Source organism: Sphaeramia orbicularis, chromosome 19, assembly GCF_902148855.1.
Source record: "Sphaeramia orbicularis chromosome 19, fSphaOr1.1, whole genome shotgun sequence".
Taxonomy (NCBI): Eukaryota; Metazoa; Chordata; class Actinopteri; order Kurtiformes; family Apogonidae; genus Sphaeramia; species Sphaeramia orbicularis.
In genome coordinates, this window is record NC_043975.1 from 42,351,900 (window position 1) to 42,473,795 (window position 121,896).

General features: G+C 39.6%; 4 protein-coding genes and 1 long non-coding RNA gene across 5 annotated transcripts; 4 read left to right on the forward strand and 1 right to left on the reverse strand.

Moving 5' to 3' along the window:
• Window positions 1-33,400: 33,400 nt before the first annotated feature.
• Window positions 33,401-34,089, forward strand: LOC115439442 (uncharacterized). Its single transcript, XM_030163278.1, has 2 exons — window positions 33,401-33,405; window positions 33,438-34,089. The coding sequence occupies exons 1-2, from the start codon at window positions 33,401-33,403 to the stop codon at window positions 34,087-34,089; spliced, it is 657 nt and encodes a 218-aa protein (XP_030019138.1).
• A 17-nt stretch (window positions 34,090-34,106) lies between these two features.
• On the forward strand, window positions 34,107-41,115 carry LOC115439443 (uncharacterized). Its single transcript, XM_030163279.1, is given in 3 exon segments — window positions 34,107-37,131; window positions 37,134-37,718; window positions 37,721-41,115. Coding segments are annotated over 3 exon segments (6,999 nt in total). The 3' UTR covers window positions 41,110-41,115.
• Window positions 41,116-58,244: 17,129 nt separating this feature from the next.
• LOC115410497 (uncharacterized) lies at window positions 58,245-61,924 on the forward strand. Its single transcript, XR_003934100.1, has 2 exons — window positions 58,245-58,329; window positions 61,864-61,924. It is a non-coding gene; the product is annotated as an uncharacterized LOC115410497 (long non-coding RNA).
• A 14,530-nt stretch (window positions 61,925-76,454) lies between these two features.
• On the reverse strand, window positions 76,455-89,042 carry LOC115410798 (NHL repeat-containing protein 3). Its single transcript, XM_030122600.1, has 3 exons — window positions 88,418-89,042; window positions 79,984-80,186; window positions 76,455-77,429 (listed from the first exon to the last, which is right to left on the reverse strand). The coding sequence occupies exons 1-3, from the start codon at window positions 88,674-88,676 to the stop codon at window positions 76,830-76,832; spliced, it is 1,062 nt and encodes a 353-aa protein (XP_029978460.1). The 5' UTR covers window positions 88,677-89,042; the 3' UTR covers window positions 76,455-76,829.
• Window positions 89,043-89,241: 199 nt separating this feature from the next.
• nrbf2b (nuclear receptor binding factor 2b) lies at window positions 89,242-104,709 on the forward strand. Its single transcript, XM_030163025.1, has 4 exons — window positions 89,242-89,432; window positions 97,094-97,178; window positions 102,635-102,675; window positions 103,790-104,709. The coding sequence occupies exons 1-4, from the start codon at window positions 89,340-89,342 to the stop codon at window positions 104,498-104,500; spliced, it is 930 nt and encodes a 309-aa protein (XP_030018885.1). The 5' UTR covers window positions 89,242-89,339; the 3' UTR covers window positions 104,501-104,709.
• Window positions 104,710-121,896: the final 17,187 nt, after the last annotated feature.

Genomic DNA, 121,896 nt, shown 5'->3' on the forward strand with positions numbered 1-121,896 from the left:
TCGACAGTCACGGGTGGCGGATCGCGGGGGAGGCGGATCGCCCGGTGCGAGGTCCCGCCCAATGCTGCTTGCAGCTTTAATTTATTATTATTATACTATCGTCACTTTAAACTGGATTTTTACCCCCTAAACATGCTCCAAAACTCACCAAATTTGGCACACATGTCAGGCCTGGTGAAAAATTTGATAAAATGAAAAAAGAAACCCCATAGGTGCCAAAATGGGCTCTCTAGCGCCACCTATGTGAAAAAAAACGGTAACTGCCCTAGTGGCCAGTAGGAATGTCGTAGAGACATGGAACCAGTGCCACAATATTTGTTGGATGACGCACTAATAATGATATGCTGACAGTGATGACCTAACTCAAACAGGAAGTTCGCAATATTCCTTTCAAAATAAAATTTTCAAAACTAACTCTGATGACACCGTTTGTCCTATTGACTTCTACATAGCACCAAAAGATAGAGTGATCCCTCTGCACAAAAGTGGTCTCGTAGCTTAGTCTTAACTGTCTTAGTTTTTTTTTTACAAGCCTGCAAAGTTGCGATGTTTGGAAGTCATTTTTTCACTTTGCAGTTTTTCCCCACATGTGACATATCTACGCGTTCATGGGACTCACCACAATGTTCACATGCAAAAATTTTTGAGATAGGATTTACGGTTATTGATTTATAACAATTTGTTTATTTTCATACTTTTTCCTCTTTAGACTGCCATTTGACTCCCTTAACATGCTCCAAAACTCACCAAATTTGCCATGTATGTCATGGCTGGTGAACACTTTCATTCAATATCAAAATTAACCCCTTGGGTACCAAAATGGACTCTGTAGCGCCACCTATGTACTAAAAAACAACCAAAATCTGCCCTAGCGGCCAGTAGGAATGTCACAGAAACATGAAACAAATGCCAAAATGTTGGTCTGATTGAGCCCGACAAATCATACACTGACACTCATGAGCTAACTCCAACAGGAAGTTGGCAATCTGCCTTTGAAAGTTACTCTACGTTTCTGCAATTACTGCTTATTCATTTCACACTTTTAAAAAAAAAATTATACCTCATTAAATTCCCACAAGTCTGCAGAATCCAAAAGTGAAAGAATTTTTCAGATACGACCTACGGTTATGGAATTATGGCGATTTTTTAAAGACTAAGTTTAGTTTCACTTTTCACAATGGCAAAATCACTATAAAACACTTGCAGGTGCATTTTTAACATGTGTCTCTGTAGTGCAGTGGTTCATGTACCTGACTGTGGAGCAGAAGGACCCTAGTTCAAGTCCCAGGCGATCCAAAATTTTTTTTTTTTTTTTTTTTTTTAAAACAGGTTTTATTGCATTGTATTGTGGATATTGGAAATTTTGCACACATTCAAAAGTACACGGAGTACATTTTTTCAAAATAAAACCCCAATTAAGAATAATACAAAATGTCTATTGCATAACTTCTTTTTATTTTTATGACCAAACGCTCAACTGTTTGTACAATGTTTCTTCATTCAAAAGTACTCTTTCTCACAGACAAACATGCTCACACAATAGGGTTTTTCCAAAATAAATGCCTTAAATGTGATAAATCATCACTTTTATACTCACTTATTCATACAACTTCAATTCATTTTTCAAACTGATTCTTTCTCTCACATACAAAACAAATGCACATACACACAGTAGGGTTTCCAAAATAAAAGTCTCATTTTAAAGGTGATGGTGGCTTCAGCAGAGGGTCGCTGGTGTTCTGTACAGATGTAAGGAGGATAGACACTAAAGGATGGGAACTGGTATGGGGACGGAGAGGTTTGAGTGGAGCTGAGGTGTGGAGGGTCACGGGAGGCGGATCGCAGGGGAGGCGGATCACGCGGGGGGGCGGATCGCGTGGGAGGCGGATCGCCCGGTGCGAGGTCCCGCCCAATGCTGCTTGCAGCTTTAATTAGGGACCGAGCCGAAAGGTAAGGCCCTCTCACACAGTGAGAGGCCTTGCCTGCAAGCAATGCCCTATTGTTATTCGTTCGTTTTATATTATTAGGGACCGAGCCGAAAGGTAAGGCCCTCTCACACAGTGAGAGGCCTTGCCTGCAAGCAAGGCCCTATTGTTATTCGTTCGTTTTTATATTATTATTATTATTATTATTATACTTCCGTCTCTTTCAACTGGATTTTGACCCCCTAAACATGCTCCAAAACTCACCAAATTTGGCACACATGTCAGGCCTGGCGAAAAATTTGATACAATGAAAAAATTAACCCCATAGGTGCCAAAATGGGCTCGCTAGCGCCACCTATGTCAAAAAAAACGTTAACGGCCCTAGTGGCCAGTAGGTTTGTCGTACAAACATGGAACCAGTGCCAAAATGTTTGTTGGATGAAGCACTACAAATGATATACTGACACTTATGACCTAACTCCAACAGGAAGTTCACAATATGCCTTTCAAATAAGATTTCTATAACTAACTCCGATGACACCGTTTGTCGTATTGACTTCTAAATTGCACCAAAAGATAGAGTGAACCCTCCTCAACAAAGTGATCTCGTAGCTTAGTCTTAACTGTCTTAGTTTTTTTTTTTAGAAGCCCATGAATTTTCGATGTTTGGAACTCATTTTCCACTTTGCTATTTTTCCCCACATGTGACATATCTACGCATTCACAGGACTCACCACAACACTCACATGCAAAAAATTTTGAGATAGAATTTACGGTTATTGATTTATAGCAATTTGTTTCTTTTCATACTTTTTCCACTTTAGACTGCCATTTGACCCCCTTAACATGCTCCAAAACTCACCAAATTTGCCATGTATGTCATGGCTGGTGAACACTTTCATACAATATCACAATTAACCCCTTGGGTGCCAAAATACACTCTGTAGCACCACCTTTGTACTAAAAAACACACAAAATCTGCCCTAGCGGCCAGTAGGAATGTCACAGAAACATGAAACAAATGCCAAAATGTTGGTCTGATTGAGCCCGACAAATCATACACTGACACTCATGAGCTAACTCCAACAGGAAGTTGGCAATCTGCCTTTGAAAGTTACTCTACGTTTCTGCAATTACTGCTTATTCATTTCAGAGTTTTGACATAAAAGTTAGACCTCTTTGAATTCCCACAAGTCTGCAGAATCCAAAAGTGAAAGAATTTTTCAGATACGACCTACGGTTATGGAATTATAGCGATTTTTTGAAGATTATGTTTAGTTTCACTTTCCCAAATGGCAAAATCCCTATAAAAGTGTTGCTGGTGCACATTTTCACATGTCTCTCTGTAGTGCAGTGGTTCATGTAGCTGCCTATGGAGCTGAAGGACCCTTGTTCAAGTCCCAGGTAATCCAAAAAAATTTTTTTTTTTTTTATTTTATTTTAAAACAGGTTTTACTGCATTGTATTTTTGATATTGGAAATTTTGCACACATTCAAAAGTACACGGAGTACATTTTTTCAAAATAAAACCAAATTAAGAATAATACAAAATGTCTATTACATAACTTCTTTTCATTTTTATGACCAAACACTCAACTGTTTGTGCAATGTTTCTTCATTCAAAAGTACTCTTTCTCACAGACACACATCCTCACACAATAGGGTTTTTCCAAAATAAAAGCCTTAAATGTGGTAAATCATCACTTTTATACTCACTTATTCATACAATTTCAATTAATTTTTCAAATTGATTCTTTCTCTCACATTAAAAACAAATGCACATACACACAGTAGGGTTTCCAAAATAAAAGTCTCATTTTAAAGGTGATGGTGGTTTCAGCAGAGGGTCACTGGTGTTCTGTACAGATGTAAGGAGGACAGACACTAAAGGATGGGAACTGGTATGGGGACGGACAGGTGTGAGTGGAGCTGAGGCGTCGACAGTCACGGGTGGCGGATCGCGGGGGAGGCGGATCGCCCGGTGCGAGGTCCCGCCCAATGCTGCTTGCAGCTTTAATTATTATTATTATTATACTTCCGTCTCTTTCAACTGGATTTTGACCCCCTAAACATGCTCCAAAACTCACCAAATTTGGCACACATTTCAGGCCTGGCGAAAAATTTGATAAAATGAAAAAAGAAATCCCATAGGTGCCAAAATGGGCTCTCTAGCGCCACCTATGTGAAAAAAAACGGTAACTGCCCTAGTGGCCAGTAGGAATGTCGTAGAGACATGGAACCAGTGCCAAAATATTTGTTGGATGAAGCACTAAAAATGATTTGCCAACAGTGATGACCTAACTCCAACAGGAAGTTCGCAATATGCCTTTCAAAATAAAATTTTCAAAACTAACTCCGATGACACCGTTTGTCCTATTGACTTCTAAATAGCACCAAAAGATAGAGTGAACCCTCTGCACAAAAGTGGTCTCGTAGCTTAGTCTTAACTGTCTTAGTTTTTTTTTTACAAGCCTGCAAAGTTGCAATGTTTGGAAGTCATTTTTCACTTTGCAGTTTTTCCCCACATGTGACATATCTACGCGTTCATGGGACTCACCACAATGTTCACATGCAAAAATTTTTGAGATAGGATTTACGGTTATTGATTTATAACAATTTGTTTATTTTCATACTTTTTCCTCTTTAGACTGCCATTTGACCCCCTTAACATGCTCCAAAACTCACCAAATTTGCCATGTATGTCATGGCTGGTGAACACTTTCATTCAATATCAAAATTAACCCCTTGGGTACCAAAATGGACTCTGTAGCGCCACCTATGTACTAAAAAACTCACAAAATCTGCCCTAGCGGCCAGTAGGAATGTCACAGAAACATGAAACAAATGCCAAAATGTTGGTCTGATTGAGCCCGACAAATCATACACTGACACTCATGAGCTAACTCCAACAGGAAGTTGTCAATCTGCCTTTGAAAGTTACTCTACGTTTCTGCAATTACTGCTTATTCATTTCACACGTTTAAAAAAAATATATATACCTCATTAAATTCCCACAAGTCTGCAGAATCCAAAAGTGAAAGAATTTTTCAGATACGACCTACGGTTATGGAATTATGGCGATTTTTTAAAGACTAAGTGTAGTTTCACTTTTCACAATGGTAAAATCCCTATAAAAGTCTTGCAGGTGCATTTTTAACATGTCTCTCTGTAGTACAGTGGTTCATGTAGCTGACTGTGGAGCAGAAGGACCCTAGTTCAAATCCCAGGTAATCCAAAATTTTTTTTTTTTTTTTTTAAAAACAGGTTTTATTGCATTGTATTGTGGATATTGGAAATTTTGCACACATTCAAAAGTACACGGAGTACATTTTTTCAAAATAAAACCCCAATTAAGAAGAATACAAAATGTCTATTGCATAACTTCGTTTTATTTTTATGACCAAACGCTCAACTGTTTGTACAATGTTTCTTCATTCAAAAGTACTCTTTCTCACAGACACACATGCTCACACAATAGGGTTTTTCCAAAATAAATGCCTTAAATGTGATAAATCATCACTTTTATACTCACTTATTCATACAACTTCAATTCATTTTTCAAACTGATTCTTTCTCTCACATACAAAACAAATGCACATACACACAGTAGGGTTTCCAAAATAAAAGTCTCATTTTAAAGGTGATGGTGGCTTCAGCAGAGGGTCGCTGGTGTTCTGTACAGATGTAAGGAGGACAGACACTAAAGGATGGGAACTGGTATGGGGACGGAGAGGTGTGAGGGGAGCTGAGGTGTGGAGGGTCACGGGAGGCGGATCGCAGGGGAGGCGGATCACGTGGGGGGGCAGATCGCGTGGGAGGCGGATTGCCCGGTGCGAGGTCCCGCCCAAAGCTGCTTGCAGCTTTAATATTATTATTATTATTATTTTTCCGTGACGCTTTAAACTGGAATTTGCCCCCCTAAACATGCTCAAAAACTCACCAAATTTGGCACACATGTCAGGCCTGGCGAAAAATTTGATAAAATGTAAAAATTAACCCCATAGGTGCCAAAATGGCCTCTCTAGCGCCACCTATGTGAAAAAAATGGGAAAAGCCCTAGTGGCCACTAGGAATGTCGTACAGACATGAAACCAGTGCCAAAATTCTTTTTGGATGAAGCACTACAAATCATCCACTGACACTTATGACCTAACTCCAACAGGAAGTTCGCAATATGCCTTTCAAAATAAAATTTCTAAAACTAACTCCGATGACACCGTTTGTCATATTGACTTCTAAATAGCATCAAAAGATAGAGTGAATCCTCCTCAAAAAAGCGATCTCTCACTTTTTCCGGAACTGTCTTAGTTTTTTTTTTACAAGCCCGCAAAGTTGTGATGTTTGGAACTCATTTTTCACTTTGCAGTTTTTCCTGACATGTGACATATCTACACGTTCATGGGACTCAGCACAATGCTCACATGCAAAAATTTTTGAGATAGGATGTACGGTTGTTGATTTATAACAATTCTTTTATTTTCATACTTTTTCCACTTTAGACTGCCATTTGACCCCCTTAACATGCTCCAAAACTCACCAAATTTGCCATGTATGTCATGGCTGGTGAACACTTTCATACAATATCAAAAATTAACCCCTTGGGTGCCAAAATGGACTCTGTAGCACCACCTATGTACTAAAAAACACACAAAATCTGCCCTAGCAGCCAGTAGGAGTGTCACAGAAACATGAAACAAATGCCAAAATGTTGGTCTGATTGAGCCCGACAAATCATACACTGACACTCATGAGCTAACTCCAACAGGAAGTTGGCAATCTGCCTTTGAAAGTTACTCTACGTTTCTGCAATTACTGCTTATTCATTTCAGAGTTTTGACATAAAAGTTAGACCTCTTTGAATTCCCACAAGTCTGCAGAATCCAAAAGTGAAAGAATTTTTCAGATACGACCTACGGTTATGGAATTATAGCGATTTTTTGAAGACTATGTTTAGTTTCACTTTTCCAAATGGCAAAATCCCTATAAAAGTGTTGCTGGTGCACATTTTCACATGTCTCTCTGTAGTGCAGTGGTTCATGTAGCTGCTTATGGAGCCAAAGGATCCTGGTTCAAGTCTGAGGTGATCCAGAATTTTTTTTTTTTTTTTTTTAAAACAGGTTTTACTTCATTGTATTGTGGATATTGGAAATTTTTCACACATTCAGAAGTACACGGAGTACATTTTTTCCAAAATAAAACCAAAATTAAGAATAATACAAAATGTCTATTACATAACTTCTTTTCATTTTTATGACCAAACACTCAACTGTTTGTACAATGTTTCTTCATTCAAAAGTACTCTTTCTCACAGACACACATCCTCACACAATAGGGTTTTTCCAAAATAAAAGCCTTAAATGTGGTAAATCATCACTTTTATACTCACTTATTCATACAATTTCAATTAATTTTTCAAACTGATTCTTTCTCTCACATTAAAAACAAATGCACATACACACAGTAGGGTTTCCAAAATAAAAGTCTCATTTTAAAGGTGATGGTGGTTTCAGCAGAGGGTCACTGGTGTTCTGTACAGATGTAAGGAGGACAGACACTAAAGGATGGGAACTGGTATGGGGACGGAGAGGTGTGAGTGGAGCTGAGGCGTCGACAGTCACGGGTGGCGGATCGCGGGGGAGGCGGATCGCCTGGTGCGAGGTCCCGCCCAATGCTGCTTGCAGCTTTAATTATTATTCACACACTACTTTGACCTGGATTTTGACCCCCTGAACATGCACAAAAACTCACCAAATTTGGCACACATGTCAGGCCTGGCAAAAAATTTGATAAAATGAAAAAATTAACCCCATAGGTGCCAAAATGGGCTCTCTAGCGCCACCTATGTGAAAAAAACGGCAACTGCCCTAGTGGCCAGTAGGAATGTCGTACAGACATGAAACCAGTGCCAAAATTTTTGTTGGATCATGCTCTACAAATCATCCACTGACACTCATGACCTATCTGCAACAGGAACTTTGCAATATGCCTTTCAAAATAAAATTTCTAAAACTAACTCCGATGACACCGTTTGTGGTATTGACTTCTAAATAGCGCCAAAAGATAGAGTGAACGCTCCTTAATACAACGATTTCACACCTTTTCCATAACTGTCTTGGTTTCTTTTTTACAAGCCAGCAAAGTTGCGATGTTTGAAACTCATTTTTCATTTTGCAGTTTTTCCCCACATGTGACATATCTACACGTTCACAGGACTCACCACAACGCTCACATGCAAAACATTTTGAGATAGGATGTATGGTTATTGATTTATAACAATTTGTTTATTTTCATACTTTTTCGGCTTTAGACTGCCATTTGACCCCCTTAACATGCTCCAAAACTCACCAAATTTGCCATGTATGTCATGGCTGGTGAACCCTTTCATTCAATATCAAAATTAACCCTTTGGGTGCCAAAATGAACTCATTAGCGCCACCTATGTACTAAAAAACTCTCAAAATCTGCCCTAGCGGCCAGTAGGAATGTTGTAGAAACATGAAACAAATGCCAAAATGTTGGTCTGATTGAGCCCGACAAATCATACACTGACACTCATGAGCTAACTCCAACAGGAAGTTGGCAGTCTGCCTTTGAAAGTTACTCTACGTTTCTGCAATTACTGCTTATTCATTTCAGATTTTTTAAAAAAAAGTTATACCTCATTAAATTCCCACAAGTCTACAGAATCCAAAAGTGAAAGAATTTTTCAGATACGACCTACGGTTATGGAATTATAGATATTTTTTGAAGACTATGTTTAGTTTCACTTTTCCAAATGGCAAAATCCCTATAAAAGTGTTGCTGGTGCACATTTTCACATGTCTCTCTGTAGTACAGTGGTTCATGTAGCTTCCTATGGAGCTGAAGGACCCTGGTTCAAGTTCCAGGTAATACAAAAATTTTTTTTTTTTTTAATTTTATTTTAAAACAGGTTTAACTACATTGTATTGTGGATATTGGAAATTTTGCACACATTCAAAAGTACACGGAGTACATTTTTTCAAAATAAAACCAAAATTAAGAATAATACAAAATGTCTATTACATAACTTCTTTTCATTTTTATGACCAAACACTCAACTGTTTGTACAATGTTTCTTCATTCAAAAGTACTCTTTCTCACAGACACACATCCTCACACAATAGGGTTTTTCCAAAATAAAAGCCTTAAATGTGGTAAATCATCACTTTTATACTCACTTATTCATACAATTTCAATTAATTTTTCAAACTGATTCTTTCTCTCACATTAAAAACAAATGCACATACACACAGTAGGGTTTCCAAAATAAAAGTCTCATTTTAAAGGTGATGGTGGTTTCAGCAGAGGGTCGCTGGTGTTCTGTACAGATGTAAGGAGGACGGACACTAAAGGATGGGAACTGGTATGGGGACGGACAGGTGTGAGTGGAGCTGAGGCGTCGACGGTCACAGGTGGCGGATCGCGGGGGAGGTGGATCGCCCGGTGCGAGGTCCCGCCCAATGCTGCTTGCAGCTTTAATTTTATTATTATTATTCAGACACCACTTTGACCTGGATTTTGACCCCCTTAACATGCTCGAAAACTCACCAAATTTGGCACACATTTCAGGCCTGGCGAAAAAATTGATGAAATGTAAAAATTAACCCCATAGGTGCCAAAATGGCCTCTCTAACGCCACCTATGTGAAAAAAACGGCAACTGCCCTAGTGGCCAGTAGGAATGTCATAGAGAAATGAAACCAATGCCAAAATGTTGGTTGGACAATTCTCTACAAATCATCTACTGGCACTGATGATCTATCTCCAACAGGAAGTTTGCAATATGCCTTTCAAAATAAAATTTTTAAAACTAACTCCGATGACACCGCTTGTCATATTGACTTCTAAATAGCGCCAAAAGATACAGTGAAATGTCCTTAATAAAATAATTTCACACGTTTTCCATAACTGTCTTAGTTTTTTTTTTACAAGCCTGCAAAGTTGCGATGTTTGGAACTCATTTTTCACTTTTGAGTTTTTCCCCACCTGTGACATATCTACGCGTTCACGGGACTCAGCACAACTCTCACATCCAAAACTTTTTGAGATAGGATGTACGGTTATTGATTTATAGCAATTTGTTTCTTTTCATACTTTTTCCACTTTAGACTGCCATTTGACCCCCTTAACATGCTCCAAAACTCACCAAATTTGCCATGTATTTCATGGCTGGTGAAAACTTTCATTCAATATCAAAATTAACCCCTTGCGTACCAAAATGGACTCTGTAGCGCTACCTATGTACTAAAAAACACACAAAATCGGCCCTAGCGGCCAGTAGGAATGTCACAGAAACATGAAACAAATGCCAAAATGTTGGTCTGATTGAGCCCGATAAATCATACACTGACACTCATGAGCTAACTCCAACAGGAAGTTGGCATTCTGCCTTTGAAAGTTACTCTACGTTTCTGCAATTACTACTCAGTCATTCCAGACTTTTTAATAAAAAGTTATACCTCACTTAATTCCCACAAGTCTGCAGAATCCAAAAGTGAAAGAATTTTTCAGACACGACCTACGGTTATGGAATTATGGCGATTTTTTGAAGACTATGTTTACTTTCACTTTTAACAATGACAAAGTCCCTTTAAAACGCTTCCTGGTGCACAGATGTATATGTCTGTCCTTAGTGCAGTGGTTCATGTAGTTGCTTATGGAATAAGAGGGCCTAGGTTCAAGTCCCAGTCAGTCTGAACTTTTTTTTTTTTTCTCTTTCTCCATCTTAAAACATGTTTTACTGCATTGTATTTTGGATACTGGAAATTTTGCACACATTAAAAAGTACACGGAGTACATTTTTTCCAAATAAAACCCCAAACACCAATAATACATAGTGTCTATTACATAACTTCTTTTCATTTTTATGATCACACGCTCAACTCTTTGTACAATGTTTCTTCATTCAAAAGTACTCTTTCTCACAGACACACATGCTCACACAATAGGGTTTTTCCAAAATAAAAGCCTTAAATGTGGTAAATCATCACTTTATACTCACTTATTCATACAATTTCAATTAATTTTTCTAAATTGATTCTTTCTCTCACATAAAAACAAATGCACATACACACAGTAGGGTTTCCAAAATAAAAGTCTCATTTTAAAGGTGATGGTGGTTTCAGCAGAGGGTCACTGGTGTTCTGTACAGATGTAAGGAGGACAGACACTAAAGGGTGGGAACTGGTATGGGGACGGAGAGGTGTGAGTGGAGCTGAGGTGTGGACGGTCATGGGAGGCGGATCGCAGGGGAGGCGGAACGCCCGGTGCGAGGTCCCGCCCAATGCTGCTTGCAGCTTTAATATTATTAGGGACCGAGCCGAAAGGTAAAGCCCTCTCACACAGTGAGAGGCCTTGCCTGCAAGCAAGGCCCTATTGTTTTTCGTTCGTTTTTATATATATTTTTTTTTTTTTTTTTTTTTTCCCGACCACCACTTTGAACTGGATTTTGACCCCCTAAACATGCTCAAAAACTCACCAAATTTGGCACACATTTCAGGTCTGGTGAAAAATTTGATAAAACGAAAAAATTAACCCCATAGGTGCCAAAATGGGCTCTCTAGCGCCACCTATGTGATAAAAACGGCAATTGCCCTAGTGGCCAGTAGGAATGTCGTACAGACATGAAACCAGTGCTAAAATTTTTGATGGATCATGCTCTACAAATCATCCACTGACACTCATGACATATTTGCAACAGGAACTTCGCAATATGCCTTTCAAAATAAAATTTCTAAAACTAACTCCGATGACACCGTTTGTGGTATTGACTTCTAAATAGTGCCAAAAGATACAGCGAACTCTCCTTAATAAAACAATTTCACACCTTTTCCATAACTGTCTTAGTTTTTTTTTTACCATCCTGCAAAGTTGCCATGTTTGGAACTCATTTTTCATTTTGAAGTTTTTCCCCACATGCGACATATCTACGCGTTCACGGGACTCAGCACAACTCTCACATCCAAAACTTTTTGAGATAGGATGTACGGTTATTGATTTATAACAATTTGTTTATTTTCATAATTTTTCCACCTTAGACTGCCATTTGACCCCCTTAACATGCTCCAAAACTCACCAAATTTGCCATGTATGTCATGGCTGGTGAACACTTTCATACAATATCAAAATTAACCCCTTGTGTGCCAAAATGGACTCTGTAGCGCCACCTATGTACTAAAAAACACACAAAATCTGCCCTAGCGGCCAGTAGGAATGTCACAGAAACATGAAACAAATGCCAAAATGTTGGTCTGATTGAGCCCGACAAATCATACACTGACACTCATGAGCTAACTCCAACAGGAAGTTGGCAATCTGCCTTTGAAAGTTACTCTACGTTTCTGCAATTACTGCTTAGTCATTTCAGACCTTTGAATAAAAAGTTATACCTCATTAAATTCCCACAAGTCTGCAGAATCCAAAAGTGAAAGAATTTTTCAGATACAACCTACGGTTATGGAATAATGGCGATTTTTTGAAGACTATGTCTACTTTCATTTTTCACAATGACAAATTCCCTATAAAAGTCTTCCTGGTGCATAGATGTATGTGTCTGTCCTTTGTGCAGTGGTTCATGTAGCTGCCAATGAAACAAGAAGACCCAGGTTCAAATCCCAGACAATCCAAAAATTTTTTTTTTTTTTCTTCTTTCTCCATTTTAAAAATGATTTTACTGCATTGTATTTTGGATGAATGTGAGAAATCATCACTTTAATGCTCAATTATTTATACAATTTCAATTCATTTTTCTAACTGATTCTTTCTCTCACATACAAAACAAATGCACATACACACAGTAGGGTTTCCAAAATAAAAGTCTCCTTTTAAAGGTGATGGTGGTTTCAGCAGAGGGTCGCAGGTGTTCTGTACAGATGTAAGGAGGACAGACACTAAAGGATGGTAACTCCTATGGGGACGGAGAGGTGTGAGTGGAGCTGAGGTTTGGACATTCCCGGGACGCAGATCGCGGGGGAGGCAGAACGCCCGGTGCGAGGTCCCGCCCAATGCTGCTTGCAGCTTTAATTTTTTTTTTTTTTTTCCCGACCACCACTTTGAACTGGATTTTGACCCCCTGAACATGCTCAAAAACTCACCAAATTTGGCACACATGTCAGGCGTCACGAAAAATTTCATACAATGCAAAAATTAACCCCATAGGTGCCAAAATGGGCTCTCTAGCGCCACCTATGTGAAAAAAAACGGCAACAGCCCTACTGGCCAGTAGGAATGTCGTAGAGACATGCAACTAGTGCCAAAATGTTTGTTTGATGATGCTCTACAAGTCATCCACTGACACTTAAGACCTATTTCCAACAGGAAGTTCGCAATATGCCTTTCAAAATAAAATTTCTAAAACTAACTCCGATGACAACGTTTGTGGTAACATGCCCCCTTAACATGCTCCAAAACTCAACAAATTTGACATGTATGTCATGGCTGGTGAACACTTTGATTCAATATAAAAATTAACCCCTTGGGTGCCAAAATGGACTCTGTAGCGCCACCTTTGTACTAAAAAACACACAAAATCTGCCCTAGCGGCCAGTAGGAATGTCACAGAAACATGAAACAAATGCCAAAATGTTGGTCTGATTTATCCGACAAATCATACACTGACACTCATGAGCTAACTCCAACAGGAAGTTGGCAATCATCCTTTGAAAGTTACTCTACGTTTCTGTAATTACTGCTTATTCATTTCAGACTTTTGACAGAAAACTTATAGCTCATTAATTTCCCACAAGTCTGCAGAATCCAAAAGTGAAAGAATTTTTCAGATACGACCTACGGTTATGGAATAATGGCGATTTTTTCAAGACTATGTTTACTTTCACTTTTAACAATGGCAAAATCCCTATAAAACTCTTCCTGGTGCAAAATTGTAAGTGTCTGTCTATAGTGCAGTGGTTCATGTAGTTGTCTATTGAACAAAAAGGACCTGGGTTCAAATAACAGGTTGTCCACCATTTTTTTTTTTTTTTTTCCCCATTTTAAAACAGGTTTTACTGCATTGTATTGTGGATATTGGAAATTTTGCACACATTCAAAAGTACACGGACTACATTTTTTCAAAATAAAACCCCAATTAAGAATAATAAAAAATGTCTATTACATAACTTCTTTTTATTTTTATGACCAAACGCTCAACTGTTTGTACAATGTTTCTTCATTCAAAAGTACTCTTTCTCACAGACACACATCCTCACACAATAGGGTTTTTCCAAAATAAAAGCCTTAAATGTAGTAAATCATCACTTTAATGCTCAATTATTCATACAATTTCAATTCATTTTTCTAACTGATTCTTTCTCTCACATACAAAACAAATGCACATACACACAGTAGGGTTTCCAAAATAAAAGTCTCATTTTAAAGGTGATGGTGGTTTCAGCAGAGGGTCGCTGGTGTTCTGTACAGATGTAAGGAGGACAGACACTAAAGGATGGGAACTGGTATGGGGATGGACAGGTGTGAGTGGAGCTGAGGTGTCGATGGTCACGGGAGGCGGATCGCAGGGGAGGCGGATCGCCCGGTGCGAGGTCCCGCCCAATGCTGCTTGCAGCTTTAATTATTATTATTATTATTTTTCCGACCGCCACTTTGACCTGGATTTTGACCCCCTAAACGTACTCGAAAACTCCCCAAATTTGGCACACATGTCAGGCCTGGCGAAAAATTTCATGAAGTGCAAAAATTAACCCCATAGGTGCCAAAATGGGCTCTCTAGCGCCACCTATGTGAAAAAAACAGCAACTGCCCTAGTGACCAGTAGGATTGTTGTAGAGACATGCAACCAATGCCAAAATGTTGGTTTGACAATTCTCTACAAATCATCATTGACACTAATGACCTATCTTATACAGGAAGTTTGCAATATATCTTTCAAAATAAAATATCTGAAACTAACTCCGATGACACTGTTTGTTGTATTGATTTCTAAATAGCACCAAAAGATAGAGTGGACTCTCTTCAAAAAAGTGATCTCGTAACTTAACCTTAACTGTCTTAGTTTTTTTTTCTTTTTTAGAAGCCTGCAAAGTTGCGATGTGTGGAACTCATTTTTCACTTTGCAGTTTTTCCCCACATGTGACATGTCAACACGTTTCATGGGACTCACCACAATGCTCACATGCAAAAAATTTTCAGATACGATGTACGGTTATTGATTCATAACAATTTGTTTATTTTCATACTTTTTCCTCTTTAGACTGCCATTTGACCCCCTTAACATGCTCCAAAACTCACCAAATTTGCCATGTATGTCATGGCTGGTGAACACTTTGATTCAATATAAAAATTAACCCCTTGGGTGCCAAAATGGACTCTGTAGCGCCACCTTTGTACTAAAAAACACACAAAATCTGCCCTAGCGGCCAGTAGGAATGTCACAGAAACATGAAACAAATGCCAAAATGTTGGTCTGATTTATCCGACAAATCATACACTGACACTCATGAGCTAACTCCAACAGGAAGTTGGCAATCTGCCTTTGAAAGTTACTCTAAGTTTCTGTAATTACTGCTTATTCATTTCAGACTTTTGACAGAAAACTTATAGCTCATTAAATTCCCACAAGTCTGCAGAATCCAAAAGTGAAAGAATTTTTCAAATCGGACCTACGGTTATGGAATAATGGTGATTTTTTGAAGACTATGTTTACTTTCACTTTTCACAATGACAAAGTCCCTATAAAACTGTTCCTGGTGCAGACTAGTACATGTCTGTCTGTAATGCAGTGGTTCATGTAGTTGCCTATGGACCAAGAGGACTAGGGTTCAAATCCCAGGCAATCCAAAAATGTTTTTTTTCTTTTTTCTTTCTCCATTTTAAAACAGGTTTTACTGCATTGTATTGTGGATATTGGAAATTTTGCATACATTCAATAGTACACGGAGTACATTTTTTCAAAATAAAACCCCAATTACCAATAATACAAAATTTCTATTACATAACTTCTTTTCATTTTTATGACCAAACGCTCAACTGTTTGTACAATGTTTCTTCATTCAAAAGTACTCTTTCTCAGAGACACACATGCTCACACAATAGGGTTTTTCCAAACTAAAAGCCTTAAATGTGGTAAATCATCACTTTAATGCTCAATTATTCATACAATTTCAATTCATTTTTCAAACTGATTCTTTCTCTCACATACAAAACAAATGCACATACACACAGTAGGGTTTCCAAAATAAAAGTCTCCTTTTAAAGGTGATGGTGGTTTAAGCAGAGGGTCGCTGGTGTTCTGTACAGATGTAAGGAGGACAGACACTAAAGGGTGGGAACTGGTATGGGGACGGAGAGGTGTGAGTGGACCTGAGGTTTTGATGGTCACAGGAGGCGGATCGCGGGGGAGGTGGAACGCCCGGTGCGAGGTCCCGCCCAATGCTGCTTGCAGCTTTAATTATTATTATTATTATTCAGACACCACTTTGACCTGGATTTTGACCCCCTGAACATGCTCGAAAACTCACCAAATTTGGCACACATGTCAGGCCTCGTGAAAAATTTGATAAAATGAAAAAATTAACCCAGTAGGAGCGAAAATGGGCTCTCTAGCGCCACCTATGTGAAAAAAAACGGAAACCGGCCTAGTGGCCAGTAGGGATGTTGTAGAGACATGAAACCAGTGCCATAATATTTGTTGGATCAAGCACTACAAATGATACACAGATGCCTCTATCCTAACTCCAACAGGAAGTTCGCAATTTGCCTTTCAAAATAAAATTTTTAAAACTAACTCCGATGACATCGTTTGTCGTATTGACTTCTAAATAGCACCAAAAGATACAGTGAAATGTCCTTAATAAAATAATTTCACACCTTTTCCATAACTGTCTTAGTTTTTTTTTTACAAGCCTGCAAAGTTGCAATGTTTGGAACTCATTTTTCACTTTGGAGTTTTTCCCCACATGTGACATATCTACGCGTTCACGGGACTCAGCACAACTCTCACATCCAAAACTTTTTGAGATAGGATGTACGGTTATTGATTTATAGCAATTTGTTTCTTTTCATACTTTTTCCACTTTAGACTGCCATTTGACCCCCTTAACATGCTCCAAAACTCACCAAATTTGCCATGTATGTCATGGCTGGTGAACACTTTCATACAATATCAAAATTAACCCCTTGCGTGCTAAAATGGACTCTGTAGCGCCACCTATGTACTAAAAAACACACAAAATCTGCCCTAGCGGCCAGTAGGAATGTCACAGAAACATGAAACAAATGCCAAAATGTTGGTCTGATTGAGCCCGACAAATCATACACTAACACTCACGAGCTAACTCCAACAGGAAGTTGGCAATCTGCCTTTGAAAGTTACTCTATGTTTCTGCAATTACTACTCAGTCATTCCAGACTTTTGAATAAAAAGTTATACCTCACTCAATTCCCACAAGTCTGCAGAATCCAAAAGTGAAAGAATTTTTCAGATACGACCTACGGTTATGGAATTATGGCGATTTTTTGAAGACTATGTTTACTTTCACTTTTAACAATGACAAAGTCCCTATAAAAATCTTCCTGGTGCACAGCTGTATGTGTCTGTCCTTAGTGCAGTGGTTCATGTAGCTCTCTATGGAACAAGAGGACCTGGGTTGAAGTCCCAGACAATCCAAACTTTTTTTTTTTTTTTTTATCTTTCTCCATCTTAAAACAGGTTTTGCTGCATTGTAGTTTGGATACTGGAAATTTTGCACACATTCAAAAGTACACGGAGTACATTTTTTCAAAATAAAACCCCAAATACCAATAATACAAAATTTCTATTACATAACTTCTTTTCATTTTTATGATCAAACGCTCAACTGTTTGTACAATGTTTCTTCATTCAAAAGTACTCTTTCTCACAGACACACATGCTCACACAATAGGGTTTTTCCAAAATAAAAGCCTTAAATGTGGTAAATCATCACTTTAATGCTCAATTATTCATACAATTTCAATTCATTTTTCTAACTGATTCTTTCTCTCACATACAAAACAAATGCACATACACACAGTAGGTTTTCCAAAATAAAAGTCTCATTTTAAAGGTGATGGTGGTTTCAGCAGAGGGTCGCTGGTGTTCTGTACAGATGTAAGGAGGACGGACACTAAAGGGTGGGAACTGGTATGGGGACGGAGAGGTGTGAGTGGAGCTGAGGTGTGGACGGTCACGGGAGGCGGATCGCGGGGGAGGCGGAATGCCCGGTGCGAGGTCCCGCCCAATGCTGCTTGCAGCTTTAATTAGGGACCGAGCTGAAAGGTAAGGCCCTCTCACACAGTGAGAGGCCTTGCCTGCAAGCAAGGCCCTATTGTTATTCATTCGTTTTTATATTATTATTATTATTCAGACACCACTTTGACCTGGATTTTGGCCCCCTGAACATGCTCGAAAACTCACCAAATTTGGCACACATGTCAGGCCTGGCGAAAAATTTGATAAAATGTAAAAATTAACCCCATAGGTGCCAAAATGGCCTCTCTAGCGCCACCTATGTGAAAACAACAGCAACTGCCCTAGTGGCCAGTAGGAATGGCATAGAGAAATGAAACCAATGCCAAAATGTTGGTTGGACAATGTTCTACAAATCATCCACTGACACTGATGACCTATCTCCAACAGGAAGTTCGCAATATGCCTTTCAAAATAAAATTTTTAAAACTAACTCCGATGACACCGTTTGTCGTATTGACTTCTAAATAGCGCCAAAAGATACAGTGAAATGTCCTTAATAAAACAATTTCACACCTTTTCCATAACTGTCTTAGTTTTTTTTTTACAAGCCTGCAAAGTTGCGATGTTTGGAACTCATTTTTCACTTTGGAGTTTTTCCCCACATGTGATATATCTACGCGTTCACGGGACTCAGCACAACTCTCACATCCAAAAATTTTTGAGATAGGATGTACGGTTATTGATTTATAACAATTTGTTTATTTTCATACTTTTTCCACTTTAGACTGCCATTTGACCCCCTTAACATGCTCCAAAACTCACCAAATTTGCCATGTATGTCATGGATGGTGAACCCTTTCATACAATATCAAAATTAACCCCTTTTGTGCCAAAATGGACTCTGTAGCCAGGCCTTTAGATTACACCTTGGCTGGGCCGACTAACGGTGTGCCCAAATTAAATGTCCCCAAATTAGTGTCCCCAAATTAAAAATAAAAAAAAGGCCAGAGCAGAGTGTAAACGAAAGTATTGACTCACTCGCCCCTGCTTTTTTCCTCCCGTAAAACACATCAGTTATAATATACAAGGCTTGTTCATAACGACAGAGAAAACATTGACAACAACAACACATATGTACCGAACAGGAAAGCACAAGTATTCATGCTTCCCGCAGAAGTCATATTTTGTGATAACGTTAGCACAAACCCAGAATCCAAATGCAGAACTCCGACAACAAAAGTTAGTTCCAAAAGGTTTATTGTTCACACACAGGTGAAAAAATATAATGAGTGACAGAATCTTGAGGATAATGGTTGGGGATTTTCTCCTCAGATTCGTCCTCCGGATCGAGGGCAGCAGCCCGTCTCCCCGAGCGGTGTAGGATTCTTTTCCCCGACTGGGGAAAAGCAAAGGGAGGTCAGGGACGGAAACAGGTCATACACAGGCAGGCTAACAATCGAGCAACAGGACATAAGGACTAGGCAAACTCACGTACCGGTAGTCAGGGCGAGAAGGTCAAAACCAGATCAGATGAGGCAGACAAAAACCGACAGGGATCAGGCAGAAGAGGAAAAACCGAGGAATCCAAAACAGGTCAAAAAACAGGCAAGCAAACGAACAAACGAGGTCAAGTACGCTGGTCTGAACTACTGGAGTTACAAACTGGCGACTGACAAGGGGAAAAGACAGGGTTTAAATACACAAAAGGGAGGGAAGACAACTAGACACAGGTGGAGCAAATTAGGGCGGAGACAGGTAACCAGGTCAGAGGTCAGGATGAGCGGGGAACAGGAAGTAAAGACGACAGACAAGACACATGAGGGAAAACTTAACAAAATAAAACAGGAAGTGACACACAAAACATAAAAGACAGACAAGACCAGACTATTGTCTGGCAGCAGGTATGACATATTTGCGCCGTTTGATTGGTCTAAATCACCCGTTTCGGCCAATGAGAGGTGATGAGAGCTTGGAGATTGACTCGTACGTTGTACTCCAAAGGTTTTCTCTCAACAACCATGCCTCGTGGGCGACCTATAAGTTCAGGCCGCTCACATAACAAACGCAGTGAAACATATGACATATGAATTATCTGCCTGCATGCAGTCCTGTGATTTTGGAATTAAAATCAGCTGGCCATATGCTGATCAATACTTCTGGAAATTAGACTTGTGGAATCCATGCCTTCATACTCTTGAATATATCTGAAATAGTCTGAGAAAACAGGAATTACTGTTGAAAAATCTAATCCCGCACCCACCCCCTCCGCCGATTCCAGCATCTGATGTGCCCAAATTAAGGTAATCTAAAGCCCTGGTAGCGCCACCTTTGTACTAAAAAACACACAAAATCTGCCCTAGCGGCCAGTAGGAATGTCACAGAAACATGAAACAAATGCCAAAATGTTGGTCTGATTGAGCCCGACAAATCATACACTAACACTCATGAGCTAACTCCAACAGGAAGTTGGCAATCTGCCATTGAAAGTTACTCTATGTTTCTGCAATTACTACTCAGTCATTCCAGACTTTTGAATAAAAAGTTATACCTCACTCAATTCCCACAAGTCTGCAGAATCCAAAAGTGAAAGAATTTTTCAGATACGACCTACGGTTATGGAATTATGGCGATTTTTTGAAGACTATGTTTACTTTCACTTTTAACAATGACAAAGTCCCTATAAAAATCTTCCTGGTGCACAGCTGTATGTGTCTGTCCTTAGTGCAGTGGTTCATGTAGCTCTCTATGGAACAAGAGGACCTGGGTTGAAGTCCCAGACAATCCAAACTTTTTTTTTTTTTTTTTATCTTTCTCCATCTTAAAACAGGTTTTGCTGCATTGTAGTTTGGATACTGGAAATTTTGCACACATTCAAAAGTACACGGAGTACATTTTTTCAAAATAAAACCCCAAATACCAATAATACAAAATTTCTATTACATAACTTCTTTTCATTTTTATGATCAAACGCTCAACTGTTTGTACAATGTTTCTTCATTCAAAAGTACTCTTTCTCACAGACACACATGCTCACACAATAGGGTTTTTCCAAAATAAAAGCCTTAAATGTGGTAAATCATCACTTTAATGCTCAATTATTCATACAATTTCAATTCATTTTTCTAACTGATTCTTTCTCTCACATACAAAACAAATGCACATACACACAGTAGGTTTTCCAAAATAAAAGTCTCATTTTAAAGGTGATGGTGGTTTCAGCAGAGGGTCGCTGGTGTTCTGTACAGATGTAAGGAGGACGGACACTAAAGGGTGGGAACTGGTATGGGGACGGAGAGGTGTGAGTGGAGCTGAGGTGTGGACGGTCACGGGAGGCGGATCGCGGGGGAGGCGGAATGCCCGGTGCGAGGTCCCGCCCAATGCTGCTTGCAGCTTTAATTAGGGACCGAGCTGAAAGGTAAGGCCCTCTCACACAGTGAGAGGCCTTGCCTGCAAGCAAGGCCCTATTGTTATTCATTCGTTTTTATATTATTATTATTATTCAGACACCACTTTGACCTGGATTTTGGCCCCCTGAACATGCTCGAAAACTCACCAAATTTGGCACACATGTCAGGCCTGGCGAAAAATTTGATAAAATGTAAAAATTAACCCCATAGGTGCCAAAATGGCCTCTCTAGCGCCACCTATGTGAAAACAACGGCAACTGCCCTAGTGGCCAGTAGGAATGGCATAGAGAAATGAAACCAATGCCAAAATGTTGGTTGGACAATGTTCTACAAATCATCCATTGACACTGATGACCTATCTCCAACAGGAAGTTCGCAATATGCCTTTCAAAATAAAATTTTTAAAACTAACTCCGATGACACCGTTTGTTGTATTGACTTCTAAATAGCGCCAAAAGATACAGTGAAATGTCCTTAATAAAACAATTTCACACCTTTTCCATAACTGTCTTAGTTTTTTTTTTTACAAGCCTGCAAAGTTGCGATGTTTGGAACTCATTTTTCACTTTGGAGTTTTTCCCCACATGTGATATATCTACGCGTTCACGGGACTCAGCACAACTCTCACATCCAAAAATTTTTGAGATAGGATGTACGGTTATTGATTTATAACAATTTTTTTATTTTCATACTTTTTCCAATTTAGATTGCCATTTGACCCCCTTAACATGCTCCAAAACTCACCAAATTTGCCATGTATGTCATGGATGGTGAACCCTTTCATACAATATCACAATTAACCCCTTGTGTGCCAAAATGGACTCTGTAGCGCCACCTTTGTACTAAAAAACACACAAAATCTGCCCTAGCGGCCAGTAGGAATGAAACAATTCCAAAATGTTGGTCTGATTGAGCGCCACAAATCATACACTGACACTCATGAGCTAACTCCAACAGGAAGTTGGTAATCTGCCTTTGAAAGTTACTCTACGTTTCTGCAATTACTGTTTATTCATTTCAGGCCTTTGACACAAAACTTATATGTCATTCAATTCCCACAAGTCTGCAGAATCCAAAAGTGAAAGAATTTTTCAGATACGACCTACGGTTATGGAATTATGACGATTTTTTGAAGACTATCTTTAGTTTCACTTTTCACAATGACAAAATCCCTTTAAAATTCTTCCTGGTGCACATTTGTAAATGTCTGTCTGTAGTGCAGTGGTTTATGTAGTTGCCTATGGAACAAAAAGGCTTGGCTTCAAGTCCCAGGCTATCCATTTTTTTTTTTTTTTTTTTGAATTTTAAAACAGGTTTTACTGCATTGTATTGGAGATATTGGAAATTTTGCACACATTCAAAAGTACACGGACTACATTTTTTCAAAATAAAACCCCAATTAAGAATAATACAAAATGTCTATTACATAACTTCTTTTCATTTTTATGACCAAACGCTCAACTGTTTGTATAATGTTTCTTCATTCAAAAGTACCTCATTAAATTCCCACAAGTCTGCAGAATCCAAAAGTGAATGAATTTTTCAGATACGACCTATGGTTATGGAATAATGGCGATTTTTTTGAAGACTATGTTTAGGTTCACTTTTAACAATGACAAAGTCCGTATAAAACCCTTCCTGGTATAACTTTGTTAGTGTCTGTCTCTTGTGCAGTGGTTTGTGTAACTACCTGTTAATCAGGAGGACTCTGGTTCAAGTCCCAAGCAATTCAAAAAAATTTTTTTTTTTAATTTTAAAACAGGTTTTACTGCATTGTATTGTGGATATTGGAAATTTGGCACACATTCAAAAGTACACGGACTACATTTTTTCAAAATAAAACCCCAATTAAGAATAATACAAAATGTCTATTACATAACTTCTTTTCATTTTTATGACCAAACGCTCAACTGTTTGTACAATGTTTCTTCATTCAAAAGTACCTCATTAAATTCCCACAAGTCTGCAGAATCCAAAACTGAAAGAATTTTTCTGATACAACCTATGGTTATGGAATAATGGCAATTTTTGAAGACTATGTTGAGTTTCATGTTTAACAATGACAAATTCCCTATATAAGGCTTACCAGTGCATTTAAAAGTGTGATTTATAATAGACCAGTGATTAGTTTTCTTGTGTTCTGTGTGAGAAACATGGGTTCAAACCCTGGGCAGGACATAAATTTTTTTTTTTTTTCTCTTCTTCCCCCCCCTCACATTTTAGAACAGGTTTTCAAGTCTGCAGAATCCAAAAGTGAAAGAATTTTTCAGATACGAGCTACGGTTATGGAATAATCTGATTTGTTTGAAGAATACTTCTACACTCAGTTTTAACGTAGAAAATCACTCAATAAAACTTTTTCTGGTAACTCAAGAAGCATCTTTGTAAGTATGGTAGTGGTTAGTGTATTGGTCTATAATACAAAAAGTTTTTAGTTCAATTCCCGGACAAGGCTGATTTTTTTTTTCCTGCACAGTCTGCTTCCATGATCTGCTTTCTAATTTCAGACTTTTTGTTCAAGATATTACATATTATATATGGTCACAACACTTTCAAAACGCCTCCTGTCTTAGAATTTTTAAGATAACATGTATGATTATGGATTAAACAGCAGCTTTTCAACAGTGGATCCTTATGGTGTCTGCTCTGCTCTGCGTGCGACCTTTGCCCCTCCCACAGCACCGCAGCACCGCCTTATTTGGTTCAATGGACAGACCCTGTGTCCTGATTGGCTCAGAGTCGAATGCTTGGAGCATCTATAAAACAGTGCAGGACCGTTACCTTCAGGCTTCTGTCTTTTTGCTTGCGCGTGGCTGTGCTTCAAACAAGTGGAGACAAAAGTGATTTCAATTCATCTCTGGACTATTCATCTGCGGTTTTTGGATTTCCTTGGAGCTTTGGATTTCCCGACTGGACAAACGGTGAGTACATATCGACTAAAAACGGGCTTTTAAGTGAATTTCTTGCCAGCAGTAAGTGTGTGTGACAGATATTACCATGTAGCTTGATCTTAGCTCTTTGTTTATTGATTCTATACCAAGCTGAGGTGATAATGCTTTGTATTTAAAGGTTTTTGAAGTTAACATTTAAGAGAATACATGTGTATTCTGCCTATACTGTTTTTTTCTGGCTTTGTATGTCCTGCTGCAGAGTGAGTGTTTGTTAACTGCAGGCTAACACATTAGCTCTTTGTTCTGAGGTGCTAGCCTTTGTGCTAATATGCTGACTTTTCATTGGACATTTTGCTTTTGTTTCTCTTCATGGGACTGTGGATGGATTTGTTGCCATTTTATTGGGGTTTAATGTGTAGATATGTGGAGTTTAAGTTATGGGTCACGTTGTATTTCTGCCTTGAAAACCTAGGCCAATGTGTGAGCTGTTTGGATGGTGTTTGTTGAGTGCTATATTTGATAGAAAGTCTATTTAATTTACGAGACGTATTTTTTAATTGACGTGCGCTTTGCTGTGGCCTGTCTTTTCCGCTGTGGGCAGATATCTGTATGAGCTATGGCGAAGTGGTCAGGGTGTGTGCATGACGCAATGTAAGTAATTATGCCTTAATTTGTCTGTATCTAGCTGTAATAGCATTACTGAATTTGTATTTGTTTCCAGTGTTTCTGATGTTGGCTAGCGTGATTTAAGTGTATTAAGAATATGTAGAATCTGTTCACTAATTTCACGCGACTGTTAAATTGGCATTAGTGAATGTTCCTCAGCTTAGCTTGTTCATTTTGGTACGCTCACTTGTAATAAGAAGTGAGTTATACTCCCTGCCCAACTGCAGACTATCCATGTATTTGTAGCATTTACTTTTACACTGTCACTGGTGTGCATTGTCCTGATTGTAATTTGGCACGGGAGCTCCACGCGTTCAATTCATACACGTGTTGCGTCCTTACTGCGCATGTTGCACTATTTACCCACTAGAGGGAGCCAGAGACCAGCAAATATTTTTGGATTGCTTGTGTGCATCTCTACTGTGCTTTTTGTATTCCAATAGGCCCTTTTCAACCAAAAGCCCAGGAACTTATTTACCAGGAACTTATTTGGGGTAAAAAGTTCCTGGTAATTGCATTTCCACCACACCCCAAAGTTCAGGGTAATTTATTCAAATCAGGTTGATGATGTATGAGGGAGCAGTAACAGAAACTGTAGTCCAGTTCATGTCCATTCACAAAATAACCTCTAGTTCAATAAAATGACACAGTACTTAAGTGGACGGATTGGGTTTAAAGTGTTACTGGTTGCTGAATCACTTATTCCATCTGGAATACATTTTAAATGAAGTTAACCTTCATTACATATCCTTGATTTGTATTTAAAAATGGTAGAACATGTATTTTCCAACTTCGCATTCTTTAAACTAAATCACGTCTAACTTTCTCTGTGATAGGTGGTTCTGTTTCATTTCTATTGTTTTATAGATATAGTCCAGGTTCAACTGTAAAGTCACACACATTTACTCAAATGCCTACATTTAATTTGACTGCATATTACTGATAAAAGTACTTATACGCTACTCATGTTTTAAAGCCTTGTAAACAAACAGACAGTCTTGGGTTAGATATTTATTTATTTATTTATTTATTTATAATTGGAACAAAGCAAAAGCTGCAAAAACAAGGTGACTTGAGATTAAAAGAGAAATAAACATGTGTGAAAGGTTCAGGGTTTTGGACCAGCTGGTCCTGGACAGCCCTTCTGGAACTCCATGGACCTGGTCCCTTTTTCACTTTACTACAGGAAAAGTAATAAAAATGATAAAATGAATAACAAAACACATGACAGATTCCTACCAGTGTGATGTAACATGTTTGACCTGGGGCCTGTTTCACAAAAGTAGGATAAGGGATTAAGCCAGGATATGTTGGTTATCCTGGCTCAGCTTATCCATGATCCGGTTTCACAAAAGCAGGATATGTGTTGACATAAGTTACCATGGAGATTTATTCTGTGGAGCTAGCCTCCTCCAGACCAGGCTGAGTTCAGGTTTATTTAATCTCATCCCTCATCTCAGTCAACAGTCTCCACAAATGGAAACCAATAGTTCTTCCACTGCCCACTACACAATGGAACCACAGGAACTAGACCTACTGTCAGTATATAAACATTTGTGATTATTAATTTCAATAATTTTACATTGCTATGGAAAAATGATTATTTTAGATGATTTTGCAATCATTAGATCAGTTCACTTCAATTGTGTTTATTCAGACATTTCAAACATTACATTTATGCAGATCCAGTGTTTAAAAACTACAGTCTGTAAAGGAATAGGTTGAAGGCTAAGATCATTCTGCTCCCCATTCATATCACCAAGCAAAATGAAATAAAATAGATCCCAATGCCTTTAGCTTAGTAACAATACAAACAACAAAAAAATAAACAATTCAATAGTTTGTGAATGTTCATTTTGGCACTGATTCTTAATACAGTATATTTTCATGATATTTCATTTAAATATAGATAGATTAAACATAAATAGTGTTGCACAGTCTTTGAACTCAGGATTGAACTTGTTCCAAACATTTTCTCCAACACACAGACTAAATGTGCTCATATTTGTTCTAACAAAAGGTTTATTGAACACATGACTTCCTCTGAAATTAGAAATAATTTCCCATATTTTAATCAAGCTCTGAGTATGAACAGGCAAAAGATTTTTTTTTAATAGCATAAATTGGGTTGTTTAAAAGTGGACTAAGTCACTAAACTTTAATTTTTTAAATTTGATCATAATCTGATGTGTGTGTTCCTATAGGACACTGTATTGATCAGTGGTATTGGCCTTTTCTGAATATTGTCGATTGGATTTGTATTAGTTCAGTCAGTTTTCACCCACACCTCCATGAATTACAACATACAACAACTTCACTTCTTTTGTACAGTTATTCTAAGGAATTTGATTACATTGACCCTTTCAGTTTGTGTATTATTTATACTTAGGTAACTGACAGTTTCCCATAGACTATATATATCATACAAATACAGAAAGAGTAACATGATGTTCCTTTATTGAATAAGGATCAATGAAAGCATGTAAAACCATCAGCTCCTTTAAAACTGAAGTCACACAGTGACAGTAAAAGATAGAACAGAACCAAAACATGTGATAGAACAGATGAATAAATAAATACACATTCAAAAGTAGAACACAGTCCACATGTCTGTACACTGAAAGAAATATACATGTCTGCACACTGAAAGAAATGCAGAACAAATCCATACGTAACAAATGAACAGACAAATGAATGGATGCAGTAGCCTCCCTGTAACATAGTACACACAGTATATACACAGTATCAGGGCTCAAAATTAACTTTTTGACCTAGGAGCACTGTGCTCCTAACCCTAAAAAGTTAGGAGCACAGGCTAAAATCTAGGCGCACCACTATTATATAAAAAATTTGGAGAACAAGCAAAACTCTTGGTTATACCAAGTAATATTCCTATATGTATTTAAGCAATGTTAACAATCTAGAATAAAGTATTTGAATAGAGTATGAAAGAAAAAGCTTACATTAACACAGGTGCAAAACAATTGTCAATGTGTGGTATATACTTTAGTTGGTTCTTGGAGAAGAAAGACGAATCACACCATTATTTGCAACAACCAACTTTTTTATTTCATGGCCTAAAGGCCCTTAGTCACTGTGGTCTACACCACGCCTGAAGTCAAGTCAAACTTTTGACGAATCATGTACATGTCTGGATACCGCTTGTTGTTTATTCATTAGCCCCTCGATTCGCTGGTTACGGTCAGCTGATCGTGTAGCAAGTTGATTCGCGCAACATGATCATCTGACTTGCAGGATGCATTACGTCATGGGAAAATACTTGGAACAACGACAGCGCTACTAACCGGGTTTGGCGGGAGATTGTTTCAAACGTCGGTGGAGTTATTTGATCCCTTTGTTTATGCCGCCTGCGCACGCGAGGGGGCGGGGACTAGATTTTCCGCTTCAGTCAGCGGGGCATGGAGCTTGTTTATTTTCAGCTGACGAGTTACTTCTGCAGCCATTATTCTAGGCGCACGTATTAATTTTCGCTCATTTTTTTATTGGCGCACCGTGCGATCGTAATCTCAAAAACAGTCGCACTACCGAAATTCTCAGGCGCATGCGACCGTAATTCAGTCGCAGTCACGAGCCCTGAGTATACATAGTTTATGTATACTAGTTAGTGTATACATACAGTATATGCACGGTATAAATACAGCACACATACAGTAAACACAGTGTATATACACAGTATACATACAGTAAACACACATTATTTATACAGTATATGCACAGTATTCATACAGTGTACATGCAATATATACTCAGTATAAATACAGTATACATACAGTAAACACACAGCATATACACAGTTTAAATACAGTAGTCATGCAGTAAACACACAGTATACATATAGCAAACACAGTGTATATACAGCATACATACAGTATATACACAGCAGACAGACAGTATATACACAGTATAAACACAGTATTCATGCAGTAAACACACAGAATATACACAGGTTATATACAGTATATACACAGTATACATACAATATACACACAGTGTAAACAGTATACATATAGTAAACACACAGTATATATACAGTATATACTCAGTATAAATCCAGTATACATATTGTATTTACAGAGTATATATACAATATACGTACAGCATATGCACAATATACATACACAGTATATACACAGTAAACGCAGCATATATAGTGTACATACTGTATATACACAGTATGCATACAGTATGTACTCAGTATAGAGTATACATACAGTAAATATACAGTATTTACACAGTATATGTACAACATGCATATAGTATGTACACAGTATAAACACAGTACACATACATCATACACACAGTATATACTCAGTATGTAACACAAACATCAAAACAGGCCAAATCAATTTAAACTGAATTTATAAAAAGAAAAACAAAAAAAAAAAAACACAAATTCCTCTGCCCCTGCAAGACATATTTACCTTAAATCATGCATGTGAACTAAAATAATTGAACACATATTGGTCCCTGGCCAGCTGCCCACTGCGGTCATCAGGGAAGAGGGCAGGATTGTCCCTGTCCATGTGTGATGCACTTTAGATGGATTTCTTGCCATTTTGTTGGGGTTTAATGTGTAGATATGTGGAGTTTAAGTTGTGGGTCAGGTTGTATTTCTGCCTTGACAAACTAATATTTAATCAATATTTAATATTAAAACCAGGAGTTTTTCATCTTCAATGTAGCACATGTTTAAGTACATCTTGAGTGTGAGTCTGATTGTAATATTAGACCTTTATTCTATATTTAATTCTATGCTGGTATGGTCATGGCTTATGCTAGCGTCATTCAGTATGCATGTTTATGCTAGTATTATTAAATTAGCCAAAGTGTTAGCACCTTTTGCCTGTTCTGTTTTTCAGCCTATGTGGACACACCGTTTAAAGTCATGTTGGCCATTTTCTTCCAAATGAGTAAATACTCAATGAGGATGCTTGTTTACTGGTTAGCCTAGTCTTGTAATGGGAATGGTACTCTTTGTTCACGTTAGTAAAACTTAAAAAAAATCATTTATTACAGCTTTACATCAGATTTTGTTGACTATTTTTCCAGTATATGTTTTGTTGCACAGATTCTAACAATCATAGATTAGGGGTTATTGTTGAAGTAAAACAATGTGCAGCTAATGTGCTCAGTCATGTCATGCTGATATAAGTTGATGTCTCTGAAGTAATCGCCCAGTTTTGTTTTGTTTTTGTTTGTTTGTTTTTTGTTTTGTTTTGGCTTTTTTTGCATTGTTGAGTGAATCTGTCTGTTTATATTTCCCTCATATTGACAGGTTAGGATGAGCTGTGTTATGCTGCCTGTTTTCTGTGATTGGTGAAGGAAAGGATTGTAGTTAACTCATCAAAGTTTTGTGACTGTTTTCATTGTTGAACACAAATATGTGTTCTTTAATTCCAGGTTGAAGATTTGCCTCCGACCTGAGATTCTTCAAGGTTCATATTCCTTCACACTACACCTTTACACTTTCATACATCCATTCAATTTACAAACTACAGATTTGTACACAAACTCACAGAAACACACATACATATACTTACACGACACGTAAAACACACCTAGACACACAGACACACACTTGTTGTAGAGTTCTTAATATTCCTGCAAGGGTGAGTTTGAACATTTATTGGATTGCTGAGGTCAAAAGCTGGGTATAGTTTTTTTTGTGAGTATGTGTGCAAAATTTCACTGTGATTTATGTGTTTTCTCTGTGATGGTTGAATTTGATTTGTCTGCGGTTTTTTTTTTAGATGCCGCGTGCCAAGAGCCACAGGCGGGCCCTGGCCATGAAGAAGATGAGGGCAGAGCAGCTGGATTGGACCCCCCAGCCACCTGTCCCTGAGTTTGTTCCTCGTATGTGTCAAACAGTTTATAAAATTCTTTATTCTCATTTAAAATATTAATTTTTTTAAAATTCCTTATTCCAAACCTTTCCATGTATTCTAAGTACATATTTACACTCCAGTCTTTTATGTTGATTATACAGGGCGTGGCACTGGCAGCCGTCACCCAGTGAGGAGATGGCCAACTTCCCACCTGACCGGCCGGCAGCTGAAGTTGGTCCCTCCAAGACACCTGGAGAAGAAGGTATCAAGTTTTCTATTTTCTTAGGACAGTGCTGTTTGTTATGAGTCATGGTTAGTGTGTCTGTTCTAAAGTGGTGTGTCTGTCGTTTCAGATCGTGTTCGTCGTTGGAGACTCCCACCTGAGGGCCGTAGTTGACGAGGACGTCGCCATCCCGGAGCTGCCTTTCTGTTTTTCTTTTCTGTCTGTTCCAGGTGGAGTAGCAGCAGACCTGAGGATGGAGGTGAGGCACCTGATCGTCCCCTGGACCCCTGATGTCGTTTGCGTCTGTGCCCCGAGCAACAACCTCACAGGTAGTCGTGCTATCGGTGAGGCAGCGGTGGACTTCGACGCACTCCTGAGAACGGTCCGCAGCCGCTGGCCCAAGGTGTGTTTTTTTTAAAGGTTCTCTTGTATTTGTTTGAAGCAGCTGGTGTGTGTCTTTTTTTTTTTTTTTTTTTTTTTTAAATGCTAAAATGTCTTTCTGTAGGTGTTTGTTCTCGATTTCCCTCCATGCCTGAACATCCCCCTGGACCTGCAAGAGCTGCTCCGTCAGGAGTACCACCGGGTGGCAGCACGCATGGGTACATTGAAGCTTTGGTCCTAAACACAGGCATTTTTGTTTGGAATGTTTAATTCAACATAAATATTTATTGTGTGTGAATTAAAGAACAACTCATGACTTTTTTTCTTATGTGTGCTAGGTCTCCCATACGTGGCTGTGGCGGACCACCTGTCACTGAACCGGCTGAATCTTTGGTGCCCTGACGGCGTGAGTACAGAGTCTCGTTATTTCACTGATTTGTTTTTTTTCTGTGGTGTCTCATACATGCATAGTCAGCGTGTGCTGTGTTTAACTGTTTTCCAGGTTCACCTCAGTGACACTGATGGCATGCCCATCCTGGTGGACCTGTTGTGTGATGCCGCCTTCTGTCAGCTCGCACCTCCTCCACCGGAGCCTACCGCCTCTCCCTGGATGCCCCCCCGTCCCCGGACGCCACCCAGTCCCCGGGTGGCTCCCAGGGTGGTTGCGACGGGACCAGAGCCCCTGCCTCGTCGGAGGCACCCCTGGGGGTGGACTGTGGTTGGACAGGAGGGAAAGGTAATATTTGGCTCTGAGTAACTTTCTGGTTGTCATTTTGTATGTGTAGAACAAAACTCCAGCATATAACGAACTCTTTTTTTTTTTTTTTTTTTTTTTTTTTGTTGTTGTTGTTTGAAGGCTGGAACACCACTGGTGCGACAGTCCGATCCGATCCCGTCCAACGCGGTGTGGTTCAGTAGTGCCATGTTGGATTCCATGGAGGAGTTCGCTCCTTCCACTGGGTCTGACAGCATTGCTGTTCCACCATCCAGCCAGGTAACTTTAAACATTTCTCCTTCTTAATTATTATCCCTATAATAATATTACACACACAGTGTCGTACATTATTATTTGTAAGTATGTGAGCGTTTGTCCCCCTCTGCTAATTTAACTTTTTGCCTCTCACCTTCATGTGTATAGTCTATAACAAACTTTTTTGTGCAATTGGCACTTTGAGTAAGTTTGTATGTTTGAAAAGTAAAACTATGCATTGAGCCGAGTTTTTGTTTGTTTGTATTTTTGTACATTTTTGTATAAAACAAGGAGACAACCTCTAGAATTGTCCCTCTTATTTGTTTAGGTTTCCCCTGGAGAGCGTCGACCAAGAGGTTTTGCCACCAAGTACGCAGGACGAAAGCGGCGGGTATGTATTTTAAATTGTATGCTGGCGTGGAGTTCCTAAAAACAAGTCAAACATGTATTAATGTGAAAAGATTGTGTAAATGCACAGCAATATTACATTTTTGGAATTGCAAATGTGTATATCTGTTTTTGTAAATTTTGATTACACTCATAGCAAATAAATGATTCAGTGTTGATTTAACATTGTTCTGTACCTCTACTTTATAGGCGTCAGCAACACTTTCACCTGCCCATGTGGTTGCCTCCCAGCCCAGGACAGCGTTAGTCCAGGTTTGTACTTACTGATTATTGGTAGCAGCATTATTTCGTCTCTTGATGAGTTTAATAGGTAAAATGCCATTTCTACATTGTGTCAGGGGGAGGCAGAGATGTCAGAGGTCGGTGTGGTGCCAGAGGCTGTGAGGGAGCAGTCTGCTGTCCAGGAGGGAGCTCAGGTGCCACAGAAGATCAGCAAAGGTAAGTGTGGTTCTGTTCCTTGTGTTCCTCATGTTAGTGCATCTCTGTCTGACTGTGATCATGTGGCAGCAACCAGGACGGATCATGGAAGGATTAGGTTACTAAAGGTTGTGCATGGATCTTTTCACCAGGGTGATCACAGGTTTTTGTACAGAGGAGTGCAGTGTATGGCCATTGCCTTAGTCAGTTTAGCTAGACACACAGTGAAAAGTGTGTTCTCGTGGGACAGTTTCGATCTGGATCGTGTGTTGGTTGAAGGTGATAAATTGTATTGCGATTTGCGTAGCAAAAACCTCTTCAGCCACGTGTCTAATCTATTGTCTGTTCCAGATCTTCCCAAGGTTTTTCCAATTGATAGGCCAGAGTTCAGTGTAAGTTGTGGTGACACATGGTCAGGTGAGGTAGGTGTCACATCAGGTGAATGGATTGACCTTGGTGTGTATGTTAGTATGCAGAATGGTCTGGAGAGAATTTTTAGTCAGTACAGCACTTGTCTGCTGACACTTTGTGGCAATACGTCTGCCATCATCTGTGAGGATGGACAGTTCGCTGTGGTCGACAGTCACTCACGTAGTAGCTGTGGCTTGGTACATGGTGACGGTACCAGTGTAGTTCTGTATTTTTCATGTCTAGATGACCTGATATCTGTTGTTTGGCAGACAGTCTCACTTCAGGGGAGAAGCCCTTTGAACTGTCTGCCATTAGTATTAGTAGCATTGTGTGTCCAGCAGTGTCAGGTGTTTCTGTAGAGAGTTGTATGTCTGAGATGAGCAGTGCTGCAGCACCAGGGTTTAGTGAGGTCTTTGTTTGTGCAGCCCACTCTGTGTCTGAGAGTGGGGCTGGTGTAGAACTGAGCCCAGCGCTGTCTGGCATTTCCATTCTGTCCTGCTCTGGTGAGGTTAGGAGTGGCTTAGAAACAGAATCCACAGCTACTGATAGTAGAAAGCGCAAGATTTCTTCGCAAGTTTGTGTATCAAAGAAATCAAAGCATTTTGATAGGGCTGCAGAGGACTTGGATGTAGAGTTTGTTGATGCAGTTAGGAATGTAGAGCTGGTCTTCTGTCCCCTCAATGTAGATGTGTGTCAGGCTTTGTGTAGTCAGTTAAATGTAGATTTTATGAAAGTCAGTGGTCTGGTGTTTAAAGAGGTTGGGGATTTAGGTGTTCCCTGTAGAAATGAGAAGATAGTTCCAGACGGGAACTGCTTCTTCAGAGCTGTGTCTCAGGCTATTAGTGGTTCACAGAAGAACCATCACAGGATTAGGCTGGCTGTTTGTAGTGAGTTGGAGCATAATGCTGGTAGGTATCAGGGTCTTTTGAGGACTGGTTATTCGTCTGTTTCAGAGTACATTAACCAGTCCAGGATGAAGTATGTCAACACTTGGGCCACAGAGGTGGAAATCCAGGCCACCGCAGATTGTTTGGGTGTTAGTGTGTGTACGTTTCTTGATGGACGTTGGCTAAAGTACAGTTGTAGCAGAAAGTGTTTGTCAGCGGACTGCATTTACTTAGAAAATGTCAGGGGGGAGCATTTTGAGTATGTTGTGTGTGTATGTAAGCCAGGACAGCAGTGTTGTTATGGTTATTGTAGAGTTACTGAGGAGACGGGCTATAGTACTAGGTCAGCAGTGATAGATGTTACTGACAGTGTATGCTCAGGTACAGAGTTTAAAGGTCTTAGTGTGAGGTCTAAATATTTGACACGAAAGAAAATTGTGTCACGTAGAGAGAGACACAAGTTGCTGTGTAGGAAGATGTATAGGGAGAACGTCATTTTCAGGGAGAGGATGATATCTTGGAAAGTCAGGAAATACAGGGATGATCATCAGTATAGGAACAGGGTTATAGCTACAGGTGTCAGGAAATACAGGAATGATCTTCAGCATAAGGACAGAGTTAAAGCTTTGAGTGTAGATAAATACAGGGATGATCATCAGCATAGGGACAGAGTTAAAGCTTTGAGTGTTGATAAATACAGGGATGATCGTCAGCATAGGGACAGAGTTAAAGCTTTGAGTGTAGACAAATACAGGGATGATCGTCAGCATAGGGACAGAGTTAAAGCCCTGAGTGTAGACAAATACAGGGATGATCATCAGCATAGGAACAGAGTTAAAGCTCTGAGTGTAGACAAATACAGGGATGATCATGAGCATAGGGACAGAGTTAAAGCTGTGAGTCTCAGGAAATTCAGAGATGATCCTCAACATAGAGAGAAGGTTAAGCAAAATGCTAAAAGACATTATCATAGTAATTGTAAATATAGGCAAAAGGTTATTGCTCGTGCCGGGTTGATTCAGAAGCAGAGGCTCGAGAGGTCGATAGATTTTGGTTTGGTTACGGATCACTTTTTAGAGAAGGTCAGGGATGGACCAGATTTTGTGTGCTGCGTTTGTCATAGGCTAATGTTCAAATCTCAGGTGCTGACATGTGACAGGGAGGTTTATGCCACCAGTTCAGCAACAGCAGGCATTGCAGATAATTGCATTAGTGAGCATTATTTGCATAGTTGTGATGAGAGTTGTGTTGAGCCCTGTCACTTAGCTGCGTGTAGAGGTCAGCTGTGGATTTGTTATACGTGTCATAATAAGATTAGTAAAGGTGAAGTCCCAGCTGAATCGTGGAGAAATAACCTCGATCTAGACCCCATTCCTTCAGAACTGGGATGTCTAAATAGCTTAGAGCAGCACCTGATAGCTTTACACATCCCATTTATGAAGATGTTAGCGTTGCCTAAAGGTGGTCAGAATGGTGTACATGGGCCTGTAACATGTGTTCCGGCCAACATTGTACAGACCACCAATGTGTTGCCGCGGTCCAGTATGGAGGGGTCTCTGCTTCAGGTTAAGTTGAAATGTAAACTGACCTATAAAGGCCACTACGAGTATCAGTTTGTTGATACATTGCGTGTAAGGCGGGCGCTAGAATATTTGAAGAGGACGAATGTGTTGTATAGAGATATTGAATTCAACGAGGAGTGGATTAATGAGTTTTGTACGCAGGAAGATGGTGAGCAAGAAGAGCCTGAACCTGAGGATGAGGATGTTCAGGTTCAGTCTTCTCAGGTTGAGCAGGTTGTTGGAGAGGGTGAGGTTAGCCAGGCTGAGGATGTTGCAGCAGATGTTGATGGTGTAGATGAGGAATCAGCAGAAATAGTGCAAGACGAACTGTTACATGACAGACAACAGCACTGCATGTTTCAGGACACTTGCTTATTTCCTGTTGACATCGGGCAAGAAACTTTAGACCAGTATTTTGAAGATATTGTGAGTATAGCGCCTGCAGAGGGAAACAGTCCAGTTAGGATGCTTTCTGACCATCTGAATGAAGCAAAGTGTTTCCCGGTGTTGTTTCCTCTGAGTACTAAGACCTTCCATGATAGTCGCATGCATCATTTAACATTGTCGCGTTATTTTAATAATAGGATCATGCATGCCGACGGCCGTTTTGCACGGAATGTTGAGTATATTTTTTATAGTCAGTATATGTCTGAAATGGATCAGGTTGTGTCGAGTGTTTCTGTAGCTATGCGTAAGGGTAAAGGAGGTCAGAAGTCTCAGAGGATCAGTATGAGCATGCTTCAAGATGAGAAGTCTTTGAAGCAGTTTTTGGAGTTTGACGATGGTTATCGGTTCCTTCGGCCCATACGCGGGACGCCAGCGTTTTGGTCTTCTGTGCAAAAGGATCTCATTGCGTCCGTGAGACAGTTAGGGATTCCTACGTTTTTTGCATCGTTTTCGTCTGCAGATCTGCGCTGGCAGAATCTCCTTGCCAGCATCCTGAAACAAGAAGGCAGACGGTAGAGGATTTAGAGTGGGCCGATAGGTGTGAGTTGTTGCGTCGTAACCCGGTCACAGCTGCACGGATGTTCGATTACAGATGGCACTGTTTTTTGAACGAAGTTCTCATGTCTCCTGCTCAACCAATTGGCAAGATTGTTGATTACTTTTATAGGATAGAATTCCAGCAGCGGGGGTCTCCCCATGTTCATGCGCTGTTTTGGATCGAGGGAGCTCCCCAAATTTACAAAAACACAGATGAAGAGGTTGCAGAGTTCATTGACCAGTATATTACATGTGAGCTACCCTCAGACGATGACGCGCTATTGGACATTGTGTCATCAGTTCAGACACATTCGAAGAGACATTCAAAGTCGTGCAAGAAAAACAAAATGAAATGTCGTTTTAATTTTCCAAAACCAGTTTCTGCACGCACATTCATCTGCAAAATCGAGGAATGCCGTTGTGCACAGAAGGCAAAGGAGACAGGGGAGCCTTCTGATTCAAATGACAAGCCATTGTGCACGTGTCAGGAGGATTTAGATAAGAAGATGCCTAAGGAGCTAGCTCAGTCCATTCTGACTAGAGTTAAAAATGCCATGGAGAGGGTGAGCCTTTTGCTAGTGTAGAACAGTTGTTTGCCAGTGTGGGGATTAACCAGGCAATCTTTGAGATGGCTTATAGGCGGTTGGAGAAAAAGAATAGGGTGGTTTATCGACGAGGGGTAAATGAAACTTGGGTTAATCAGTATAACAAGAATTTGCTTAAGTGCTGGAATACTAACATGGACATTAGCTTCGTCACCGACGCCTACGCAGTCATTATATATATCGTATCGTATATTACGAAAGCAGAGCGAGAAATTGGCCTGTTATTGAGCAATGCCCAAAAAGAAGCATCAAAACAAGGAAATCTCTCTGCTAGAGATGCTATGAAAAAGCTCGGCAGTGTATATTTACACAACAGAGATGTCTGTGCTCAGGAGGCGGTGTACAGGCTAACGGGCATGCATTTGAAGGAGTGTTCCAGGAAGGTTGTGTTTGTTCCAACAGGGAACAACATTGTGAAAATGAGTTTGTCCCTCAGTGTTTTGTTGCAAAAGGCATCCTCTCATGGTATTGGGTCAGAGGATATGTGGATGACTAGCATCGTAGATAGATACAGGAATAGGCCTGACGGTGATGTGTTTGACGACATGTGCATTTGTACTTTTGTGTCGGAGTATCGTGTTCTCAGCAAGAATGAAAAATCTCCAAACCAAATTCAATTGAAAGGCGGTTTGGGATTCATCTTGAGGAGAACACGATCTCAGTTTGCGGTTGTGCGGTACATGCGTTTTGACTTAGAAAAACAGGAGGAAGCCCGCTTTCAGAGTCTGTTGCAGTTGTTCCTTCCTTATAGAACTGATTCAGAGCTCAAACCTGAAGGCTTTGCGGTCTTCAAACAGTTCTATGAGGAAGGGGAGGTGACGTTGGCTGACGGCTCCGTGCGTTTGGTGCAGGATGTCGTTGATGAGAATAGGGCCAAGTTTGAAGTGGACTGTCCTCATTTAGAGCGCGCTGAGGAAATTGTGGAGAAGTTAAATGGTGTTGATGAAGATGCATGGGGGGAGTTTTGTCCTGAGCAGGAAGTCGAACGCTTAGAATGTTTAGAGGATAGAAAGCAGCAGCAGCAGGCAGAGATACAGGATGAGCAGTTGGTCGAATCTGAAGAAAATGTCCCCGATTTGTTTGTTGGTGGTAGACAGGTAGCTCAGTTTGAGAAAAACACCACCATTTTGTCTAGGACTGAGGGTTTAGCCTTGATTCATTCTCTGAATGATATGCAGAAGGCTGTTTTTGATAGGATTAGGAAGTGGTGTTTGGATAAGGTGATGGGTAAAAACCCTGAGCCTTTGCATGTGTTTGTGACAGGTGGCGCAGGGACAGGGAAAAGTCATTTAATCAGAGCTATCCAATATGAGGCAGGGAGACTGCTGTCAACACTTTGTGATCGACCAGACGCTGTTTCTGTTTTGTTAACTGCTCCCACAGGCGTAGCTGCATATAATTTAAATGCAGTAACAATTCATCACGCATTGAGTATTGGTAAACAGGTTAGCTTACCTTACATTCCTTTGGGTGAAGATAAGCTAAACTCTTTGAGAGCTCAATAGAGTCACCTCCAAATTCTAATCATTGACGAGATCAGCATGGTAGATCACAATCTGTTGGCTTATGTGCATTGCCGGTTGAGGCAGATTAAGCAGTCAGGCGACTTTTCCCCTTTTGGTAAAGTTAGTGTGATAGCAGTGGGGGACTTTTATCAGTTGCCACCCGTTAAAGGGAGGCCTCTGTACACCAGTCAGGTGGGTGTGGACCTGTGGTGTAATTTTACTAAGGTGGAGCTGACAACAGTCGTTAGGCAGAAGGATAGTGTTTTTGCTGAGCTGCTGAATAGATTGAGAGTGCGTTCGAAGAAGACCCCGTTATTGAATAGCGACGTTGCGATTTTAAAGTCCCGTGAGACGGGGGAAGAGACCTCAGCTTTGCATATCTTTCCAACTAATATGCAAACCAGTGAGCATAATCTGAAACGGTTGTTTGCAACTTGTCCAGATTATACCACTATTGAGGCTCAAGATTTTATGAATAGCAAGAAAACGGGCAAATTAGAGGAGACGGTAGGGCATCACAGCAGAGCATCGTACACGTGTTTACCCGAGAAATTGTGTTTGGCTCGGAACGCACGTGTAATGCTTTGCAGAAACATTGACGTTGTAGATGGTCTGGTCAATGGAGCATGTGGAACTGTAACTCATATTGAGTTTGGAGAGGACAAAAGCTTCCCTCTCACAGTTTATGTTAAATTTGATGATGAAAAAATTGGCTCACAGAGGAGAAAGCAACGTTCACATGCTGTAGTAGAATGTCGTAGTTCTACTGCCATTGATCCCGTTCAGGAGTCGGCCACTGCACGGGGTGGTCTGCGTCGTCAGTTTCCTCTTAGGCTAGCGTGGGCGTGTACTGTACATAAAGTTCAGGGATTAACTGTAGATGAGGCTGTTGTTTCGTTTGATAAGGTGTTTGCACCTGGGCAGGCGTATGTAGCGCTTAGTCGTGTCAGGGCTTTGTCTGGACTCGTCATCAGGGATTTTAAAGAGAAGGCCATTTACTGCAAGGACACCATAAAGGAGGCCTTGGATAGCATGCCTCCATTTCTGATTGAGCAGCCACAGCCTTCATTAAATACACACAGTTTCTCTGTGTATTTAATGAACGTTCACAATTTAAGTCGCCACCTGTCACATTTGGTGTCTTGCACACAGCATTTACAGCCTAACTGTATTGCTGTGACAGAGACGTGGCTCAGTGCACAATCCTCAACAGACATTGTTCATATTGACGGTTACATTTTCCACAGTCGTCCTCGAGCCTTGTGTTACAGCAGCAGTAACCCCAAATTGTCTGAGCTTCGGGACCTAGAACATGGTGGAGTAGGCTTGTATACAGCAGGTGATTTGGACTGTGAGATTCTGCAGGTGCCCGATTTGAATCTGGAGTGTTTGGTGTGCCTGTGTACCAAATTGAACATCTTGATGGCAGTAATTTATCGTCCACCATGTTATCCAAATTCATTATTCAAACAGAATCTGGGGAAGTTACTAGATTGGTTGAATCCAATCAGTAACACAATTGTTATAATGGGGGATTTTAATGAGGACATTTTGAAAAGACCATCAATTTGTAAATTTATGGGCCAAAAAGGATATATTCAGCATGTAACGCAAGAGACAACAGAGAAGGGGACATTGATTGACCATGTTTATGTCAAAACAACACGGTATGATGTGGATTGTACAGTGATGTCTGCGTACTTTAGTGACCACGAAGCCATCTGGTGTGGTTTTCGTGTTAAAGATCAGGATTTATTAGAAGATGTAGATTTGCTGTTTGCAGAGGAGTTTGAAGATTTAGAGGGTTTTTTCGATGACGAGTCCGATGTAGAGTAGATTAGGTTTGATGCTTGTTATGGTTGATGATGTTTTTAGTTTGAGTAGGCGTAATTGATTTTTTTTTTTTACAGGTTGTAAGAGGAAGCTGACTTTTAGCATGTGTATATATTTATTTGTTGCATTTTAAATGTGTAAATCTGTCCAGCTGGGTTGTGTGGTTTATGTTTGTGTCGGGACAGTATATTTATTGACGTTTTTTTATATCTGGTATTTATCGGTATTTATTCTGGCAAAATGTTGCCAATCTCTTGTTAATTAATGAGCTTGATGCAAACAAGAGTCATAAACTTAGATCTGGTTGTTGTTGTTATTGTTGCAGTTGTTTATGAGTAGGTGTAGTTGTTTTTTATATATATGGTTTTAAGACAAAAATAACTATGTACACATTGCTTTGTTGTTTCTTAAATGTGTAAATCTGTCCAACTAGTTTGTGTAGGCGTTTTTGTGGTTTATTGTATGCGTGTTGGGACAGTATATTTATTGATGGTTATTGATATCGGCTATTTATTGGTATTTATTCTGGCAAGATGTTGCCATTCTCTTGTTAAATAATGTGCATGATGATTGTTGCAGTTTTTTATGAGTAGGTGCAGTTGTTTTTTATATATAGGGTTTTAAGACACAAATGACTATGTACATATTGCTTTGTTGTTTCTTAAATGTGTAAATATGTCCAACTAGGTTGTGGAGTTGTTTTTGTGGTTTATTGTATGCGTGTTGGGACAGTATATTTGATGGTTTTTTATATCAGGTATTTATGTATATTTATTATCTTGTTACGTAGTGTGCATTATGCAAAGGACATAGGTTTAATCATGGTGAATAGATATTCTTGTATTGATAATCATGTGTCACCACTGTAAGTAGTTGTTTTTGGGTTCTGCCATATGTGAACAGTTGGTCTGTGCTGTAACTGTTAAGTTTGTATGTATTCTTTGAATGTGTTGTTTGTATGTGTATGTTTTTTTTTCTCAGGTTGAAGTTCATTGTTAACGGTGCACTTTCTGATTTAAGATTGATGTACTGTTCATGAACTCAGAGCAAATCTGTTGTGGCACCAAAAGGTACACACACCTCTTGTTGTGTGTACCAGTGGTGTTGAACAGGACAAAATTGCATTATAAAAACATGTATCTCCTCCTGTGTGCCAGAACTAATTATGTTTTTTCTCTCTGAGGTTTGTTCCTGTATATAACATCTCAACTCCGTGATCCGCAAGTATTTTTGATATGTATTTTTTATGGTACTTAAATTAATTAGTACTCCCTGGTAAAATGTCCAAATAAAAGAGGATACACAAGCAAAGGTGTTAGAAAAATGGGCAATGATGACTGGGAGTACAGTTGGTGTCAGCTGCTGCCTTATTGGTACAGACAGCTGCCTGTCAGCCAGCTGAGCCCATAAAGAAGAAAAAAAATAATAATAATAAATTAATTAATTAATTAATTAATTAGAAATAAATGCTTGTTAACTCTAAAGTGTTGTCTGTGATATGTTAAAAGTGATTTTTTTTTTACTTGATATTTTTTTCTGTGTAATATTATATAGCAGCAGTTAGCAGTAGTTGAGATGAACCCTATTCACAGTAATTTGTGTTCAGAACATAACATGTTTACAGTGAATGTTGGAATTTTTAACCTTCCCTACTGCACAGAAAAGGCATAATTTAATAAAAATTTACCATTTGTAAATGTAGTGTTTGGCCGCTTCTTAAACAAAATGCAAAATTCTAAAAGATGTTTTGTCAGTATTTTTTTGTTAAATTAATACAACTACATATATGTAAAATGATGATCGATATGACTTGATTCTAAATAAATTCTTACTAACTATAACGTGGTGTTTGTGTTATTTGGGTTAAAGTGGTACTGTAGTTTGTGTAGTAAGCAAAGATACTTTACTGGGTAACAGTGTTGTCTAAAAATGAGGCTATATGTACAAATGTAATACATCCAACATGTCAATCAAACCTTAACCAGGCCACATGCCACACTCACATTTTGATCACATCCTTCATATACAGGGAGTACTTATGGAGTCTAATATGTTGCTGAGTGGGGCTTGGCTTGGACTCCAGGGGTCAGCGGAGCTGAGGTGTCAACGGTGAGGGGAGGCGGATCGCCCGGTGCGAGGTCCCGCCCAATGCTGCTTGCAGCTTTAATTAGGGACCGAGCTGAAAGGTAAGGCCCTCTCACACAGTGAGAGGCCTTGCCTGCAAGCAAGGCCCTATTGTTATTCGTTCGTTTTTATATTATTATTATTCACACACCACTTTGACCTGGATTTTGACCCCCTGAACATGCACGAAAACTCACCAAATTTGGCACACGTCAGGCCTGGCGAAAAATTTGATAAAATGAAAAAATTAACCCCATAGGTGCCAAAATGGCCTCTCTAGCACCACCTATGTGAAAAAAACGGAAACAGCCCTAGTTGCCAGTAGGAATGTCATACAGACATGAAACTAGTGCCAAAATTCTTGTTGGATAAAGCGCTACAAATCATGCACTGACACTTATGACCTAATTCCAACAGGAAGTTCGCAATATGCCTTTCAAAATAAAATGTTGAAAACTAACTCCAATGATACCGTTTGTCGTATTGACTTCTAAATAGCGCCAAAAGATAGAGTGAAACCTCCTCAAAAAACTGATCTCTCACTTTTTCCGGAACTGTCTTAGTTTTTTTTTTTTACAAGCCCGCAAAATTGCTATGTTTGGAACTCATTTTTCACTTTGGAGTTTTTCCCCACATGTGACATATCTACGTGTTCATGGGACTCAGCACAACACTTACATGCAAAAATTTTTGCGATAGGATGTACAGTTATTGATTTATAACAATTTGTTTATTTTCATACTTTTTCCACTTTAGACTGCCATTTGACCCCCTTAACATGCTCCAAAACTCACCAAATTTGCCATGTATGTCATGGCTGGTGAACACTTTCAAACAATATCAAAATTAACCCCTTGGGTGCCAAAATGGACTCTGTAGCGCCACCTATGTACTAAAAAACACACAAAATCTGCTCTAGCGGCCAGTAGGAATGTCACAGAAACATGAAACAAATGCCAAAATGTTGGTCTGATTGAGCCCGACAAATCATACACTGACACTCATGAGCTAACTCCAACAGGAAGTTGGCAATCTGCCTTTGAAAGTTACTCTACGTTTCTGCAATTACTGCTTATTCATTTCAGAGTTTTGACATAAAAGTTAGACCTCATTGAATTCCCACAAGTCTGCAGAATCCAAAACTGAAAGAATTTTTCAGATACGACCTACGGTTATGGAATTATGGCGATTTTTGGAAGACTATGTGTAGTTTCACTTTTCACAATTACAAAGTCCCTATTTAAAGCACACTACTGCCATCTTGTGGCTGTCTGACAATTTATCAGGGGTTAGAGCAGTGTTCTGTTATACAGGAGTCCTGGGTTCAAACCCCAGACAGGGAAATAGCTTTTTTTTTTTGGTTTGTTTGTTGTTGTTTTTTTGGTTTTCTTTTGTTTTTCTTCCCTTCATCACATTTTAAACCATGTTTTTACTGCATTGTATTGTGGATATTGGACATTTTGCACACACTACAAAGTACACACAGTACATTTTTTTCAAAATTAAACCCTTATTAAAAATAATACATACTGTCTGTTAAATAACTTCTTTTCATTTTTATGACCAAACGCTCAACTGTTTGTACAATGTTTCTTCATTCAAAAGTACTCTTTCTCACAGACACACATGCTCACACAATAGGGTTTTTCCAAAATAAAAGCCTTAAATGTGATAAATCATCACTTTTATACTCAATTATTCATACAATTTCAATTCATTTTTCAAACTGATTCTTTCTCTCACATTCAAAACAAATGCACATATACACAGTAGGGTTTCCAAAATAAAAGTCTCATTTTAAAGGTGATGGTGATTTCAGCAGAGGGTCGCTGGTGTTCTGTACAGATGTAAGGAGGACAGACACTAAAGGGTGGGAACTGGTATGGGGACGGAGAGGTGTGAGTGGAGCTGAGGTGTGGACGGTCATGGGAGGCGGATCGCGGGGGAGGCGGAACGCCCGGTGCGAGGTCCCGCCCAATGCTGCTTGCAGCTTTAATATTATTATTATTATTCACACACCACTTTGACCTGGATTTTGACCCCCTGAACACACTCAAAAACTCACCAAATTTGGCACACATGTCAGGCCTGGCGAAAAATTTGATAAAATGAAAAAATTAACCCCACAGGATCCAAAATGGCCTCTCTAGCGCCACCTATTTGAAAAAAATTGAAAAAGCCATAGTGGCCAGTAGGAATGTCGTATAGACATGAAGCCAATGCCAAAATCTTTGTTGGATAATGCTCTACAAATCATCTAATGACACTGATGACCTATCTCCAACAGGAAGTTCGCAATATGCCTTTCAAAATAAAATGTCTAAAACTAACTCCGATGACACCGTTTGTTGTATTGACTTCTAAATAGCACCAAAAGATAGAGTGAACCCTCCTCAAAAAAGTGATCCTGTACTTTTTCCACACCTGTCTTAGTTATTTTTTTAGAAGCCCGTAAATTTGTGATGTTTTGAACTAATTTTTCACTTTGGAGTTTTTCCCAACATGTGACATATCTACGCGTTCACAGGACTCGGCACAACTCTCACATGCAAAAAATTTTCAGATAGGATTTACAGTTATTGATTTATAACAATTTGTTTATTTTCATACTTTTTCCACTTTAGACTGCCATTTCACCCCCTTAACATGCTTCAACACTCACCAAATTTGGCGCACATGTCAGGTCTCACAAAAAATTTGATAAAATTTAAAAATTATACCCATAGGTGCAAAAATGACCTCTCTAGCACCCCCTAGAATCACAAAAATGGCCCTAGCAGCCACTAGGAATGTCGTAGAAACATGAAACAAATGTCAGAATTTTCGTCTCATTGAGCCCGACAAATCACGCACTGACACTCATGACCTAACTCCAACAGGAAGTTAAGAATTTTCCTTTCAAAAATAAAATATCAAATTGCTAACTTCAAGCAGGAATCTCGTAGACACACGAAACCAATGCCAAAAGTTTTGTTTAATCGAGTCCAACAAATCACGTGTTGACACCTATGAGCTATCTCCAACAGGAAGTTCGCAATATGCCTATCAAAATAAAATTTTTCAAACTAACTCCGATGACACCGTTTGTCGTATTGACTTCTAAATAGCGCCAAAAGATAGAGTGAACACTCCTCACAAATTGAACTCATACTTTTTCCAGAACTGTCTTAGTAATTTTTTTACAAGCCCGCAAATTTTCCATGTTTGGAACTCATTTTTCACTTTGGGGTTTTTCCCCACATGTGACATATCTACGTGTTCACAGGACTCAGCACAACGCTCACATGCAAAACATTTTGAGATTGGATTTACGGTTATTGATTTATAACAATATGTTTATTTTTATACTTTTTCCACTTTAGACTGCCATTTGACCCCCTTAACATGCTCCAAAACTCACCAAATTTGCCATGTATGTCATGGCTGGTGAACACTTTGATTCAATATTAAAATTAACCCCATGTATGCCAAAATGGACTCTTTAGTGCCACCTATATACTAAAAAACACACAAAATCTGCCCTAGCGGCCAGTAGGAATGTCACAGAAACATGAAACAAATGCCAAAATGTTGGTCTGATTGAGCCGACAAATCATACACTGACACTCATGAGGTAACTCCAACAGGAAGTTGGCAATCTGCCTTTGAAAGTTACTCTACGTTTCTGCAATTACTGCTTATTCATTTCAGGCTTTTGACAGAAAACTTATACCTCATTAAATTCCCACAGGTCTGCAGAATCCAAAAGTGAAAGAATTTTTGAGATACGACCTACGGTTATGGAATTATGGTGATTTTTTCAAGACTATGTTTAGTTTCACTTTTCACAATGACAGAGTTTTTGTAAAACTCTTCCTGGTGCACATTTTTGAGTGATTGTCCACAGTGCATTGGTTCATGTAGTAGCCTATGGAACAAGAGGACCCTGGCTCAAGTCCCAGGCAATCCAATTTTTTTTTTTTTTTTTGTTAATTTTAAAACAGGTTTTACTGCATTGTATTGTGAATATTGGAAATTCTGCACACATTCAAAAGTACACGGAGTACATTTTTTCATAATAAAACCCCAATTAAGAATAATACAAAATGTCTATTACATAACTTCTTTTCATTTTTATGACCAAATGCTCCACTGTTTGTACAATGTTTCTTCATTCGAAAGTACTCTCTCACAGACACACATGCTCACACAATAGGGTTTTTCCAAAATAAAAGCCTTACATGTGATAAATCATCACTTTTGTACACACTTATTCATACAATTTCAATTCATTTTTCAAACGGATTCTTTCTCTCACATACAAAACAAATGCACATACACACAGTAGGGTTTCCAAAATAAAAGTCTCATTTTAAAGGTGATGGTGGTTTCAGCAGAGGGTCGCTGGTGTTCTGTACAGATGTAAGGGGGACAGACACTAAAGGGTGGGAACTGGTATGGGGACAGACAGGTGTGAGTGGAGCTGAGGTGTGGACGGTCACGGGGGAGAAGGATCGCGGGGGAGGCTGATCGCGGGGGAGCCGGATCGCCCGGTGCGAGGTCCCGCCCAATGCTGCTTGCAGCTTTGTTAGGGACCGAGCAAAAAGGTAAGGCCCTCTCACACAGTGAGAGGCCTTGCCTGCAAGCAAGGCCCTATTGTTATTCGTTCGTTTTTTATTATTATACTATCGTCACTTTAAACTGGATTTTGACCCCCTAAACATGCTCAAAAACTCACCAAATTTGGCACACATGTCAGGTCTGGCAAAAAATTTGATAAAATGTAACAATTATACCCATAGGTGCCAAAATGACCTCTCTAGCGCCCCCTAGATACACAAAATTGGCCCCAGCGCCCAGTAGGGATGTCATAGAAACATGAAACAAACGCCAAAATTTTCGACTCATCGAGCCCGACAAATCACGCACTGACACTCATGACCTAACTCCAACAGGAAGTTCAGAATTTGCCTTTCAAAATAAAATGCTCAAATTGCTAACTTCCAGTAGGAATTGTCATATTCTAAATGCAGTGTTTAACATTTTGGGAAAAAAATCATTTTAATGTGATTTTTGGTCATCCAAATATGTTGCATATTGCTTGAAATGCTGTCCATCCGTGACACTGAAAATAGTTATTTTTTTCTAAGTTTTTGGATATAAAAAATGCTACATAAAATCTTAAAATTTTGAGAAAGAGAGTTTAACATGTCATATTTTTATGTTGTTACTTGATATTTCTGATTCAAATTGAAGAACAGACTTTAATCTAGGATTAAACTTTTTCCATCTGTGATAATCAGCACTGACGACAGTGCACTGCCAAGTATAGGTTTCAGCTAAATGACAAGTTTTTATTTTCTAATATTTATTGTTGAATATAAATTTATATTGTTATTGAACATAAATGATAAATTAAGTCTTACATATTTAGGCTATTTTAGCTTTTAAGTTAAAAAAAAAAAAAAGAAAAAAAAAAGTTGAGCAAAGCTATAAATCAAAGCTTTAAGTTCTTATTAGCTGTCAACACTTCAGTGGTGCTAATTTATATGTTGAAAATATGTCTTTGATCACATGATACTGAAGTTTACACCTACCATGATATGCTTAATAAATGCATATTTCTATGCAAAAAACCATTAGAATATACTGTTAATATTATTTTTATGTTGTAAATATTGTATAAAAAAAAAAAGTATTAAAGTGAATAAATAAATAAATGAATTTTTTTTTTTTTTTTTAAATGTTTAATTTTATATTTGCTTTTGTTGTCCACCCATGACACTGCCATTTTTCAAAACTCTTGTTATTTAGGTATGATCAGATATTTTTTTTCCTCTAACCAATTATTCAGTTGTAAAATAGAGGGTTTAAGGTATACACTGAATACATTTTAGAATGAAATTGTCACAGGACCTTCACTTTTGAGAAATTTGTAATTCTTGCAACAAATAGATATTAATCCATCCATGATGCAGTATTTTTGATATTTTTCATTTAAAAATATTTGAAACAAAATTTTGCCCTTTGAGTATATTTAAGTTTACAACTATGTGTTATATTTGTCTTAAACTTGTCTGGTTGAAAAGTTGTGAATCAAAAAGTAGTGGGCTATCCATCTGTGACATGCTTAACCTCGCCCAGTTGAGGCTGCAGTTTAACAGTTAAATGGCCTTTTCCACAAGGTGAACATTTAAAAAAAAAAAAATCTTCAGAGCAGCTTTAATAGAACACACCACCTGGACAATGATTAAAGTACTTTGACACATGTCTAAAATCTACTGTCACTGCTGACTCAGAAACTCAGATGGCTAACAACTATTTTACAACAGAAGACACATAAAAGCTTGAAAATAGGTAAAAGTGAATCAAAGTGCTAAATTCCTTCTTGTTTAAAACTCAAATCAGACATGTTTACTCAGAGGAGGTGTCCCATGTGACAATGAATTTAATAACATGAAACCTGTCTGCAGCAGAGGCAGGTGAACTGGTCTTTTCCTCAGCATAAAGAATGAATATTACACTGTATTTAATGCTGTCATGGTAATAAAAATACAAACATTTTATCATGCAACATATCTTAAACTACATTATACTACTCATGTCCTAAATGACAGATAAAACTGATTCTAACATAATGGAACAAAGCACTGGTACTAGGGTCCATGTTATGTTATTTAATTTTAAATCAAAACTCCTTTAATTACACATCTTTCACACCTTCACCACCACAATTAGAGGGAGAAAAATGCTTCAAAGCTCCTGTTTAACCACACTATTTTTAAAGTAAACGGTATGAGACACAAGCAGTATTTTATCTGTCCATATAACACACAGTTAACTGGTTTATAGCAGCGATTTCAGCTAACAGAAAAATGTATAAAATGTCACATACCCACAATCTCACAGCTCTGCCTAATCCGAAAAAAACAAACAAAAAAAAAAAAAAAAAGCAACTTGAGACACTAAAGCCAACAAATCTACACATTAAACTCCAATTAAAAAGAAAGAAATCCGTCAAACTAAACAATCAAAGCAATTAATCGGTTTCAAACACAAAATGAGCTGAACACAGCAAGTTACCTTTACCCACAGAGGGGGAGAACAAAATGCTACCTGTTTGCTAATGGTTAGCATTTTGTTTAACCACACTATTTTTAAAGTAAACGCAATGCGGCACAAGGAATGCTTTATCTGTTCATATAACACAAAGTTAACAGATTTAGGAATGAGGACATACGTCATATGACATGACATATCTCCAGTGTTGGGCAAGCTACTTGGAAAATGTAGTGAGCTAAACTACCAGTTACTCTGCCATAAATGAAGCTTCACTACAGAGAAGCTACCACCCACTCAAATGTAGCAAGCTAAGTTACACAAACATCACAGAAGTAGCTCACTACATGTGAAGTTACTTTAAGTTGCACCAACTTAACATGGTGATAAACATAAGACACTACATGCTTAAATTACCAAATTCATGCCAAGTCCATTCCACTGGGTTATCAATATACATGCTAGAGTAATTATGATTAAAGACCAAAGACTCCTGGGATTCCTTTTTTTTATTTATTAAAACCTTCCAGACAGTGACAAATAATGACTGGAGTAATAGGCTCAGCAAACAGAACTACAGAAGTCAAACCATCCAGTAGTAGGACTTTACAAAAAAAACATCCTTGTTTCATTAATACACCCATCCCCTGAAAGTGGATGTGCCAACATGCTCCATAATTCCCCAATGACAGAGACAGAGAGATAGACAGAGAGAGATAGAGAGAGAGAGAGACAGACACAGAGAGACAGACAGAGCGAGACAGACAAGGACAGACAGACACAGAGATAGACAGAGAGAGAGAGACAGACAGAGACAGAGATAGACACAGAGAGAGAGAGAGACAGAGGTAGACACAGAGAGACAGACACAGAAAGACAGAGAGAGACAGACACAAAGAGAGACAGACAGAGACAGACAGAGGGAGAGAGACAGACACAGAGGGAGATAGACAGACAGACACAGAAAGACAGAGAGAGACAGACACAGAGGGAGACAGACACAGGGGGAGAGAGACAGACAGAGACAGACACAGACAGACACAAAGAGAGACAGACAGAGACAGACACAGAGAAATCAGTGCACAAGGCCAGGTTACAACACCACTTAAAACATTAACATACGTTTTTCAGCATCCACCACCTTTCAACTCTGTCGCATAACATTAAAAACAGAGAGAGGAGGGGGAAAGATAGATAGAAAAGAGGATATAAAAAGGGAGGGAGAGAGATATAGAGACTCTTACATTGTTGAAGGATATTACAGAAATCCTAGCCAAAAACAGCATTTTTTTGGATTAAAGAACATTTTTGAACATCCACATTTCACCTGTAGTGTAACATTGAAAGATATAGAATTTCTAATCAAAGACAACATGGTCATGTGCGTGTGTTGTCTGTATGTGCGTATGAGTGCACAAAGCTAGCTCAGGTACATATGTGTATGTGTGTAAGGGTGTGTGTATCATCTCATAAGAAGTGTTTGTTTACCCTACACAAGAAAGAGCAGTTTCTCGAAGTTGGCATTTGAAAGACGGTTTCTCTTTGGTCTGAAAATGTCTTTTCCTTCACTAAAGAGACGCTCGCAGGCTGCACTTACAGGGAATCCTGTATTATATTTAAGGAGTATTTTCTTCATTAGTGGTAGGTTTTGAAATGCACTGACAAAGTTTGTTTCACATGAGTGCAGGTAAGTGTCTGCTTCATTTTCATGTGTTGATTGGACTGATGGGAAGTACCCAGTTATCTCATCTTTGTCCTCACTGTCATCCTCACCTTCTTCCTGCATGCAATCAGTAGACTGACTTTGAAGAATTTGGACCTCTGCCTTCAGGCTGGATAAAACTTCACCCTTCTTTGCTCTGGGGATGTACATTAGCCTAAACATAGGATGAGCTGTAGAGGCAATGAGCAACCTTCTGTCTTCACAGATACACTCAAACCTCTTCTTAACCCCACTGATGATGGCATCCATCAAGGCATTACAGTGCTGAAAAGTAGTGTTAAGCTTCAAATGTTCCATCTTCTCAACAAGAATGGTAATTGTTGGTGCCAAAGCTCCAGCATAGGCCAATTTATCGGGCTGCAGGACATCAAGAGCCTTGGCCAGGGGTGCCATAGTCTAAAATATACATAAACAAAACACAAGAAAACATACAAAAGTTAGTTATTACTGCAGTTATTAGTAGTTGTACTGTTATTATTAATTAATATTAGTATTATTATTACCATCATAATCATCTGAAAGGCTATTACACTATGAATGTAGACACAAATTGCAGAAAATTAATACATAAGTACATATCACATATTTACCTGAACATACTCCTTCATAAAGGTAAGTTCTGCTGCTTTGAATCGAACGACTTGCAGTTTCTCACAGGTTTCATCGAATTCTTGATGTCAGAATGCAAGTGTTGAGGCGCTCCATGGCATGGTATGTAGAATTCCAGCGTGTTAAAATGGGCACTGGCAGCTGGCACCCTAGCTTGTATTGAATGATGTCCGAGGCTTGAGTGCTCCTATGTTGCTTATTCCAAATGGCTTGACATTTGCCTATTGTTGACCTTGACACCTTTTTAAAGGAGTCAGACTGGCTAATAGCTGTCTCAGTGTCTTTTGTTGTGACTAGATTGAGGGTGTGGCAGGCACACCGTTGATGCAGTGGAAGACTGACATCTTTATATCCATCTCCTTCGTTTAGCATGTCTGTTAAGTTTAGGAAGACAGTGTTATCAACTTCTCCTTCTTCATTCTCCTCTTCCAGACTCGTGATTTGGACATCTGCAAAGACACTAAATGCCTTAACAAAATTATTTATTATTATCTGTGCACATTATCTAGCATCTCTGCCAAAACATCATGCGTGTGACGCCCCTCTATCCTCCTACAGGTTAATGCACCTGAGGAGATGCTCAGGCTTTTCTCAGTTTCTCCCTTATCAGGACTACTCTGATTGTACAAATTGGATGGGAAATCAACTATTTAGCATTACTGTGGATAGTGATTGAGACCTTGGAGATTGAAGTGAGGGAGACACACATTTGTTGGGGGATGGGCATGGAACTACCCTGAATTGTGAAGACAGTTTCTCCCTTATCAGGACTGCTCTGATTGTACACATTGGATGGGAAATCAACTATTTAGCAGTACTGTGGGTAGTGATGGAGACCTTGGTTACTTCAGTGAAAGACATGGAGTTTGAGAGTTCACCTGTTTCTGTCGTTCTTCATCTAACAGCTCCCTCTTGCTTCATTACTTCCATAGACTGAACAACTACTTACATACATTATTCAAACTCATTTGTTGTCAACAAATTCTGACAACACTTGCTCTTTTTCTCTGTAAACATGTGTTTTGAATACTGGTTAGCTAAGCTAACTTGCTAAACACATCACATTTCCTGTGACTAGCCCACTTCAAATGAAAATTCTAGTAGAGCTTCACCTGTTAATGATTCTGGAAACTTGGTTTGAAATAGTAAAAATGCACATATAATATCAAAGGTGAGTGTCTCTTAAGCCGTCCCTAACAATCTGTTTGTTGGGTCATTATTTAACTGAAAGGCACAGAACTGCTGTGAAAACTTTCCACAAGTAGCCTTCAGACATGAGAGAAGTTACGTCTGCCAACATTATCATTTCCTTTGTCCAATATCAGATGTCCTGTGAAGAAACACCTGAGCCAGAAGCTGATGAAGGAGGTTGCACCTTGGATATTAAAGACATGGCAAGTGACACATTATGATGTGAATGTCATGTGGTTAGTTAAATTATCATTAATCAAAGACAACCTGTATTAATAAATCTGCTTTGTGAGATGAATGTTTCCCTTGTATACTGTGTCCAAAACATTTTAGTAATGGAAGTAGTAGGGGATTTTTAATCATGGACTCTTGTTGGTTGTGTTGGAAGTAATTGTGGTGACTAGGTAATAATAAAATTGGAAACCAGTGTACTGTCATACCTGCTGCCAGACAATAGTCTGGTTTTGTCTGTCTTTTATGTTTTGTTTGTCTCTTCCTGTTTTATTTTGTTAAGTTTTCCCTCATGTGTCGTGTCTGTCTTTACTTCCTGTTCCCTGATCATCCTCACCTCTGACCTGATTACCTGTCTCCGCCCTGATTTGCTCCACCTGTGTCTAGTTGTCTTCCTTCCCTTTTGTGTATTTAAACCCTGTCCTTTCCCCTTGTCAGTCGCCAGTTTGTAACTCCAGTAGTTCAGACCAGCGTACTTGACCTCGTTTGTTCGTTTGCTTGCCTGTTTTTTGACCTGTTTTGGATTCCTCGGTTTCTCGTCTTCTGCCTGATCCCTGTCGGTTTTTGTCTGCCTCATCTGATCTGGTTTTGACCTTCTCGCCCTGACTACCGGTATGTGAGTTTGCCTTGTCCTTATGTCCTGTTGCTCGATTGTTAGCCTGCCTGTGTATGACCTGTTTCCGTCCCTGACCTCCCTTTGCTTTTCCCCAGTCGGGGAAAAGACTCCTAACACCGCTCGGGGAGACGGGCTGCTGCCCTCGATCCGGAGGACGAATCAGAGGAGGAAATCCCCAACCATTATCCTCAAGATTCTGTCACTCATTATATTTTTTCACCTGTGTGTGAACAATAAACCTTTTGTTGTCGGAGTTCTGCATTTGGATTCTGTGTTTGTACTAACGTTATCACATGTACAGCATTATAACACATGGATTGAAGAATGAAAATGAATTACTGTGGTGTTTGATCATAATATTGCGCTTCTTTTTTCAACATTTACAGGAATGATGTGAGCAGACTTTGGTGACTGACGGGATGCACTGCAAGCTCCTCTGTGTCTGCGTCAGAGAAAGTGAGTGTACACAACATCCTTTTTAAACATGATTTGATAGTAGATGTGAGGAGGTTGTGTTTTATATAGTATTAAAGTGATGTGATGCCACCATATTTAAAGTGAAGCAAATGAGTGGAGTGTTAGAGAAGGCTGTGCAGGGTGAAAGCCTAACTGGTCACAGAATCTCTTGTCAGAATGAGACACTGTTCTTTTGATCCAGGACTTGATTAGGAATGAGGACATACGTCATATCACGTGACATATCTCGGAGTCTGCGCCATTTTGAACTTACAAGCTATCGGTTGCTCTGGGCAACAGCATAGCACAGACGTATGGGAAAGAGCCGTATAAATCAAGATTTAAGAAAAAAAAAAATGCATAAGGCAGCTGCGAAAGCAAGGGGTCTCTATCAGGAGAAGCTCAACGCCACTGCTAAGCAAAGGTATTTGTAGAGGATTAGAGATATAAAGGATATAGACCCCTTTGAGCTACCAGTGTTCACCGATGTATGCCTGGTGCAGGGATCTGGACTCCCTGCCACCCTGTACATGCATGCAGTTAGTTAACTATCTGGTTTTCAGGATAAGTTACTACACAGTGGAAGAATTCAAAAACCCCAAATCCTTTGACAGCTAAGAACAGTTTTGCTGTGGCTGGGTTCAAGGTTTGGCGATCTACAAGAACGATGACAGTGAAGACACTGTGGCGGTGTCAAAGTACAGCCCGTGGATAGTGACATGTTTATGTGTTGTAATCAAGGAGGTAGTAATGGTGAAATACTGTCAACATTGTTTCATAGTCAATAGACAGCATCGGTAATGTTTTTGTTTCCACATAGATTCTTGTTTCATGTATCTGTGAAGTGACTGTGGTTCGATTCTAGTTTAGTGTTATCCTGGTTAGTGTTTTGGCTGGGTTAGTGTGTGAGTAAATGTAAATGCATTAAATTAGTGGGAAACCCAAAATAACGTACCTCCGGGTCTCTACGTTTCCTGTGTCAATCACGGGGTAACTGGAACAGTTTTAAACACAGCAATGTCTCCCAGGCACCTTCGATTGGACAGATTTTACAGACAATTTACAAAAACAATGACCGCGCTGCTATAGGACTGTTAGCGCCTGTAAGTTAAAAATGGCGAAATGGGACCGGGGACGCGGGCTGTGACGAGACTTGATAGTTGGTCTGCGCCTTTTTCCCCGCCTAATTTAAACTGCAGAATTCTGTCTCAGTGGTGATCAGGAAAGAACTTCTTCAGAGACAATGATGAGCCGAACCAATCTGTCTTCAGAGCCTTACATGTGTTTATTTGCAAAAGCAAGGAAAAACACACAGAGACACACCCGGGAATGGTCTGAAGGGTAACTGAAAATCCCCCATCCTTTATACCTTGTTTCAGGGCTCGGGGCGTGATTTCCCGCAAACCCGGGCCCCTCCTTTCAAAATCCCCCGTTCCCAGCATTTGTTTCTATTAATTAATGATATTTAAAAACAACCATGTCAGGTGTCCTGGATCATGTTTTTTTATATATGTTTCTTAAGCCAGGCCCCCATTATCACCCTGGGAACCTGACTCATCATCTGGTCCCAGCATCAGCTGACACCTACTGTCCACCATTTGCCATCTTTTAATACATATGGAATGCAGATTGGGATCATTAGCCTCCATTAGGCTGCTACATGAGACATGAGAGTGCTTATCTTATGTTCTTTATCCAAACACTGTGATGCACCAGGCATCAAACCCTTATGCTGGGAAATAACTTTATTCCTTCAATGTGAGACTCTTATGCTGGGAAATAACTTCATCTGTATACTTCTCAAGCTCTTCTCCCAATTAGGCTTCATTTTATGTCATTTTTCATTAGTTGTTACGTCGTTTCCTCAATCCTAATATTAACCCGGTGGATTCAGGCACTTTATCACTGGTGTGTTGGGGGATGGGCAAGGAACTACCCTGAATTGTGAAGACAGTTTCTCTCTTATTAGGACTGCTCTGATTGTACACATTTGATGGGAAATCAGCTATTTAGCAGTACTGTGGGTAGTGATGGAGACCTTGGTAACTTCAGTGAAAGACATGGAGTTTGAGGGTTCACCTGTTTGTCTGTCACTCTTCATCTAACAGCTCCCTCTTTCTTCATTACTTCCATAGACTGAACAACTACTCCCATATATTATTCAAACTCATTTGTTGTCAACAGATTCTGACAACGCTTGCTCTTTTTCTCTGTAAACATGTGTTTGAATACTGGTTAGCTAAGCTAACTTGCTAAACACATCACATTTCCTGTGAAGTAAATTTAAGGAGTTTCCACAAATTTATATGTTCTTTAAATTCAGTCATCCCAGTACAGATGTCTACAGAAGTGATTTAATGAGTTCATTTGGTTAACAGGGAGATGATGCTGTAATGTTTCATCATCATATATTGAAATAATGTGTTCCCTGTTTTACCTCAAACTAAGGACCATCTGAACTTCAAACATATCAGTCATGAGCACTAAAAAAATTAGTTTGTCTTATTTCAAGTGAATAGTTTGGTCTGTGCTTTTCTCCCTCTCCTCATCAGGCTGATGACCCACCTTCAGTTTGAATGTTTACATGAGCAGACAGCAGCAGCAGCTCTGAAGCCTGACACAGACCAACAGACACACCTGCACTTTTCTGATCTTATAGATTCATACAGCTGCCGTGTGCCCTGTTAATAGTTTGTTCTTCTGTAGATATTAGCTCTTATAGTGATTTGAAAATGATACTGCTGCTGCTCTTTGCAGAGTTATTTAATGGTGTGGCTGCACCAGGAAACCTGGGACCAGCTGATATTCTACGTCCTACCCATGTTCATGATTGCATTAAATAATAACAAACCTGGGACCAGCTGACAACCTGCCTCTTAACAGAATGCAAAGACATTTATAAAGCAATAAATAAAAGTAGCAGCATTAATAACACCATTTATTCTTGAAAAACCTGCCCAAGTGAGATTGAAAGTATGCTGAAGCTACTTCAAAAAGTAAAATTGACCCCAAAAGGTTACTCAAGTAGATGTGGCTTATTACTAACCATCTCTGCTGCTAAATGACTGTTGTAGCACAATAAATGTATTGGTTTTGCAATTATATGTGTATGTCAATTAAATGTGCATTTTTTAAAACACTCCTTTCTACAGGAGACTTGGAAATGACTCTGGATTGAGTGCCGCAGAGATAAGTGACGGTGATGAAGACTCTGATCCTGACCTTAGAGAAAAGTGTATATATTAAATATTATTCTCTTGTAGCTTAATTTACACTTTATTTAAAGCTATACCTACCGATGTGGCATTTCTCACAGCATTTAGTAAAAGTTTGAACATGAACAACGCGCCTCCCTCCAAAGCTCCTCCCACTTCCCCCTGCCTGAGCTCTGATGCCCCCCTCCTCTCACCTGATGCACGCGTTGGAGGCGGAGGTCCGGTCCGCTTCAGCGTGTCCCCGGACCCCTACCTCAGCAATCAGATACATCATCCACCTGCTGCGACTCCTGTTCCATCAGTAGACCCTGTATTTAAGAGTCTGGTCTGTGCAGCGCTGGGTCAGTGTCTTCACTGCACCTCATCAGCTGGGTGATGAGATGCCCAAGCGATGGGCGCACACACTGTGAACGTGCAGCCTCTGTGAATTTTCCGTGGACATTTGAAGTTTCATAGTCCATACATTTATTATCCTACATCATCCTACAGTGTGTGACACCAAGTACATGTATGTGTAGGAGTCCCACGGTCATAAAAGCTGAGCTTTGTGCAGACCTGTCTGTTTAGTCCAGTACACCAGACTTCCGGACTTTTATCTCCATCCTTCATTCATCAGACTCCTGTTTGTTCCCCTTAGTTGTTTCTGTTAATAAATCCGTTCTTCCCCTTCCACATGCACATTTGAGTTCTATCCAAACACATCCTAGACTGTGGTCAGTGACAGGAGAAGCAGCGCGAGTGAAGCGTCAGATTCAGCGGGACACATATCGGATGCAGGGATGGCGATAATGGATCGGATGCTGGACGGCCATTATGGATGATTGACAGGAGGCTCAGCCAAGTATTTCATTCAGACCGAATAAAATGATTGGTAAGAATTTTATCAGAAGTATGAGCAATATATGAGAATTAAACATTTGAGTTTCAGTATCTGGTGGATTTCTTTTACATTTTAGTTTGACACATGCTTATTAGGAGCATTTTAAGATGACAAAAGAAAAGTGTAAAAATGCCACACCATACGGTATAGCTTTAATTGGAATGTAGATCACATAGAATAAACCAGTGTGTACTCTGAGTATCTTTTGGTCAGTTGCCTTGAGAATTTAGTAAAATCTTTGCAGGCTCGACAGTTGTTTCTACACATTTTCATATATAGGTGTGATAACGTTAGTACAAACACAGAATCCAAATGCAGAACTCAAACACCAAAAATATGGTTCAAAAGGTTTATTAATCACACATAGGTGAAAAAATATTATTAGTGACAGAATCTTGAGGATAATGGTTGGTGATATCCTCCTCTGATTCGTCCTCCGGATCGAGGGCGACAGCCCGTCTCCCCGAGCGGTGTTAGGGGTATTTTTCCCGACTGGGGAAAAGCAAAGGGAGGTCAGGGACAGAAACAGGTCATACACAGGCGGGCAATCAATCGGGCAACAGGACATAAGGACAAGGCAAACTCACGTACCGGTAGTCAGGGCGAGAAGGTCAAAACCAGGTATCAGATGAGGCAGACAAAAACCGACAGGGAGCAGGCAGAAGACAAGAAAACCGAGGAATCCAAAACAGGTCAAAAACAGGCAGACAAACGAGGTCAAAACGCTGGTAAGAACTACTGGAGTTACAAACTGGCATCTGACAGGGGGAAGAGACAGGGTTTAAATACACAAAAGGGAGGGAAGACAACTAAACACAGGTGAAGCAAATCAGGGCGGAGACAGGTAATCAGGTGAGAGGTGAGAATGATCAGGGAACAGGAAGTAAAGACAACAGACAAGACACATGAGGGGAAACTTAACAAAATAAAACAGGAAGTGACCAACAAAACATAAAAGACAGACAAAACCAGACTAATGTCTGGCTGCAGGTATGACAATAGGTAATCTCAAAAAATTAGAAGGAAAATAATGGAGAAGTTCAATATTCTTTGACTATTATTTCAGGCATTGAAAACAGGATATTTCAGACTCATTACATGTAAACTAAAAGGTTTCAAGCATTTTTTTTTATTTTAATTTAGATCATTGCAGCCTACATAAAAAAGAAAAAGAAACGCACCTCAAAATGTTTGAATATTTACCTTCTAGTTTAAGTAAATGAGGATTTCTGCTGTATAATTCCTATGCATCTGTCAGTCAGGTTCAGTACACATGACCACTATCATGGGGAAGACTGCTGACCTGACAGTTGTCCAGAAGACACTCAGTGACAGCCTCCACAAAGGTAGTCAGCCACAGAAGATCATTGGTCATAGGGTTGGCTGTTCAGAGTGCTGGATCAAAGCAGATTCATGAAAGGTTGACTGGAGGACAAAGTGTGGTGGGAAAAGGTGCACAAACAACAGGGATGACTGCAGCCTGGAGAAGATTAAGCAAAACCAATTCAAGAACTTGGTGGAGTTTTGCAGAGAGTGGACTGAGGCTGGAGTCACAGCATCAAGAGTCAGAGATTTGACTACAAGTGTCACATTCCTCATGTCAAGTCACTTCTGAACCGGAGACGTCTGAAGAGTCTCACCTGGAGAAGGAGAACTAGATCATTGCTCAGTGGTCCAAAATCCTTTTTCCAGGTGAAAGGAAATTCTGCATTTAATTTGGAAATCAAGATCCCAGAGTCTGGAGGAAGACTGGAGAGGCTCATAATCCAAGCTGCTTGTAGCCCAGTGTGAAGTGTCCACAGTCACTGATGGTTTGGGTGCCATGTCATCTGCTGCTGTTGGTCCACTGGGTTTTATAAAGTCAAAAGTCAACACAGCATCTACCAGGAGATTTTAGAGCACTTCATGCTTCTATTTGCTGACCAGCTTTATGAAGATGCTTCTGTGTGTGGTGGCTCTTGATGCTGTGACTCCAGCCTCAGTCCACTCCCTGTGAAACTCCACCTAGTTCTTGAATCCGTTTTGCTTGACAATCTTCTCAAGGCTGTGGTCATTTCTGTTGCTTGTGCATCTTTTGCTACCACACTTTGTCCTTTTAGTCAACTTTCTATGAATCTACTTTAATCTGGCACTCTGTGAACAGCCAGCCCTTTCAGTGATGATCCTCTGTGGCTTACCCCCCTCTTGGAGGGATTCAATAAGTGTCTTCTAGGCGACTGTCAACTCAGCAGTCTTCATCATGATTGTGGTAGTGTGTACAGAACCTGACTGACAGATTTATGGGAATTACTCAAATTTGAAATGAAATATTCTATTTCAAGATATATGTTTTTCAGTTTTTTGAGCTATAGTTGTATCTAAATTAACATTTGAAAAAAAAATGTTACAAACATTTTAGTTTACATGTAATGAGTCTAGAAAATACACAGATGTGTCTTCCTGAAAGAGCTGACAAAAAATATTGAATTTTTTCCACCACATTCTAATTTTTTTAGATGCCCCTGTTTATACTCATGGCCTATTGGCAGACTGATCTTCTTTTGTCCACCATTTATTAAATATTTTTTGATTGTCCAAAACAAGTTAGTATGGTTTGGTGAAGATTCTACTTATCTGTTCAGATTTAGGTGAGATATTGTGTATAATGTATTGCAACTGTTGCATTATTCCACAGGAGAAGTGACTCTAGCAGAGGCAGAGAGCTCCAAGGGTACAAGCAGAAAGGTTTCTGGTGAGTTTTTGATTCAAGCTCCTTGAGTGTGACCCTGTTCATGTTACTCCAGGCCCGTAAAGAGATAAAGCTCTAGATGAAAGTGACGTTTATTTGCACATACACACTGGCTTTCTTTTCCGTTTTATTAAGAGACAACAATTATTTTCATTATTGAGGTGCATTAAAGACAATACAAGATAAGAGATTTGCCACATTCATTATTTTAAATACATATTATGCCAAGCTTAGCAACACATTTCAATACTAAAGCCAGTTATCAGGTTGTCAGTCAGCAGCAACCATATGCATTCTTCAGGAACAGCTCAATTTTCTAGTTGAACATGATGTCATTTTAAATCTATTGTAAACTTTGGTAAACATTTTATTAACCTGGAAACAAACTAAAACATTTATGCTATACTTAGGTGTATTACTTGTTTTCTCAAAAAGAAAATGATATTTTGTTGTGATTTTTGCAGTGCCCAGACGAAGGACAACTGTTTAAAGGCCATGGAGCACAAAAGAAGTCAGTGCTGTTATGAAGTATTTCAAAAGCCACATTTCCAAGGGAAGTCTCACAGCAAAGACAGAATGTGAGCAGTGTAAAGTTGCAGAGGATCCTGCTATAAGAAAAAGAACAATTCAAAATATTAGAGATTTTGTGAGGAAGAGGTTTGATGTTGGAAAAAAGAAAGCTGAAGGGGAAATCAGTATCCATTGTGCTGTAGAGTTTGTTCTCTTCAAGACTGACAAGGGTTGACCCCTAATATTATGTACCACACTATATTGCCAAAAATTTTCACTCACCTGCCTTGACTCGCTTATGAATTTAAGTGACATCCCATTCTTAATCAATAGGGTTTAATATGATGTGGGTCCACTCTTTGCAGCTATAACAGGTTCAACTCTTCTGGGAAGGCTGTCCACAAGGTTAAGGAGTGTGTTTATGGGAATTTTGGACCATTCTTCCAGAAGTGCATTTGTGAGGTCACACACTGATGTTGGACAGAAGGCCTGGCTCTCAGTCTGCGCTCTAAGTCATCCCAAAGGGGTTCTATGGGGTTGAGGTCAGGACTGTGTGCAGGCCAGTCCAGTTCATCCACACCAGACTCTGTCATCCATGTCTTTATGGACCTTGCTTTGTGCACTGGTGCACAGTCATGTTGGAAGAGGAAGGGGCCAGCTCCAAACTGTTCCCACAAAGTTGGGAGCATGGAATTGTCCAAAACCTCTTGGTATGCTGAAGCAAAAGATTTTGGACAATTCCATGCTCCCAACTTTGTGGGAACAGTTTGGGGATGGCCCCTTCCTGTTCCAACATGACTGTGCACCAGTGCACAAAGCAAGGTCCATAAAGACATGGATGACAGAGTCTGGTGTGGATGAACTGGACTGGCCTGCACAGAGTCCTGACCTCAACCCCATAGAACATCTTTGGGATGAATTAGAGCGCAGACTGAGAGTCAGGCCTTCTGTCCAACATCAGTGTGTGACCTCACAAATGCGCTTCTGGAGGAATGGTCCAAAATTCCCATAAACACACTCCTTAACCTTGTGGAAAGCCTTCCCAGAAGAGTTGAACCTGTTATAGCTGCAAAGGGTGGACCCACATCATATTAAACCCTATTGATTAAGAGTGGGATGTCACTTAAATTCATATGTGAGTCAAGGCAGGTGAGTGAATACTTTTGGCAATATAGTGTATTTTAATGTTCATTCACTTTGGAGGGATGCATTCGACATTGAGTTGTGTTTCTTTTTTTTGTTGCCTTAAGTTAGAGCTAATAGCTGTAGCTGACCAAAATGGTATTCATGGAGCCTAAGTTTGACCCAGTGAAATAAAGGAACAGCTGACTGGAAAACAGTTTTTGGACGCAATAAAATATTTATATGAAATATTTTCCCTCTGTATTTTGTCTCTCAGTGGTAAGACATTATATATATATTTACTAATGGAAAGTTTTGTATTTTGAGGATAAATGTGTACCTCATGTTTATTGGAAAAATTGTTAGATCTACAGGTACATCTCAAAAAATTTGAATATCATGAAAAAGTTCAATATTTTTTGTCACTCATTTCAGAAAGGTAAACCCATATATTATATGGACTCATTTAGACATAAAGTGAACTATTTCAACCCTTATTTCTTGAAATTTTGATGATTATGTCTTACAGACAATGAAAACCCAAAATTCAGTGTCTCAAAAAATTTTAATATTACATAAAATCAATTAAAAAAAGATATTTTCAACATAAATGTCAGTGTTCTGTAAAGTCTGTTCAATTGTATGAACTCAGTCCTTGGTTGGTTCTACTTTTACATGGATTCCTGCATCAGTGTGTGGTGTCATGGAGGTGCTCAGCCTGTGGCACTGCTCAGGTGGAATGGAAGCCCAGGTTGGTTTGATCGTGTCCTTCAGCTCATCTGCATTGGTGGATCTGCTGTCTCTGATCTGCCTCTGGACAATTCACCATAGATTCTTTATGGAGTTAAAGTCAGATGAGTTTGCTGGTCCATCACTCCCAGTAACACCATGGTCATTGAACCAGTCCAAAGTCCTCTGTTCAGATGAAAGTACATTTTGCATGTCATTTGGAAATCCAGGTCCCAGAGTCTGAAGGAAGAGTGGAGAGGAACAGAATCCACGTTGAAGTCTAGTGTGAAGTTTCCACAGTCAGTGCTGGTTTGTTGTGCCATGGCATCTGATGGTGTTGGTCCACTGTGTTTTCTGAAGTCCACAGTCCACACACCCATCTACCAGGACATTTTAGAACACTTCATGCTTCCTTCTGCTGACAAGCTTTATGGAGATGCTGATTCCCTTTTCCAGCAGGACTTGGCACCTGCCCACACTGTCAAAGGTACCAAAAGCTGGTTCAATGACCATGGTGTTACTGGGACTGATGGACCAGAAAACTCGCCTGACTTGAACTCCATAAAGAATCTATGGTGGATTGTCCAGAGGCAGATCAGAGACAGCATATCCACCAATGCAGATGAGCTGAAGGACACGATCAAACCAACCTGGGCTTCCATTCCACCTGAGCAGTGCCACAGGCTGAGCACCTCCATGACACCACACACTGATGCAGGAATTCATGTAAAAGTAGAACCAACCAAGGACTGAGAACATAGAAATGAACAGACTTTACAGAAGACTGGTATTATGTTGAAAATATCCTTTTTTTATTGATTTTACGTAATATGCTAATGTTCTGAGACACTGAATTTTGGGTTTTCATTATCTGTAAGCCATAAACATCAACATTTCAAGAAATAAGGGTTGAAATATTTTACTTTATGTCTAAAGAGTCTATATAATGTATGGGTTAACCTTTCTGAAATGAGTGACAAAAAATATTTAACTTTTTCATGATATTCTAATTTTTTGAGATGAACCTGTTTATTGACTACAATATTTTTAGAATTATATTCACATTCTTACTATTTTTTTTATGCATTATTTTTTACCATTTAGGCTCCATTTGGGTTTCATTTTGTGTTTTATATATTGGCTAATTTTATTAATCCATTCTTACGGTTTAATTGGTCTTGTTTGAAGTGAAGAACTTTTCTTGAAATTTGAAAATATTTCTCAGGTGTGAGCACTGAACTTTGATCATTCAGCTCCCTCAAAAGGGAAAATTGTCTTCCAAATGCATGCATCTTGCTTGAATTAAAATAATATATATATTTTTTAGAACAGATGCGGTTCCAAACTCATTTGACTCTGACCCTTCCCTGGTCCAGAACTACTTTTACCAGATATAAAGTTACCCAGGTGATAAATCCTGTCTGCCTGTCGTTTTCTTCCCCTCTGCTTGAATATACCCACGGTCAAAATCTCGTGGTATCTTGTGAGAAGGTCACCTGGGCCTGTACAGCCAATCGGTACTCTGCATTTACTGACGTCACAGTCACATGACATGGCACACCCAATTATATCCCATATAATGTTTTCACTCTTTTACACCTTTCTGTGAGTTGATACTTAATGTGTATTGTGTAGTGCTTATAGGGGCCGTCTACTGTGACCTGAACAGTGTCAAATGGACTTGTGTCATCACTGGAGTTGGTGAGTCAAAAGTTCGTTATTAATGTTAGCCTAGCCGCGCCCCATTGGGTCATGTGGATGTGGTTAGCCTAGCCATGGCCCATCGACTTAAATGGACATGTAGAGTGGTCTTTATATGGGGTCCACCACCATGCTGCTGCCCATGGTGGTGGAGCTGCTGTGTCAGCTTTGTGGTGTGGCCAAGGTAGGTGTTCCTCAAAGCAGGAGAACCAATCATGGTCCTGTATCCATTTCGTCTGGTCCAGACATAAACCAGAAGGCCAAAGGCAGACTGAAGTACAGATGCTGCCTAGAGGTAAACAACAACTGGAAGTTTGGAAGTGGGAGGCCTGTGATGTGAACCTCTGTGTGGTTGTGGACAGGAACTGTTTTAGAGAGTGCCATAAGTGATCTGTCTGAGTGCAATTTTATGACACCTGATTGTTTGTATATAGTTGTTATAGTTGTATATGGTTTTCTGGGTTGTGTAAATGGTTCATTGAACATGTTTGTTTCATCATATTGTGACATAAGATTGTTTTTGAAATAGTTGTATATATTTTTCCTTAAAAAAAAAACACCTGAGGTATTGCCTTCATTTTCATTTAACTATTAGTATATAGTTGTTTGTCTTAGTCTCAATATATTGAAACAATTTAAAAGCAAATGTTCAGTCTGTGCCTCTGTCTCCTAGAGCTGATCCTAGTGTTCTGTTCACTAGCCTATTACCATATAGTTACTGTTACAACATTACATAGGCCTTTAATAGTATTCACTCTATACATATTAGCCTTTGTACCTATGTAATAACACATATGCTACAAATGCATTATTCTAACATCTGGTCATTTCAAAGAGGTTGTAATCATGACAGAAATATCAGAAAATGAGAAACTTTCAATGTGTAGCTAGTCCTGTGATGTTTCATGGAAAGCAGGGCTCATACTTAGCATCAACCACTAGCAAAATACTGGTAAAATATGTAAGAAACAGTGTATGTGTATACATATATATGTATGTCCCAATAATTCATGATGGTCCTCATAATTAAGGGTTAGTTACAGTTGTGTGAGTGTGTGTGTGGGTAATGTCCTGATAATCCATTAAGGTCTTCATAATTAAGGGTTAGTTACAGTTTTGTGTGTGTGTGTGTGGGTAATGTCCTGATAATTGATGATGGTCCTCATAATTAAGGGTTAGTTACAGCTGTGTGTGTGTGGGTGTGTGTGTGGGTAATGTCCTGATAATTCATGATGGTCCTCATAATTAAGGGTTAGTTACAGTTGTGTGTGTGGGTGTGTGTGTGGGTAATGTCCTGATAATCCATGATGGTCCTCATAATTAAGGGTTAGTTACAGTTGTGTGTGTGGGTGTGTGTGGGTGTGTGTGGGTAATGTCCTGATAATCCATGATGGTCCTCATAATTAAGGGTTAGTTACAGTTGTGTGTGTGTGTGTGTGTGGGGGGGGTAATGTCCTGGTAATTCATGATGGTCCTCATAATTAAGGGTTAGTTGCAGTTGTGTGTGTGTGTGGGTAATGTCCTGATAATCCATGATGGTCCTCATAAGTCACAATAAATCCAGAAACGCCCAGAAACTCCCCCTCCACCCTGTCCTTACAATCATGTATGGGGTCAGATCATCATATTTCCAGTCTGCTTCAATAGAATAGAATTCTGAGTAGAGGGAAATGTACCCAGTGGCACAAGGAGCAGTTTCATGCTTGTTATTTGTCTCTAGGACAACGGGAAAGGGGTGTCCCCATAATGGAGGATCACACTGGTATGGAAAAAAAGTCCTGATAAACCACCCGTACCTGTATAGGTGTGTGTGTGTGTGTGTATGAGAGAGAATCAGTTTGAATCAGTTTATTCTATCAGTATTAGGAAGAGAAGTAGAAGTACCAGTAGTAATAAAAGTAGTAGTAGTATTTTTAGTAGCAGTATTTTTAATAGTAGTAGTAGTATTTTTAGTAGTAGTAGTAGTAGTAGTATTTTTAGTAGTAGTTTTTTTAGAAGTAGTAGAAGTAGTATTTTTAGTAGTAGTAGTATTTTTAGTAGTACTACTACTAGTAGTAGTATTTTTAGTAGTAGTAGTAGTAGTAGTAGGAGTATTCTAGTAGTAGAATTTTTAGTAATAGTAGTAGGAGCATTTTTAGTAGTAGTAGTAGTAGTAGTCGTGTTTTTAGTAGTAGTAATAGGAGTATTTTTAGTAGTAGTAGTAGTAGTTATCATAGTAGTAACAGTAGTAGTAGTATTAGTAGTAGTATTTTTAGTAGTAGTAGTATTTTTAGTACTGCTAGTAGTAGTAGTAGTAGTAGTATTTTTAGTAGTAGTTATCATAGTAGTAAAAGTAGTAATACTAATAGTAATAGTATAAGTACTCTCTCTCTCACACACACAGCGTTGCTATGGACTCTCCAGGGTTGCTATGGGAGGAGAAACATGTCAGATTGATTGGGTTTATTGGACACACCTGGGACACAGAGCAGAGGGGCCGTTGCCATGGAGACACAGTGCCGCTCTGAGACACAGACAAAAAAAGGAGCAGAAATCAGCCTCTGAGATCTGCCAGAGCAGCTTCCGGAAAACTGCTAATTACGGGAAAACCGTAAAAGATAGGTGAAAACCGAAATGACCGTGAGCGTCAGAAGGGCCTGGGGAACACACAGATGTAGGTTTTTTTTCCGTACTGTCAGAAGTGGCTGAGTTTGGGCAATTTAAAAACAGTAAACTGACAAAGACAAGAAGGAATCTGCTACAATGGAGAGTTAATGGGAGAAAAGCAGGTATACGCCTCCAAACTCCTGCCTGCCATGTCACTTTAAAAAGAGCTAGGTCTTCAAACATGGGTTCATATGAAGCCCAGGAACCATGGCTACATTTTTGGAAAAGATCATTCGCCTGCGATGTATCGTTTGGTCAGGAGGGCAAGTTATTCAGAGAATTTTCAGTTGAATTTTCTCTGCTCTCACACTCTAGCGTGATGACATCACACACTCTAACTCAGGAAATTTGGACAGTTTTCACTCAACCCAGAGGTTTTTGAAGACTCACCTATTGAAAACCGTAAACCCCATCCTCATACCAAGTACATTCGTGCGGAGAGGACAAAAATGCCTGTATTTTAAAGTTTAAATGAAGTCTGTAGGTCAAAGTATGGCGAAGTAGTAGTGTCCGGGAAAAAGTGGACTTTTCTGGCTGATTTTTTCCTCTCCCCATTAGTTAGTTAGTATAATAATAATTAGTTAATTAGTCATGTGTGACCTGATTGGCTGATGCTGATCACCTGACACCTGAGCTTCAACTGTCTGTGTTCTATACTCTGTCTGCAGTTGAGAACTGAAGAGCTGTGTGTGAGTGTGTGTGTGTGTGTGTGCATGTGTGTGTGTGTATGTGTGTGTGTGTGAGAGAGAATTAGTTTGAATCAGTTTAACAGTAATAGGAGGACAAGGAGGAGTACAAGTAACAGTAATAGTAGTAGTAGTAGTAGTAGTAGTAGTATTTTTGGTAGCAGTAGTAGTAGTAGTAGTTGCTTTGCAATGGGGGAGAGGTGCTTGTGTCAATGCCCGAGCCCCTGATAATAATAAATATGACGAACAATAGTCCCCTGTGCATTGCATTGCAAACACATGGGGAATAATAAATACAACGAACAATAGTCCCCTGTGCATTGCATTGCAAGCACACAGGGAATGATCAGCTCATTGAATTGGACTGCATTTTTTTTTTTTTTTTTTTTACCAGAATGAATGTGTTGAATCAGAACGTGCTTAATTGCTCTGTATCGTGATTTGGGTATGACTCGTATCAGATCGTGAGATGCCACAACGTATTTTTAATATATCAGATCGGAGATGCTGTATCGAGATGCATATCGAATCGGCCTGAAAGCTAAGATTTCCAACCCTAATATATACAAATATACTGCAACAAATTGGCCCCAGAAATAAACAATCAACCATCTGCTGTATTTATTCACACTATAATGAACAGTGCAGTTTACTGGCATGAATCCACTTCCAACCTTCGATTATAGGAATGCAGCCATAAAAACAGCCATGAGATAAGATGGAACCAAAAAGCACCAGACAGTTCAGGTGTGTACAGTGAAGTAGAAGGACTGGCATGGAACCAAAAAGCACCAAACAGTTCAGGTGTCTACAGTGAAGTAGAAGGACTGGCATGGAACCAAAAAGCACAAAACAGTTTAGGTGTCTATAGTGAAGTAGAAGGACTGGCACGGAACCAAAAAAAGCACCAGACAGTTCAGGTGTGGACAGTGAAGTAGAAGGACTGGCATGGACCCCAAAAATACGGACAGTTCAGGTGTGGACAGTGAAGTAGAAATACTGGCATGGGCCTCATAGGCTCAGCTCCTTTAGGACAGTGTTTTCAACCTGTTTGAGCCGCGGCACATATTCTACTGCAGATAAATCACAAAGCACACTCCCAAACATAAATTATATTTATTGAAATAGAATTCAAATCTGGTCTCAGTTTACTCGGTGTGAAAGTTGGGCCTGTTTAGTCGAACACACAGATGATAATTCTGGGAGGAATTGAAGATCTTCTTGTGTGTGTTTCTTCAATTCCTGCAGGAATAATCAATCAATTAAATTTTATTTATATAGCACCAAATCATAACAAAAGTTGTCTCATGACACTTCACATATCGAGTTGGTCGAAACCAGACTCTCAATAAGCCCACCTCCTATGGATACAGTAGGATGTGGAGGAAGGGACCAGAGCTGAAACAGCTTTGTTTTCCAGAATGGGGAGCACATAGGGGGTGCAGGGGCGACACTGTCATGAGGTGTTTGGAACAAGAAAGCTGAGAAGGGTGCATCAGCGACCCCTCATACAGACCACCCCGACTTATGGACTGAGGTCTGTCATATAACAGTAGAATAGAGGCACACACCCCCCACCCTAACCTGATGCCTGGGGTTTGCAGGTAACCCACTCATCTGTGCATCACTAGTGTGTGTGTGTGTGTGGGGGGGGGCTTTATCAACAGAATGCACCACATCAGGACTGGTTCACTTTCACTTTGCAAATGGAAACAGGAGCCTGTAGTTGTAGAATTGTTCATTGGTGCATGCAGTCATACATATCTATAGCACGCCACTTGCTTAAAGTACCAATCAGGTGAAACTGGATAACCCTCCACAGTACACTCATGTGCCACAGCGCAGAGGTTGGAAACACTGTTTCAGGCAGTGCAAATTTTAAAAAAAGTCGCAAAAAAGGCACATTTATCATGCAAACAGCAAAATGAAACAGATATAAACAGAAGTTCTTCATCTGTGTATTAGTAACATACAAGCACATACATGACAGATGGGTTTTAATGAGGAAACAGTGAGTTCAGTTTAAATAACAGTGCTTTAATGTAATAAGTCCAGTAGTAACGACTGAAACAGGAGGGTCCTCTTCACATTTGATGTTTGGTTAAATGGAATATTAATCCGAATGTCAGTATAAATAGGTAGTTTTACATGTTTCAGCCAATTATGACATTTAACCCATAAAAACCCCAAACCATCTACTGATCTAAACTGTTCAATACCTTTTGATCCACTAATCCTATCAATCCATGTCAATAATTGGTGTAAAATACAGTTCTTCATATTTTCATGGCCATCAGATATGACCATATTTGGACGTTCAGAGGCTCCATAGTTACCGTGGAGGCACCGTCATTTTCTCCAACACTGATTCACCAGCAGTTTTACCTCAATTATTCATAGGATAAAAAAACAAGTAAAATGAGCAAAATACTTGAAAAATAAGGAAAAAATTAACTAAAAACCTTGAAATCTGGCATAAAAGTGAAAACATCCTCTCAAATTGAGGAGAAAAATAGCAAAATACTTGAAAAATAAAGAAAATGTGTCATGTCATACCATTCAGAACCCTGTATTTATTCTGTTAACGCTCAAAAACTAAAACCATCTACTGATCTAAACTGTTTTATTCCTCTGTATTCCTGTTTTATCCACTAATCCTATCAATTCATGTCAATAATTGGTGTCAAATACAGTTCTTCATCTTTTCATGCTCATCAGATATGACCATATTTGGATGTTCAGAGGCTTCGTAGTTACCATGGAAACACCGTCATCTTCTCCAACATTGATTCCCCAGTCAAACCCATGGAGTTGGATCAGTGACAGTGAATGGACACACTGGGATTATGTTCAGTTAATGACAGATTTGGTTGAAAAAGTCACTATTTCCTCATTTTTGTCTGATTTGATTTAATAACCTTTGAATTTAGTCTGAGCTTTAATGAACATCTACATGATCAGTGAATTAAATATAGAAAAATACTTGATTTTCACTGAAAAATGAAAAATACAGAGGATGATGTTATAATAAATAGTGATAAATCATTTGGGAAAGACAGAAAAAAAAGTCATTTGGAAGTTGTGACAAAAACAGTTGTGGGTCTTTAAGGGTTAAATAAAACTCCATTTCCAGGTCACATGGTCAAACACAGTTTCATCTTAAAATATAATGTTGAACTGAGAGGAACTCCAGCATTATAATATAATAATTATTATTTGTACTTACATAGCAAGGTTCTAATAGTTTTGGATTTTTCATTATTGGTTAGTTTTATTTAGTTTTGACTTTTTTTTTCTCTAATTCAGTTACTTTTAATTCGTTTTTAGAGCATGTTTGCTCATTTTTATTTTATTTTTTGTTTTTTCTAAATGTTTAGTTTTAGTTTAGTTTTAGTTTTTTCAAATCTTTTCCCTTCTTCTCCGTCGTATTCAAATAAATCCCAGACAGGACTCTGCTGCTTTCTCCCAACTTTAGTCTCCCTGTTTCCAGGTAGAGTGGGGACCAGAAGACGACTGGAAACCACAAGTGACCACAAGTGACGGACCGTGAAGTGTCATATGGTGCCAGCTAAAATTGCTAGAGCGAAATAAATCGATCCCATATCAATCCGACATTGACAAAGATGAAAACGAAGGGAATTTTATCCATAATTTTTATCTGTTTTAGTTAGTTTTGTAAACACACAATACAGTTTCACTTAGTTATGTTTTTTTCTTTAAATTATAGTTTGTATTTATTTCAGTTAACGAAAATGTTTTTACAATTCTAGTTTTCATCATTTCGTTAGTTTTTGTTAACGACAATACTTAGACACAAATCATTCATACATATATTTTAAAAATGTTTAATTCTAATTCTCCATTTATATAAATGCCAAATTTCTCAATTTCTTTTATATTTCATTTCTCTCCTGTGTTTTTTTCTACCGGTCTTTATCTTTGAACTTGTGTACTTGTTGCTGCTGTTAACTGTGGGATCAATAAAGTCTTATCTTATCTTCTACATGTTCCCACTGCTATTACTGGAGTTACATGGTTATTATTCTCGTTTATTAAGACTTCATTACCCATGTATTACCAAACTATTGCCACATTAGTTCCCTTCTCCACACATTCAATCACCACATGTTCGTATCCACAGTTCTTGCAACACAGGACAGAGTTAGTTTGGAAACAGAGTCTGTAAATGTCACATGGAGTCTGAGAACACCAACACACATTTGACATGAAGACACAAATATCCACCTTAAAAAGGGTCTATGGCAGGGGTCTCAATCTAATTTTCTTTCGGGGGGGGGGGGGGTGTCACACTCAGCCCTATTTAATCTGAAGTGGGCCGGACCAGTACAATAATAGCATGACAGCCAATAAATTAAGGGTGTCAAACTCCTTTTTGTTCAGTTCCGCATTCAGCCCAATTTGATCTGCAGTGGGCCGAACCAGTAAAATAACAGTGAAAAAAGTTAAATTATATTATGATCAGGTTTAAATCTACGAAGTTTCCTTAAAAATCTGAATAACATGAATAACTTGAATTGTCTTAAGAAAAACAAGTGCAATTTTAACATTTTAACAATATTCTGCCTCAGTTTATCAGTTTATCATTTACACATGTGCATTACAATCACACAAAACATTTAGTAACAGGCAGAATACTGGTAAAATTGCATTTACTTTTCTTAAGACATTTCCGTTTGTTCATATTTGTTTAGGTTATTCACATTTTTTTGTAAAAGTATTGTTTGGCAATGTAAACATTTTCATGTAATTTTACATTTTTTACACCAAAAAAACAAAGGGAAAATTTGGGGTTGTCATTATTTATAGGTTATTATAATATTTTATTGGTTTTGACCCACTTCAAATCTAATTGGTCTGTATGTGTCTGTAGGTGGACCCTGAATCAAAATGATTTTGACACCACTGATTGTTAATATCTTCAGTGTAATTTTTACATTTCACAAATTCATCCCACAGGCCAGATTGGACCCTTTGGCGGGCCAGATTTGGCCCCCGGGCCGCATGCTTGACACCTGTGCAATAAATAATGACAACTCTAAATTGTTTTCATGCAAAAAATAACGCACAATTAAGCCAATATTTACATTTACAAACTTTCCAAATAAAAAGGATGTGAATAACCTGAAAAAAAAAAAAAAAAAAATCAGAATTTGTTAAGACATGTAAGCATAATTTCATCAATATTATGCCTCGTCTTATCATTTATACATATGCACAAAACATTTAGTAACAGGCAGAAAATTGTTAAAATTGCACTTAATTTTCTTCATTTCTTCATTTTGTTCCAGTTATTCAACGTTATTGTTAAAGGATGGTTTGTTAATGTAAACATTTTCACAATTTAATGTTTTTTGCACTAAATCAAAGAGAAAAAATTGGTGTTGTCTAGGGATGTAACAATTACCGGTATAATGATAAATGGCGGTAAAATTGCATACCGTTAGTATTACCGTTTAAATTCTAATTATCGTGATAACCCTGTTTGATTACCGCACTTTTAGGGGAAAAAACTCCTATGTAAAGATCTGCTTTTATGTCAAATATTTGAGTATAGTTTTAATTTATTACAGTTTTAATTGTATATACCTAATATTTGGAACCAATATTCACTTTTAAAGTCTTTGAAAAGGTTCATTAAGCATCTTTGTGTTATTTATGCAATAAAGTATATACATTTTTCAAATTGGATTTTATATTTTTTGTGTTTTTTTTCCCTTTTGTGTTTAATAGTAGGTTAAAGTGAAACAATAATAGACACATGATACAGATGAAGTTGTGCTGAAAAAACAGATACCAAACATGGGTATAGTAAACATTTGTTTATATAGTATATAAAGGCAAAATCAAAAGGACTGAAAAATGGACAAAATAGGCTCAGACCACTAAGGGTTAATATTTGAATGTTTCTGCCAACAGAAGGTACATTGTGCCAATAATTTTATTTGTTTTTTTTGTTTTTGTTTTTTGTTTTAAATACAATTTGGTTAAATTATTTCAGTGCGTGTATAAGTACTTTTTGAACATTTTGAGCACAATTTCAATAATACCGCGATAATAATGATAACCATGATAATTTTGGTCACAATAACCGTGATATGAAATTTTCATATCATTACATCCCTAGTGTTGTCATTATTTATAGGTTATTATGGTACTATTTTCCAGTTTGATGCCCTAACTTGCATTTTGCAAATTCATCCCGCGGGGTAGATTGGAACTTTTGGCAGGCCGGTTTTGGCCCCGCCCTAGGCTGCATGTTTGACACCTGTGGTCTATGATCTTTGGAGGATGTCAACAGTTCTGATTTTAGGGTTAGTTACAGACTCCAAAGGGCATTAAGTTAGTAGTTAATGAACGGGTGTGAGCGGGGGTGTTCTGTCATATGACAATTGTAGAGCGGAGGGGAGACAAAGTCATGTTAGTTCAGGGGTCACACTAAGTCAAATCTTATCTGCAGTGGGCCGGACCACTCAAATAATAAAAGAATAATATAGAAATAATGTCAACACCAAACTTTCCTCTGTCTTTTACAGTGAAAAAAGTAAAATTATGGGATGAAAATATTTACATCTACCAACTATCCTTTAAAATAATGTGAATAACATGAACAAACTGAAATTTCTTAAGAAAATTAAGTGTAATTTTGACAATATTCTGTCTCAGTTTATCATTTATACATGTAAATTACATCATACAGATACAATGGATCTACAAATACACCAAACATTGAAATAACAGACAGAATACTGGTAAACTTGCGCTTCAGACATTTCAAAATGTTCATATTTGTTCAGGTTATTCGTGTTTTTTTGTGAAATGACAGTTTGTTTGAGTGTAAATACAGTCAAATGACATGAAAACATTTACATTTAAAAAGAGACAAATGTGTAGTTGTGAGTATTTATATGTTATTATGATAGCATTTGACTGATCTGACCCACTGCAGATTAAACTGGTCTGTATGTGGAACCTGAACTAAAAGGATTCAGATCTTCAGCGTAATTTCTGCATTTCACAAATTCATCCCAGGGGCCAGACTGGACCCTTTGGGGGGCCAGACTGGACCCTTTTGGTAGGCCAGACTGGACCCTTTGGGGGGCCAGACTGGACCCTTTGGTGGGCCTCACTGGACCCTTTGGGGGGCCGGACCGGACCCTTTAGGGGGCTGGACCGGACCCTTTGGGGAGCTGGACTAGAACCCTTTGGGGGGCCGAACTGGACCCTTTGGTTGGCCAGACCAGACCATTTGGGGGGCCAGACTGGACCCTTTTGGTAGGCCAGACTGGACCCTTTGGGGGGCCAGACTGGACCCTTTGGTGGGCCGGACTAGACCCTTTGGGGGGCCAGATAGGACCCTTTTGGGGGCTGGACTGGACCCTTTGGTGGGCTGGACTGGACCCTTTGGTGCATGTTTGAGTCTTCTGTTGTAGACCAATAAGGTTGAACTGGTTTGTCCCAGTTTGTTTGAGTTGACCTCTTTAATTCCTTTTTTAAGCTCTACAGGAACTTCCCGCCCAGACTGAAGGGGGTGAACTTCTGGGCCTGCTGGGCTCCGATCTCAGCCACGTACAAGGCCCCGGTCTTCAGGTCCAGGTCCACCAGGTGAGGCTTCACCTCTTCGGCCAGTTGAATGACGCTGACCATCCTGCACTGACCGATCAGACCCACCGGCGGAGCGTCCAGCAGTGAAATTTGATTGGTGTTGAGCTGAACCACCACAAAGTACTTCCTGTCTGGGGTCAAGCGGACGGAGTAGGGGGCATCCTCAGTGAAGCAGCTCCCCCACGTGCCAAGCCAGTCGCCGGTGATGGAGTTGAACACTTGGATCCTCTTGTTGCCCCTGTCGGCCACCCACACCCTCTGGGAAGTGTCCACGGTCACACTGTGGGGGATGTAGAACTGGGCCAGGCCCTGGCCTTTCTCCGCATGCATCCACAACACCTCCTGGTCCTTGGACAGCTTCATGAGGCGGTTGTTCATCCCACCATCTCCATCTACTATGTACATATCTCCAGACTCATGGACGTAGATCTCAGCTGGCTGGTCAAATTCCAGAGGGTTTAATCCAGAGCCTGCCTTCCCTGGTGTACCGAGAACCTGATGAACACAAGCAAATATTCAACAATAACCACCAGCAGCAGCACATTGGGTTTGTTTAGTTAACCCTTAAAGATGCGGGAGACTTTCGTGACCAATTTTTCATCAAATCTGTCAAACCTCAGTCATATCCTCAGTATCATGAATCTGTAAGTCTGTCTATCATTACTCACCTGAATCTCTTGCATTACGGTGAACAGTTTCCTAGTGCCATCCACTACAAACAGACCATATGTTTACAGAGTCGGGAGGGAACTCAGGCATCTTTGGAATTTTGTTGCGACGTGCATTGTGGGAAACAAAGGCTTGCGCTGCCACTGTCAGGCATATGATATTATGTGGATGAAACAAACATGACGCAGAAACTGCTGAAACGCAGAAACAGCTGGAGGAATATGCATAGAGGGAAGGGAGCTCCTGCCGTTTTCACATAGTGTCTGTTCCAGCTGCCGCTGTCAGACAGCGGAGCAAACCGGCATTTCCCACAATGCACGTCGCGACAAAATTCCTCAGATGTCCGAGTTCCCTCCTGGCTCTGTTTGTAAACAAATGGTTTGTTTGTGGTGGATGGAACTTAGAAACTGTTCACCGTAATGCAAGAGATTCAGGTGAGTAATGACGGACAGACTAACAGATTCATGATACTGAGGATATAACTGAGGTTGGACAGATTTGATGACAAATTGGTCACGAAAGTCTCCCGCACCTTGAAAGACCCAAAAGCATCTGCTGAGCTCAAATATTTAAGAACTGTTGAACCACTAATCCTATCAATACAGTCTAATAATTCAGGTTAAATTCAGTTTCTCATCTTTTCAAAAGCATCACCTGTCCTTCAGATGCATCCATAGTGTCTGGAATGAACATGGAAACACCACTGTCTTCTGCAATATTAGTTCATGTATTGCAAGGTTCTAATAGTTTTGGATTTTTCATTATAGTTTAGTTTTATTTAGTTTTGACTTTTTTTTCTCTAATTCAGTTAGTTTTAATTCGTTTTTAGAGCAGGTTTGATAGTTTTTATTAGTTTTCTTTTTTTTTCTAAATGCTTAGTTTGAGTTTAGTTTTAGTATTAATTTGAGGTTTTTTTCATATCTTTTCTCTTCTTCTCTGTTGTATTCAAATAAATCCCAGACAGGACTCTGCTGCTTTAGTCTCCATAGTTCCAGGTAGATTGGGGACCAGAAGACGACTGTAGACCACAGTCCATCACGGACTGTGAAGTGTCGTATGGTGCCGCTAGCTAAAATTGCTAGAGCAAAATAAATCGCTTTCATATCAATCCGACATTGACAAAGACGAAAACAAAGGGAATTTTATCCATAATTTTTATATGTTTTAGTTAGTTTTTTAAGCACAAAATACTTTTTCGGTTAGTTATCGATTTTTTCTTTTAATTATAGTTTTTATTTATTTCAGTTAAATGTTTTTTCAATTCTAGTTTTCGTCATTTCATTAGTTTTCGTTAACGATAATAACCTTGGTGTATTGTGACAAATGAAGATGGTTGTAGACGTTTGATTTTATGTAGAATTAAAAATATATTTTGCTGATAAAGTCATGCTCCCTCCAATTTCCTGTTTTGATATAATAACATGTGAATTTGCTACACTTTTATTAACCCTAACCTACAAGTTCAGTAACTTAAATACAGGATAAATATAGGAAAATACATGATTTTCACCAAAATTCAAAAGATAACATTATATGGTGATAAATCACTTGGTAACGAATAAGACAAAAATTCATTTAAAATGTACCACAAAAAATAGTTCTGGGTCTTTATGGTTTAAGTAAAATTTTTTAATAATGAACTAAATGAAAGTATGGTGTTGTCTGAAACTACAGATCTACAGCTGATCACATGCAGCTTCACTAGTAGATAGAACGATAGAACGATAGATAGAACGATAGAACAATAGATAGAATGATAAATAGAACGATAGATAGAACGATAGATAGAACGATAGAACGATAGATAGAACGATAGATAGAACGATAGATAGAACGATAGAACGATAGATAGAACGATAGATAGAACGATAGATAGAACAACAGAACGATAGAACGATAGATAGATAGAACGATAGATAGATAGAACGATAGAATGATAGATAGAACGATAGATAGAACGATAGATAGAACGATAGATAGACAGACAGACAGACAGACAGACAGACAGACAGACAGACAGACAGACAGACAGACAGACAGATAGATAGATAGATAGATAGATAGATAGATAGATAGATAGATAGATAGATAGATAGATAGATAGATAGATAGATAGATAGATAGATAGATAGATAGATAGATTTACTTTATTAATCCCCAAGGGGAAATTCCGAATACAAAATGTGGTCACCACTCCACAAACACAGTCATACCACATCAACAATCAATAAATAAATAAATGCAGAGTATAAGTAGCTGTGAATAAATTAGATTAAAAAGAAGTGAAATTAAAAGACAAAGATGTGTTTTCTACCTATCACATAAAAACATAAAAGCATAAAAACATAAAAGCATAAAAACACTGGTAACTCTGTGTTACCTGCAGGAGCTTCCCAGACGGTGAATACTGTTTGATGCAGTGACCATACGGGCCGTTCCCCACATCAGTGATCCACACCGTAGGGTTGGAAGACGCAGCATCTGCCAAAAACATCCCATGAGGCATCTCCAAGGTGCTCGTGTTCCAGGACATGAGGAAGTCTCCATCTGTGGTGAACACCAGCACTTTGGGCACATTGTCCCCTAAGAGAAAAGCAAAGAACAAGTACAAGATTAGATTAAACTGTAGATCATGATGTTATATGTGTTGTGTTTTTGTTAAAGTTTCAGAACTATTTAACCCACTGGTTCCAACCCATTTTTTTTACTCCTGTCTAGGGATGTAACAATATGAAAATTTCATATCACGGTTATCATTATTATCGCGGTATTGTTGAAATTGTGCTCAAAATGTTCAAAAAGTACTAACACTGAAATAATTTAACCAAGTTGTATTTTGGAAAAAAACAAACAAAAACAAAAACAAAAAAACAAATAAAATAACAGGCACAATGTACCTTCTCTTGGCAGAAACATTCAAATATTAACCCTTAGTGGTCTGAGCCTATTTTGTTCATTTTCAGTACTTTTGATTTTGCCTTTATATAATATAAAAACAAATGTTTACTATACCCATGTTTGGGATCTTTTTTTTTCAGCACAGCTTCATCTATTTCATCTATTATTTTTTCACTTTAACCTATTATATCAACATAAAAAGCCAGAAAACACCAAAAAATAAAAAATCCGATTTTTAAAAATGTATATACTTTATTGCATAAATAACACAAAGATGCTTAACGAACCTTTTCAAAGACTTTAAAAGTGAATATTGGTTCCATATAGTAGGTATAGAAAATTAAAATTGTAATAAATTAAAACTATCCTCAAATATTTGACACAAAAGCAGATCTTTACATAAGCATTTTTTCCCCTAAATGTGCGGTAATCAAACACGGTTATCATGATAATTAGAATTTAAATGGTAATACTAACTGTCTGCAATTTTACCACCGTTGATCGTTATACCGGTAATCGTTACATCCCAACTCCTGATTCCATTTTAACATCTAAAACTTCTGTCGACCCCAGACATTCAAAACAGAGACTTTTTTTTTCTAAAATTAATTTGTTTTTGAAAAAACGATTATCAGCCTCTAAAAAGGCTATGACCAAAAAATGGTGCAGATTAGAACCACCTACAACTAATGACTGGATACAAACTGTGAATGGAATATTTGAGTATGACCCATAGACTGAGGACTGAAGAAGAACAGTATCAGGATAAATGGAAGAATGGACAATTTTTATTTCAACATCACACTACTAAAAACAATTGTTAGTCATAAGGTCTATTGTAGTCAATGTATCCCAAATGTCCCCTATGTTTGTCTTGTTTTGTTATGTACAGAAAATAAACAATAAAAATAAAGTTTAAAAATACAGAAAAATTATTTTATTTTTGATCATGTAATAGTTTGCTATAGTATGTTTCAAGTAAACGTTAATTTTAGAGGAAATTTAGTCTATATAATGTATATAATGCTTTATATAGAATGTATTATATGTGTTATATATAACACATGTGTTATATATAATGTATATAATGCCCTCCGGTGGACTCGTCCCCCACCGAGGGAATCGTAGGGGCTTGGTGCTATGTGGATTGGGTGGCAGTCGACGGCAGGGGGCCCGACGACCCGATCCCTGGACGCAGAGTCTAGCTCTTGGGACATGGAATGTCACTTCACTGGGGGGGGGGGGGGGGGGGCAGAGCTTGTGAGGGAGGTTGAGAGATACCATCTAGATATAGCCGGGCTCACCTCCACACACAGTTTGGGCTCTGGAGCCCAACCCCTCAAAAGGGGCTGGACTCTCAACTTTTCTGGCATTGCCCATGGTGAGAGGCGGCGGGCTGGTGTGGGCTTGCTCATAGCCCCTCAGCTCAGCTGCCATATGTTGGAGTTCACCCTGGTGAACGAGAGGGTCGTGTCCCTGCGCCTTCGGGTCGGGGACAGGTGCCTCACTGTTGTTTCGGCTTACGGGCCGAACAGCAGTGCAGAGTACCCGGCCTTCTTGGAGTCCCTGGGAAGGGTGCTGGATGGTGCTCCGACAGGGGACTCCATTGTTCTCCTGGGTGACTTCAATGCCCACATGGGCAACGACAGTGAGACCTGGAGGGGGGTGATGGGGAGGAACGGCCTCCCCGATCTGAACCTGAGTGGTGTTTCGTTATTGGACTTCTGTGCTAGTCACAGTTTGTCCATAACAAACACCATGTTCAAACACAGGGATGTCCATAAGTGCACTTGGCACCAGGACACCCTAGGCTGGAGGTCGATGATCGACTTCGTTGTCATATCATCAGACCTCCGGCCGCATGTTTTGGACACTTGGGTGAAGAGAGGGGCAGAGCTGTCAACCTATCACTATCTGGTGGTGAGTTGGATCCACTGGCGAAGGAGGAAGCCGGACAGACTTGGCAGGCCCAAACGTGTTGTGAGGGTCTGTTGGGAGAGCAGAACCCGATGTCAGCGCGGTCTTCAACTCCCACCTCCGGGAGAGCTTCTCCCAGATCCCGGGGTAGGCTGGGGACATTGAGTCCGAGTGGACCATGTTCTCCACCTCCATTGTCGAAGCAGCTGCCCTGAGCTGTGGTCGCAGGGTCTCCAGTTCCTGTTGTGGCGGCAATCCCCAAACCCGGTGGTGGACCCCAGAAGTAAGGGATGCTGTCAAGCTGAAGAAGGAGTCTTATCGGGCCTTGTTGGCCCGTGGGACTCCCGAGGCAGCTGATGGATACCGGCAGGCCAGGCGTGCAGCAGCCCGAGCGGTTGTGGAGGCAAAAACTCGAGTCTGGATGGAGTTTGGGGAGGCCATGGAGAAGGACTATCAGTCAGCCTCGAAGAAATTCTGGCAAGCCGTCCGGCGCCTCAGGAGGGGAAAGCAGTGCACCACCAACACTGTTTACAGTTGAAGTGTGGAGCTGCTGACCTTGACTGGGGATGTTGTCGGACGGTGGAAGGAATACTTTGAGGATCTCCTCAATCCTGCTGTCACGTCTTCCATAGAGGAAGCAGAGGCTAAGGTCTCAGAGGTGGACTCGTCCATCACCCAAGCTGAGGTCACTGAGGTGGCTGGACAGCTCCTCGGTGGCAGGGCTCCAGGGGTGGATGAGATTCGCCTTGAGAACCTTAAGTCTCTGGATGTGCAGGGACTGTCTTGGTTGACACGTCTCTGTAACATTGTGTGGCAGTCGGGGACAGTACCTCTGGACTGGCAGACTGGGGTGGTGGTCCCCCTTTTTAAGAAGGGGGACCGGAGGATGTGCTCCAACTATAGGGGGATCACACTCCTCAGCCTCCCAGGGAAAGTCTATTCCAGGGTACTGGAGAGGAGGATCCGACTGATAGTTGAACCTCGGATCCAGGAGGAACAATGCAGTTTTCGTCCCGGTCACAGAACACTGGACCAGCTCTATACTCTCCATCGCATGCGCGAGGGTTCATGGGAGTTCGCCCAACCAGTCCACATGTGTTTTGTGGATCTGGAGAAAGCATTCGACCATGTCCCTCGTGGTATGCTGTGGGGGGTGCTTCGGGAGTATGGGGTCCGGGGCCCTTTGCTAAGGGCAGTCCGGTCCTTGTATGACCAAAGCAGGAGTCTGGTTCACATTGCTGGCAGTAAGTCAGACCTGTTCCAGGTGCATGTTGGACTCCAGCAGGGCTGCCCTTTGTCACCGGTTCTGTTCATAATTTTTATGGACAGAATTTCTAGGTGCAGCCAGGGACCGGAGAGGGTCCGGTTTGGGGACCACAGGATTTCATCTCTGCTTTTTGCAGATGACGTTGTCCTGTTGGCCTCATCAAACCTGGACCTTCAGCGTGCCCTTGGGCGGTTTGCAGCCAAGTGTGAAGCGAGCGGGATGAGTATCAGGACCTCCAAATCCAAGGCCATGGTTCTTGACTGGAAAGAGGTGGTTTGCCCTCTCCGGGTCGGCGGAGAGTCTTTGCCCCAAGTGGAGGAGTTTAAGTATATTGGGGTCTTGTTCACGAGTGAGGGAAGGATGGAATGTGAGATTGACAGACGGATCGGTGCAGCGTCTGCAGTGATGCAGTTGCTGTACCAGTCGGTTGGGGTGAAGGAGCCTCTCAGTTTCTCTTAGTTGTCTTATTGGGTCCAGGCAGGTGAAGACATCTGTCCATTCTCTGTTCTGTCCAGTGTTCTCACTGTGACTGTGTCCAAGCAGGTTGAAGCGTAGTAACGCACGTGGTCACATGATCAGGTCAATCATGATACGCCCTCTGAGATGTTATATCCTGCATTTTATTTGAACTGGATTTTTATAGGAAAAGTGTGTGGTGTTTTAATTATAATGTAATATATACTGAATCATTAAAACATTTTTTTATTAGTAATTTTTTAAAATTTTCATTAATTACTAGAAATTTCCGGTGACCTCATTTGAATTCCAGCTGACCCCAAGGTTGAAAAACACTGATTTAATCCTTTGGAGGACTGCTGGAGCCTTTCCCAGCTGACATCAGTTGAGAACAGTTTCCTGTCACATTCACACCTGGGGCTTAAAATACTGTGACCAGTTCACCTGTTTAGGTGCATGTTTTTGTAAAAGCAACATTCAACCTCCAAAAAACCAGGACCTTCTGCTGTCGTCCAGACACACCATGCCATCTAAACTGGAACACATATTAGAACTGATGATGCACTGATTGTAAAATTTTGGCCAATAGCTGATAACAATATAGATGCTAGCAAAGAAATATACATTATAAAAACATAAAGATAGGTACTATTTTAGAGCCTTCCAGTCTTTTATCAAATGATCTTTAAATGAACATTGATTCAAACATAGAAACCTATGAAAACACCTTTAACATAACACAGTAGATAAATATCTGCCACTGCCATCAGTCAAAATCTTATCTGTTGATATCAACCGATATTGGCAGATAACAATGTCACACTGATAGATGGGTGCGTCTCTCTTTTTTTTTTCTGGTGCATGCATCTACTTATTTCAATTTAACTGACATTGGTATTTTTGAGATACCTGTGGGTATTGAACAACAATAAGAAAAGAGAGAAGAAAACAAATAATACTTTTTTCCTAAATTAAGGGCAGCTCCCTAACTATGTAAAGGTTTAGTGGGTGTAACTCACAAACTAACACTTCAGACACCGGCTCCAAAACATTCCAAAACACACCAGTACCAGTAGTACTGGTCTTTAAATCAGTCTTTAGACCACTTTGTGAAGGTCCAAACCTTTAACCAATTCTTTATTTCACTTGTGACAGCTTACCTCATTCTGCTGTTCTTTGTCAAACATGGTCACATAAGCTGCTGTTGTTTCACATTGTTTTCACTTTGTTATTAATCCACTAACAGTTGAAACATGAAACATTTAGTAGTGAGGACATTTCATGAATGGATTTATCACACAGGTGACTAGGGATGTAACAATTACCAGTATAATGATAAACTGCAGTAAAATTGCAGACGGATAGTATTACCGTTTAAATTCTAATTATCATGAAAACCGTGTTTGATTACTGCACTTTTAGGGGAAAACGTCTATGTAAAGATCTGCTTTTATGTCAAATATTTGAGTATAGTTTTAATTTATTACAATTTTAGTTGTATATACCTAATATTTGGAACCAATATTCACTTTTAAAGTCTTTGAAAAGGTTCATTAAGCAACTTTGTGTTATTTATGCAATAAAGTATATACATTTTTTAAAAATCTGATTTTTTTTTTTTTTTTATATGTGTGTTTTTTGTCCTTTTCTGTTGATATAGTAGGTTAAAGTGAAAAAAATAATAGACAGATGAGATAGATGAAGTTGTGCTGAAAAAAAAGATACCAAACATGGGTATAGTAAACATTTGTTTATATAGTATTGAGGAAGAAAATTTGTGATTTGAGAACGCAGACGACACCCTTTTTGTTTGAGAGCACAGAAGGCAACCTTTTGTTTCATGTTCCCTGCCGAGCTAACCTCTTTAGCATTAACCAGTGATGTTTTGATTATATGTTAAGATGCCTCCACCAGGTCTGAGAGACTTACCCTCCCTTCCCTTGGTGTGAACCCCCCCTTCCTGGAGTGCGACCCCCCTCCCCTTTCCCCTGAATGTAAATTCTCTTGTCTCCTTCCAAAAGGACAACCCCCTTTTTCTTTATTACTTTGCTTGTCTTTTGTTTTCTGTTGACTGCTTTGAAGTAACTGTATAAATACCATCTGAAAACATAGATTCGGGGTCAGACTACTGGAACAGACTATGTCTGCATCGGTACTCTCACCGTGCTCCGGAACACTAAATAAAGCTACACTCATCGCAGCAAACTTTGAACCACATTTTGTGATTTTTCTTCAACAGTATATAAAGGCAAAATCAAAAGGACTAAAAAATGGACAAAATAGGCTCAGACAACTAAGGGTTAATATTTGAATGTTTCTGCCAACAGAAGGTACATTGTGCCAATTATTTTATCTTTTTTTTTTTTTTTAAATACAACTTGGTTAAATTATTTCAGTGTGTGTATAAGTACTTTCTGAACATTTTGAGCACAATTTCAACAATACTGCAATAATAATAATCGTGATAATTTAGGTCACAGTAACCGTGATATGAAATTTTCATATTGTTACATCCCTACAGGTGACATCCTATCACAGTATCACACTTGAATCCACTGAGCTCCTCAGAGTTATAAATGCAATAACCAGAGATGCAAGCACCAAAAACAAAACAACAACAACAAGAAAAACAAACAGGAAACGCACCCATCTATCAGACATCGTTATCTGCAGATATTGGTGGATTTCACAAATGTCGGTAGAATAAGTCTGCATGTGACCATGGAAGTGGTCTGAAGACTTGAATCCAATACTGGACTTAGAACCCCATTTATTGTGGTATTCAATATGTTACACATTATCCAAATTCAGTAATCAAAATGATATCATGCAATTTTTTTTAAAATCGAAGTTTAGGAAATTGTTAGACCATCATATTTGTAGGGTGGTATGATTATTGGGGACTGGTCGTGTTTTTATTCACACATACAGTTCATTATATAAACACTTAAATAAACACACACACACACACACACACACACATATATATATATATATATATATATATATATATATATATATATATATATAGTACAGTGGTGTATTGCACATTAATATTAATATTACTACTATAATACTACAGCAGTTTAGTTCCATCACATCTTGCACTTTAAAAATTGCTGGTGACCTAAACTACATTGCATTTTAACATTTTTGTCAAACCTTTGTTATTACTTTGTGTTATTACTAAATGATTGCCTGTTTTTTTATTTATTGCAATCGCTGATCTTTTAACCTATTTTTCATCATGGTATGTCCCACTGACCTCTGGGCCAGGTTAACCTTGTCAAACAGATCTCAATCTCAGTGGGACTTAATCTGGTTAAATAAAGGTTAAATAAACACAAAAAGCACAACTATTATTGTTATCATTGTTTTTATTATATATGTTGTGTTTTTCTATTGAATGTATAGGATGTGAAATTCTAAAAATATTTCCAGTTTGAACTGTCTTTATATATGAAATCTTATCATGTAATACATTTATGTTCATTAGACATTTAAGTACTTACAAGTATATATTTGAAAAGTATGTTTCATACATGTATGTAAAAGTGGACCCAGGATAGAGCGCAGCTGTGGCTGAAACTGAAAGTGTCATTTCATTGTACATTAACTCACCTGTTTGAATTTTAAACTCCGGTCATAAACTGAATATCACTGTGCCCTTGAATGTCATTTGGGTTTTTGTTTGTGTGTGTGTGTGTGTGTGTGTGTGTGTGTGTGTGTGTGTGTGTGTGTGTGTGTGTGTCTGTCTGTCTGTTTGTCTCTGTCTGTCTGTCTGTCTGTCTCTCTCTGTCTGTCTGTCTCTCTGTCTGTCTCTCTTTCTCTGTCTGTCTCTCTCTCTCTGTCTCCCTGTCTGTCTCTCTCTGTCCCTCTTTCTCTGTTGTCTCCTTGTCTGTCTGTCCCTCTTTCGCTGTCTCTCTCTCTCTGTCTGTGTCTGTTTGTCTGTCTGTCTCTCTCTCTCTCTCTCTCTGCCTGTCTCTCTGTCTGTCTCACCACTCCTGTATTTCCGTTTCCTTCCCATTCATCCATCAGTGTGTTCTGGTGTGTTTACCTCTCTGTCTCTCTCTCTCGTTCTCTGTCTGTCTGTCTGTCTTTCTGTCCACTCTATCTTTCCCACTCCTGTATGTCCATGTCTTTCCCATTCAGCCATCAGTGTGTTCCAGTGTGTTTACGCTCTGTCTGTCTGTCCGTCCGTCCGTCCGTCTTTCTCAACACTCCTGTATTTCCATGTCCTTCCCATTCATCCATCAGTGTGTTCTGGTGTGTTTACCTCTCTGTGCCACGTACACAACCCCAGTGAACTGGTTGACTGCCACTGCAAACACCTGTCCACTGAACACTTCCGGGTTCCTGGGCCAGGTTAGGTCCAGTTTGTACAAGGGTCTGCCTAACAGCTGGTAGTCTTGTGTGAGCCCGGAGCTGCCCATCTGCTGGGACCCAAAGGTTCCGTACAGTACCAGCATGAGCACAACCACTGACACCATGGTGGACACCATCAGACACGTGTGTCCCCTCTTCTTTATCCACATCAGTGGTTCCTGCTGGACCGTGTCCTCTTCCACAGCAGTCTCCTGCTTCACTGAGGCTGAAGATAGGACTGAGAAGATGCGCACTGTCTGCTAACACTAACAACCAGGACCAATGAACAACAGGCGGTGGTCTTACAGCTGGTATTTTAAGTTAAATTTACTTACATTTATAGTTAATGCGCTGATAGGTGCTATGCTAACATTAAGGGAACGAAAATGAAACGACTCAAGTCCAAAACCAAAACAGACCTGGAAGGGCGGAGAAGCATCCAGGACTTCCGTTTAGCAACATTACAAATGTCTGTTCTGCAAAATATAACATTATTTAAAATATATATAAATATAAAGAAACTAAAATCAGCTCTTTAGTTCAGCTGGGGAGAGAAATCGTTGACTCAACATGTAAATAAATAGAAATAGAAATGAGTTCAGGTAACAGAACACACACTTCCTCATATTTTTCCATGAGTGCTTTTATTTTGACATTTAAGGACTTATTTACTTCCGGTATTTTCACGAAGCAAACATGTGACCACGTATGGATGTGCTGACGTCACGACGTGTGTTGACGCATCTTCGCCTGTGGAGGCGAGTGTACTTCCTTGAGTCCAGTAATTTTGCGAATAATTTTTTTTTTTCTGTGATATTTTTCTGGCGGTGCGGATGACAGTCCGTGGCGGAGAGAGACACCTTTCATGTAGCGGAAACTCTGGCAGACTGGACTCCATGGAGGTCGTCGACAGCCCGCTCAATCTGGTCAGTTTGGGTGTTGATGTTGCAATAACAGGCTAATGTTACTGTAAGCTAGGGCAGTGCATAGGTAAGCTACATTAGCAGCAGTCCACGGTAAGTTAGCCGCGAACCGCTTTGTTGTTTTTGCCACATTTGTATTGTCTGATAGCATTAGCTATGACACAGATCGTTAATTTACTTGTATGAAAAATAGAGATGTTTGACATAGTAATTGAATACTGTCCATTATTTGCCATGCTCTTATAGATACTCTGTATTTACAGTCATTTTTACCAACGAGGTTCTGATTGTTTACTCACTGCTTCCTTATTTGTAAGGCCATGTGAAGGCTAGTGAGCTATCAAAACGATAAAAACAAAGATGAAAAACCTTGATATTATGTCATCTGATCATATCATCACATCCAAACAACAAAAGAGTTGTTAGTTCCTTAAATACCTCTCATCGGTAGCTGACCACAGGAATCCAAAAGTCTAGGGCTGCAACTATCGAATCAAAAGTCGACTAGTCATCAACTACTGTAACAACTAGTCAGATTATGAAATGAAAAAAGGCTCTTATTTTTTATTTATGGCAGCAATAAAATACATTCTCTTTTGTCTAATAAAAACACTCGGTGCACAACAATTAGAATTATATAACAAAGTTTGTAAAAACAAATGTTCAATTTAATATTCAGCAGATATTGCAACAGCAATAAAATACTGTTTTCCCTTAAAAGTGCATTTTCTGCTTTAAAATTACAGTTCCTAACAAAGTTTGTTCAATAAATGACTAAATACTCAAGTATTGCAGTCAGCAATAAAATAACCCTTTTTTCCTTAAACCAAAGTGCATGACATCACTAAGGCTTGTTGACTGTTTGTTAACTGGTCGTCCACTCCTCCTACAGTCATGAAAAAACCTGTCACGCATGGAACTTTAAAATGTAATTTTCCCAATCCTGGAAATGTCATGAAATTAAATAAAATTGTCCATGGTTAAGAAACCATCATGGAATTGAAGGTTTAGGGAGAAAACTCTTCCCTTCAGTAGTGTTCCTACAGAATCACACCATGTCTTTGGTGGGGTGGGAATGGGGGTATTAACAGGGTCAAAAAGATATGTCAGCTTTTTTACCCCAGATGGATTTACATCCCCATCATTTGTCTCCAATTAAATTCACAAAATGATTAATTGATAGTCATATTTAGACAAAGACACTGAAGAAAAATGTCAGTAATTGAGCAGATCTTCAGGATATCTTTACTTTTGTTTAGGGTTTAGATGTTGGGATGGCTTTTTTTTGTCTGTATTTGCCTAAAAACAAGCCATTTTTCTCTCATTTTTGATCTACAACATGATATCACAATCCATAGAATATATCTTATTAGCATAATACAGCATAGTAATAAATCCTTGTTGCATTTCCAATATCATTCATTTATTCATTTTCGTCCTGGGGATGTTGGAGTCTATGCCTGCTACATATCATGGACCAATGGGTTCACCCTGGGTGTGTCACTAGTTCATCACAGGCTTGACGTATACAGACAAACAACTATTCACTCTGACATTCACACCTATGGCTGATTTAGATCGACCAGTTCACCCATAGGTGCATGTGTTTGGGTGGTGGGAGGAAGCTGGAGAACCACACAAACACCCACACTGGCCATCTATATATATTTAACTTCTTAAAAGCCCAATTAAATGTGTCAAAAACTCTGAGTTTTATTCCCTAAATCCTCAGATCAGATGCTGAGACCTGACGCTGTCATTTGGAGATGAAGATTAGATTCACTCATCAAACGAAATCAAAAATACCAAAAAGTAAACCGCTCTTACAGTCTAACTGTGATCTTAATATATACTAATATACTAATACTAATAGAATTAGTGAGTGTGCAGCATTCCCAGTCCTTGCAGTTAAAAGCTGCATGTCTCGTGGGACATTGTCTTTAAAGTGGGGTGGGGTCACATTTAAGTCTTTTTTCGTTGTCCTCCAAAGTCTTCTAGAGTAGAGCAGAACTGAGTTAAAGAAACACTACTGAGTTTTCTCTGCCATTCTGCAGAAAAAGAAACTAAATTCCACCGTAGAGTAGAGCAGAACTGAGTTAAAGAAACGCTACTGAGTTTTCTCTGCCATTCTGCAGAAAAAGAAACTAAATTCCACCGTGTGTGCCATGTTTTTTAAGGCAATGCACAGAGGTGGAGGTTTTCTATTATTCACACAGTTGGAATTTTGTCTTTTTCCAAGAAGCATATTTATGTTTTTAAGCTATTTTCTACATGTCGTAACAACAATATACTCCAAAAATCTATAACAGGTATATAAAATATTTTGGCATGTTATCACTGACTGGCGCTAAGTCAGTGTTACTACTTTACAAATCTAACTACAGTAGACTTGTACAAATGTCCAGTAAAATCTGGTCCATATGTCACTCCCTCTGCCCTTTTAGCACTTAGATGGTTTGTAACAGCATGTTTGATGTGATTTTCAAAGGAAATCTTTAGCTTCAGTTCAAGCCATTTTGAGGATGGGAATAATCACCACACTCTGAAGATTCAGGAAATGAAATAAAATAAAACTAAATATTCCTCCTGCACTGAGTACTTATCCTCACACAGGTCCTAAGTTTCTGCAGTGAATTATTTCCAGTTTTTGTTTTTTTTTCCTTTGGTTGTTTGCAGCCATAGTTTGAGGAGTTCACAACCTACATAGTCACTGTAAATCTTTTTAGATCCAACAACAGACTAAACATTCTGTGACCCAGATGATAACAGTCTGTGTAAATTAGCTCAAATGGTCAGTGGAACAAACTACATTTGGATTATTTACTAGGTGTGGGCTCTTTTAAAGTAGAAATGCTAAAAATGTTAATTTTTCAGTTTTTAGCTTACCGGCCAACAGGCTGTAAGCTATTGTCATCATGCGGTGTCTGGCAGCAGTGTTTGGCGGCGGCGTCTGGCGTCCGTTACAAAAATTTCAATCGTCTTCTTCTCCGAAACTACAATTCCAATTGACTTCAAACTTGGTATACAGCTTCTTTATGATGATGTCAACAAAATGTAATGAAATTATTTGGATCCAGATCTGATTCTGGATTTGGTGCAACTTTGAAAAATTTCCCCATTATAAGAGATAGGAAGTGGATCCATGCAATAGCTCAGTAAATATAAATGATATCAAGTTGAAATTTCTACAATACAGCGCTGATGGGGAGATGACCAAAACATAATGGCCACATGCTGATCAGGATCTTCTTCTGGATCCGGGAACTTACTGAAAATTTAACATGGGCTCTTATGGGGAAAACATTTCAATCGTCTTCTTCTCCAAAACTACAGTTCTGATTGACTTCAGACTTGGTGTGCGGCTTCTTTATGATGATGTCAACACAAGGTATTGAAATTATTTCCGTCCGGATCTGATTCTGGATTTGGTGCGACTTTGAAAAATGTTCTGATTATAAGAGATAGGAAGTGGATTGATACAATAAATCAGTAAGTATCACTGATATCAAGTTGGAATTTGAATTTTTTATAGATCTGATTGGAATATGACCAAAACATGGGCTATTTTTGTAATATAATAAATACACATAATTGGGTGATAATAAATGGCATCTGGATACATTTCCCAAAGCTTTTAATTTGGCCGGTAAGCCACTGGGCCGTTGGTCCTATTTTTTTTATTTATCAATGCCTTATATTTTTGATACTTACAAGAAGTACTAAGTTGAACGTAATTAAATTTTATTTATTTTTATGTGTTTAATTTATTTTTATTTGTGTTTGCAATTGCCTCTCTGGAAATGTTTCTAGTCAAGAAAATACATTTTGTTGCGTATACACATTATGAATGTAAGAAATAAAATTGTTAATTATCAAAAAAAAAAAAAAAAAAGGAAACCAATTGGTCCTTCATTATTAAGTGAAATACCGTATTTCCTCTTGCGTATTTATAGTTGCTCTTTAACCAAGCAAAAATAAGTTTTATCTGATTAATCGAAGGAATTTGCAGGAGAATACTTGAATACTAAAATGTTCGATAGCTGCAGCCCCACATGTAACTATATAATAAACCCTGCTACAACTCTATGGATAAATGAATAATGATGATGGAGGAGGACAGAAGCAGGACCACAGCAGCAGGACTAGAGAGGATCCAGGGAAAACCTGTGAGGACATAAAGCACAGCGACTCCAGGGAAGAAGGAGAGTCAGTAACATGGATTTACTGGTGTGTGAATAGAGGAGGAGAGTTTGAGAGACAGTCTGAATAAACCAGCTTTTGAAGGACATTACAGAAGATGATGTAGCATGTAGGGCTGCACGATTAATCGATTTTAAATCGAAATTGGATTTTTTAATTAGGACAATTTTTAAAAATGTAAATCATAAAATCGATTTCATCTTTCTCGCGCCTCTGGACCGCGCGCCTCCGGGCTAACGTAGGCTCTTCCTCCTATCTGTGACAGCGGTCTGTCACAGAAGTCTGTGTAATGACCGGAGTTTAAATCTGTTCTTGAGCCCACAGTACTTACAGCAATATAAGCCATGGCTTCATGCACGGATCCCGCAATTCAAATATAACTGCATGGGGATCACTCATCTTACATTGTCTCAGATCCGTACCGTACTGTCTTCTTCCAATCCGGGTCCTGGTCGCGGTGTCAGCAGCCTCAGCAGAGGAGCCCAGACAGCCCTCTGCCCACACACATCCACCAGCTCCAGGGATAGAACCCCTTCAGCATGTCCTGGGTCGGTCTCTTCCACGCACGGATCCCCCAATTTAAATAGAACCACATGGGGATCACTCATATTACGTGGCCTATGCATGCATGACTGATGCCTGTCACTGACTTACATTGGTATCACTTCTGTGGGCCCAGATACCCAAAAAAGGGGGAAAAAAAGTTTTTTTTTTTTTAAATAATTAATTTAGTTCTCTTACTTGCTAAATTTTTCATTCGCAAATGTAAATTCTGTAACACAAAACCAAATATTATTTATTTTTTGAAAGATGTTGAACTTTATTTAAAGCTGTTAGATAAATCTGGAACCAAAAAGGCTATAAAAGCCATCAGTATTTGCTCTGATTTGGACATTGTATTGTAGTGTATTCCCCCTGGCAAACTTATGTTATTTTCTTGTTGTATACATTGTTTGTATACTCTACCTCATTTTAAAGATTTAATGAAGAAAAAAAAACTGTGGGTTCATCACGTGATACCATCACAGATTTGAGGTAGGGAGCAGTGCCTTGCATTGTGGGCTGCTCACGAAAACGACATGCTGACTTCTGTTGTCTTTTGTCTTCTGTTGAGTGTCGGAAAGCTGAACGCAGGTGGCGAAAATCAAATCTCCAGATTCATTTTGACATCTACAAAGAGAAACTTCACACTTATAATATACAGCTGAGGAATGCAAGGCAGTCTTTCTTCTCAAACATTATCACCAAAAACAAAAATAATGCTCGAGCACTGTTTTCTACTGTTGACAGACTAACAAACCCCCCCTGTGTTAATAGCCCCTGAACTTCACTCTGACAGGGCCTGCAATGACTTTGCTTTTTTCTTTACAGAGAAAATTCAGCACATTAGACAGGCCGTGAGTTCCTCAACACCAGGTTCAGGATCTGTGCTGTCTGAAAACCATTTAAACCATTTAAACACCCTGACGCACTTTAATCCAATCAATGACAAAAATCTGGAGGACATTCTACACCAGCTGAGCTCTTCCTACTGCTGTCTAGATGTTTTACCCACAGATTTTTTCAAAAAAGTTTCACATGTCATGGCATCTGACCTGTTACAGATTGTAAACGTGTCTCTAAGCTCAGGAGTCTTCCCACAGACCCTGAAAACAGCTGTTATTAAGCCGCTCCTAAAAAAGAACACTCTAGAAAAGACTTCAATGAACAACTACAGGCCGATATCAAATCTTCCTTTTTTATGTAAAATCATTGAAAAGGCTGTGTCCCAACAGCTAAATTACTTCTTAACAGTCAACAGCTGCTTTAACGTCTTTCAGTCAGGTTTTAGACCACATCACAGCACTGAGACAGCTCTGCTCAAAGTATTTAATGACATTCGCTTAAACACAGATCATGGCAGATCTTCAGTTTTAGTGTTACTGGACCTCAGTGCTGCATTCGACACAGTCGACCATGATATATTACTTGATCGACTGGAAAATTAGGTGGGACTGTCTGGCACAGTTCTTGATTGGTTTGCATCCTACTTAAAGGGCAGGGATTATTTTGTGTCAATAGGTAACTTTAAATCTGAGCAGACCAAAATTACATGTGGAGTCCCCCAAGGCTCCATCCTGGGGCCCCTTCTGTTCAACATCTACATGCTTCCACTGGCTCAGATCATAGAAAAAAACAAAATAGATTACCATAACTCTGCAGATGACACACAGCTCTACATTTCAATGACCCCAGGTGACCATAGCCACATACAAGCACTGGGTAAATGCATGGAGCAAATATCTGAATGGATGGGCCATAACTTTCTTCAGTTAAACAGAGAAAAAACTGAGGTAGTTGTTTTTGGACCCAAGGAGGAGCGTCTTAAAATCAGCATGCAGCTCCAGTCACTTCAGTTAAAAACCTCACACCAGGCCAGGAATTTGGGTGTCGTCATGGATTCAGACCTGAATTTTAAAACCACATACAAACAATTACAAAGTCAGCTTACTATCACCTCAAGAACATTTCTAGGATTAAAGGACTGATGTCGCAGCAGGACCTAGAAAAACTTATCCATGCATTTATCTTTAGTCGAGTTGACTACTGTAACAGTATCTTCTCTGGTCTGCCTAAAAAGCCTATCCTACGACTGCAACTGATCCAGAAGGCTGCTGCTCGAGTCCTCACTAAGACCAAGAGAGTGGACCACATCAGTCCAGTTCTGAGATCTCTACACTGGCTCCCCGTCTCTCAGAGAATAGACTTTAAAATTCTCTTACTAGCATATAAAGCACTGAATGGTTTAGGCCCAAATACATCAGAGACCTTCTAGTCCAGTATGAACCATCCAGACCACTCAGGTCATCTCGTGCAGGTCTGCTCGGTGTTCCTAAAGTCAGAACTAAACATGGAGAATCAGCGTTCAGTTTCTATGCTCCATATATCTGGAACAAACTACCAGAAAATATCAGGTCTGCTGAGAGTCTGAGTTCTTTAAATTCAAGGTTAAAGACTCACCTGTTCCCTGCTGCCTTTGACTAAAAGGCTTTTGACTTTTGAAATTTTATATTCTCTTTGAAACTCTGCACTGCAACTCTTACTTTAATATGTGTGTGTTTTTATTTTTATTTTATTTTATTTTATTTTTTATTTTGTGTTGTTTTCTTACTTGCTGTTTTTAATCACCTTTTACATGTTTCTTTTATAATGTTCTAAATGTGTTTCTTTTTGTTTCTTTTATTTCAATGTCCTGTGTGAAGCACCTTGAATTGCCTTGTTGCTGAAATGTGCTATACAAATAAACTTCCCTTGCCTTGCCTTTTGTAGTTTTACCCAAAAATCAAAATTGAAATCAATAATGGAGTTTTTAGAGGAAAAAAATCGGGATTTTTTTTTTTTTTTTTTGCCAAAATCGTGCAGCCCTAGTAGCATGAAATCAACAGATGAATCTGATGAAATGCTTTGTTCCATTCTGTGTCCAGGCTCATCAGCAGTGCAGGAAGGCTGACCGCCTGCTTGCAGCTGGGAAATACAAAGAGGCCATCACCTGCCACGGAAAAGCAGCAGGTAACACCACCAGCTGAGCAGGAGGACAGTGTGTTGTGTCCGTTTACTGTGACGCTGACATCCACTCAGACCTTCTTCGTCTACTCATCACTCACTGAAGACATGCGCTCTTCGGAATGAATAGCATAGAATTCAGAATTGCCCAAAATATACAGATAAAGTGTCCAACATGGAACAGGAGCAGCTGTGTTCACTCACTTCACACAAACCTGTGCTGTTCCACATGTTCGATTCTATTATTTTATGACTGTAAAAGTAGGAACAGTCTGTTAACTCTGACACAAACGTCAACTCTCAAAGTATTTGGACTACCGAGGTATTGAAACATGTGTCTTAGAGGTAAAAAAAAAAAAAGGAGTTAAAGGAATTTTGATTGTGTCTTGTCTTATCTTACCTTAGCTTACATTATCTTATCTTATCTTATCTTACCTTACATTATCTTATCTCACCTTACCTTATCTTACCTCACCTTATCTTATCTTATTTTGTCTTATCTTATCTTTCTTTACCTTACCTTACCTTATAGCATCTGTTCACCTTGGCTTTGTTCCGATAAGCTAATGTGATGTCACTGCATTTGTTTTACCTTGTTTTTTGGAAAACTAATGTTGCTAAACCTAGACCTGGTCCGCTGACCAAACCCCAGATCAGAACACTGCCCCCACAGGCTTGGACTGTAGGCACTAGGCATGATGGGTAATCACTTCAATCATCTCTCTATAAAAGGGTTCATCTGGACTCATCAGACCACATGACCGTCTTCCATTAAACACAGTCCAAACTTTATGCTCTCTGTCAAACTGATGGATGTTTCAGAAATGAGAAGCTGCTGCATCAGTTATGGTTAAAACTTGTTGCAGTTGAAACATATTAATGACTGTAATAGGGCTGTGTATTGGCAAGAATCTGGCAATACGAAACAAATCATAATACTAGAATCACGATACGACATATCACGATACTGTTAAAAAGGCAGTTTTTATTGTTTTTTAAAAGATTTTTCATATATTTTTAAGATTTTTTAAAATTATTTTTATTATCATTTATTCATTTTACATTAGTTTATTCATATACACTACCGGTCAAAAGTTTTAGAACACCCCAATTTTTCCAGTTTTGTATTAAAATTCAAGCAGTTCAAGTCCAATGAACAGCTTGAAATGGTACAAAGGTAAGTGGTGAACTGCCAGAGGTTAAAAAAAAAAAAAAGGTAAGGTTTAACAAAACTGAAAAATAATGTACATTTCAGAATTATACAAAAAGGCGAACAAGAAATGGGTTAACAACTTAAAGCCATTCTGGAGCAATGGAGGTTGATCAAGCCTCGAAACTCGGTGCTACCAATTCCTACAGGTGTCCCAATGTTTCTGAATTCCTTCCAACCCCCTCTGTCTGCATAAAGGTAGTGCTGGAACACATTTTGGTACCATACCGTTGTGAGCATTATTTGAACAGTATTGTACTGCAGAAAGTAGTGTGTTACTATAAAAATGGAAAAGAGGAAAAGGCAATTAACGATAGAAGAGAGACAGACCATCATAACACTGAAAAATGTAGGTCTGTCCTAGAGAGAAATTGCCAAGAAAGTCAAGGTGTCAGTAAGTCCAGTTTCCTTCACCATCCAAAGGCACTCAGAAACTGGGGGAAATGCTGACAGGAAGAAGTAAGTGTAAAAATTGGACTACTCTAAAACTTTTGACCAGTAGTGTATATTTTTAAGATTTTTATATATTTTTAAGATTTTTTCCTGGAAGAACTGAAGTACACCAGAAATATGCATACATACTAAACACATTTTTATTTGATCAAAACAGGATCTAATGCTATATCACAAAATGTTCCTGTGTTTAAACTGAAATGATGTTTTACAGACATTACAGTTTAAGATCCTGTTAAGATGTTCATATTCTATTAGTTCAGAACTAACATCAGAACAGTATTTTAGTTCAGTCCCAACAAAGGAACTAAGATCTGCTTCTCAAACAGTAAAAAGTGCTTTTAGGATGCTTCATATAAATTATAATAAATAAGATAAATACAATAAAGAAAAACAAAAAGTGAACCTCCGCCATATCTGCATTTGAATAAATACCTAAAAATATTGATACAGTACTTTTTAATATCGATACAATATTGTGAAATGAAATATCGTGATATATTGCAGAACCAATATTTTCTAACACCCCTAGACTTTAATGATCGTCCAGTGGAAAGATCTGAACTTTTTGCTGAGTTAAATGTAGGTGGGGCTGTGAACATTCAATAGTGACTGAGTGTTTCCATAAATGTCTGCTCTGTAGGGGTTCATGGGGCTGTAGTCTGTGCTGAATAATGCCATATGAACAGCAGAGGTCTTTGCAGTGTTGAATGTGGTGAGTTTTTCAGCAGGGGGTGAATCCTGATGAAGGGTTGAATGTTGTGATGCCTTTTAACATCAGCAGTGGAACCATTCATTGGCTCTATCCTATATGTGGGCGTGGTCACAGACACAGTGATCATTTGTATCTATATTATAATACTGGAAGGGCTCAGAGTGTGTGTGTGTGTGTGTGTGTGTGTCAAGTAGGGCTGCACGATTAATCGATTTTAAATCGAAATTGGATATTTTAATTAGGACAATTTTTAAAAAAGGGAAATCGTAAAATCGATTTCATCTCTCTCGTGCCTCCAGTCCGCGCGCTTGCGGGCTACCGTAGGCTCTTCCTCCTATCAGTGACAGCGGTCTGTCACAGAAGTCCATGTAATGACTGGACTTTAAATGTGTTAATGAGCCTGCAGTACTTATAGCAATGTAAGCCGTGGCTTCATGCACGGATCCCGCAACTGAAACATAACTGCATGCAGATCACTCATCTTACGTTGTCCCGGATCCGTACCATACTGTCTTCTTCCGAACCGGGTCCAGGTCTCGGGGTCAGCAGCCTCAGCAGAGGAGCCCACACAGCCCTCTGCCCACACACATCCACCAGCTCCGGGGATAGAATCCCTCCAGTGTGTCCTGGGTCGGTCTGTTCCACACACGGTTCCCCCAGTTTAAATAGAACCGCATGTGGATCACTCATATTATGTGGTCCACGCACGCACGACTGATGCCTGTCACTGACTTACATTGGTATCACTTCTGTGGGCCCAGATACCCCAAAAAGAAAAAAAAAGAAAAGTTTTTATTTTAAATAATTAATTTAGACCTCTTACATGCTAAATTTTTCATTCACAAAGGTAAGTTCTGTAACACAAAACCAAATATTATTTATTTTTTGAAAGATGTTGAACTTTATTTAAAGCTGTTAGATAAATCTGGAAACAAAAAGGCTATAAAAACATAAGTATTTGCTCTGATTTGGACATTGTAGTATATTCCCCCTGGCAAACTTATGTTATTTTCTTGTTGTATACATTGTTTGTATACTCTACTTCCTTCAATAAAGATTTAATTAAGAAAAAATAAACTTCTGTGGGTTCATCACGATACCATCACAGATTTGAGGTCAGAGCAGTGCCTTGCATTGTGCGCTGCTCATAAAAACGACATGCTGACTTCTGTTGTCTTTTGTAGTTTTACCCAAAAATCGAAATCGAAAATCGAGTTTTTAGAGGAAAAAATTGGGTTTTTTTTTTTGCCAAACTCGTGCAGCCCTAGTGTCAAGGTTATAATTGTTTTGGATTTTTCATTATAGTTTAGTTTTATTTAGTTTTGACTTTTTTCCTCTAATTCAGTTAGTTTTGATTAGTTTTTAGAGCAGGTTTGCCAGTTTCTATGTGTTTTTATTTTTTTCTAAATGCTTAGTTTTAGTCTAGTTTTAGTTTTTTCATATCTTTTATCTTCTTCGCCGGCGTATTCAAATAAATCCCAGACATGACTCTGCTGCTTTCTCCCAACTTTAGTCTCCATGTTTCCAGGTAGAGTAGGGACCAAAAGACAACTGTAAACCACAAGTGACCACAAGTAACGGACCGTGAAGTGTCGTATGGTGCCACTAGATAAAATTGCTCGACGGAAATAAATCGCTTTCGTATCAATCCGACATTGACAAAGACAAAAACGAAGGGAATTTTATCCACAATTTTTATCCGTTTTAGTTTTGTAAACACACAATACAGTTTCAGTTAGTTATCGTTTTTTCTTTTAATATAGTTTTTATTTATTTCAGTTAACGAAAATGTTTTTTCAATTCTAGTTTTCATCATTTCATTAGTTTTCGTTAACGATAATAACCTTGGTGTGTGTGTGTGTGTGTTTGTTTGTATCTGCATGATTCTGTCAAATGTAGATGTTTTTATCTGTCCACTTTGGTTCCTACAGTTTAGGAACAGTCCCGTCTCCACATTCAATATCTTGGCAAGTTGATAGGACCAATATTTTCATAGATATTAGTTATTTTGAATACAGTAGCCTTATGATCACAGAAGCGCAAAGCTGCATGATGGGAAATGAAGTTCAAAACAGGAAGCTGCGTTAACTCCCGGCTCCGTCACACATGCCAATAGGTTGGAGTTGGAGTGTGGGGCATTTAATGACCAGACGGTTTCTGCTCAAACTGTGTGTGTCTTCTAAAACATGCTGCAGCTACAGAACACAAACAGAGAACTGACACTCCACATCTAGAAAGTGGGAAGTTTTTTATTTTGTCAACACAATCTAAAGGTACTTCCTGTTTCGACAGACTTCAAAATAAAAGCACTTCCTGAAATTACTTAGATTAAAGCTTTTTCTCTTATAATAATTATCAGCTTTGTTATGACTGTTTTTTTTTACCATTAACAATCAACTGACCTATCCGAAAATGAATCAGTAATGCATCCTTTTAATATAAACTCCACATAAATTTCCTGTTTTTTCTTTAAACTCATATTAATTAGTTCCATCAGATGTGTTTGAGCCAAACCACACAGCGAATCCATCTGGGACCCAAGCCTGGCTGCAAAGTGGACCAACAGTAGATCAGGATACATGACCTTTGTCTGAAATAAAAACTTTATTCATGAAAGTTTTAAGTGGTGATAATGTGTTTTTTTGGTGGGAGTGGGGGGGCACAAAGCCCACAGTTTCAAAAAATCCTGGAGGAAACCCTGACAGACATAGGTAAGGTATGTCCAGTTACTGATGGAGAACTTCCCCCACCCTGGTCTTACAAACTATTCACCCCCCATCCATGCACTTCCTGTGTACTCCACAGTTTCACTCTACAGGTGCCCGAGTATTAATACTCCTTATTAATTACCGTTTACATTTTAAAGAATGATTCACCAAATTATTTTTATGTTGTTACTTATAAAATATAGATTCACATCTGTTCCCAAAAGTCAACCCTCCCCAGTATAAAAACCACCACAAGTAGAACCCATGGTCCCCCACAGGGCACATTCTAGTTGATTCTATAGTAAAAGGCCATGCTCGTGTTGCTAATCAGGACTCTTCAGTGTTTCTCACATGGGTTTTTGTCTCTTTGTCCCAGATCTTTTGACAGATGCAATGAAGACGACAGAGTGTGAGCAGGTGAGACGCTCCAGTTCCTTCCAATAATGAACCAGTTCCATGCAGATCCTCATCACATAGACATAAAACTGTAGATTTTATTAAATACAAAGCACAGAGCTATGTGAATGTTAGCCCTAGGGCTGGGTAGAAAAACTGGTTTGACCGATCTTAGATTGATTTCGTTTTAATTTTGCATAATCGATTGGTAGTGGATGAGATCGATTTTTCAGAGCAGGACCGGGAGTACGTGCAAGCGCGGCCGGCTCCATCTTGCAAACCCCTGGGGAAGACGGGGGCGTCTTGGTCTCACTCACGACAGCTCTGGCGTGGAAAAGATGTTGAGGAAGGATGGGGAAAACCCCTCCCGGCCTCAAACTCAAACCCGCAGTGTGACGGAACTGGCTGCCCAGTGGTTCTCCGAAGCAAGTCGCGGAAGCCGGTCATTCTTGGAATGTTAACCTAGATCCATACGATCACCTATGGCTGAGTATGGAGTTAGAGGAATAGTAAAGCAGCAATGTCCGACCGCTACGCCACTCCCCCCGCTCCTCGACCAACAATCACGGAGCGCAACCCCACTCCCGCTCCAATCACGGAGCACAACCCCCCCTCCCAGTGAGTAGAAGCCACCAGCCATAAAATAGAATAAAGATGACAAAGTAGACCGTTCTGAGCCACTGTAGTCCTGTTCATTCACATCCAGTATTGATGTGTTGCATGACTGCAGTAGTCAAATAATCAGGTTACAACTCAAAATTGTACTTTGGTATCACTAAATTTGAATCAGTCAAGTAATACTGAATTGAATTGATATTGGATCGAATCGAATCGTGATTAATTGATTCAGAACCTTATGAATCGAAATCGAATCGATTATGGAAATTGGCCATGATACCCAGGGCTAAAGGTAAGAAGTGTGTCCCAGGTGTTGGCCAAAGCAACAGGAGTGTGTGTGTGTGTGTCTTTGTGTCCCTCTGTGTGTGTGTTTGACTGCTGTCCTCTGTGTGTCTCTCTCTTTATGTCCCTCTGTGTGTGTGTCTCTTTGTGTGTCCCTCTGTGTGTGTGTGTGTGTGTGTGTCTCTTTGTGTGTCCCTCTGTGTGTGCATGTGTTTGACTGCTGTCCTCTGTCTAGGCTCGTCTGTCCATGGAGCTGCAGAGGGACAGTCACGTCAAACAGCAGCGACTCATCCAGGAACAGTGGAAGAGAGAAACCCGTCGGATGGCGACCAAGGCTCAAGCAGACCAGGCTCAGGCCTCCACCAACCCTGTACTGCTGACCCAGACCCCGTCCCTGGGCCTGAACCAGTCTCAGGTCTCCTCTGGCCCGTCCGCCGCTGCAGGGCCCAGGGAGAGGGAGTACGACACCTTACTATACCAGCTCCAGACCCGACAGGCCGGAAGCTGCCCACCTTTGACCCCACTCTGCCCCGGATCCAAGACCACCAAAGATGATAAAACCCGCTTGGAAGAACAACAGACCACCATCGAGGACCTGCGGCGCCTCGTCGAGCACCTGATGGATGAAAATCAGCGCCTTTCTGCGGAGATCGAGCGGCTGCGGTCAGAAAACACCCGGCTGCGCTCAGAGGCGGTGGAGGCGGTGGATTTTGTGGAGCGTTCAGAGCTTTGGGTCCTCCCACCGGCGGGCGGCGCTATGGGGACGGGGGTCGGACAGGAGAGGAAGAGCACAGGGAAGGGGAAGGAGATTGCAATTCCTCAGCTGCCGCCGCTGGAGATGCCGGCTCAGGAAGACCTGTGTCTGGACGACCTGCCCCCTCTGGAGCTGCCAGAGGACATCCAGAACGAACTGCTGCAGGAGCTACTGGACAGGGACAAACTGTGACGGGGACACACACACACACACACACACACAGGGGTCAGTCTGATTAGACCTCTGAATCCGAACCAGTGGAATCATACAGTCCCTGATAGGGATGGGAATCGAGAACCTGATCCCAGTAGCTTGATTCCTTGGAATTGTTTGCCTGCCTGCTTAAGGATTCTGCTTATCGATTCCGCCTTCGTTGCGCATGCGCGATGACGTGATGCATACGCTGCATTGTTTTGGTCAGAACGTAGCCAACATGGTGTTGAGGCAGAACCGGTCCAAACAGACGACACCAGGTTCAAACAGACAACACCAGGTTCAAACAGACGACACCAGGTCCAAACAGACAACACCAGGTCCACTGGAACACTGTCAAAGCTTCCATTTGTTGTAAAGGGTGGAATCCCTCCAATATGCTCAAACATTTGTCCACAGCATGTGATTCATTTGATTTGCTACTTAGCGGCAGAGTGAACATCAGGCCGTCATCTGGGCCCAGTTCCAGTTCCGGTGCGGGCAACAAACGTCACACCCCCTCAAATACAAGTTTCTGAAGGTAGGGGAAAGGGAATGAGGTGCACAACAATGGGAGACGAGCTGAGTTGAACCGGTTCTACGTAGTGGAAATGCGGCAATAGAGGAATTAATAAAGAGTCTAAAGTTTCACTTTCACTGCACCCACCCCCCCCCCCTCCCCAGTGTCATTTGTTATTATTTGTTCATACTGTATATGTTATATTTTCTGTGCAGATGGAAATATAAAACACAGTTAATGCAAACACACCCGTTTGTACTCTTTTATTCCCTCACCCAATGAGAATTGATAAGACAATCAATAAAGAATCGGATCGATAAGCAAAATCCATAATGGAATCGTGAAATTCTTATCGATTCCCATCCCTAGTCCCAGGTGTGTTCTGGAACCCTAGGCTGACCTTCTGGAACTGGAGTCCAACTGACAGTTCTTGATCCAAACATGTTGATTTGCCTTAACCTGCCTTTTAAAATGTTAAGTTTCACTCACCAACATCTTCTAGAGTGTCGTACATTGTCACATGACCTCAGATCTATCTGTGGGTCCTGAGTCACAAACGTCAATTGAGGATCACGTCCAAGCGGCAGGTGGACGTTGAGTTCAAGCTTTCATGTCAAACAGAATGTCTTCTTGAGTGGCAAAATATTATTGTGAAATACCAAGACACACCTCCGACGGTAGAAATGAAGTGTTCTGAAGCTGAACAACAGCGATTTCTATGGATAAGTCCCAGATTAATGTCATAGATGTGACCTTGTGTTAGTGTCAGAGCAGCAGGTCATGGATCATCATCTAACGGGCAGTCCATGGGGTTAGGACTATGGACTTATGGTTTTATCTGGACCCTGGAATAAGAGTCCTGGTTTATCTGCCAAATATTTATCCATACATACATTTGTAGGCTGAATAGAAGGCTTTGATTGATAAGTGTGATTGACAGCTCACAAACCAGAGTCTGTTTGTTGAATGAAACACTGGCCGTTTCTCATTCACAAGAACGCAGAGTTCGGTCTTGTTCAGAACGTCCCAGAAAACGAACTTCCTAAGAACACCCGTGTGTCTGTAATTGAACAGCTGCGTACATGAGACCTTTAACCCTGTCTCCTGGTACATGTGACCTTTGACCCTGTCTCCTGGTCCTGGTGACCTTTAACCTTGTCTCTGCTGTTTTTACTCCATCTGCTCCAGAACGGATTTACCTCAAATCACCGCAATGTCACTGATTTGATTTAATACATTTGAATGTGTATTTACATGTATTTACACATTTGTATGTGTATTTACATGTATTTACACATTTGTATGTGTATTTACATGTATTTATACATTTGTACGTGTATTTACATGTATGTATACATTTGTACTAGTACTTACATGTATTTATACATTTGTACATGTATTTACATGTATTTATACATTTGTACGTGTATTTACATGTATGTATACATTTGTACTAGTACTTACATGTATTTATACATTTGTACATGTATTTACATGTATTTATACATTTGTATGTGTATTTACATGTATTTATACATTTGTACTAGTACTTACATGTATTTATACATTTGTATGTGTATTTGCATGTATTTATACATTTGTTTGTGTATTTACATGTATTTATACATTTGTACGTGTATTTACATGTATTTATACATTTTGTATATTTTTCAAACTGTTATACATTTTGTCGGTTCAGCCGGGCACAACCGGCCGAGCCGGCACAAACTCCATTTTGGGAATTATTTCCCAGCCAAGTCTATACAAGTTACCGACCAGTGCATCCTTGGTTTAAGCTAGCTGACAAGAACAACAACCAGGTATTCCATGGGTTCTAGGTTTATGTGAACTTTCAATTAGAACAGAACTAGGGCCGTGACTGATGACGTTTCACAAGAACAAAAGAACAGATTAGTAGAACACGTACTGAGAAACGGCCTCTGTTTTTCTGACAGACACCTGAGGTTCAGAAGGCACATGACAACCATCTAAGGACTTGGTTCCATAGCCACTCAGTTACCCAGAACCCCCAGCAGATGTCTCTGTCCCCTCATTCTCCTGCAGATCCTTGTCTTTTTGGTCCAGATATGGTCACTTCTTTGTCACCACAGTCCAAACTCCTGACTAGGGCTTGGTAAAAAAATTGATTTGATAGATTTTGGATCGATTTCTTTTTAATTTTGTGTAATCGATTAATGGTGGATGAGATTGATTTTTCAGAGCAGGTCTGTGAGTAAATGACCTGGAAACTGCCGACGTGGAAGTGCAGCCGGCTCCGTCTCGCGAGCCCTTCACGGAGACTCTTGGCTGTGCTCGCGACGGTTCTGGTGTTGGAGGAATGCAGAGGAAGGGTGGGGAAAACCCCTCCGCAGGAGGCCCTCCCGGCCTCAAACTGGAGCCTGCAGTGCAGAGGAACTGGCCGGTGGAGGCAGGTCACAGAAGCCACTCATTCTAGAACTATTAACTTCGATCACCTGTGGCTGAGGGCGGAGTTAGAGGGATAGTAAAGTGGAAATCACAAAGCTCTGCCCACCCTCCCCCTCCAGTGAGTTTCTTGTACCAATGGCCCAACATGATTCTGCTTCAGGGGGGCCAAACTGGTTGCAGTGCTCCAGGGTGACAGTAATGCGCCTTAAAGCTGGAAGCACCAGGTATAAAACAGAATAAAGATGACGAAGTCTGTTCTGAGCCACTGTAGAAACATGGACATGTTTGTGTCCTGTTCATTATTTCAGAGCAGATTCATCTATTTACTGCTGAAATGTCAGATTTATTTCCTTTCTAATATTAATATTGATTTTGTGTTGCATGACAAATAATCAAGTTACAACTCAAAATTGTACTTTGGTATCACTAAATACATCTGAATCAATCAATACTGAATTGAATCGCAATTAATTGATTCAGAACCTTATGAATCGAAATTGAATCTATTAAGGAAATTGGCCATGATACCCAGCCCTACTCCTGACGTCAGAAAACAATGGCTGCTGTCACAGTAGTTCAGTCTATAGAGGGTATGCACATATGTCTCTGTCCTCAACCCGTCAAATCCTGATGGACATTTTAAACAGAGGGTTAAATGTTTACTTTCACAAATTTCCATTGGTTTAGCTCATTTGATTATTTAGTGATTTAAAAAAAAAAAAAAAAAAAAAAGCATGTTTTTTTCAGAAAACAGAAATTCTCTACATAACCGGCACCATCTGATATTAAAATGCTTAAAAAAGCAATTCACACCAATTTTCAGAAAAAATTGTTTTTATAATGATGAAAGGATGTATAAAAGGTCATAAACCTATGTTGAAAATAGAAATATATGATTGAGATTTCAAATTACAGCAGCAATAAGTTATGTTATTATTCATTCTTAGAGAACTTTCCAAGAGACTGAATTTAGTTCATATAAAAAGTTCCATAATTTTCTTGGAAATCCTGTTTTGACAAAAATTTCAATGGATTTAGAAACTTAAGATGTTATACTATTGAACGACAAAAAGTTTGAAATCATTATCTCAATTCTAATTTTGTAATTCAAAGTCAGTAGGCGCGTGACTTGACCCATATGCAACAACAGCAATAAGCACATGCACCAGAAGCAGAGGCTCATGGGAGGAACGTCTGCACCTGACACATGAAGCATCCTCATGTCTGCTGACGGTTCACAGGGTCTGCCTTTAAAGGACCAGTGTGTCCAGTGTTTCTGCATGCTTTGGCTTCTTATGGTCCTTTTACACATTTGGCTGCTGAGCATTTTTTAGTTCGTAATTTTTTTTTTTTAGCTTACCGGCTGACACGTCGTAAGCTATTGTTGTCATGCGATGGCGTCTGTCGTTGTCTGTTACAAAAATTTCAATTGTCTTCTTCTCCGAAACTACAATTCCGATTGACTTCAAACTTGGTATACAGCTTCTTTATGATGATCTCAACACAAGGTATTGAAATCATTTCGATCTGTATCTGATTCTGGATTTGGTGCAACTTTGAAAAATTTCCCCCTTATGAGAGATAGGAAGTGGATCCATGCAGTAACTCAGTAAATATAAATGATATCAAAATATAGTTTTTTCTTTTGTTCAGACAAGGAATAGTTTTTAGTTTTTAGATGTTACCTGCTTGACAGTTTCGACTGTGACTCCAGTCTTCCTCAGAAGCGTCATCCGACGTGTTGCTGACGTGTCATTTATCAGCTGGTCGGCTCGACGGACCAATCAGAACCCGTTGAGCCGACCGTGCCTCCTCCGCCTTGGGTGGTCTCTGGAAGAGGGAATCCCAGGTGTGACAGAGGGTGTATGCCCCCTCGTCCCGGTTGATGGTGTCACTCGCCCGCTTCCTGATCTCTATTGCCTCCTTGATCCAACGTTTGAATGTGTTCGTTTCGGATGTTATGCTTGTGCCCTTGTCCCAGTCCATGATATGGTTATGTCTTCTGCAGTGGTCCGTGATGGTCGATTTTAAGTTCTCCTGTTCTGCTTTTTCCTTTTGAGTCCGTGTGAATCTCCCCACTGTCTCCTTTTCGCATTCTTTTTGGCGTTCTTTTTTCCTTGTGTTGAATGATCGTCCCGTTTCCCCGATGTATGTTTTGTTGCATGATTTCCACGGTATCTCGTATATGACATTACATTTCTGTTCCGGTGCTATTTTGTCCTTAGGGTGTACGAGTAGTTGGCGGAGTTTTGTGTGTGGTTTGATGACAGTGTTGATGTGATGTTTTTTCATGACCCTCTGTATTGGTTCTGTTATCCCCCGGATGTATGGTATGATGATGAAATCTTTTGGTTTATCATCGGTCTTTTTTGTGCGTTTTGTTTTTGTTGTCCTTGCTCTTCTTGTCTTTGTTTTTGACTTGTTGTCTTCCTTTGTTGATGGCCCATTTGGGGTACTGACACAGTGTAAGTGCGTGTTGAATATGTTTTTCCTCCTCCGGTCTGTCGTGTTCATCAGTTATGATGGTGGCTCGTTCATATAGTGTTCTGACGACTGATAGTTTGTGTGCTGTGGGGTGTTCTGATGTCCAGAGGAGGTACTGGTCGGTGTGTGTGGGTTTTCTGTACACTGTGATTTTAATGCTGCCGTCTTCTCTGTGGTGGATGTTCATGTCCAGGAATGATATGGTCCGGTTTATTTCTTCTTCGTGGGTGAATTGTATATTGCCAGTTTTATCAATGCTGTTTAAGTGGTCTGTGAGTTCTTGTGTGTGTCCGGTTTCTATTTTTTCCAGAATGTCGTCTACATATCTTTTCCACAGTGATGGTTTGCAGTGGGTGGGTGCTGTGTGGATGGCTTTGGTTTCCAGGTCCTCCATGAAAAAACTGCTCATGATTGCAGATAGTGGGTCTCCCATAGCGAATCCTTCTTTCTGTCTGTATATTATGTTTTTGGACTGAAAGTATGTGGGTTTGGCAACGAAATGTAGAAGTGTGGATATGTCATCAGCTGTCAGGTTTGTGCGCTTTTTGAGGGTCCGGTCTTGTTTTAAGCGTCCTTGTACGATGTGTAGTGTGACGTCTACGGGGGTTTTGGTGAACAGGGATATGACATCGTGTGAAATGAGGATTTCGTTTTTTTCTACAGTTATGTTGTTGAGTTCTTGAGCTAGTTGTTTTGAATTCTTACAGTGGTGTTGTGTTGTGCCTAGGAGGGGTTTGAGTATTTCTACTATGGCTTTGGAGAGGTTGTATGTGACTGAACCGATGCTGTCTACTATTGGCCGTAGAGGGATGTCCTTTTTATGTATTTTGGGGGTTCCGTATATCCGAGGGATGATGTTAGCTGTGGGTATGAGGTGGTCATATGCGTCCCGTGTTATTATATTTTTCCAGTAGTGGTTTCAGTAGTGTTTTTAGTGTCCTAGACCGATGATAAACCAAAAGATTTCATCATCATACCATACATCCGGGGGATAACAGAACCAATACAGAGGGTCATGAAAAAACATCACATCAACACTGTCATCAAACCACACACGAAACTCCGCCAACTACTCGTACACCCTAAGGACAAAATAGCACCGGAACAGAAATGTAATGTCATATACGAGATACCGTGGAAATCATGCAACAAAACATACATCGGGGAAACGGGACGATCATTCAACACAAGGAAAAAAGAACGCCAAAAAGAATGCGAAAAGGAGACAGTGGGGAGATTCACACGGACTCAAAAGGAAAAAGCAGAACAGGAGAACTTAAAATCGACCATCACGGACCACTGCAGAAGACATAACCATATCATGGACTGGGACAAGGGCACAAGCATAACATCCGAAACGAACACATTCAAACATTGGATCAAGGAGGCAATAGAGATCAGGAAGCGGGCGAGTGACACCATCAACCGGGACGAGGGGGCATACACCCTCTGTCACACCTGGGATTCCCTCCTCCAGAGACCACCCAAGGCGGAGGAGGCACGGTCGGCTCGACGGGTTCTGATTGGTCCGTCGAGCCGACCAGCTGATAAATGACACGTCAGCAACACGTCGGATGACGCTTCTGAGGAAGACTGGAGTCACAGTCGAAACTGTCAAGCAGGTAACATCTAAAAACTATTCCTTGTCTGAACAAAAGAAAAAACTATATTTACATAAACAGAAGACAAAATGAACGTCTTTAGCCATAAATGATATCAACTTCAAATTTCTACAGTCCAGCCCTGATGGGGAGATGACCAAAACATAATGGCCACATGCCGATCAGGATCTTCTTCTGGATCCAGGAACTTATGGAAAATTTAACATGGGCTCTTATGGGGAAAAAATTTCAATCGTCTTCTTCTCCGAAACTACAGTTCTGATTGACTTCAGACTTGGTATACAGCTTCTTTATGATGATGTCAACACAAGGTATTGTCAGTATTTCAATCCAGATCTGATTCTGGATTCAGTGTGACTTTGAAAAATGTTCCCATTATCAGAGATAGGAAGTGGATTGATACAATAAATCAGTAAGTATCAATGATATCAAGTTGGAAGTTGAATGTTTTAAAGATCTGATTGGAATATGACCAAAACATGGGCTATTTCTGTAATATAATGAATACACATAACTGGGTGATAATAAATGGTATCTGGATATACTTCCCAAAGTTTTTAATTTGGTCGGTAAACTACAGGGCCATTGGTCCTATTTAGGCCCGAGCCGAGTAAAGCCAGCGCAGGGCCTATTGAGTCTGCAGTGGGTACATGGGGACAAAATCGCCAGTGACGCGATCGCCTTTCGCCACTGTCACCACTCTCACACATATTCACATTCATGGAACTGAGACCTTTCCGAAGATGTACATGACATGTGCACAAATCGCATATTTACATCTGCTCTGAATGAATGGGAGTCAATGGGCCACGCCCACTCGGGGTCAGTCACGTGGGTGTAAGTGCAAGACACATGACATCTGACCCCACAGACATGTGGGGGACCCCGAGAGCTTTCAAATAAGGCCAAATACATGGTTACCATAGAAACGGCTATATTGTTCTTTCTCAGATTATTAGGCCCGAGCCGAGTAAAGCCGGCGCAGGGCCTATTGAGTCTGCAGTGGGCGCATGGGGACGAAATCGCCAGTGACACGGTTGCCTTTCGCCACTGTCGCCACTCTCACACATATTCACATTCACGGCACTGAGACCTTTCCGAAGATATATATGACGTGCACAAATCACATATTTAAACCTGCTCAGAATGAATGGGAGTCAATGGGCCACGCCCACTCGGGGTAAGTCACGTGGGTGTAATTGCACGACACGTGACATCTGACCGCACAGACATGTGGGGGACCCCGAGAGCTTTCAAATAAGGCCAAATATGTGGTTGCCATAGAAACAGCTATATTGTCCTTGCCCAGATTCTTCTTATTATTATATTTTTATTTTTTTATTTTTAGGCCCGAGCCATGTAAAGCCGGCGCAGGGCCTATTGAGTCTGCAGTGGGCGCATGGGGACAAAATCGCCAGTGACGCGGTCGCTTTTCGCCACTGTCGCCACTCTGACACATATTCACATTCACGGCACTGAGACCTTTCCGAAGATGTACATGACATGTGCACAAATCGCATATTTACACCTGCTCAGAATGAATGGGAGTCAATGGGACACGCCCACTCGGGGTCAGTCACGTGGGTGTAAGTGTTCGACACGTGACATCTGACCCCACAGACATGTGGGGGACCTCAAGAGCTTTCAAATAAGGCCAAATATGTGGTTGCCATAGAAATGGCTATATTGTTCTTACTCAGATTATTATTTTTTTAATTAGGCCCGAGCCGAGTAAAGCCGGCGCAGGGCCTATTGAGTCTGCAGTGGGCGCATGGGGACAAAATCGCCAGTGACGCGGTCGCCTTTCGCCACTGTCGCCACTCTCACACATATTCACATTCACGGCACTGAGACCTTTCCGAAGATGTACATGACATGTGCACAAATCGCATATTTACACCTGCTCAGAATGAATGGGAGTCAATGGGCCACACCCACTCGGGGTAAGTCACTTGTGTGTAAGTGCACGACACGTGACATCTGACCCCACAGACATGTGGGGGAGCTCGAGAGCTTTCAAATAAGGCCAAATATGTGGTTGCTGTGGTTGCCATAGAAACGGCTATATTGTTCTTGCTCAGATTCATATTTTTCTCCTGCGCTTTGAGCTCAATTTTGACCCTCTGAACATTTACGAAAACTCACCAAATTTTGCCTAAAATTCAGAAGTGCGTGAAATTAAATTTACATATAGGTTTCGTAGATGTCGGTAAAGAAATGTTGCGGCAGCGCCCCCTTGAAAAGTGGAAATGCATTGCGCCAATGTGAGCTCGTCCAACATAAAGTTTGTCGTAGAGCCACGAAAATCGGTACACAGATTAATCATGAGGAGACAAATAAAAAATATTATTATGGCCATGCCCCTAAACCAACCCTTAGTTGGCCATATTGGATTGAAATTTGCAAAATGCTGAGTCAGCATTTTCGCTGACGTTGTATTTTAACTATCTCCTACTAAGCCGTTTGGCCGAATGAGCTCAAAATCGGTGTACAGTATCTAGAGAAGTGGGACATCAAAAGTTATCCGAATTTTTTGAATCGGTGTCACCGTTTTTGTGCGACGAGGTTAAAAACTTTGCAAAGTTTTTTCGAAAATTTGCCATCACAAAAATTGCTTCAGCTCAGACATACAAACACCGATTTGGCTGAAATTTGACTCAGACGTCTATCTCTCAGGCCTAATCCCATTTATTGAAAGAAATTGACATTTCGCACTATAGCGCCCCCTACAAATGTACATTTCAAAAAATGAAATCAGTTTGGACATACGAAAACCGATTTGGCTTAAATTTGACTCAGACATCTGTCCCCCAGGCCTACACCTATTTGTCAAAAGAAACTGAAATTATGCACTACAGCGCCCCCTACAAAAAATTTTAAATATTTTTTTATAAAAATTGCTTCAGTTCGGACATATGAACACCGATTTGGCTCAAATTTGACTCAGATGTCTATCTCTCAGGCCTACACCCATTTATCAGAAAAATTTGAAATTCGGTGCCATAGCGCCCCCTACAATTTTACCTTTATGAAAATTACTTCACGTTAGACATACAAACACCAATTTGGCTCAAATTTGAATCAGTTGTCAATCTCCCAGGCCTTCACCCATTTATCAAAAGAAAATGACATTTCGCTAAATAGCGCCCCCTACAAATTTACCTTCACAAAAATTGCATTAATTTAAACATACGAACACCGATTTGGCTCAAATTTGACTCAGTGGTAAATCTCGCAGGTCTACATCCATTCAAAGGAAGAAATTCAATTTTAGCTGCATAGCGCCCCCTACAGATTTACTTACACTAAAATTTCTTTAGTTCGGACATAAAACCAAAGATCTGCCTCAAATTTGAATCAGTTGTCAATCTCCCAGGCATACACCCATTCATCAGAAGACATTGCAATTTGGTGCTAGAGCGTCACCTGCTGAACGATGGACATACTTCTACAGGACATGCCCGTGGCGAGGGCCTTTAGATGCCGCTTGCGGCTTTAATTAGGGACCGAGCCAAAAGGTAAGGCCCTCTCACACAGTGAGAGGCCTTGCCTGCAAGCAAGGCCCTATTGTTTTTCATTCGTTTTTATATTATTATTATTATTAGGGACCGAGCCGAAAGGTAAGGCCCTCTCACACAGTGAGAGGCCTTGCCTGCAAGCAAGGCCCTATTGTTATTCGTTCGTTTTTTATTATTATTATTATTATTATTAGGGACCGAGCCGAAAGGTAAGGCCCTCTCACACAGTGAGAGGCCTTGCCTGCAAGCAAGGCCCTATTGTTTTTCGTTTGTTTTTATATTATTATTATTAGGGACCGAGCCGAAAGGTAAGGCCCTCTCACACAGTGAGAGGCCTTGCCTGCAAGCAAGGCCCTATTGTTATTCGTTCGTTTTTATATTATTATTATTATTATTATTATACTTCCGTCTCTTTCAACTGGATTTTGACCCCCTAAACATGCTCCAAAACTCACCAAATTTGGCACACATGTCAGGCCTGGCGAAAAATTTGATACAATGGAAAAATTAACCCCATAGGTGCCAAAATGGGCTCGCTAGCGCCACCTATGTCAAAAAAAAAGTTAATGGCCCTAGTGGCCAGTAGGTTTGTCGTACAAACATGGAACCAGTGCCAAAATGTTTGTTGGATGAAGCACTACAAATGATATACGACACTTATGACCTAACTCCAACAGGAAGTTCACAATATGCCTTTCAAAATAAGATTTCTATAACTAACTCCGATGACACCGTTTGTCGTATTGACTTCTAAATAGCACCAAAAGATAGAGTGAACCCTCCTCAACAAAGTGATCTCGTAGCTTAGTCTTAACTGTCTTAGTTTTTTTTTTAGAAGCCCATGAATTTTCGATGTTTGGAACTCATTTTCCACTTTGCTATTTTTCCCCACATGTGACATATCTACGCATTCACAGGACTCACCACAACACTCACATGTAAAAAATTTTGAGATAGAATTTACGGTTATTGATTTATAGCAATTTGTTTCTTTTCATACTTTTTCCACTTTAGACTGCCATTTGACCCCCTTAACATGCTCCAAAACTCACCAAATTTGCCATGTATGTCATGGCTGGTGAACACTTTCATACAATATCACAATTAACCCCTTGGGTGCCAAAATACACTCTGTAGCACCACCTTTGTACTAAAAAACACACAAAATCTGCCCTAGCGGCCAGTAGGAATGTCACAGAAACATGAAACAAATGCCAAAATGTTGGTCTGATTGAGCCCCACAAATCATACACTGACACTGATGAGCTAACTCCAACAGGAAGTTGGCAATCTGCCTTTGAAAGTTACTCTACGTTTCTGCAATTACTGCTTATTCATTTCACACTTTTAAAAAAAAAAATTATATCTCATTAAATTCCCACAAGTCTGCAGAATCCAAAAGTGAAAGAATTTTTCAGATACGACCTACGGTTATGGAATTATGGCGATTTTTTAAAGACTAAGTTTAGTTTCACTTTTCACAATGGCAAAATCCCTATAAAAGTCTTGCAGGTGCATTTTTAACATGTCTCTCTGTAGTGCAGTGGTTCATGTAGCTGACTGTGGAGCAGAAGGACCCTAGTTCAAGTCCCAGGCAATCCAAAATTTTTTTTTTTTTTTTTTTTTTTTTTAAAACAGGTTTTATTGCATTGTATTGTGGATATTGGAAATTTTGCACACATTCAAAAGTACACGGAGTACATTTTTTCAAAATAAAACCCAATTAAGAATAATACAAAATGTCTATTGCATAACTTCTTTTTATTTTTATGACCAAACGCTCAACTGTTTGTACAATGTTTCTTCATTCAAAAGTACTCTTTCTCACAGACACACATGCTCACACAATAGGGTTTTTCCAAAATAAATGCCTTAAATGTGATAAATCATCACTTTTATACTCACTTATTCATACAATTTCACTTCATTTTTCAAACTGATTCTTTCTCTCACATACAAAACAAATGCACATACACACAGTAGGGTTTCCAAAATAAAAGTCTCATTTTAAAGGTGATGGTGGCTTCAGCAGAGGGTCGCTGGTGTTCTGTACAGATGTAAGGAGGATAGACACTAAAGGATGGGAACTGGTATGGGGACGGAGAGGTGTGAGTGGAGCTGAGGTGTGGAGGGTCACGGGAGGCGGATCGCAGGGGAGGCGGATCAGGCGGGGGGGCGGATCGCGTGGGAGGCGGATCGCCCGGTGCGAGGTCCCGCCCAATGCTGCTTGCAGCTTTAATTAGGGACCGAGCCGAAAGGTAAGGCCCTCTCACACAGTGAGAGGCCTTGCCTGCAAGCAAGGCCCTATTGTTTTTCGTTCGTTTTTATATTATTATTATTATTATTTTTCCGTGACGATTTAAACTGGAATTTGCCCCCCTAAACATGCTCAAAAACTCACTAAATTTGGCACACATGTCAGGCCTGGCGAAAAATTTGATAAAATGTAAAAATTAACCCCATAGGTGCCAAAATGGCCTCTCTAGCGCCACCTATGTGAAAAAAATGGGAAAAGCCCTAGTGGCCACTAGGAATGTTGTACAGACATGAAACCAGTGCCAAAATTCTTGTTGGATGAAGCACTACAAATCATCCACTGACACTTATGACCTAACTCCAACAGGAAGTTCGCAATATGCCTTTCAAAATAAAATTTCTAAAACTAACTCCGATGACACCGTTTGTCATATTGACTTCTAAATAGCATCAAAAGATAGAGTGAAACCTCCTCAAAAAAGTGATCTCTCACTTTTTCCGGAACTGTCTTGGTTTTTTTTTTACAAGCCCGCAAAGTTGTGATGTTTGGAACTCATTTTTCAATTTGCAGTTTTTCCTGACATGTGACATATCTACACGTTCATGGGACTCAGCACAATGCTTACATGCAAAAATTTTTGAGATAGGATGTACGGCTGTGGATTTATAACAATTCTTTTATTTTCATACTTTTTCCACTTTAGACTGCCATTTGACCCCCTTAACATGCTCCAAAACTCACCAAATTTGCCATGTATGTCATGGCTGGTGAACACTTTCATACAATATCAAAAATTAACCCCTTGGGTGCCAAAATGGACTCTGTAGCGCCACCTATGTACTAAAAAACACACAAAATCTGCCCTAGCAGCCAGTAGGAATGTCACAGAAACATGAAACAAATGCCAAAATGTTGGTCTGATTGAGCCCGACAAATCATACACTGACACTCATGAGCTAACTCCAACAGGAAGTTGGCAATCCGCCTTTGAAAGTTACTCTACGTTTCTGCAATTACTGCTTATTCATTTCAGAGTTTTGACATAAAAGTTAGACCTCATTGAATTCCCACAAGTCTGAAGAATCCAAAAGTGAAAGAATTTTTCAGATACGACCTACGGTTATGGAATTATAGTGATTTTTTGAAGACTATGTTTAGTTTCACTTTTCCAAATGGCAAAATCCCTATAAAAGTCTTGCTGGTGCACATTTTCACATGTCTCTCTGTAGTGCAGTGGTTCATGTAGCTGCCTATGGAGCCGAAGGACCCCGGTTGAAGTCCCAGGTAATCCAATTTTTTTTTTTTTTTTTTTATTTTAAAACAGATTTTACTGCATTGTATTGTGGATATTGGAAATTTTGCACACATTCAAAAGTACACGGAGTACATTTTTTCAAAATAAAACCAAAATTAAGAATAATACAAAATGTCTATTACATAACTTCTTTTCATTTTTATGACCAAACACTCAACTGTTTGTACAATGTTTCTTCATTCAAAAGTACTCTTTCTCACAGACACACATCCTCACACAATAGGGTTTTTCCAAAATAAAAGCCTTAAATGTGGTAAATCATCACTTTTATACTCACTTATTCATACAATTTCAATTAATTTTTCAAACTGATTCTTTCTCTCACATTAAAAACAAATGCACATACACACAGTAGGGTTTCCAAAATAAAAGTCTCATTTTAAAGGTGATGGTGGTTTCAGCAGAGGGTCACTGGTGTTCTGTACAGATGTAAGGAGGACAGACACTAAAGGATGGGAACTGGTATGGGGACGGACAGGTGTGAGTGGAGCTGAGGCGTCGACAGTCACGGGTGGCGGATCGCGGGGGAGGCGGATCGCCCGGTGCGAGGTCCCGCCCAATGCTGCTTGCAGCTTTAATTATTATTATTATTATTCACACACCACTTTGACCTGGATTTTGACCCCCTGAACATGCACGAAAACTCACCAAATTTGGCACACATGTCAGGCCTGGTGAAAAATTTGATAAAATGAAAAAATTAACCCCATAGGTGCCAAAATGGGCTCTCTAGCGCCACCTATGTGAAAAAAACGGCAACTGCCCTAGTGGCCAGTAGGAATGTCGTACAGACATGAAACCAGTGCCAAAATTTTTGTTGGATCATGCTCTACAAATCATCCACTGACACTCATGACCTATCTGCAACAGGAACTTCGCAATATGCCTTTCAAAATAAAATTTCTAAAACTAACTCCGATGACACCGTTTGTGGTATTGACTTCTAAATAGCGCCAAAACATAGAGTGAAACCTCCTTAATACAACGATTTCACACCTTTTCCATAACTGTCTTAGTTTCTTTTTTACAAGCCAGCAAAGTTGCGATGTTTGAAACTCATTTTTCATTTTGCAGTTTTTCCCCACATGTGACATATCTACACGTTCACAGGACTCACCACAATGCTCACATGCAAAACATTTTGAGATAGGATGTATGGTTATTGATTTATAACAATTTGTTTATTTTCATACTTTTTCGGCTTTAGACTGCCATTTGACCCCCTTAACATGCTCCAAAACTCACCAAATTTGCCATGTGTGTCATGGCTGGTGAACCCTTTCATTCAATATCAGAATTAACCCCTTGGGTGCCAAAATGAACTCTGTAGCGCCACCTATGTACTAAAAAACTCTCAAAATCTGCCCTAGCGGCCAGTAGGAATGTTGTAGAAACATGAAACAAATGCCAAAATGTTGGTCTGATTGAGCCCGACAAATCATACACTGACACTCATGAGCTAACTCCAACAGGAAGTTGGCAGTCTGCCTTTGAAAGTTACTCTACGTTTCTGCAATTACTGCTTATTCATTTCAGATTTTTGAATAAAAAGTTATACCTCATTAAATTCCCACAAGTCTACAGAATCCAAAAGTGAAAGAATTTTTCAGATACGACCTACGGTTATGGAATTATGGCGATTTTTTTGAAGACTAAGTTTAGTTTCACTTTTCCCAATGACAAAATCCCTATTTAAAGCACACTACTGCCATCTGGTGGGTGTCTGACAATATACCAGTGGTTACAGAAGTGTTCTGTTATACAGGAGTCCTGGATTCAAACCCTCGGCAGGGAAATAGCTTTTTTTTTGTTTTGTTTTATTATTCTTCCCTCCATCACATTTTAAAACAGGTTTTGCTGCATAATATTGTGGATATTGGACATTTTGCACGCATTACAAAGTATACACAGTACATTTTTTTCTAAATAAAACCCTTATTAAACATGATACATACTGTCTGTTACATAACTTCTTTTCATTTTTCTGACCAAACGCTCAACTGTTTGTACAATGTTTCTTCATTCAAAAGTACTCTTTCTCACAGACACACATGCTCACACAATAGGGTTTTTCCAAAATAATAGCCTTAAATGTGGTAAATCATCACTTTTATACTCACTTAGTCAGACGATTTCTATTCATTTTTCAAACTGATTCTTTCTCTCACATACAAAACAAATGCACATACACACAGTAGGGTTTTCAAAATAAAAGTCTGATTTAAAGGTGATGGTGGTTTCAGCAGAGGGTCGCTGATGTTCTGTACAGATGTAAGGAGGACAGACACTAAAGGATGGGGACTGGTATGGGGACGGACAGGTGTGAGTGGAGCTGAGGTTTCGACGGTCACAGGAGGCGGATCGCCCGGTGCGAGGTCCCGCCCAATGCTGCTTGCAGCTTTAATTAGGGACCGAGCCGAAAGGTAAGGCCCTCTCACACAGTGAGAGGCCTTGCCTGCAAGCAAGGCCCTATTGTTATTCGTTCGTTTTTTATTATTATTATACTATCGTCACTTTAAACTGGATTTTGACCCCCTAAACATGCTCAAAAACTCACCAAATTTGGCATACATGTCAGGCCTGGTGAAAAATTTGATAAAATGAAAAAAGAAACCCCATAGGTGCCAAAATCGGCTCTCTAGCGCCACCTATGTGAAAAAAAACGGTAACTGCCCTAGTGGCCAGTAGGAATGTCGTAGAGACATGGAACCAGTGCCAAAATATTTGTTGGATGAAGCACTAAAAATGATATGCTGACAGTGATGACCTAACTCAAACAGGAAGTTCGCAATATGCCTTTCAAAATAAAATTTTCAAAACTAACTCCGATGACACCGTTTGTCCTATTGACTTCTAAATAGCACCAAAAGATAGAGTGAACCCTCTGCACAAAAGTGGTCTCGTAGCTTAGTCTTAACTGTCTTAGTTTTTTTTTTACAAGCCTGCAAAGTTGCGATGTTTGGAAGTCATTTTTCACTTTGCAGTTTTTCCCCACATGTGACATATCTACGCATTCATGGGACTCACCACAATGTTCACATGCAAAAATTTTTGAGATAGGATTTACGGTTATTGATTTATAACAATTTGTTTATTTTCATACTTTTTCCTCTTTAGACTGCCATTTGACCCCCTTAACATGCTCCAAAACTCACCAAATTTGCCATGTATGTCATGGCTGGTAAACACTTTCATTCAATATCAAAATTAACCCCTTGGGTACCAAAATGGACTCTGTAGCGCCACCTATGTA

Excerpts from the sequence above, each read along its gene's own strand:
- LOC115410798 (XM_030122600.1), bottom strand. The coding sequence starts at position 88,676 with ATGTGGATAAAGAAGAGGGGACACACGTGTCTGATGGTGTCCACCATG. Across the intron at positions 80,187-88,417 it reads TGTGTACGTGGCACAGAGAG|GGGACAATGTGCCCAAAGTG; the intron begins GTAAACACACCA and ends CTTTTCTCTTAG. Across the intron at positions 77,430-79,983 it reads CGTCTGGGAAGCTCCTGCAG|GTTCTCGGTACACCAGGGAA; the intron begins GTAACACAGAGT and ends TGTGTTCATCAG.
- nrbf2b (XM_030163025.1), top strand. The coding sequence starts at position 89,340 with ATGACAGTCCGTGGCGGAGAGAGACACCTTTCATGTAGCGGAAACTCT. Across the intron at positions 89,433-97,093 it reads TCGACAGCCCGCTCAATCTG|GCTCATCAGCAGTGCAGGAA; the intron begins GTCAGTTTGGGT and ends TTCTGTGTCCAG. Across the intron at positions 102,676-103,789 it reads AGACGACAGAGTGTGAGCAG|GCTCGTCTGTCCATGGAGCT; the intron begins GTGAGACGCTCC and ends TCCTCTGTCTAG.